Here is a 144,179-nt window from a genome sequence, read left to right as displayed (position 1 = left end):
AACTTAGCATCACGGGTGCAATCCTCAGTGACAACAATTATGTCAACAAATCTTTTATCTCTTCTGATTGTTCTCCTTCTGGTTCTGATTTCTCAGTCTTCTTAGGAATTAAGGCAAAACACATATTCTCATGTCTCAATCTATTCAAGAATTTCCTTCCATCTACCAAACATATTCTAGCATTTGTACAAACTTCATTCTTCAAAGATTACTCCAAAGGTAACAGGATTTACTTCATTCCATTGGGCACAATAGTGTATGTATTCTTCCTCCCATTGTGTACTACCTTTCTATCAAATTGCCAAGGTCTACCCAACAAAAGATGATAAATATCCATATGCATAATTGTTAGACAACTCAAATAAACAAAGGACAATTGAGAGGGGGGGGTGAATCAGTTGTCACTACATTACAAAACTTTAAGCATTCAAATCCTTATTACCGGAACACATAAACTCAATATTGGAATGCATAAACAAAATACTAGAATAACTTACATACCAATTAAACATAAACATAAATCATAGAAAAGTTACCATCCATCCATAACACATGACACCAAGATTTGTACGTGGAAAACCCGGTAAAGGGAAAAACCATAGTGGGAAGCCTACCCACAGTCAGATAATACTTTTGCACTAAGTATATGATTACAATATGAGGGCCTGCACATGCAAGAAGGTCAACGTCCTAGAGCACACTGCTCATCACAAAAAGGAGTCTCACTGATTACAAAATAAATCTAGACTACAATCTAGAATGAAGATTGAACTGCAAAAGTAACATCTCCTATGCCTGAGTACAGTTCTGGTGATGCTTAATGCCGAAGGCCTAAAACCTCTTACACAAACCCAATTCGATCATCTATGATTGACCAAACCTTCCGCATATGATTATAACATTATTCACACATAGATAATCCCATAACCTTAATCCCATATGCCCATTACCATTACCATGATCTACAAAGAGATCTTACATCATATTTATACCAACCCGGGACCTAAACAATTAGGTCAGCCACCTAAAAGATAATACAATAAGTTCATAACATAAACAAACAATCCAATGATCAACTAAGTTGACTTAGACTGAAAACAATGTAAATCAATCATTAAATCCTATTGGTAATGCATCAGGAACATCCTCCAACATGTGACATACACCGGTCCATAACCTAGATAACACCAGACCCAAAATAGGTCGCCATAAACCAAATCCAACACCATCGATGAATTGGAAGATGAACAAGATAACCAACAACATCCTGAGAACCATCTAGAAGCCGCACCAACACCACTTATCATGTGCATCAAAAGAGATTCAACAAAGCTCTGCTGGTAAAACCCTTACCAGTAACTAGAAGGCTTACTAGAACAAATGATATCCCCTGAGTCACTGAATCCCGAACCAACTGATCGTGATACACATCTGAATAGCATGACTAACAGATCCAAAACAATTCCACAAACCAAATCATACCGGACCAATATCATAATCCAACCACTGTACTAGAACCAATCGGAAACCAGTAAACAACCAAAACAACCGGTGTTTCCATCAATGACAAAACATCAGTGCAACACATAATCAATTCCTCCAAATTGCCAACAATAATATCACACAAGACTTCATCATGATAATTCCTAATTCTCAATTTTACCAAACATTGCTCACTTACTAACAACTTATGTTCATCCTGAATCCATGCTATTTGATAAGGCTTAGGGTGTTTCAATCTCTCCAAATTTAACTTATTCACCATTTCTTCTGAAACAAGATTATCCAAACTACCACTATCAATAACAACTTTACAAAACTTAGCAGATACCTTACATCTGGTCTTGAATAGATTCTTCCTCTGCAAGGGCTCTTCATCTCCTTCTGTTTGACACAAAGCTCTCCTCATCACCAACAATTCTCCATCTTCCAGTTCATTGTCTGGTCTGATGGGGTTTTCTTCCAATACTATTGCCCTTTCAGTATTATCTATCTTCCTACATTTGAAAGCATGATCTCCTTCTCCTCCACACTTATATAAAGTTCCTCTAAATTGTCTCTTGCCTTATCTCCCAAAATTCTCATTCCAGTAGCCATTTGGTTCTCTCCTCTGGTAGAAATTTCTATCTTCCTTCCGGTATGAATTACCTTCTTTGTTCACTTTCTTGTCCTTGTTCTAATCTATTTAGGTTCCTCTACCTATGGTATATCCTCTTCCTCCTTGAAATCTTCCTTCGGCAAACCTTCCACCTCTGCCTCTCTACCTCTGCTCTTGTCTTTTGTTTAACTTCTCTTCTGCCTTTAGGGCATACTAGTAAGTCTCTTCAACACTCTCCAATTTGATCAAACTGAGTTCATCTTGTATAGTCATTTGCAATCCATTCAAATATCTTGCAACTTGTTCAACTTCATCATCAACATGTTCGGATCTGATGTTCAACTTGTAAAATGCTTCAATGTACCCCTTCACACTAGATTCTTTCTATCTATCAACTTCCAAATGCTCCCACCAAAGAGATGCATAACCTTTCAATCGGGTACAAACATATTTCACCTTCCTCTCTTCTGTAGTGTTTTCAAAATTGATATACTTCTCCACCTCTGAGATCCAATCAATCAATTCATCGGAATCCAACTTCCCATCATATTCCGGTGGGGTAAAATGAGGTTTAGTATTCGCCCTACTCAAAACCCTCAAAAACCTTTCCTCATCTAGCTCAACCACCAGTGGGTTTGCTTGTTGTGCCAGGGCTTCTTCTCCTTCATCTTCACTTACATCTTCGATATGTCGACCTCTTCTTTGGGTTGTCTCCATGGCTTCCAACCAGGTTGCTATACCTCACAACATCTCTATCACAATAGGGTCTGCATTCCCACACACTCTACCATTCCTAGCTCCTCTTTGTGCCATCGTTCACACTAGTCCTCTGCAGCTGTAGATTGGATGCACAATCCGCCACCCTACAACAAAAAATTCAAGACATGCAACCTCCAGAATGAAACTTCACTTTGATACCACTTGAAGTAGTCACCGGCGAGGAGGGACCTCAAAGAGATCAATCCAGACCAGTCAGCAAGAGTAAACACAATGGAAGCACAAAGATATGATGGAGGCAATGCAGAACAGATTATTTTATTGCATGAAAATTGATTACAACCAATTGGTAACAATCAGGTTACAGCATAACTGGCTCACAGGCCTAGTAGAACATATAGAATAGGTCACAACCGAGACCTTGAATCTTAAGATCTATCTTCTACGCATAGTCTAGCTACCTGATTCTTCTATTGATTAGATTCTAATGCATAATTACAATTATATATGCGATCCAAAGGATCCAGTCAACACAAAAGGGATCAAAACCCGAAGAATAAGACCTAACGTGTAAAATAAACAAGGTCGGCCTCCGCCAAGAGATTCCTCCAGAAAATTCAAAGGATGAAACGTAGATCACGAGAAAAGGTTGGCCACATGCCAAGGAACATCGGAATCAATGCCCACGGTCCCGCAAGCTTCGAAAGCGATATCTTGCCGGATATGATCCAAATGCGATGCAGTCTAGAACTAAGAAAGATGATCAAGTCTTCAAGTAGAATCCAACTCCACAGGATCCGATGAGCCAAAATCGGGACACACAGAAAGAAAAGCTGAAACTGCAAACAAAAAACAAAACAAAAAGAAAATGTTTTTTGTTGATGCAAGATTGCTATGAACCGGAGATACTCCTACATCACTTGCTAAGAAAGCCATGGAATTCAGCTTTACAACTGCTAAATGCATCCATCAAAAGTTTCTAATGCTTTTTCTGTAGTCTTTGAGATTCATTTTACCGAGATACTGTTAGAAAACAACTCACGTGCCTCATCTGTGCTTCACATTTTGCATTTCATGGAGTTTTGTTGAGAAAAGGCATGGAGTTTAGCTTTACTCAATGCCATTTATATTTGCTTGAATCACTTCCACGTCTTGCAACCATTATGCCCCTTTGCGATTTGATGAATATCTATAACCTATACCAATGACTCCCACGTTAGCACAGGTTGAGGGCCGTTGGCAAAGGAAAGTGGAATTTGGCCTTACTCCTATTGGTTACATTGCTTGAAAGCTTCTAATTTCTTTTCGCAAAAGCATCATTTTTGACCTGCAATCATGGTGTCCCATGAGATCCCATCGATTTGAAACATCAAAAGGTCCACATGCATTGTCTGTGCCTTCACATCCCTAGACAATGCTAGGAAAGGTTGAGGAATGTGGGTATATGCCTATACTTCCACATTCTGCATATATTTTGCCAAAGAATCCTTAATCGATGCTTCCTCATTGTGCATATAGATTCACATTCTGCGAACATCTCCTGGGAAACTTACAACACCCAACAATAATATCTCCATTGATGCCCTTTATATCTACTAGGGCGCTGCAACTACAACATCAAGCAAAGTTCTTCACTGTCGGCATTGGCAATGATGGCATGGAATTTGGCAATATATTTGCTTAAGTTTCAAAAGTATTTTCAACATATGCACATTGCATACAATCTGCATTCACTATATTCCACAAGATGGCATCGACTTTGAGCCATTGAAGCGGTTTATATGTCATGTTTGTGCTTCCACATTTTGCATTCAATTCAATGAAGACATTGCATCTACGACCTTTGTGAAAATTATTCTATCCCTTGTGCTTTGATGAGTGCACATATCCTGCTCCAAGATTCATGTTGCTGCTGCGAAAGGGGTGGCTAAGAGGGTCGTGAAGTTTAGCATTTGTTTGCTTGAGGTTTTCGAAAAACTCTGCAACAAATGTACTCCACACATCCTTGCAAATCACTGCATCTCATGAGATGGAAACACAGATTACAATTGTAACATCTGACAAAATTCCTTAATGCTCTGCATTTTTTATAGAGAAGGCGATGGCAAAGATTAAAAGACATGGCGTTACCCTACCGTGTATGTTTGAAGGCTTCCCGTAGGCTATTTCAATAACTCCATTATGGGCATTTCCTGCAAGCATCGCTTCTAGGAGATCATTCTTGTTAGGAGTCCGCAAAACCCTAGCCCATTTCAACACTTACAATTTAGGGCAAAGGTGCACATACTTAGAGCTTGCTAAAACCACCTTCCCCATCTTACCGACTCTGGAGAACTATTTCCTTTATTAACATAATTTACACCTTCTCCTTGCTGATGTGGCTTTGACCTTTATACTCGGGACTCGTGAAGTTGAATTCTTTATTTTGCCGAGTGCCGAGAAACATATTACTTAATTTGCATTGCCTTATGGTTGATGGGCCCCAAATGCTGAGGTATGATTTTGCAATTAAAAGATATTTAATAATGCTCTTAAAACATTATTAAATTATTTATTAAAACTTCATACCTTCTTGCCCATTGGGCTGGACTCACGACTCATGTGGTTAATAAACATGAACTATTTAACCTTGCAATCACCTCATGCCAATTACATATTCATTATTATTATTTAAATCAAAAATTGATTTAAATAATATAACATTAATGCTATGAAATAAGTCGGGTCTTTTGTGGGTCCGACTTAAAAAAAATTCATTTCCAGACCATTAAACCCATAAAATTAATGTAAAATCACTCCAACACGACCCAAACTGTGCAAAATTTAATCATTAAAACTTGATTTTTTAACACTTTGCAAAAATGACTAAAACCACCTCTAGACCCCTCAAAATTGCCTTCAAAATCTGATCAAATGACCACCTGAGACCATGCCACCTAACGTGCACATAGACTGATATACTGTGAATCCCCCTGCAAAATGGATTTGCCTTATGACTTCTGAGGTACGAAATTTTAATCGCCAAAATTGGGTACTTAGCTGTTTCTGCACATTAACCTATCAAAACCTCTTCAAACCTTGTTCTATATCCATTTGGAAAAGACATCAAACATAATCAGGAAGACCTGCCAACTAGCATATGAACTCATCTAGCTATAGGGAATCACATAAAATATGAGCTTGATGAAATAATCATCTGGGTGCAAGTTAAAAATGCTCAAATTGAGCTCTGCTGAAAAGCATTTCACTATGCAAAGTGCAAAAATTGACAAATTGCAAAAGATTCGAGTTTGCCAAACAGGTCAAACGAAGTCTTGGGAATCTACAAATGGGAAGAGAGGCACAAAAAATTGCAGGTAGTACAGGGGAACAAGAATTTTCTCATGACAATCAACTGGGTGCAAGATGCAAGACTCCAAAGTAGGCTACTCAATCTTTTCTGAAAAATGTGAACATATTGAACCCTTGTTGACTCCTCAAATCAAGTGCCTCAAAAACTCATCCTATTTGATATATATATGCTTGTATGTACACAACAATATGAAATACTTTTACAATTGATCAATTTCACAGAGCATTAAATGTGCTATCAATAGAACTTTCAAGTACGAGGATATGAATCAATGAAATATTTTTTACAATCTGAAAATGATATTTCTTTTATGATCAACACCCGCAAGAATGAATTAAATGTAACCTATATAATGTTCTGCAACTTTGAACTGAAACATAGCTGCCATCTTTTAAGAACTGTTTCACAATTGTTCTTCTTTTTAACAAATAATAGAACTGTAATCAAACTGCAAACCCAACAGAGTAACCCACAAGGGTTAAACAAAATTTGTCATAGAAGAATTCCCAATAGTTACACAAAGACTGCACTAGATACGACCCATGAGAATTAACCCAGACTTGGGTAAGAATGTTGAACATTGTTGCTACTAGGATATGTTGTTTGTCATTGATATCAACATATTCTTGTGTTTTGGTGTTGCAGAGAATTGGTTTCAGTTATTCGGAAGTCTTCTTGTTTATATCACTTGATCTGGTGATTGCATTTGAGGTTTCGGGTTTTTCTGCCGAGTGGATAGTAGAGTCTGGTTTTTGATCTGGTGAGCTTCGGTATGATGGCATCTTGTCTTGTGGATTTGGGATAATGTTTTTGATGTTCATGTGTATCTTCATGTCAAGTGGTTCGAGATTTGGTGCTCCGAAAGCTATCTTTCTTATCTGAGTTGATGTTGTTGAGTGTTTTTGGATGTTAGCATGTTGATCGATGGAGATTTGCATAAGTGGTGTTGGTGTAACTACTGCGGATGGTTATAATGTTCTTTTTGGTGTTTCCTAATCATGTCCTATTTGTCTTGGTGATTCAAATTGTTTATTGTGTGATTTTTTGGTGATTTTCATGATCTAGTGATGTTCTTCATGTTATGCGGTATTTTGGTGGTGTAACATATTGCGGTTGGTCTTGGCATAATTTCTGGTAGTGATGAGAGTTTGGAGATCTAATTTAGGTCCATGTTATGCTATCAATATCATTATATTGGTCTGGTGGTTGATTTATGTATCATGTGATGTAATTTTGTAATTAGGTGTTATAGGTTTGGCTGACCTTATAGTCAAGGTTGATGAATTGTATAAATGGATGTAATATTCATGTGATTTTGGTATTGGTGTTGTATCTGCATTATCAGAGAGTGGTGTATGTAGTGTATAAGCGAATTTATCCTTCGATGTGGTGTATTGAGCATAGATTATTGCAGGAAAGACAAATGTGCTTAACTGGAACTGTCATCAGACATAAGAAGATGCTAATTTTGTAGTTCATGTAATCCAGATCGTAGTCCGATCATTATTCTAAGGTAGTGAACCTTCCCTAAGGATTGGAGCCTTTTGGGTCATTGTATTTTGAGTAGTGAGCTCTAGGCGGTGTGCGTGAATGCATGTGCATTCCCCATTGTAATATTTACACATTCTACTGCAGAGTACCATCTTATTATGGGTAGGTTCCCACTGTGTTTTTTCCCTTAACCGAGTTTTCCACGTCAAAATATTGGTGTTATGTTTTGTGGTATCACTATTATTATCTTTATTGTTGTTGTTTAGATTTTAGATTGTGCTTAAATTGTTTTAATCAGGTGAAAACTAATTCACGTCCCCTCTCAGTTTTCCTTCTTGGTGCTGCCAACAAGTAGTATCAGAGCTAGATCCTCCAGAAGAATATTAACCATTTGAGGAGATTTGGGATGTCGGCTTATGTGTTGAAGGAGAGTCCTAGATTTGATGGAAACAATTACATTGTCTAGAAGGACTGGATGGAAGTTCATCTGAATTGTCTTGGTGAAGATTATTAGAAGATTACAAAGAATGTCTATAATGTTCCTCATAATGGACCGGTTCCTACTGATGAAATCAAGGAAGTTGAACATAACCTAAGGGCTAAGGAAGCATTTCCTTCTTATAAACATAAGGTAGTTGCTATTAATGAGATCTGGAGTGTGACTACTATAACTAGAGACATGTTGGTTGGAAAGATTATTGCATTTGAGTTAAGTGAATTTGGAGAATCACATGGTAAATCTGAGACTTCTTTCAGAGCCTTTGTGTCCAGGAATCAAAAGTATGATCCAGGAAAAAGTGAGAATCACATGGGAAATCTAAGACTTCCTAGAGCCTTTGTATCGAGGAATAAAAAGTATGATCCAAGAAAAAGTTCATGTTGGGTATCCAGATTTGAAAGAGAAAAGAGAGAGATGGAAGAACAAGAGAGAGAGTTGGATGAGCTTGAATCACTTATTGCTCAAATATTTCCTAAAGGATCCAATAAGTATGATGGGAAGTTACCCTTGAAATGTTTCTCTTGCAATAAGATAGGATATTTTGATTCTAGATGTACTAAGAGAATATCTGGATATGATAGTCATGAGGAATTTGATAGGCATGATAGATCTGATAAGAATGGCAGATATGAGAAGCATGATAATTACGATAAGCCCTACAAGCCCTACCAAAAGTATAGAAATCAGAAGAGATGATATTATGCTGCTAATGAAGGTGTGATAGATGAGGAATATGACAATGGGAATTCAAGAGACGGGTTTGTATTTCTTGCTATCAAGGAAGATGATCCGGTACCAGTGAATCCTACAAGCTACTGTTGTTCACCAAAAGTGATAACCCAAGACACCTATAAATCTATCTATGAGATAGCCAATCTCAATCAATGAAACACCTCAGGGCTTGGACAACATAACATAGGATCCTAATGATCCTCCTGCACTTCAGGTTCTGCTAGACCTAGGGGGGACATCCTTTTGATGCACCAAATACAACAATTACAGACACATAACTGCATCAACACTAAGCAGATAGATCATTTCACAAGCTCAATAGGTTAGGAAACATTACAGATTGGCTAGATCTGTACAAACAATAGGATGAAATAGAGCTTGGAAAGAATGGAACACAAACACCCCTAAACATGAAGGGAAATTAGATTTATCTTTTAAAATGTATATCTGAAAACATCCCCAAACCTACAAGACCAGTGCCTTGTTCATTGGGCAACAGAGTCACAGACAGAACTACAAATATGAATCATAGATGCAAGCTTATTTTCCTTAAACAAGATATTCATGCATCAATACCTTATATTAATGCACTATTTGATTCATTCACAATTTTATCAGATCTGGAAATATATTTCATCATTTATGATTGACTACAGAGTTTAAAACCTTCCTTGAAGGAAACCTATAAACAATCACACAATTTCCTTGAAATTGACAAATCTCATCCTCCTTGAGGATTCAATTCATGATAATGAAATACATACCTAGAGACAATACTGTGAGGAATTTACTCATGCCTGACACAAGCAAGACCTGCAACTAAAATCACATTTACAACAATGCACTACAATCCCTTGTACCCTAAAACAAAACAAAAGCATTTACAAATTTGGGTCATGATATTCAGAAAGTGGAAGCCATTAAAATCTGGAGCATTTTTCCAAATTTTTGGAACCCTTACAACTGAGAAGAATTGGGAATTAAAAGAGAGAGGGAACCAAATCAAATTTGCAACTGAATTGCCAAGTGTCTCCTCTCTAACTAAATTTTCTTCCTGTGGAAACTACTTCTAAGATATCCCACATTTGTCAAAATTAACCTCATAATCGGATTCCTCACTTTGAGAGCTTTCCGGCGATATATAACACTTTATATTTTGGCCAAAATTGAGATACTAGGCGAATTAAATCCCCAATGTGCTCAGTCATTTAAATTTTTGAATTATTTGATATAGTTTAAACTATATCATTTACAATTTTTAATTTTGATTTTTGCGTCCATTTGGTCCTGACGCTTTTGCCACGTGGTGAGATCTGATTGGCTGATGGGGTCCACTGGGTGCCACCTAGGATGACACCTCATCACCGCCACATGTTCGCTTTCTCATCCGTCACTTGGTCGCCACGTGTATGCCACCTCAGCGCCACATCATCGCCACCTAGGTGACACCTCTGTGCCACCTCACCGGGCTCGCCTGCTGGACATCTGACTGTACCCACCACCTATACGCCACCTGGCTTTTGCCATTTCGTAGGCTCTAACTTTCGAGCATCTTTGGGTCATGAAATCGCACAGGCCGTCGATCTTGATCTAACATGCTCACTGGTTAACCTGCTGCATTTTCGCCATTTTCCTTTCGCCATTTCCCAAGCTCTAAAGGGCGAGCATCTTGCCTTCACGAAACCACATGCACCATTGATCCATCTTGAACATGCTCACTCATTAAGCCGACCTTCCTCTACAAAATTTCGCTTATCTACCTCAAGAAGCGTGCCTACATGGGGTCCACCTGGTTGCCATCTAGTCAACTCCTCTGTCGCCTCAGGATCCATGCTCGTGCATGGGCCCACCTTGGGTGACATCAAGCACCATCCATCAAAAGCCTTTATGGCTTAGACATATTACTATTGTGTGGATTCGCTTATAAACGTCAAAATAGTCCACTTCCCAGCCAATGTGGGATAACGCATTATGCCTGGGACTGCGATTTTGGAGCTTTTCTCTGAGTTTTAATGGCAACTTCCAGATTGTTTGCATTGCTTGGAAGTTTTCTATGGTCCTTCTACATCACGTTGGCCAATCTCCAGTGCTACCTAGAGGATTATAACCATTTACTTAACATTGCCATCACATTCAGCTCCATTACCACGCACCTTCTTCCAATTCCACGTAGACAGAGGGGGGAGCTGGTTGGTATTTGTTGGAGGATTCTGCAGACTTCCAGATTTCCCTCTCCTTTCCACACAATCCACGCAGGGGGCATTTTCCACTGGTTAAAGTCATGCAAGAGAGGAAAGACTCACTTTATAGAAATGCAATGATTTCAATCACCTGCTGGAGGCTTTGCGTGGGAGGAAGAAGATGTTGCAGTTCATTTTGCTTTGAACCATTTTCCATGGCTCCTTTATGCCATGCAACCCTTCACTCACCACGCAGGAGAAGGAAGAGATTGCTGTGCACAGTTGGTGTCTCACGTAGGGGAGGAGAGACTACATCAATCGCCATTGTTTGATTGTTTTTTATTTGCTGCTTTCAATTGCTATGTGGGTGGGTTGTCATATGTTGAAATTTCTGCATTTGCTTGGAAGTTCATACACCATGTAGGAGACTTGGAAATCGCTGATTGCATTTTGCTGAGTGCTTGATGGTCTCTTTCTTCACCACATGAGCAGGCTTGGCTCTTTGACTGTAGCCCCAAAACACCACGCAGAAGAAATTCTTTGGTGTTTGATATGAATCTTGGTCTGCTATTTCCATTTTAGAAAATGGTACTTGGGAGGAGATGTAATTATTACCACTAAAACTGCAGTTGGAAAACTTCATTCTCATATAAAGAGAACACTGACATATCACAATAAAAATGAAAACTCCATTCTCAATCACAATATTTATCCTCTGTTGCATTAAAAAAAGAAATTCTTGCAATCTGGAAGAATGTTGACAGACCAAGCCGACAAACCACAGGAGACACCCTTGACATTCATAGTTGTATCATTCTGAGGGTCCACATTTTGGAAAAAATGTTGCACATATGTTTGATTCATTTGAGTAAATTCGTGCCTCATTTTGAACGTGCCCCTTGTTCCACATTTCAATGAGGGAGGACTGTTGTTACACCTACCAAAACATTATGCTTGAAAAATTCTGAAAATCCCCCATTGAAACAAAAAAAATGCCAATAAAATCAGTGCAAGGGCATGAGCTAGGTAGGGCCTCAAAGTGGGTCCGACTAAAAAAAATTTCAATTTCATGCAACTGACCTCTAGAATGATTCAGGAACTTTAAACACACCTTTGGCAATGATCGGCATCATTTTTGGATCATCAGACTGAAATTTACAACTTTTAGGCAATTACGCCACAATTTTCGTATTTAATCGCGAAGACGTAATTTTCAAACCTGTCAAAACACCTTTCTGAAGCTCGCCATCTGACAGGCGTGTACTCTGATATACAAGGATGATTTCTACCTAACAGTTTCTCAAGATGAGCCCCGAGCGAATAGATATTAATTTCCGAAAATTCCCAACTGGCTTTGTCGACACTGCGCACCTGATGAAGTCAATGTCCTGGTAACACATGATGCCTTTCTCAAAAATATCAAATGACCTCCGTGGGTCCTCAAATTCGGAACATAGGTACCTTAAAGTATATATTAAAACTTGGAATACTCAGTTTGATCACTAGACTGACAGGATGCAAATGGTGCACTCACAAAAATGACTACATTAACTGATATAACAATGGAAGTGCGGATAACTGAAAATGATAGCTAAATGAATTCTTTTGAAAACCGATCAAACGGATTGATAGAGGCTTGAAATTTGAAACGTAGCTCATCATTTATACCAACATTAGCTCAGAACAAACATTATGACATGACGCTTACTGAGGCAACTTTTACACTTGTGCAAAATAGGGCTCCGACTAGCTATCGAAACAGGGACTTGCCAAACCACACAAACTGCAAACGGATTTGGCTTTGAAAACTGAGCAAATGGATTTGTTAAGACTTGAAAATTTGTGAGCTCACTCACATTTATGCATAAGAATTGAATCCACTTTGAAATTTTTCATGACGATCAACAGGGGAAAAGATGTAATCGCTCAAAGTAGGCTACTCAATAAAATCTGCATTTGTGCGTAAAATGCACTTCCAGCTCACCCCTCAAACTAGGTACCTCGTAAACTTCTCCAAACTGAATTCTGAAAGTTGCACATCACTGAATAGGCCAAATGAAAGGTGTGGGACATGAATCCCCAGCCTTACCCTCTGAAAATCAACTGGCTTCATTTTGCCCCCTTGCTAACTAGGCCATTCAAACTAACTTATTTAATCATTCGGAAATGCAGGGGGCAAAATTTTGAAATGGGCCTATAAACTTGAGTCAGTTTTAAATACTTCCAACAGCTGCATTGTTGAGGAGAAAGCCTTGGCTGCTAAGATTGAAGAAAGAGATGAATGGGCAATAGACAACAGTTGTTCACATCATATGACAGGTGATAAAAGTAAATTTGTAAGTATGGAAAGGTATGATGGCGGTATAGTAAGATTTGGAGATGATAAAGCTTGTGTGATTTGTGGTAGAGGTTATATATCTTTTGATGGTAAGAATAACACTAATGATGTCTTATATGTTGAAGGATTAAAGCATAATCTTCTAAGTGTTGGTTAGATTGCTGACAAGGGATATGATTTGTAATTCAAGAATGGTAAATGCAAGATCTTAAATGACTCTAGTGTAGAGATTGCAATAGGGACTAAAACTAAAGGTAATATCTTTCACTTGAATGCCGGTGAGAAAAGTTGTTTGATTGCTCAGATAAATGAAATTTGGTTGTGGCATAGGAGGATGTGTCATGTTAACTTTGATTATATGGCAAGGATAAGATCTACTCAAGCTATTAGAGATCTACCTAAGATTGTGAAGCCATCTAATCCGGTATGTAAAGAATGTAAGTTGGGGAAGCAAACTAGAACATCATTTAAAAGCAAATTGTTTACATCTAATGAATTGTTAGATCTTGTGCATACTGACTTGTGTGGACCTACTAGAGTAAGAAGCATGTAGGGTGATAGGTATTTCATGTTGTTGATTGATGACTATTCAATAATGATGTGGGTGACTTTTCTAAGGGAAAAATCAGAAGCATTGGAAAAATTCAAATCTATATTCAAAGCAAAGGTGGAGATTGAGACTGGATTGAAGCTGAAATGTCTGAGATATGGCAGAGGAGGAGAATTCACGTCAAGTGATTTTGATACATTCTATGAGAGGAATGGAATTAGAAGACAATTATCTACTCCTAGAACCCCTCAACAGAATGGATTTGTTGAAAGGAAGAACAATACAATTTTGGATTCTACTAGAATGATGTTGCACAAATATTTTGGAAAGAAGTTGTTAGTACTGTTGTTTATACATTCAACAGGGTGCATATAAAAGGTAATTCCGGTAAGACTCCTTATGAGTTATGGTTTGGTCATGTTCTTACAGTTAGATATTTTAGAGTTTTTGGAAGTAAATGTTATATCAAAAGAAATGAGGATATAGAAAAGTTTGATGCAAGATGTGATGAAGAAATCTTCTTGGGATATTCAACTAATAGTAAGGCCTACTAGTGTTATAATAAGAGGTTGAGAAAGATAGTGGAAAGTGCAAATGTAAAAGTTGATGAATGTCTTGGTAAGCAGATAAGATCTTGCGGATATGAGGTTGATGAACAAAACATTGCTTTTAAGCTTGAACCGACTGAGATTCTACAACAGATTAATCTAATAGAGATAGTTGATCTGGCTATTGCTTCTTCTGATGAAGGACTTCAAGAGCCTAAGAACCAGAACATTCTGACGACTCCAAGGTATGTGAAGTTGAATCATTCTGAAAATCAGATTATTGGTGATAAGAACAAGGGTGTAATGACTAGAAGAAGACTTGTTGCTGAAGGGATATGTTTGATTTCTAAGATTGAGCCTAAGAATGTTGTTGAAGCATGTAAGGATGAAAATTAGATAAAAACTATGTAGGAGGAGTTGAATCAGATTGAAAAAAATAACACTTAGGAGCTTGTTTCGAGACCTAAAGACAAAAATGTGATTGGCACTAAATGGGTGTTCTAGAATAAACTAAATGAAGCTGGTGAAGTGGTAAGAAATAAAACAAGATTAGTGTGTAAGGGATGCTCTCAGATGGAAGGTATTGATTATGAAGAAACCTTTTCTCCTGTAGCTAGAATTGAAGTTGTTAGATTGCTGCTTGCATATGTTTCTTATATGAATTTCAAAGTTTATCAGATGGATGTCAAGTCAGCCTTTTTGAATGGTGATCTTGAGGAGGAAGTCTACATTGAGAAACCAGGTGGATTTTCTTTATCAGATGAAGGTGATATGGTATGCAAACTGAAGAAAGCTCTGTATGGACTGAAGCAAGCCCCTAGAGCCTGGTATGCAAGATTAGATAAGAATTTGATGAAGTTAGGATTTTGTAATGGTATTGTTGACAATAACTTATACTTTAAGGTTGAGAATGATAACATTTTGATTGTTGAAGTATTTTTGGAGGAGATGATGATTTGAGTATGAAATTTGTTGATGATATGCAAAAGGAATCTAAGATGTCTATGATAGGTGAAGGGCATATGCACGAAGTTGTGGTACCAAAAAGGTGCCACACTTCAAAAAAAAATTAAAAAGCGCATAAGGCGCACGCACTATAGGGTGCATGCCCTATAGTGCGCATGCCTTATAAGGCATATGTGCATTGTAAACAGCAAAAAAACCTTGCTCTGCATTTCTACATTCCAAACCCGTATTTTGGCATTTTTGGGTGCTATTTTCTTGCGCTCTCCCTTTGTAAAAGCTTGAAATTGGGCACTAAGAAGTTGTCCATCTCTCATCAAAATGCCGCCATGCCATCGAAGAGCTTGAAGAGGTATGTATTTTTATTTTCTTATTGTCATTTTTTTAATTAATTTGAAGATTAAACTAGGTTTATTGATTTAAATTTATTTTCATTATCAGGAAATGAGATTAGACAAGAAAATGTTGAAAACACTCAATCACCTCCTCATGAAGACCATATTGAAGAAGAAGCACATCAATCAACTCCTCATGAAGACCATATTGAAGAAGAAGCACATCAAGAACCTCCTACAATCCCTAGACACCCCATAGGTACACAAGAAAACCTATTAGGGCAAATAGAAAATAGCCAAAAAGAGCTTGAAGGTTTAATCACAAGGATAAAAGATCCCACTGGAACAAACTCCCATAGGACAAACCTTGCCATTTCTTTTCAATCTATTGTATCTCACATACAATCTGTGAGTGGGCAAATAAATTTTTGGTCCCGTAAGAAGGAAGAACAAAAGCAATTTTATGCTAACAAATTATCATATGCGGTAGTGAAGAAAAAGAAAATTAATAAATTTGACTTGTGTGCTCTTTTTACGGACCCCCGAACAAATCAACCTTTACACCCTGGATGTAGTAGAAGATTCCCTATTCATTGGTGTCATCATGAAGGGATTAAGAAAAATTTTTGGGATAGGTGGTGGATGGTATTTGATCAGCCCCCATGCAATAATCATGAGGTACCCCAATACTTTTTGATAAAATTGTAATGTGAGTTTATCCTTAATGAGATCCCAAACTATTTTGATTTTCTAGATTTCCAAGGTAGAGGTGGGGGTTCCTTGCATGATAAAGAGGGTGCACAACGTGATCCAAATCTCCCACCAAGACCCTTGGCTAGACCTATGGTGGAGCATGTTATTATTCCTTCCATTGTGAAGGAGAGTATTGAGGTCAAAACTCTGGACTCGATTAGCTCACTCACTCAGACCCTTATACATTATGCTAGTCCTCTAGTAGAGAGTGATGCGAGTGATGATGTTGATTCTTCTAGGCATCGAGTTCCAGATCATTTTTGTCGATCTTGTGGTTCTCTTTGCACTTATGATCCTAATAGTTTTGAGAATGCATGTGCACGAGTGGAGTTTGCTACAGAGAACATTGTCATGATAGAATCCTTGTTGAATGAAACATTTGGCATTGATACCCACATGAATTTCATTACAAGTTCATTTCATTCTTTTTATTAAATCCTATATGTAAATTTGAGAATATATCTAAATTAGTAAGTTATTATGATAAAAAATCAGGGTCAAAGTGTTCACAATACTAGCAACATTCCTCCAGCACCCTTTTTCACTACTTCGTCGACTCCACATGTATACAATGAGTGAAAAAATATAATTATTATATGTAGATAGTTGAACCTTATGTGAATGATTTTATAATTACTCATTTTGGATGTCAAATAGTTTGATGCTAGAGCTTCAACATCAACACCTCGTAGTGTATTTCATTGACAATCTTTCACCCAGGTAAACAATTTATCTTTAATGTTGTTATTAAATAATATAGATAGTTTTGGTGATTAATCAATATACTTTGTTTAATTTTCAGATGTTGAATTCAGAGACTCCTCCTGCTATTCGCGCGTCAATGGAGCGCGGTGTTGCTGCAACAGTAGCAAGTTCAATTGCTTTAACAGAAGTATGAGACATATTTGTAAATTTAGTAAATTTAGCATTACATTTGTTATCTTAATAATATGTTATTGAAAATTTTAATGACACTTGTATTTAGTTTAATTTATATTGTGATGCTTATAGGAGGGGCTTGTCACTCCAGATCATGAACGTGCACTTGTTGTGGATGAACATCATGATTATTTGTATGCGGTAAGTGACTATTCTATTATATGTCATTCTAAAATTCAATTTTTGTATATGCTAACATCATTCTTTTCATTGTATCAGGTGGAGTTACAAAAAATTCTGGAGAGGAGGTCGAGTGGACATACTCGAATGACACCTACATCATATACATCTCCATCCCCTCGACAGACAAAGATATCTCGTGATCTGTTTCCTTCCCCTAGAGGGAAATGAATAGAATAGGGTCCTATGTTGTATGCCTATATGGAAATTTTGAACATATGTTTTGTATTATGAATATGTGACATTCTATCGCCATCTGGCTTTTGGCAAGCTCCTGTTTGACTTTATTGGATACCATGTTGTATGCCTATATGGAAAATTCAAACATATGTTTTGTATTACGAATATGTGACATTCTATGTCCATATGGCTTTTGGCAAGCCCCTATTTGACTTTATTGGATATCATGTCGTATGCCTTTATAGCAATTTTGAACATATGTTTTGTTTTATGAATATGTGAAATTCTAAGTCCATATGGATTTTGGCAAGCCTATTTGTTTGTATTGGATATATTTGATAGTTTTTACGGTATACAATGTTGCATGGATTTTTAGCTTTTTGGTTAATGCAAATCATTTCTCATGGTTATCCATAATTGCAGTACAAATGATTAGATGAATAATTGCACAAAGTTTATTATTACTTAAGCTTTGAACCTAAATATGTGTTTGTAATCCAAGACACAAGCCACCCCAATGCGTATGAGCTGACGGTTCAGTGCCGCAACATGACCCTGCAGGATCAGATGGATTGTTCTTATGATTAACGGGCACGGAGAAACGCGATGCCAAATATTGACAACTTTGAGCAATTTGAGCACTTGGGCGATTTGGCTGCTAGGATGTGGCCCACAGCGATCAGGCAAGTTGGAGAGAAAAAAGAAGGCATTCCTAGCATAAACCCGGCCACCCTGACGTGTACGAGTTAACGGTTTAGTGCCACAACGAGCGGATTGAAAGATGGGACATTGTGCAACTTTTCATTGAACTCATTTGTCGCTTTTTGTCGTGACCGAGAAAGAGTCGCCACGAGCAACTGGATACGAGTCTACCCAAACCGAGAGAGGATTTTTTAGAGTTCCATAACATTACCCCGTAGGATTAGATAGATAGTTCTTATGATTAATGGGCACAGAGAAACATGATGCCGAATATTGACAACTTCGAGCAATTTGAGCACTTGGGCGATTTGGCTGCTAGGGTGTGGCCCGCAATGATCGAGCGAGGTGGAGAGAAAAAGGAAGGCATTCCTAGCATAAAATTAGCCACCCCAATGCATACGAACTGATGGTTCGGTGCCGCGACGAGTGGATTGAAAGATGGGGCATTGTACAACTTTTCATTGATCTCATCTGTCGCTTTTTGTCGCGACCGAGAAAGAGTCGCCACGAGCAACTGGATCCGAGTCTACCCAAACCGAGAGAGGATTTTTTAGAGTGCCATAACACGACTCCGCAGGATCAGATGGATCATTCTTACATGTCACTAAAATCGAGAAAAACCATGCCGAATTTTGACAATTTTTCACACTTTGAGTGATTGACAACAAATGAGCGTTTTTTACATGTTTTACCATATTAACAGGGTATTCTTCACAAAATGATCCCATGTGATCTCTAATGGTCTAAAATGACATTATTTACATAAAATCACACAAAAAAAGACAAAAACATAATTTTTTATATTACAATGCCTCGAGTAGTCAAAAATACAAGTCATGTACATATATCCAAATAAGATTGATATTACAATTTTTTACATTTACATTTAATCCAATGAATCATCTAGATCTGCTCTACTCTTTATCGTGTCTAGTATGGCCTCATGGTCAGATTCACGAACCTTCCATAGGTTCTTGTTTAGTGGTCTACCCCCATATCTAATCAAATGAACATTTGAAGCTACAACAAGGTTAGAATAATGAAGAATCTTCCTATGTGTCTCAAAGTCCTTGAACAACCACAAGCTAGACTTCTTCACTGGGTACCTTCTAAGCCATGTACCAGTAACAACTACTGATCCTGTGGGGTACTCAATATTTTCTCCATCTACCACAGGGCGATCCAATTTATTTTTTGTGTCCACACAATGACACAAGTAATAATTTGTTCCTTCTTCATTGTCTTCAGCTGCAATTACTGCATAAACATGCCTTGCAATGATAAAGTGAAAAGAATTTAGCGAACAACTAAGGTAAAATATTAAAGTACAAAAAATTGCATGTGGATAATTTACCTGGTTGGACTAAATCTGACACATGGTCAAAGTCAATTGATGCTTCCATCTGTGTGAGTTTTAGTGCACTTAGAGGTCGGTATGTCTCAAGTGGGATTAAAGGTCTCATACACCATTTGTCCACCCACTCCTTTGACTCACAGTCATTATAGGCACCATCTCTACATGAATAAAAATAACATGCCATCCACCACATATGGATAGTCCATGAACCTGCATTAGAGCTTTTGAAAGAGTGTAGCTCACTCGATCCTGTCAATGTACAACAATCTTCTAATTTTGCAATGTTAGTATCATCTACCAACCAAAAAAATCTGTGAACTAAAGACTTACCTTGATTACCTGGACCAATTGTACCATTGCACCATTGAACAATTGATTTTGCATCTTTCAAGTTTGCATTCCCTTTGTACTTTAACTCTTCTCGTGCTAAAGTTCTTTTAATACATGCTCCTGCATCGTCATGCTCCCCTTTTCCATGCCCAGCCTTAGAGAAATGCCACATATGTTGAATAGCAGTCAACTTATGCATCCTACTCAACCAATAAAACATCTGAGAGTTCCTAAATTGTGATGCACAATTATCTGTCCATATGATATGTTGATGGAATGATATGCCTCGGCTAGCCAAATCATCGTAGAATATCTGAAAACACCCTTGCACAAACTCTATAGAGTGTGAGTGATTATCACTGATGTAAAAATGACACTCCCTCAATATCTTCCTATCCTCTTCAATACTATCATGTGCATGGATGAATGCTATATGCACAAATATGGCAACTTATGTGGAGTTGTAATATTGTGATTGCACCTCATTCTGCGGTTGTAGTGTGTAGTTCTCTGCAAAGTCAACAATTGAAATGATTGTATGAAGTAGAAATGTGTCCTTGCATAGCTTAAATTGTGAGTCCAACCAACGAGCTCGATGGTTATGTCTTGCATAATCATACACTATATTCTCATGATAGATGCCCATAAATTGATACACTGGAATCTTCTCACTAACAAATTCACACCTTTTTGCTTCTTTTCCATCTTTTAGCATGTAGGCGCCTGTCTTATATTTTCCAAATTCTACTAATTCATTACCAATTTCTTGTCCAATATCCATATGTTGACAAATTTGTAAATATCGCAATCCACCACAATCAACACATGTTCCATCCAAGCAACACTTATTGTAATATACTTGACCATCTACTCTTTCACATAAGATGCTAGATATGAATACCCTTGAAGATGTCGGTGGACCATTTATGTTGCATTGTTGCAAAACATTGTTAGCATGCAAAACTATACATATGAGTTGATAAACATCATAATGGTTAGAAAATTCAATATGTACTCTACAACAACAAGTTGTGCATGTGTGGTTTATTTTGACATAAAAAGGCTTTACCATTTCAAAGAACCTTTGACTAATTTTTATTTCAGGATACATACGTTGAAACTTGACAAAAAATTGTGTTTGAGTCATATCCAAAAAATGTTTCAGATGTGGATCACAGATTTTACTACCAATCCTCCTTCTTACAACATCTCTTTGATTTGGAGAGACCCTTGTGTTATTCTTCCAAAAAATTTCAATTAGGGATCTCAAGGCTTCAACAATTGCTTTATCTTTCCATGGCAATCTACCAGAAAATGCCCATAACTCATTGTTATATGGATCCTTTGCTCTTTGTCACCTTCCCAAAGCTCTCATTAGAGTTTGTCTACTTATCTTCAATTGTTTACTTGTCTTTCTAAGGAGGTGAGCTTTCTTAGTTTGAGTGATTACAATTGTTGATGTAATGACATGTCGTGTGGCATTACTATCTTTTGTGCGTGAGTTAGAACCAACAGTATCATATGCATTCATCAGATTCTTCACAATAGATTTGTCGCTTGATTCAATCGATGTTCTTAGCCCAAGAATCTTCATTATAGGCCTAAATTTCAGATTTCTCATCATTTCAACAAATAGTTGACATCTTCCTATCTCATTTAAAGGCTCAAAAAATATTTTCCATATCCGGTTAGCATGTCTTTGACAAGTACGCTTCGGAAACTTGTCAACCATTGGTTTCAAAACATTAGCATCAATATCAATCAAATACTTAGGCTCTCTAAGCAAAACTCTAGGAGGTGTTCTCAAACTTTGAGTTATCTCAAGATTAGGAATGTCAACAACATTAGGGATAGGTGGCATACCCTCAATCGGAGATGAAAATGATGACATACCTTGAAATTGAGGTGTACAAGATGGTGTAGCTCCAATACTTGATGTCAGTCATGAAGTACTTGTAATGCCAAATGTCATAGAGGGAGTGCATTCAATATGAGATGTTGTAGACACCAACGGTGTGCCAATAAGAGATGGTGTGCTTTCAACTTGAGATGTAAGAGATGGGGTGCCTTCAACTTGAATTGTGGTAGACATGCTCTCAACCTCGGGATTCAATTGTCTCATTGCATGAAGGTTTTGCATATGTTGCCTTTGTGTGGCCAATATTGTCTCTCTCTTAGATTGGATGGATATTTCATGTTCCTCTTCAATTGGTACCTCTTCAATTGACACCTCTTCTTATATGGTATTCAATTTCCTTTGTTCATGAAGTTATTTCATTCCTTCTCTTTTTTTTGCATTCTTAGCTTCACACTCTTTCGGTGTTACATTTTTTGGTCATTTCCTCGGCATGGTGATGATTATGCATATGTTAAAATGGATATATGAAATTGAAATTATTTCATGTATTCCTTTTCTAAATTATTTCATAAGATCTTAAAAAGGATGTATGAAAATGCAAATTTTGTTTTAAACCACTAAACAAATAATTTTCTTATGCAACTTCCTTCAAATGCATTGTTAAATCTAATGTAAATCTAATAGGATTATAATCAATTTTGACTCACACTTTTGTTCTAACATTTAAACAAAATAACACTTAATAAGTATTTGAATTCTAAAAACAAGAAAATATTACCTCAATTATTCAAATTTGATAAAAAACTATGTTCTTCCTCTTTGATGTTGCCAAATGAAAAAAAAGGTGGTGGAGAGCTAGTAGAATGTATAAAATAACCTTGCATAAATTGTCCACACCATGCAAAAAGCATTTTTTTGTCTGATCATGCACAGAAAGAAGACAAAATGAGAGAATGTGGGCTTGGATCACAGGTCAAGGGTCCCATATAACTGTTTTTTAGTGCAGCACATTTGGCTAGCGCCAAATATGGTGCTAGCCAAATGACTTCCATTGAAATTTTTTAACCTTTGATAAATTTCTACTCTATACCCTATAGTTTGATAGCCACAACCATAAAATTTAAACCATATGACTCTTTAGGACATAATATGGTGTCTTAGGACACCATATGACCCCTTGGGTGTCGTTATGGGTTGTATAGTGTCCTAAGGGGTCATATGGTGTCTTATGACCCCTTAGGACAAAATATAGTGTCGTTATGGGTCGTAAGGACACCTAAGGGGTCATATGGTGTACTATAGGCCATAGTACACCATATGACCCCTTAGGTGTCGTTATCAGTTGTATGGTGTCCTAAGGGGTCATATGGTGTATTATGACCCCTTAGGACACCATATGACCCCCTAGGACACAATACTGTGTCGTTATGGGTCGTATGGTGTCCTAAGGGGTCATATGGTGTCTTATAACCCCTTAGGACACCATATGACCCGTTAGGACACAATATGGTGTTGTTATGGGTTGTATGGACACCTAAGGGGTCATATGGTGTCCTATGGGGCCATAGGACACCATATGGCCCCTTAGGTGTCATTATGGGTCGTATGGTGTCATAAGGGGTCATATGGTGTCCTATGACCCCTTAGGACACCATATGACCCCCTAGGACACAATAGGGTGTCGTTATGGGTCGTATGGTGTCCTAAGGGGTCATATGGTGTCTTATGACCCCTTACAAAATGATATGGTGTCATTATGGATCGTATGGTGTCCTATGGGGTTATATGGTGTCTTATGACCCCTTAGGACACCATATGACCCCTTAGGAAACAATATGATGTCTTTATGGATTGTATGGTTTCCTAAGGGGTCATATGGTGTCTTATGACCCCTTAAAACACCATATGACCCCTTAAGAAATAATATGGTGTTGTTATGGGTCGTATGGACACCTAAGGGGTCATATGATGTCCTATGGGGCCATAGGATACCATAGGACCCCTTAGGTGTTGTTATGGGTCGTATGGTGTCGTAAGGGGTCATATGGGGTCCTATGACTCCTTAGGATACCATATGACCCCTTAGGACACCATATGACCCCTTAGGAAAAAATAAGGTGTCGTTATGGGTCGTATGGTGTCCTAAGGGGTCATATGGTGTCTTATGACCCCTTAGGACACCATATGACCCCTTAGGACATAATAGGGTGTCGTTATGGGTCATATGGTGTCCTAAGGGGTCATATGTTGTCTTATGACCCCTTAGGACACCATATGACCCCTTAGGATGCAATACAGTGTCGTTATGGGTCGTATGGTGTCCTAAGGGATTATATGGTGTCCTATGACCCCTTAGCACACCATATGACCCGTTAGGACACAATATAGTGTCATTATGGGTTGTATGCTATCATAAGGGGTCATATGGTGTCCTATGACCCCTTAGGACACCATATGAAACCCTAGGACACAATAGGGTGTAGTTATGGGTCGTATGGTGTCCTAAGGGGTCATATGGTGTCTTATGACCCATTAGCACACCATATGAACCCTTAGGAAATAATATGATGTCATTATGGATCGTATGGTGTCCAAAGGGGTCATATGGTGTCTTATGACCCCTTAGGACACCAGATGACCCCTTAGGACATAATATGGTGTTGTTATGGGTTGTATGGACACCTAAGGGGTCACATGATGTCCTATGGGGTCATAGGACACCATATGACCCCTTAGGTGTCCTTATGGGTCATATGGAGTTGTAAGGGGTCATATGGTGTCCTGTGACCCCTAAGGACACCCTATGACCCCTTAGGATAGAATAGGGTGTCGTTATGGGTCATATGGTGTATGAAGGGGTCATATGGTGTCTTACGACCCCTTAGGACACCATATGACGCCTTAGGACACACTATGGTGTTGTTATGGGTTGTATGGTGTTCTAAGGGTTCATATGGTGTCTTATGACTCCTTATGACACCATATGACCCCTTAGGACACAATATGGTGTCGTTATGGGTCGTATGGTGTCCTAAGGGGTCATATGGTGTCCTATGACCCCTTAGGACACCATATGACCCATTAGGACACAATATGGTGTCATTATGGGTCGTATGGACACCTAAGGGGTCATATGGTGTCGTATGTGTCCATAGGACACTGTATAACCCCTTAGGTGTTGTTAGGGGTTGTATGGTGTCGTAAGGGGTCATATGGTGTCCTATGACCCCTTAGGACAACATATGACCCCCTAGGACACAATAGGGTGTCATTATGGGTCATATGGAGTCCTAAGGGGCCATATGGTGTCTTGTGACCCCTTAGGACACCATATGACCCCTGAGGAAACAATATGGTGTCATTATGGGTCGTATGGTGTCTTGAGGGGTCATATAGTGTCTTATGACCCCTTAGGACATAATATGGTGTTGCTATGGGTGGTATGGACACCTAAGGGGTCATATGATGTCCTATGGGGCCATAGGACACCATATGACCCCTTAGGTGTCGTTATGGGTCGTATGGTGTTGTAAGGGGTCATATGTGTCATATGACCCCTTACGACACCATACGACCCATAACGACACCTAAGGGGTCATATGGTGTCCTATGGCCCCATAGGACACCATATGACCCCCTAGGACACAATAGGTTGTTGTTATGTGTCGTATGGGGTCCTAAGGGGTCATATGGTGTCTTATGACCCCTTAGCACACGATATGACCCCTTATGAAACAATATGGTGTCGTTATGGATTGTATGTTGTCCTAAGGGGTTATATGGTGTCTTATGACCCCTTAGGACACCATATGACCCCTTAGGAAACAATATGGTGTCTTTATGGATCGTATGGTGTCCTAAGGGGTCATATGGTGTGTTGTGACCCCTTAGGACACCATATGACCCCTTAAGACATAATATGGTGTTGTTATGGGTCGTATGGACACCTAAGCGGTCATATGATGTCCTATGGGGCCATAGGACACCATATGACCCCTTAGGTGTCGTTATGGGTTGTATGGTGTCGTAAGGGGTCATATGGTGTCCTATGAACCCTTAGGACACCATATGTCCCCTGAGGACATAATAGGTTGTCGTTATGGGTTGTAGGGTGTCGTAAGGGGTCATATGTTGTCCTATGACCCCTTAGGATACCATTTGACCCCTTAGGACACCATATGACCCCTAAGGACACAATAGGGTGTCGTTATGGGTCGTATGGTGTCCTAAGGGGTCATATGGTGTCTTACAACCCCTTAGGACACCATATGACCCCTTAGGACATAATAGGGTGTCGTTATGGGTCGTATGGTGTCCTAAGGGGTCATATGTTGTCCTATGACCCCTTAGGAGACCATATGATCCCTTAGGACACAATACGGTGTCGTTATGGGTCATATGGTGTCCTAAGGGGTCATATGGTGTCCTATGACCCCTTTGCACACCATATGACCCCATTAGGACACAATATGGTGTTGTTATGGGTCGTATGGTGTCGTAAGGGGTCATATAGTGTCCAATAACCCCTTAGGACACCCTATGAAACCATACGACACAATAGGGTGTCGTTATGGGTCGTACGGTGTCCTAAGGAGTCATATGCTATCTATGACCCCTTAGCACACCATATGAACCCTTAGGGAACAATATGGTGCCATTATGGATAGTATGGTGTCCTAAGTGCTCATATGGTGTCTTATGACCCCTTAGGACACCATATGACCCGTTAGGACATAATATGGTGTTGTTATGGGTCGTATGGACACCTAAGGGGTCATATAATGTCTTATGGGGTCATAGGACACCACATGACCCCTTAGGTGTCGTTACGGGTCGTATGGTGTCGTAAGGGGTCATATGGTGTCTTGTGACCCCTTAGGACACCATATGACCCCTTAGGACACAATAGGGTGTCATTATGGGTCGTATGGTGTCTGAAGGGGTCATATGGTGTCCTATGACCCCTTAGGACACCATCTGACCCCTTAGGACACAATAGGGTGTTGTTATGTTTCGTATGGTGTCCTAAGGGGTCATATTATGTCTTATGACCCCTTAGGACACCATATGACCCCGTAGGACACAACAGAGTGTCGTTATGGGTCTTATGGTGTCCTAAGGGGTCATACGGTGTCATATGACCCCTTAGGACACCATATGACCCCTTAGGATACAATACGGTGTCGTTATGGGTTGATGGTGTCCTAAGGGGTCATATGGTGTCCTATGACCCCTTAGGACACCATATGACACATTAGGACACAATATGGCATCGTTATGGGTCGTATAGACACCTAAGGGGTCATATTTTTGTCTTGTAGGGCCATAGGACACCATATGACCCCTTAGGTGTCGTTATGGGTCGTATGGTGTCGTAAGGGGTTATATGTTGTCCAATGACCCCTTAGGACACCATATAATCCCCTAGGACAAAACAAGGTGTCGTTATGGGTCGTATGGTGTCCTAAGGAGTCATACGATGTCTTATGACCCCTTAGGAATCCATATGACCCATTAGGACACAATATGGTGTCGTTATGGGTCGTATGGACACCTAAGGGGTCATATGGTGTCCTATGGGGCCATAGGACACCATATGACCCCTTAGGTGTTGTTATAGGTTGTATGGTGTCGTAAGGGATCATATGGTGTACTATGACCCATTAGGACACCATATGACCCCCTAGGACACAATAGGGTGTCGTTATGGGTCGTATGGTGTCCTAAGGGGTCATATGGTGTCTTATGGCCCGTTAGGACACCATATGACCCCTTAGGACACACTATGGTGTTGTTATGGGTTGTATGGTGTTTTGAGGGGTTGTATGGTGTCTTATGACCCCTTATGACACCATATGACCCCTTAGGACACAATACGGTGTCATTATGGGTCGTATGGTGTCCTCAGGGGTCATATGGTGTCCTATGACCCCTTAGGACACCATATGACCTGTTAGGACACAATATGGTGTCATTATGGGTCGTATGGACACCTAAGGGTTCATATGGTGTCCTATGGGTCCATAGGACACCATATAACCCCTTAGGTGTCATTAGGGGTTGTATGGTGTCGTAAGGGGTCATATAGTGTCCTATGACCCCTTAGGACACCATATGACCCCCTAGGACATAATAGGGTGTCGTTATGGGTCGTATGGTGTCCTCAGGGGTCATATGGTTTCTTATGACCCCTTAGGAAACTATATGGTGTCATTATGGGTCGTATGGTGTCCTAAGGGGTCATATGGTGTCTTATGACCCCTTAGGACACCATATGACCCCTTAGGACATAATATGGTATTGCTATGGGTGGTATGGACACCTAAGGGGTCATATGATGTCCTATGGGGCCATAGGACACCATATGACCCCTTAGGTGTTGTTATGGGTCATATGGTGTTGTAAGGGGTCATATGGTGTCCTATGACCCCTTAGGACACCATGTGACCCCCTAGAACACAATAGGGTGTCATTATCGGTTGTATGGCATCCTAAGGGGTCATATGGTGTCCTATGACCCCTTAGGACACCATATGACCCCTTAGGACACAATACGGTGTCATTATGGGTCGTATGGTGTCCTAAGGTGTCGTATGGTTTACTATGATCCCTTAGGGCACCGTATGACCCGTTAGGACACAATATGGTGTCTTTATGGGTCGTATGGACACCTAAGGGGTCATATGGTGTCCTATTTGGCCATAGGACACCATATGACCCCTTAGGTGTCGTTATGGGTTGTTATGGTGTCATAAGGGGTCATATGGTGTCCTATGACCCCTTAGGACACCATATGATGCCTAAGGACACAATAGGGTGTCGTTATGTGTTGTATGGTGTCGTAAGGGGTCATATGGTGTCCTATGACCCCTTAGGACACTATATGACCCATTAGGACACAATAGGGTATCGTTATGGGTTGTATGGTGTCGTAAGGGGTCATATGGTTTCCTATGACCCTTTAGGACACCATATGACCCCTTAGAACACAATATGGTGTCGTTATGGGTCGTATGGTGTCCTAATAGATCATATGGTGTCCTAAGGGGTCATAGGACACCATATAACCCCTTAGGACACAATACAACCCCTAACGACACCTAAGGGGTCATATGGTGTCCTATGACCCATTAAGTCACCATATGGTGTTGTTATTTGTCCTATGGTGTCCTAAGGGGTCCTATGGTGTCCTATGACCACTTATGACAAAATATGGTGTCGGTATGGGTCCTATGGTAGCCTAAGAGGTCATATGGTGTCCTATGATCCCTTAGGACACCATATGACCCCTTAGGTGTCATTAGGGGTCATTTTGTGTCCTAAGGGGTCATATGGTGTCCTATGACCCCTTAGGACCTAGAGAGAGGAGGGAGTGAGGAAAAAAATGAGGGAAAGAGGCGAGAGAGGGAACTAGATGGGTGTAAAGATGAAGAGGGAGATAGCTCGAGGGATTGGAGAATAAGGGAATTGTGAGAACTAGAGAGGGGAGGGACAGAGAAGAGTTTGTATCTATTCCACATTTGGCATGCACCAAATAGGGAGAGTGCCAAATGTGTACATAGAAACCCCCATCTCACCTCTCCTTTCTTTATCTCCCTTCCTTCATAGTTCCATCTCTCTCTATGAACTAGATCTCATATTCTCTCTCTCCCCTTACCTCTTCTTGGGCTCTTCATTCTTATAGTTACATACTCTTCTTTGTCCCTCCCCTTTCTAGCTCTCACAATTATCTTATTCTACTATCCCTCAAGATATCTCCCTCTTCATCCTTATTTGGCGTCTACCAAATGTGGAATATGGGCCACATTTGGCGCGCGCCAAATGGAATATCCATTCATCACATTTGGCGCATGCCAAATAGGGTGCTCGCCATATTTGGCGAATGCCAAATGTCCCACTTTGGGAAACACCAAACCTATGGTTTGGATTTGCCTAGGGTATCCAACCCAAAGGTTTGGATGACTATTTTAGGCTAGAGACGTGTTTTTATTAGAACATTGAAAATTTTGACATATTTTTGGTCGTGCTCTCCGTCAGGTTTGCACATGTTTCAATGAAGTTAAAAAAAAATACCGTGGTAAACTTGAGCTCCCTCTTAGCTATCCAAAAATGTAATTTATTTCAAATTTTGATTTTGTTAGGTCTTTCATCTATAATTTCTTTTGTTAGTGTGTTCCTTTTTGGTCAAAAATGAACATGCACTATTTTGGGTCTAGATTTTTACATGTTCATCATATTTTGAAAAAAAATACATTTTTAGAAACTAGACTCCATTCTACATAATTTAAAAAAAAAAGTTTTTGATTTTTGATTTGTTTTCAATGATTTTAGGGGGGAGCACGCTCAAATTTCTATTTTTCAGGATGTGTGCACTTTGAAAATTAGTAAAAAATCATATACTTATTAAAAAATTAGCTGAAAATTCTGGCATAAACTTCAAGGTGTTAGCTAATTTCTCACTAAAGCGATTTTAAAAATTCAAAAAACAAGTTAACATTTTAGGAGGGCCACAACAGATGCTATGTTATATTTTTTGCATAAAAACAAGACCACTTTTTGTGGCCCCCCTTTTTGAAGCCCTTAAGCTCCACCATTTTAAAAAAAAAATTGTAGTTTAGAAAGTAGACTCGAAGCATTCTGACTCTTGTTCTTGTTGCATCTTCAAATTTGGAGTGTAACTATCTTCAATTTGTTGTTGAAGTTCAGACTTTGCTGATTTCAGAAAAAAAGTGGCATCTTAAGAGCCCCTTTTGGTACCACAACTTGGTGCACATACCTTGAAACAAAATTCTTCTTAGGATTGTAAATTACTTAGACCGGTAAAGGAATTTTCATTTCTCAATCTAAGTATGTGAAGGAATTGTTGAAGAAATTTGAGCTAAATGATTCTAAACCTGTTGGATCTCCTATGGTAACTGGATGCAAATTGTTTAAGAATGATGAATCTAAGAAAGTGAATCGGACCTTGTATAGATCTATGGTTGGTGGACTATTGTACCTAACTTAGAATAGACCTGATATTATGCATTTTGTGTTTATTTGTGCCAGATTTCAAGAAGATCCTAAAGAGACTCATGTTACTATTGTTAAAAGAATTTTTAGATATTTGAAGGGAACTATTGACTATGGGTTGTGGTATTCGAAGAATAATGATTTTATGCTTTGTGCCTATACTAATGCTGATTGGGTAGGTGATGTAGATGACCAGAAGAGAAATATCAGTAGAGCATTCTTTTTGGGGAAGAAGTTGGTGTCATGGGCTAGCAAGAAACAAGATTCTATATCTTTGTCCAGTGTTGAAGTTGAATACATTGTTGTTGCTGCTATAAATTGTACTCAGGTAGTTTGCATGAAATAGATGCTGAAAGACATTAGAGTTGTGTATGATGAGCCTATTGTTATCTACTGTGACTGTAGAAGTATAAAAATGACCACTTTCCTAAATGAATATTTAATGTTCATTTGATTCTCCTTCCTCTATTTAATTAAATCTAATTTAATCAAATCATCCACATTCATCTATTTGATTAAATAAGTTATTCAATTTATTTAATTAAATTCACCTAGGCCTTTCATATCATTTAATTGAATAAATCACTTTATTTAATTAAATCCCCCTTCTACTCTTTTTAATTAAATTTACATTTAATTAAATTGTTCACTTCAAATAAATAAATCTAATTTATTGAAATCCCCCACTTGCATCTATTTTGGTGAAATAAAGCAATTTATTTTAATTAAAATTACCCTCCATCCACTTGCAGTCTCCTACATCTCTCACTTGCCTCTCTAAACCCCTTCTAAATTCTTCTAATCCCTTCTAAATTAGCCTAACCAATCTACTAAATATTGTCACAATCCAAAGTAAAGGGAAGTCACTTCTCAAACCCTTAAAGTCTTCAATAACCATTAAAAGCTTTATGTCCTCAACAACTTAACCATTTAAGTCTCTTACATAGCCATTAGTGGTTAGCTCAACCTTCTTACATGGTTGGAGACTTTTTGCCTAACTCAACCCTCATCTAACCCTAGGGTCTCATCAAGCATTCATTGCTTTGACCATGGTTATTCCTTTAACCCTTGCACAAGAGTTTGTCCTTTGGGTAAAAGCTTTATCCAATGGGTAATCTTAACGTAACCTTAACCCTTACCTTCTAAGGTAACCACGAGGTCTTCTCAAGCATTTAATGATTCTTGAATATCCTCTCAAGTAGTCTTATGTTGACAATTGTCACTATTTCATTGGTGAGAATTGTAAACATGGATTGATAACTTTCAATCTTGACCCTTGATAGGATCATCCAATTTTGATCCTTCATTGCCCTATTTTTCCTATAAATAGAGCTCTCATTCCTCCATTCATGATCCAGGTATTTAGCATCAAACTTATAGACATTTTACTAAGCATCTAATCTAAATCATTTTAATCAAGCATTTAGCCTCTCTTTTATTATCTTCATAGCATTTTAAAATAGGCATTTGTATTATCACATAATGATCATCTCAAACTAGTATAGCATGCTAGGATAGTTTTGTTACTAATCCTTTCATCACATTATCATATGCATGCTAGTTTAGTTCATCTTTTGTTAATATCACGCACATAAGGATTGCATTCAAGTCAGATTGATCAAACATCCCTCATTCTCATGATTCTCATCCCTAAGTCACTTTCCTCAGTGATCTGAGAGAAAAGGCATTGACTTAAGGGGTCTTGTGAGATAGAGAACAATGGAACATCCCTTGGGAAGTTGAGCTATTCCATACAGCTCGATAACTTGCACCAAGAGTCCCATTGGTGTGTGGACTAGTCCTCAATTCATAATATTTGTTTCATCAAACCACTTTTCCCACATACAGTGACAATTCAAGTGCTATTAATATTTCCAAGAATCCAGTACTACATTCTAAAACAAAGCATATATCAATTAAGTATCATTTTTTGAGGGATAAAAGTTATTGATGAGGAAGTAAATTTGGAGTATGTGTCTACAAAAGATCAGATTGAAGATATTTTCACCAAGCCTTTGCATGCAGATACATTTGTGCATTTGAGAGACAAGTTAGGGGTCTCTGGCCCTCCTGATGAGAACTAAGTGCATTGAGATGCATCAATCTGGTGGACTTTACAATCTTATCTCTTTGTCTGGGTTGATGAGTTTGTGCTGCTACTCACTCGAAGTAGTTAGTGGTTCTGATGATCAGTGGTAAGATGTGTTTTTGGGGAGAGAATAATTCTATATTTTGTCTTTGGTATTGTTGTCAAAGGGGGAGAGAGTCATGTGTAAAACTATTTTATCTTTGGAGCTTTGTGTGCATCATCTTAGGGGAGCCTATTGGATTTTTTCTGATGTTGATTCATTCCTTTGCATTACCTATTTTTCACATTCATATGTTGCCATAAATGCTAAAGGGGGAGATTGTTGAATATTGTTGCTGCTAGGATATGTTGTTTGTCATTGATGTCAACATATTACTATGTTTTTGCTAGGATATGAGATTATTCTGGATAAGCTCAAGAACTAGTTTGATGCTCGTCTGGGTTTTGATAGGTGGGTATATGAAAGAATTAATAAAATGGAAAAAAATAGCTAATCAGCAAGAAGAGCAGGGTCAAAAAGGTGAAAGTAACCAGGAGCAGTGGACAAAGGTTATGGACAAAAAAGTGGAGAAGCTGGAATTTTAGATTAGCAAGCTGGAGGAAGGAAAGACAACCATGAAGAACTTCCTGATTATGATTCTGGATATCCTCAACTCTATGACAAGGAATATGGAGGAAATTGCCAAATACCCTGATGGATCCAACACTTCCAAACCTGTTGTGCACCTTGATGTTGATGATGAAGCTATTGAGGTTGGGAATGTGGATAGTTCTCCTGGAGGTGCGATCAAAAGGACTAGGGCGAGTATGAAAAAAGTTGCCTTGGCCTCTTCCAAGGAAATCCCAATTCTCAGGGATAATATCAAAGAAATGCAAGGTATTAGCGGGAAATTGGCTAATTCCCTTAAAAACATTAAGTAATTTGTCTATTTTCTATTTTGGCTGGTTGTGTTGGGCTTTTGTGTTGGTTTTTGCCTAGTACTTTGCTGGTTTTTTTGCAGTCTGCTCTGTCTTGTTTCTTAATGCTATTATATTTTAAGGTTCTTATGTAAAGGGTTTCGGTATCCCTTCAAAACCTATTTTTCTTGTAATAAAAAACATATTCCTATGTTTTTGTGTTGCAAATAATTGGTTTAAGTAATCTAGAAGTCTTCTTGGTTATATCACTTGATCTGGTGATTGCATTTGAGGTTTCTGATTTTTTTGGTCAGTGGATAGTAGAGTCTAGTTTTTAATCAGATGAGCTCTGGTATGATGACATCTTGTCCTGTGGATTTGGGATAGTTTTTTTGATGTTCGTGTGTATCTTCATGTCAAGTGGTTCATGATTTGGTTCTCCGGAAGCTATCTTTCTTATCCGAGTTGATGTTGTTGAGTGTTCTTGGATGTCAGCATGTTGATCGATGGATATTTGCATAAGTAGTATTGGTGCAGCTATTGCAGATGGTTCTAATGTGATTTTTGTTGTTTCCTAATCATTTCCTATTTGTCTTGGCGATCTAAATTGTTTATTGTGTGAGTTTTTGTGATTTTCATGATCCAGTTATATTCTTCATGTTATGCTGTATTTTGGTGGTCTAACATGTTGCGGTTGGTCTTGAAGTCATTTCTAGTGGTGATGAGAGTTTGGAGATTTAATTTAGGTCCATGTTATACTATCCATATCATTATATTGGTCTAGTGGTTGATTTATGTATCATGTGATGTAATTTTGTAATTAGGTGTAATGGGTTTGGTCGACCTTGTAGTCAAGGTTGATGAATTGTATAAATTGGTGCAATATTCATGTAATTTGGGTATCGATGTTGTATCAATATTATTAGAGAGTGGTGTATGTGGTGCATAAGAAAATTTATCCTTCAGTGTGGTGTATTGATCAGAGATTATTGCAGGGCAGACAAATGTGCTTAATTGGAACTATCACCAGGCATAACGAGATGCTAATTTTGCAGTTCATGTAATCTGGATTGTAGTCTGATCATTATTGTAAGGTAGTGAACCTTCCCTGAGGGTTGGAGCCTTCTGGGTCATTGTATTTAGAGATGTGAGCTCTAGGAAGTGTGCCTAAATGAATGTTCATTCCCCATTGTAATATTTACACATACTACTATAGAGTATCATCTTATTGTGTGTAGGTTTCCATCGTGGTTTTTCCTTTAACTGGGTTTTCCACATCAAAATCTTGGTGTTATGTGTTGTGGTATCATTATTATTATCTTTATTGTTGTTGATGTTGTTTAGATTTGAGATTGTGCTTAAATTGTTTTAATCCAATGAAAACAGATTCACCCCCCCCTCTTAGTTTTCCTTCTTGGTGTTGCCAACAAACAAGACATATTACAAATCCCAACCACATATAGACTAACCCTGATTTGGGTTGACAAAAAGCACTTAATTTCTTTATCAAATCCAAAAGGATTAAGGATTTTAATCAAACAAAATAGCTAGAGTTAAGAAGAAATAATTTGCACAGACATATAACCCTTGACCCATCAGTTACTACTGTATATGGTGAAAATGGATAACAATAATAACAATATTGAAAGGCTAAATGAATCCAACCACAAAACCCTAGTCTAACAATCAACAAAGATCCACCATAACATATGAAGATTACCTAAGACAATGCAAATCACATGAAATCACAAAGATTATACCATCACATGTCCAATAGGGTTTTGATCTCCATTCTTCCTATCTCCATTGATCTTGCTTGATATATTTGCTCTCAGATTTTATGTGCACAAGAGCTCAACAAAGAACGGAATGTGGTTGCAAGTAGGATCGTAGTGTAGTCAAGTCCTTAAGATGATTCATTACGGTGATTGATTAGGGTTTGATAATGAAGAAGGCATCTCCTTAAATAGAAGACACAATATGAAATGGAGAGATAAGATTGAGAGGTGTAAAAGGAGGTCGACTATGATTAGAGGGTAGGTAGAAGAAATAATAAAAATAATGAGAGAGGTAGGTAGTGTATGAATTAAGAGATGAGTGACATGTGTCATGTGTAGAAAAGGCTAATGAATTAATTAAATAAATAAAGATTTATTTAATTAATAGAAGAAGTGGGATCAATTAAATAAATAAGATATTTATTTAATTTAGGAAAAGGATGATTTAAATAAATAAATGTATTTATTTAAATGAGAAATAAGGCTAGAAGAGGATAAATGAATTAATTAAATAAATAAAGATTTATTTAATTAATAGAAGAATTAGGCTTAGATAATTAAATAAATAAAATATTTATTTAATTAGACATGACAATTTTAGGTGTCTACATTTTGCTCCTCTTTGAGACAATGCGGCTTGTCACGTTGTTTCAAAGAAGATAAGATGAACTGATACAGAGTTGCCTCAGAATGGGAATGATATGCCCCCTCAAGAGATTGGATGAAAATGTTTGAAAAGATTGCAGACAATCTCTCGATAAGAAAGAAAGGCTAGAATGGACTGACCAAGTAAAGTGACAAAGTCACGGGATAATGAAGACTGACTCGGGAAATGAAGGCGAGGACTAGGGTAGGCTATAAGATAAGCCACGGGGGAAAATACATCCTCATTGTCATCCACGCATCCACAAGAGCATATTGCAGAGCGAAAATAGAGCAGGAGCAGTTAACAGCGATGGCCTTGGTTCATAGATTCGATCTTTGACACATTTAATTTTGTCATTAATGCATGTCGAATAGGGCAATAAATGTGCTTAGACTAGGGTCCAAAAAATGTCAAAAAATGTCCAAGCGTGTCTGCGTTGGTGCCAGGCGCGTCTATGTCTGCTAAGTGCATCTATGTTTGTGCCAGGTGCGTTTGTGTCTGGACTCGCGTCTGTGTTTGTGCCAGGCACGTTTGTGTCTGGACTCACATCTGTGCTGAATGCGGCCGCGTCTGTTCTGTTCAAGCGCGTTTGTGCCAAGAAGGCACGTCTGTGTCAAATAGGCACGTCTATGTAGAGTATACGCACGTCTGTGTCCGGCAGGCGCTTCTGTGTCAGACAGGCGCGTCTGTGTCAGACAGGCATGTCTATGTAGTCTTTAAAAGCGTTTGCGTCATGTAAGCGCATTTGCATTTTGAAAAGCATGAATTTGCATCTTCTAGGTCAAATCGACAGTTCTGTGATGAACATACGCTGTCGATTGGATAAGTTGCTGAGAGGATACACTCAAGCAGGTCCTCTAGGAAGACTAAGATAGATCAAGGCACTTTGTGATGAACAGTGAGTACCAAGATAGAGTACTTTGTGATGAACAGGAAGTACTGAAATATGAGCAGCACTTTGTGATGAACAGGGAGTGCAAATGTGAGTAACACTTTGTGATGAACAGGGAGTGTCACACACGTAGTACTTTGTGATGAACAGTGAGTACCACTAGGATAAATAGCAACACTTTGTGATGAACAGTGAGTGTCACTAGGGTAGATAGCCATATGCATTTAGATAGCGAGTAGCATTTTGTGATAAACAGTGAATGCCACTATAACTGACATGATTGAGTTGTTTGACCGTAGGAGTATTTGCCGATGCTGGAGTCACGGGAGAGATTCCCATCGACGCAGAGGTTGCGACCTGAGTTGTCGTTTCAGGATAGAGCTACCATCGAGGAGATGGGTTTGAGACATGTGCTGTATGTGCCTGAGTTTTGGGCAAACATGGGTTTGCTGATTGTGCTAGCTGAGAGATTGTACTCTAAGACGTGCACATTCCATTTGCTAATGGGTGAGATGACAGTCACCCTTGAGGATGTATATAGGATTCTGCGGATACCGATTGATGGGGAGCTGATTCTGTATGATCGAGACGGAGACAGGGATGCCCTTAGACGAGTGTTCTAGGATCCAAGACTGGAGATGAGGGTGGGACACGTGGCATGGGATACCATGACATGGATAGGATTAGCACTACCAATAGTGTTGGTAGGAGTGATCAGTGAGTTCCTCTGTATCAGTTTTGTACCATTTTGTATAATGATGTAGACACCCGCGGGTGATTGTAGCCATATGATTTTGACATCATTGTATCATGACACTTTATATATATATATGAGATGATTCATCTTTGCGGCAGCTATATGCATGTATACCTATGTGATGAGATGTTCTTATGTGATGCTTATGATATGGATGCAAATATGTATATGATGCAATGCAATATTTTTTTTTTTGTTCGTTTATGTTTTATATGTGTATGCATGATGCAAATGTGAATGTAAGTAATGCAGATGAATATGATAATGCAAATGTAAATTGTGCTAACGGGTGTTGTGTGCAGGATGTGATGCAGTTGTGATATCTATATGTATGTATGAAATGCTTATATGTGGTAATGTAGGTGCAACTACATGAAATGCAAATATTTTTGGCGTGTCATTATACTCAGTCATGTGATAGTAGGCTATGCGGACTCGAGAAGGATGATGGAAGTCAATCAAGAAAGGGGGATGGAAGACAGAAGATATGAAAGTGAAAGAGCTTCTTGTGTGTTATCACCATTGAGCTTTATTATGGCAAGTAGGTTATGACAATCGAGGCATATGTTCGACCCAGAAAGTCATTGTACCTGTTTGCATGGAGATAAGACAGTCACACACAAGGAATGCCCCAATTCATACTAGACTCACAGTGTCCTCATATCCTTGGACAAGTCATAGCATTACTAAGAGACAATCCACAGACAGCAAAAGAAAAATAGGTGACGATACCCCATCCTCGCCTTTCTAGTCAAAGACATCCTGGAGATAGAATCTCTAGTCAAAGACATCCCGGAAAAGCTAAAAGACATGTCACCAAAAAAGATGAAATCAAAAGAAAACCAAGACTCGACACCAACATCCACTGTAGTCCTCAAGTTTAGTGTCTCTTGTCACTTGTATAAGTCTTATTTGATTGTGGTCACAATGTTTACTTTCACAGAAAGGATATATAGCATTGAACCATAATGTTGTCTGAGTCTGGTGAAAGATTTGATTTGTTGAAGCCCATTGTTGCTGCTGTGTCTCATCTGAAACTGACTGAATCCATGAAGTTGATACGTTATTGTGGAGAAGACGAAACCTTATTGCAGATCTGTGATGCAAATGTTACTTTATTGCGGATTATGCGCGAATAGACTAAAGGAACCTGGAAGAAACTGTACTCCTCAAAACATGTGATGTTCTCAGTTCCACACCCATTACTAGACGTAGGATTTTCCTTAGCCACAGATAGGATCTAATTTATTATGGATGGAAAGGGATGAAAAGGAATGCTTATTATGAATGGCTAACCAATCTTGGGTAGATCAATTGACAAGCCATGATGGGAATGGGTAAGTTTGTTATGTATGAATAGGTTGTGAGTGTGTGCAAAGTGAAAGGATGAAAGTGAATCCTGAAGGAGGGAGGAGCAATATCTCTACGCATGGCGCTGGTGACCCAGTTTTCACCATGGTACTTGCCCAGGGCGCCACCAAAGTGGTTTTCACCGTTGGACGAAATTATTTCTCTTTACTTTTTCCAATTTTTCAATGTTTTTTGTGTCACAAGGCACCTGTTTGCCAGGTTTTCACCAAGTAACGATTTTTTTGTTTTATAATTTTTTTATTTTATTTTTGAATTAGGATATTCCGAAGAGCTATGTGTAGAACCTGCGAAGGTGCATGCTGTTGATAGGATCCTTCAAAGGTTCACCTTCTGTAGTTGAGAGCTGATATGCCCCAGATCCATATGCTGCTGTAATGATGTAAGGACCAAGCCAATTTGGTTCGAACTTGCCCTTCTTCTCTCTGTCTTGCTGATTCTTGGGGTTTTCTCTGAGAACCAAGTCACCTACCTCAAATGTGGGAGGCTTGACCTTGTGATTGTAGCTGCGACTCAATCATTGTTGGTAAGCCTTGAGATGATTAAAAGTAGTTTGTCTCCGTTCATCCAGCAGTTCTAGTTCTTGTAAGCGAGAGACCCTATAATCTTCATCAGTGATGATGTTTTGCAAAGAGACCCATAAAGAGGGTAACTCGACCTCGATAGGCAAGATGGCTTTAGAACCATAGACTAGTGAATAGAGTGTAGCTCTTGTAGGTGTGCGGACGCTTGTGCAGTAAGCCCAAAGTGCAGGATTGAGTTGGATATGCCAATTATGGCCAGCGTCGTCGACTGTCTTCTTGAGGATTTTAAGGATTTTTTTATTAGACGCCTCAGCTTGGCCATTACCTTGGGGATAATATGGTGTGGAGAAACGATGGGAAATATGGAAGCGGTCACAGAGTTCGCGAACATCCTGATTTTTGAAGGGACGCCCGTTATCAGTGATAATGGAAACAGGAATACCGTATCGGCAAATGATATAGTTAAGGATGAACATAGCAATCTATTTTCCAGTAACTTGTGTGAGAGGCACGGCTTCAATCCATTTTGTAAAATACTCTGTGGCAGTGATAATGAATTTATGACCATTAGAGGAAGGAGGGTGAATCTTGCCTATGAGATCGAGTCCCCACTGACAAAAGGGCCAAGGAGACGCAAGTGGTTGAAGTTCTTGTGCTGACGCATGTATGAGGTCTCCATGAATTTGACATTGCTTACATTTCTTGACAAACTGATATGAGTCTTTCTCCATATTGGGCTAGTAATATCCAGTCTTGATGATTTTCTTGGCCAAGGTAGGACCACTAGCATGTGGACCACATATCCCTTCATGCACTTCTCGTAACGCAATCTGAGCTTCATCGCTTTCTAGACATCTAAGAAGAGTGCCATCTAGACCTTGCCGGTATAGGATATCAGCTAAAATGACATATCAAGAGGATTGGCGAATGAAGGTGCGGCGTTGGTTATTTGATAGATCAGGAGGTAGGATATTGTCGCGAAGGTATGTGAAGATGGAACCATATAACTAGGATTCGGGACCGACAACACATATCATCTCAGCAGGCATTATCTCATATGAAGGGACCAAAAGGTTATCCACCAAGAACTCATAGCGAGTCTCGTTTGGAGGTAAATCAATCAATGAAGCAATTGTAGCCATGGCATCTGTGGCGCGATTCTGCTCTCTTGGTATCTGCTCAAAGTATATCCTTGTAAAGTGCTGTTTCAGATCATCCACCATTTGTTTATAAGGCATTAACTTTTCATCTTTTGTTTGATAATCACCAGTTACTTGACGGATAACAAGTTGGGAATCTCCAAAAACACGAAGTTCCTGGATCTTCCATTGAACTGCAATTCGTAATCTTGTTGTTAATGCCTCATATTCTGCTATATTGTTAGTGCAAGGAAATGATAAGCGGTATGATTTTGGTATAGAATCCCCTTGAGGAGTTATAAAGAGGATGCCAGCTCCTGCCCCATGCTGTGTGTATGAGCCATCGAAGTACAGTTGCCATGGCTTTGCATGTGACACTGTTAAAATGGATTCTGGAAAGTCTGAACTTAGAGGAACATCATCTATCATGGGAGCATCTGCTAATTGATCTGCGATGGCTTGTCCTTTTATTGCTTTTCTATCCACATACTCGATGTCGAATTCACTCAGTATCATTACCCATTTGGCCAGTCGCCCAGTAAGTGTTGCTTTATTGAGAAGGTATTTTAATGGATCAATTCTTGCAACCAACTTAGTCTTATGAGTGAGCATGTAATGTCGTAATTCCCGTGAAGCAAAGACCACGGCGAGACATGCACGCTCAATCGGTGTGTAGTTTAGCTCGTATCCCACTAATGTGCGACTGATATAGTATACTGCTTTTTCCTTGCCCCCAGCAATTTGTTGTGCTAAGAGTGCCCCCAGTGCTGTTGGAGTAGCTGATATGTATAGTAGCAGTGGTTGATCTAGAACTGGTGGCATCAGAACTGGTGGATTTAGGAGATAGTCTTTGAGCGTCTGGAAAGCCTATTGATAGTTGTCATCCCATTTGAATTTGATGTTTTTATGTAGCAGGTGCTGAAAAGGATTACACTTATCTGTCAGTTGTGCTATGAATCTTCGTATGGACTGGAGTCTGCCTTGTAAGGATCGAAGTTGACTGATATTTCTTGGTGGTTGCATTTCCAAGATAGCTTTGACTTTTGCTGGATCCACTTCAATTCCTCTTTTGGATACAATGAATCCTAGGAGCTTCCCGGAGGTTACTCCAAAGACACATTTCTTAGGGTTTAATCTTACTTTGTATTTTTCCAACTGATCAAAGGCAACTGAAAGTATGTCCAAATGTGTATTTCTGTCTATTGATTTGACCAGGAGGTCGTCAACATAATCTTCCACAGTTACATGCATGAGATCATGAAAGATAGTAGTCATAGCTCTTTGATATGTAGCACCTGCATTCTTTAACCCGAAAGGCATGACATTCCAGCAGAAAGTTCCCCACGGACAAGTAAATGCTGTTTTATGTTGATCCTCGGGTGCAATTCTTATCTAATTATAGCCAGAGAATCCATCCATTAATGATAGCATTTCATGACCTGCTGTGAGATCAACAATCAAGTCAATGTTTGGTAATGAGAAGTCATCCTTTGGACAAGCTTTGTTGATGTTTCTGAAATCTGTGCAAATTCTGATGCTGCGATCTGGTTTACTAATAGGTACCAAGTTAGAGATCCATTCAGGATAATCAATTGGATGTATGAATCCGACATCGAGTAATTTCTCAAGTTCTGCTTTGACTAGTAATGCCACTTGTGGATGCATTTTTCTCAATTTCTGTTTTACAGGTTTTGCCCCCGGTTTGACCGTCAGATGATGCATTACCAAATCCGAATCCAATCTAGGCATATCAGCATATGACTAGGCGAAGTTGATTTATCTCTCTTTGAAGAAACTTATGAATTTCAACCTTTCAGACTCTGTCAGTGATTGAGCTAGGAATATGTTGTGTGGAACCTCTTCTGTACCGATGTTTGTTTTGATAGTCTCCTCTACCAACATGGATGATTTTTCCTCATATGATGCTGGGAGAATGTCAAGCCTTCCATCTTCGGGCGCCTCAGAGAGGTTTTCACCCTCAGATACGTCCTTTCTTTTTACTTTTTTGGAGTCAGATAGCGCCATAGTGTGGTTTTCGCCATAAGACCCTTGATTTGTTCTTATTTTCACATTTTTGCAACTGGAAGGTCCGACACCCTCACCAAAATATGCCACGCTATTGAGTTCTATGGTGTATCACGCTTTATGGTGTCCAGGGGGAAGATCATCTCGTATGCCTAGATAATCAATAAAAGCTTCATCATTTTGGAATGTATCCAACTGTGCAGGTCCTTCATTATCCCAGTCAATGAGTTGGTGGTGAACAAGGGGAAGGCCGTTAATGTCTTCGAAGTTAGCGGGGCTAAGAGTGAAGATGTGGTTATATTTGGGTATGTCAAGGTAATTATTGAGGTCATCGATGGCACTCTCCTCATCAGTCTCGATCGCGAACGAATCCCAATTATCATCACTAGTAGCGCATTCTGGAACAGGTGTTCTCATCCTATGTGATTTCAACCTATAACCTTGAGACAAGGACTGTGTAGACTCCTCATGGGTTGTTTCTTGACCAACTCTGAATTTGTTATAAAACTCCTCCTCTTCTGTGGGTTCATCTGGCTCTCTGAACGTCTCGGTGAGCTCATAGTCACTGGAGGATTTGTCTGAACCCCATTCCCATTCGTTGGAGTCTATGGAATAGCGATCCTCTTGTTGAATTTTGGCAATTTTAATTCGTGATGCCTCTTCTGTCCTTTTAGTGTGGATCTTGGAAGTCAGAAAACCAAGTCCCTTCGAATGTTCCCTTTTGACAGTCAATTCAGGTTGTAAGGGCTCCATGACGCCTTCTTTTCGTAACCCAAGAGGGCTTTTTCCATCATACCCAAATTTTTGTAGAATCTTGAATCCTTTGCCATATTTCTCACAGGGTATATTGATCTGATCTTGTGTGTCATCTTCAATGTCTTTGTAGAGCATTTTGTATAAACCTTCCTCTTCTAGTTCGCCCCATCTTTGAAAGGTAGTAGGGTCCCATTTGAGCGTCATGATGGATGTTTGCTTGTTAGGATGTGGCCTTCCATATTCTTTTGGAGAGGTCATGACTTGTCGTAAATACATGGTCTGATTTAAAGTGTATTCTCCCATGCCTTTGTCCTGAAATCTGCCTTTAAGTTCACCCTGTTTTGATGTCGAAGGTTTTAATGACTCAGGGTCAATGTATGCCGAAGAAGGAACAACTTCACGTTTACTGGGAATGATGGTTTCTGTATGTGATCTCAAGTTATTGCAATATATGAATGGATTAGGATCACCATTAACTGTTACCTCGACTCCATTATGAGGAAACTTAATGCATTAGTGATATGTGGATGGGACTGCCCTCATTTCATGGATCCAAGGACATCCTAGCAATATATTATAAGTGAGATCTAAATCCAGGACTTGACAAACCACATCCTTTGTAACTGGCCCAATTCTTAGAGGTAAGGTGACCGTGCCCTTGGATGAGTGTTCTTCATCATCGTATGCCTTGATGGTGATTTGATTTTTTGAATTCACAGCTTTATTGGAATATCCCAATTGTTTAATGGTGCTCAATGTACAAATGTTTAGACCAGCTCCTCCATCTATCAGGACTCGCTTTATTCGATGTTTGTGTATGAAGGCTTCAATATGTAATGGTGCATTATGTGGCTGACTTACAGAGGCATCATCAGCTTCTGTGAATGTAAGGGAATGTGGAATGGAAAGGTATCCCACCATGGCTTGAAACTGGTCCACGTTCAGATCAGTAGGAATGGTGGTGTCTCTCAAGATTCTGTCAAGAATAGCTTTATGAGCGGGGGATATGCATAAGAGCTCAAGGATGGAGATGAGCACAGGTGTCTTCCCTAACTGTTCTACAAGGTCATACTTAGGTTTGGTAGATGAAGAAGCGGTGTTTTTAGTTGCAGTACCTGGCAAAGTATTTTTACCTCGATGAGTTGTAACATGACATTCAGAGGTAGGTTCAGAAGAAGATCCAACACCTCTTAGGACAATCTTGGGTCGCTGAGGAGGATTCTCAGGGTTTTTGTTCTTGATGGTAATAGTAGAGATATGATTGATAGTTGAATCATAGTTGTAAGGTGCTCTAGTATAGTTGGCTTGATCATCTGTGACTTTAGCTTTTCCCTTGTCGTGCTTTGGGAATGGTTCCTTAAACATCTCATGTTCTTGATTAGACGAATGTCCCTCAATCTCAATGTCACCTCTATCAATGAGATCTTGTACGATGTTCTTCAGTCGATGACAATTTCCGGTCTTATGACCCTTGCTTTTATGAAATTCACAATACTCATCATCATTCCACCAATTTGGTTTAACCTTTGGTTCATATGGAGGAAAATCTGGAACTGTGATCACCTTGTTTGCCACCAGCTTTTTGAAGACTGACTCAAGTGGTTCTCCCAATGGAGTGTACTTCCTTCGTGATCTGGAAGTTGTTTGAGTATTCACCTGATTGTTTGTAGAACTTGATCCCGAAAAGATGAGTTTGGGTCGCACCGTGTTGGTATCAACAACACCATCATTGACTGTGTTCTTGTTTTTATTCCAAAATCTTGGCTTGTCTTTTCCCTTAAAGTCATCTTTGTTTTCCTTAAATATCTTAATGACTCCTTGCTCAATTAGGACCTTTTCTGTTGCTAAGCCTTTTTCAATGACATCCTTGAAGGTGGACAAACAAGCTTTCCTTAGATCATAGCCAATGTCTTTGCTAACATTTTGGGTGAACATTTCTACCATTTGTTTTTGTGGAATTTCGCAAGAGCATCTGCTAGCTAGATTTCTCCATCTTTGTAAAAATGATGCAAAAGATTCTCCCTCTTTTTGCTTGGTGTTGCACAAAGTAGTGACTGATATGTCTGTCTCTATGTTATAGGAGAAATGTTGAATAAATGCCTCTGCTAAGTCACCCCATGACTTAATACTAGGTGGGAGTTGGGAGAACCATTCCATAGCTTGATCGCCTAAGCTTTGTGGGAATAATCTCATCAAATATGTCTCCTCTGAAGCTACTTCAATGCAAGCTATGAAAAACTATCTTATGTGTGCCTTAGGATCCCCTTTTCCTCTATACTTGTCAAATTTAGGCATCACAAAGTGTGTAGGAAAAGGAGGCATTGGAATGCTCTTGTCAAATGGATAAGGACATATGTCTCTCATTGTGTAAGTTGGCTTTGGTGTATTTATGTCCTCCATTTTCTTTTGTAAGTCCCTGATTTGTTGCTCCAAACTGCTCTTAGGTGGAGATCAACTTCTTGGACCATATCCTATGTTTGAGGTACCCATTGGAGGAGGTACATGTTGCATATATGGATGATATTGATAATACACATGTTCATATGGAGGAGGTCTATAGTGATGCTGCGTATATGGACCACTTGGTATAGTTTCATGTTGAGGAACACCATATCAATTTTGCGCATGTATACCATATTCTACAGGCATGTCATGTTCTATTGTATTGCCCCCAAATTTGACATGAGGTTTCGTTGTGTCCAAATTTTAAGCATGCCTTGAAATATCCCATTGCTTTGGTGGTTGATCCTTAGCATTGATATGTGATTGAGCATATTTTTCTCCATAAGACTTCCATAATGGTCTGCGAAGGTGAGTATCATATGTTTGACCATGTGTATGTGGGACCTCTGGTTTTTGAAGCAAAGCTGATGGTGATTCCGGTACCATGTGTGGTCCTCTATTTCCTCCACTATTAGGTCTCCTTTGATGCATGTTGGAGTGAGGTTGTTGCAAAGGTCTATGTTCCATTATTTGAGACATGTCAAAATCATGAGGTATCTTGGCTCCACTTTGTGCCATCATTTGTAAGAAGTATTGTCTATCCCTCCTCATTATTTCCTCAACCAATCGATTGAAATGGGGATCCATAATGGATTCTTCCACATCTGCTAAATGTACTGAAAAGTTGTCAACATTGTCATTGTGTGTAGCATTGTTGTTTGTAGTGTCCATGTTCTCAACATTTGGATTGTTTCTATAGACATCCATGTCCGGCAATGTAGTGTGATCAGTATTGAAAAATAAATCATTGTCATACTCATAAGAACTCATGTTTGCGGACTCTTGAGCTTCTTTAGTTTCTCTCCTAGATTTTTGAAGACGGGTTTCAACCATGAACTAGGTATTGACCAAGATGTGTGAGACTAGATGAAAAATGGAAAGAGTATGGAAGACCAAGAGTTGGATGAAATGTAAATGAGTCTGAAGTGTACTTGCAATGTCCAAAGTGTAAGACCAAGTATGCATGTAGTAGAGTAGGTGTGACTTCCAAAGAAAGGATAGTTTCTCTTGATGAGGTAAGCTGACCTTGACCCTAAGTAAGACCAAATGAGACCCAAAGGTAAGAAACCTTGATGAGAGACCACTTAGCAAAGTGTTGTTGTATGTGATGTGTTGACAAAGTATGATGAGGACAAGCAAGTGACCTTTTGACTCAAGTTTAGACAAATGTGAATGTAATGTGAGATGTGAAGCAATGATGGACTTTGTGAGACCCAAGGACAGGTTGAATGCTAAATGAAACCTTAGAGAGATGACCTAGAAAGCTCAAGATTTCCGAAACTGACTGTATTTGCTCGCCGGACTGTAACCGTTTTTCAATTCTGGACATAGACGCAGTTTCCTGACACAGACGCTACTCTGTTTAACACAGACGTGCTTCTGAGATTCTCCTGTTTATGTTTGCTGGACTGTAACAGTTTTTCAATTCTGGACACAGATGCGACTGTATACTGCACAGACGCGGTTACCTGACACAGACGTGCTTATATTCAACATAGACGCTGTTATAAACACAGACGCTATTCTGCCCTTCACAGACGCGCTTAGACAACACATACGTGGTTAAAACAAACACAGACGCATTTCTGTAAGTTTTGTGCAATTTTTCCAATCTGTGAAGTTGTTTTGTTGTGACCCAATTTGACTGTTTCATTGATTTTCGTGACAAGAGGACACAATGTTGATGAGGACCCAATGTTTGCAAGTGTTTAGACTGACAATGACTCCAAGAAAAGTGTGTTGTTTGATGTAAAATTGTTCTGCATACACTTGAAGACACAAAAGACACAATGTTTTGCTATTTGGTCTTGAATGTTTTGAATGTTTAACATAAGTCAAGCACAATTCTTATGGCTGGCCAAGACAATAGTTGTTGATCCCACATGGGGTTTTACCCCCGAGGCTACGCTATTCAGAATGGATACTTAGATGCTTGACCTCACTGGCTCCACCCTCAGCACTCACTTCTCGGGTCAGCCAAGCATCAGTCCCCATGAAAACTCCCCATGACGAACTTTGTATCTCTACTAAGAACCGTATGTGTGTGGGCCACTACCAGAGGTCCGACCTCCTACCCCAACAACTAGAAGGATTTGGGCCTCTAAAATAAAATGGTGCTAGTAAGGGCATCCGCTCGTGTGGCCATACATGCGGCACTTTCAGCTCTGTAAATACAGAAGGCTCCCAGCCGGTAGGGGTTACGCCCTACAAATGATCAAATAAATTTGATCAAACGGGTTTATGGGGAGACATAGTGTCGGTATGAACTAATCAGCACACGTTATTCATAGTTTTCACTATGAATACATTTGATTATAGTGGTTCGGATGAGGTGGGTTTTCCTCGCTACCACTTGGGTCGTCCTCTTCTCACTAGTAGTCCTAATGACCACACGGGAAGACAGGCCCTCTAAAGATTAAACAAAAAGAGCCTATTGCTCAAGACACAAAAGACAATGATTCAATTTTAGTGCACCAATGGAAGTGTTTGCTAGTCTATGAAAACAAGGCACACAATAAAAATCCAAAAAAAAACCTTGCCAAGGACTTGCACCAAAGATTTGTTAGTAGTTTGGGTTGTTTCAAATGATCACCCCTTCCTGCAAGCACACAAGTTAGGTAAATTTTAAAACCCAAAAGACTTTGTGAAAATAGGGGCCTTCAACCAAACGATTTAGCTTCCAAGGCAAGCTAGACCAATTGTGTTAGCTAGATCTGAAAATGTTAGTCCAAAAGTAAACCAGATCTGAAACCCTAAATGCAAAATCCGAAAACTGAATCAATAAAATTTTTAAAATTTTGAAACAAGCAATACACAGACATGATTACCTCCTACATAGACGCGACTCCAAAACAGAAACGCGGTTCTGTGAGACACAGACGCGATTAAAAACCACAGACACGCTTTCTGTACGCAGACGCGGGTGAATACGACACAGACGTGCTTATGTAACACAGACGCGCTTCTGTAACACAGACGCGGATAAAAAAAACATAGACGTGCCTATCCCGGAACCTGCAAAATGAAATATTGACAAAACATAGACACGGATAAAGTTGTCTTAGACGCGCCTAAAAATCAAAAATGCGATCCGAAAGTGCGCAGACGCGAAAATACCAAAAATGCTACCAAAATGTCCGATCTGCAACTTCAAAACACAAGATCTGCAATAAGGAGGTTAAATGCAAAGGGACAAGAGTCCCACCGGGCATGCCAAAATGTATATGGTGAAAATGGATAACAATAATAACAATATTGAAAGGCTAAATGAATCCAACCACAAAACCCTAGCCTAACAATCAACAAAGATCCACCATAACATATGAAGATTACCTAAGACAATGCAAATCACATGAAATCACAAAGATTATACCATCACATGTCCAATAGGGTTTTGATCTCCATTCTTCCTATCTCAATTGATCTTGCTTGATATATTTGCTCTCAGATTTTATGTGCACAAGAGCTCAACAAAGAACGGAATGTGGTTGCAAGTAGGATCGTAGTGTAGTCAAGTCCTTAAGATGATTCATTACGGTGATTGATTAGGGTTTGATAATGAAGAAGGCATCTCCTTAAATAGAAGACACAATATGAAATGGAGGGATAAGATTGAGAGGTGTAAACGGAGGTCGGCTATGATTAGAGGGTAGGTAGAAGAAATAATAAAAATAATGAGAGAGGTAGGTAGTGTATGAATTAAGAGATGAGTGACATGTGTCATGTGTAGAAAAGGCTAATGAATTAATTAAATAAATAAAGATTTATTTAATTAATAGAAGAAGTGGGATCAATTAAATAAATAAGATATTTATTTAATTTAGGAAAATGATGATTTAAATAAATAAATGTATTTATTTAAATGAGAAATAAGGTTAGAAGAGGATAAATGAATTAATTAAATAAATAAAGATTTATTTAATTAATAGAAGAATTAGGCTTAGATAATTAAATAAATAAAATATTTATTTAATTAGACATGACAATTTTAGGTGTCTACAACTACACATGCAAAGATCAACATGGGTTAATAAACTGTTTTTGAACCAAACCCTTAACAATATTTAGACATAGGAATAACAAGTATTTTGACAAAAAACAACTCTTATTTTTTTCTTCTTTGCAAAACAAAAGATAATAAGGTAATGAAAGCACCTGATTAGCAAAGCCATACTGGAGATTAAAATATGTAACTTCCATTGATTTCTTTCTCAAACAAACACTAGCCATAGTTAGATTCTTCTACATGGTTGCAAGATGTATGATTCCATAATTGTTTTGTATGTGTTCCCTAGCTCGAGGGATATTCTAAAAGATGTAGCAATAGTTATTTTACAAATGATTTTTGATAACACAATTACCCTCCTTTTTTTGTTTTTGTCTTACATTTAGAGTTCGAGACCATACAATGTGCAAACTATGAGATGCTTTCTGGTGAGATTCCCCTCAAGCCAAAGGATTACATCATGGCCTAGTCACTTAACTAACTTAAGTTTGAAATATAGTTTTGTCAATTTGGAGGAATTGGCTCTGTGTTGCATTGAATTTTTGTCATTGATGTCAACATTAGCTTCTTTAGCTGTTTACGAGTATCTGGTTGGTAAGATCATGTTGATCCGATATACTCCAGTATGCTTTGGCTTATGGAATTGGCTTAGATATACTATGCATGCTACTCAGATATATGTTCAGTCAATTGGTATTGATTTGGTGATCGAATGCTATCGTATATGTTGGTTAGTCTAGTTTATTGATCTGGTGTGGGTTTCACTGATAGAGCTTTGTTGAAGATCTTTTGATGTTATGCATAAGTGGTGTTGGTGCAACTTCTAGTAGGGATTCAGGATGCTAATGGTGATGATGTTCGAGCCTTGACTGATTTAGATCATTGCTTTAGTGCGTGTGGACCTAAATTGGGCCCGGTACTATCTAGGTTATGGACCGACAATGTAATGTGTTGTTGGGACTTCTCAATGTGTTTCCAGGATGACATATGGGTTGGATGATATTTGTTTAGCCTCAGGCCAACATGTTTTATAATTATGTGATAGGTTATATTGTCTAGTGGCCAACCTAATTGTTTAAGGTTGAGGGTTTGTATATATATATGTATGATATCATTGTAGATCATGGGAATGGTATGCAAGCGAATAATGTAATAATCATTCATGCAGAGGATTTGGTTGATCATAGGTGATCAAGTTGGGTTTATGCAAGAGGTTTAAGACCTCTGGTATTGAGCTTAACCAGAACTGTATTCAAGCATATGAGATCCTATTATTGCAGTTCATTCTTTCTACCGGATTGTAGTCTGGATTTCTATGTAGTCATTGAGACTCCTTTTGTAATGAGCAGTGTGCTCTAGGTTGTTGGCCTCCTTGGAAGTGTAGGCCCCTTAATTTGTAATCACATACTATAGAAGTATTATATGACTGTGGGTAGGCTTCCCACTATGGTTTTTCCGTTTACCAGGTTTTCCACATACAAATCTTGGTGTTGTGTGGTTGGTATCTAATCTCTAATTGTTGGTGGTGCTTAATTGGTATATTTGCTATTCCAGTAGTTGGTTTATGTATTCTGATATTGATCTTATTGTGTGGGGGAAAAAGTGACACTAAGCAAACATGCCCTAATCTCACCTTCAATCACACATTTGTGGAATACGAAAGAGCCTAGAGGTATCACACAATTGGCTACTTCTTTTTGTGGAAGAGAGAGAGCCACAGGCTACCTATTAGGATTTCTATTCCTTTGTTGCAAATGATAGATAAAATGATGCAAGTTCAATCCCTACCCCAAAGTGCAAGTATGAACTAATAACAAGATTGCAAAATTGAACTTAAACAATGGAAAGCTGTAAACACAAGGAAAAGACAAGAATGCAAATGCGTACCTGGTGTTAAAATCTGAGTGAAAATGTTCGGGACGGGGGCGCGGGCGCCACTGTCCTGATTCTGCCCCTGAAACTGCTCCGGAAATTGTTGTTTTGCAACCTGAAAAGCTGTCAAAATGCTAAAACTGCTGTCTGTCAGGAGCACCAGGGCGCCCAGCGCCCCTGTCCTAGGGACCAGGGCACCCAGCGCCCCTGTCCTGGTCTTTTGCTCTGAGATTTGGTGTGAAGTTCGGTCTCCGTCTGCTTCTTCCGGATCTGTAACTTGCGGCGTCGTCTGAATTCCGAAACCTGCACTTATATCTGAAAAGGTGTGGTGGGCGGCTATATAGGGTTTTGCCTTAGTCAAACCCCCACTTCGGTGATTTCCACCTCCACGAATAGCCAAGTTGTATTGTAAAATGTATTGTGTGTGTAGACCTAGTGTGTGTGCAAGGTCCTTAAGAAAGCAAGAAAGCAAACTAGAGCAACCTAGAAAGTAAACCCTAATTGCTTGTAAATGATAATGTAAATGCTCTAAATCAAGATGCAAAGTAATCTAAAGCATGAATAAAGGATATATTGAAGCTTATGCAAAGACATGAAAACAACATGAAATCATACCCAACCCTCAAGGGAGGAGTACAAGCCAATCTTCAGTCGGTAATCTCCTATTGTTCTTCAATGTCTCCCAAGCCCTAAATGAATGAAATTGATGAATGCTTGATGGATGGATGTTGAATGTTATTGAAGTATTCAAAGATCTGCTCTTTCGCTGCATAGAAGGTCCTCCAAAGCCAAAATTCCAGATCCTTTCAAATGAAGAAAGAGAGATCTTATATATGAAAACCTAGGTCTTCATTCCAACTTTTGGCCGACCTAGAGATTGAATATCCCGCCAATTTCTTGGGGTTAAGCTTTATTTTATGATTGGATCGTGCTCCTAAAATTTCGGGAAAAATGTCCGGGACCATGTGCACGCCGGGCGCCATGGTCCCGACAACTTTTCACCAAATTTTCAGGGCCGTCGGATATGATGATTTTAGAGCGAATCCCGAAGTTACAGGTGATTTCGAGATGTTTTGACCCCCGAAATCAAGCCCCCAAGTTCAAAATAGGACCTAATTAGGGTTTTTGATTAAATGATGTATTGGAAGAATAAAATGAAAGCGGCACACTTTAATGAAAGGGCCCAACTTTATGATATGGGAGATGATAAAATAGAACCTTAGACCTAATTAATTTGATTAATTAAGTGCTAAAGGGGAAATGCAATGCAAAATGCAAAATGCGCCAAGGCGGGTGCTAAACTAGGTGTGAAATTGTACCACCCTAGCAAGTGCATACAATTTACAACGCTACATTTAGCCCCCACTTTAGTGGTCATATGAACACTACGTGCATATGCAAGCTAAAGTACAGAAAAGTAAACATTATTTGAAAAAGGATATATCCATAAGTCTGTCGAACGAAGCCACCAGCGGTATCTACAGTACACAGTTAGGAACCGCACCCTACAAAACACACGTTAGATCACAAAATCACCTAATGCTTACTAAGGAAGGTGATGAAAATTCGAGGGTAGCTATATGCCCCCCCCTGTTTCGGCTTGCTAATTTTAGTGAGTTGAAACAGGGTATCATGTTTACCACTTCGAATTGTTAAAGAATATTGATGACAAATGCTCACAAGAAGATTTGATATGAGATCAAAAACTAATGGAGAATCATTTGGTAAGAAAGAGGACTAAATCTCAATTCCAACACAACAAAGAGTGTGAGGATTTGAGAGTTCTCTAACACAAGATGAAGGATGTAAATGGAAACAAAATGCAAAGAGAAGAAAAGAAAGAAAAAAAGCATGAATACACACATTGGTGATCCATGAGAAGAATAGTGAGAGAGAAAAACACGGACTTCTCGCCCCTAGATCTTGTCTAGGTGATCCATGGGAAAAAGGACATGGAAAACTAGCCCCTAGAGTCTGTCTAGGTGATCCATGTAAGGGAGGAGAGTGACAAAGTCTAGCCTTATGCCACTAGTTCCACTCAACCTCGTGCATGTGTGTGTAAGGGAGGTTAGAAGCACCTCATAGGAGTCTATGCCCGAGTATGCTACAACCTGTATATGCATAGTACAAAAGCGTGACATCTTGCTCTAAGAGTCTGTGCTCTAGTTCCGAGAATGACCCATTGCTCAAAAAGTGTAATGTTTATGTCATAAGAAAATTAGAACAAGGATACCTACCTTTATCACAAAAGAAGATACCCCAAAAATGCAACAATGTCATAGATCCAAGCAAGAGAGTTTTACACTCTTTAAGCAAGGATAAGATAGTTGAGAAGGGATATCATGTAGTATGTGTAAAGGAGATCCTTAGAGGAGAAGAGATCTTTGTACAAAAGACACCTATCCCTGAGAGAAATTGTCTTAGACAAATATAACATCTTCTAGAATAAGACAAAGAAGAGAATAAGAATGCAATACTTCCTTCTTTTGCATATGACATGTTAAATGCTCAACTATAAGTGAGATCAAAAACATGTATAAAATGATAAAAATTGAAAAGTCACATGAAATCTTAGAAGAGGGATGAGTGTAATTTATTAGAGCCTTATCCCTAGAGGAAAGGACTTTATGATGAATAGGAGATAAAGATTCATAAGTGGATTTAGAAATTTGAGGGGATTCATAAAGAGATTTGTTCATTGCCAAGATTTCCTTATGAGGGGAATGAGAGTTGATAGAAGTAGAAGATGATTTAGTTGAAGTGAGATCATCATCACTACTAAATATAGCATTCACATTGAGAGATGGTCTTTTAGATGCTTTGGTACATTTGCAGGGATTATAGCCGAGTCCAAAGGCATAATTGTGAAAGTTAGTCTCTAGAGGAACTTTTATCCCTTGTTCATGAGCGCCACAACCATTTCCATGATACCCATGCTTAGAAAAAATGCGAAAACCATGACCATAACGATCAGCCATTTCAGGAAGAGAAGGTGGTTTTTCATAAGACAAAGAATCAAACTCTTCATAATTAGAGGTGTGAGGAGAAGAAGTTTGAGAAGTGGCCACAAAATTATTGCTCATAGGTTCAGGTAAGATTGATTGATTTTTAGTTTCTTCCTTCTTTTTAACTTTAAACTCTCTAGGAGGAACCCTATACTCACCTACAAAGGTGGGATTAAAGTCAAGAGATCCCCAATCATCTTCTGCGAGAACCTTCTCAGGATCAAAAGCCTTTTTATGCATATATTCAAGTCGAGAAGGATCTTCTTCAGGAGCTTCAGACTCATCAAAAGAATTTTGATTATCAGAGGGTAAGGATTCATCCATAGGTATCTTGTTCAAAGAGTCATAACTAGAAGAGGAAGGCTTAGAAGAACTCCCTTTGGAAGTAGATGTTTGCAAACAAGCTTGAAGATTAGTATCACCTATCAAGGTATATGTCTTATTGTTATAAATAAATTTAACTTGTCTATGAAATGTAGAGGGGACAACTTGCATACTGTGAATCCAAGGTCTCCCTAATAACAAGTTGTATGTTAGATTTCCCGACATAACATGGATAGGAGTAGGCAAAGTAATAGGTCCCACTGTGATGGGTAAGGTGATAATACCTAATGAAGACTTAGCCACGTTATCAAAGCCTCGAATGGGACGAGAGTCAGGCTCAATAAGGGATGTATCCACATTCATCTTATGCAATAGATTAATGCTACACACATTAAGGCCAGAACCATTATCTACCAGTGTTCATCTTATAGCGGTGTCATTTATGATAACCACAATCATCAAGGGATCATATTGATGTTGAATTTCACTAGTAGGCAACTCATCTTGAGTAAACACAATTTGAGCTTTAGGATTCATCACAGAGTTAACCAAAGACACTATATTACTAGATGTATTAGGTGGAGGAACATTCAAATCTTTCAAGGCATCTTGTAACATTCCATGATGAGCGGAAGAAGTTTGGATCAAATCCCAAAGGGATATCTTAGCAGGAGTAGTTTTAAGTTGTTCTATGAGATCATATTCCTTACCAAGAACTTGTGAAATCCGTGGAGCTTGAGGAAGAATAGGTTGGGAAGGAGGAAGTGAAGTTGGGATAACTGGAGGAGGATTAGGTTGCCTATTGTTTCTAGTATTATAAGTATGGGCAACCGCATGATAACTCTCTCTAGTCAATTGCTTAGCATACTCATAAGGGCTCTTAGAGGAATAACCTCCTTGCACAGTAATAATAGGTTTCTTAGGCGTGCAAAAAGAATCATTAGCATAACCACCTTGAACCACTAAGATAGGCTTATTTAAAGGTTGAGAATTTTGAGAAGGACAAGCACCTTGGACAGTGAAGAGAGGTTTGTTAGGTGTCTCATTCACATGTATCAAATTGATTGAGGATAGTTTAGAGGAATGAACAAAAGTGTTGGAAGAATTATTGATAGTCTTCTCTTGCACTAAAATCTTATCACAGATCAAATCAATTTTAGGAGAGAGACAAGGGGTAGGCATTGATGTTCTAGTAGGAAAAGTAATACTAGGAAAGGTCATATCATCCTCTATCATCAAAGGATCTACATGGGGAATAAACTCTCTAGGAGAAGAATCAACATTACTCTCTAAAGTCTCACTTTTGAGAGGGAGATCTTTGAAAGAGATGTTAACCATCTTGCTTTGAACTAGGGTTTCCTTATGAGTAGAACCAAGTTGAGGAGAGGGAGATGCTTTATTTTTAGAGGAAGAATGATTGAGATTCAAGGAAGGTGAGAAACTATCAAGGGAGTTTTCAATCTTGATTTCATCCCCTTTGGCTAGGGGTAGAGAATAATCTATACCTTCTTCTAATGGTTCATCCCAAATAGTGAGGTTGTTGAAAGGAATGTTTGAAGTATTGTCAATTTTGGGAGAGGAGATAACATTGTTTATTAATTCCTCATCCTTAGGAGGGAGAGCATCAATAGATGTGTTAAACTCATCCTCTTTCCTCAAAATATGTTCAATAGGGGAGAGAGAATTAAGGAAATTGCTTATTATTTCATCTTCTTTCTCTAAGGGATGCTTATGGGTAAGACCAACTTTAGGAGAAGGGTAAGCATTTACCATTAATTCATCATCTCTAGTGGGAGTTTTGTTGGAAAAGGAAAGGCCATCACTAGGAGATGTAGGGATAATGTCATCTTCTTGCACAAAAGGATCCTCATGAAGGGAGTGTTTTTTAGGGGACACAAAGGCATCAAGGGCATGATCATATCTATTAAAAGGTTTATCTTTTGATTCAAAAGGAGATATCTCTTCATAGAGGGGATCATTGAAAACAACCATGTTACTAGATTTAGTGGAAGAGCTGATAGGAATGTACCCTTGAGAGGAATCATTCGACTTATCTTTCTCATCACAACGAAATGGCATAGTAACAATGTTTATGAGTTTTTGGTAAAATGAAGGTTTGGTATATTTAGGTTTCAAAAATTCATCTAAAGCTTCATCTAACTCATAATCATCACAAATTTGAACATCTTGCAAATAAAAATCTGACATTTTGAAATTGCATAAAATTTAAACACACAATGCAAAGAAAAACACTTTTTTTCTTTTTTTTTTCTTTTTAATGAAAATGAAATGAAAACACACTAAATCTAGATCTAGATCTAACAAATGCAATGCAAGAGGAAGCAATGATAGATTCACGTCGGGTTCACCAAAATGGCTGGGGGAAAAAGTGACACTAAGCAAACATGCCCTAATCTCACCTTCAATCACACATTTGTGGAATACGAAAGAGCCTAGAGGTATCACACAATTGGCTACTTCTTTTTGTGGAAGAGAGAGAGCCACAGGCTACCTATTAGGATTTCTATTCCTTTGTTGCAAATGATAGATAAAATGATGCAAGTTCAATCCCTACCCCAAAGTGCAAGTATGAACTAATAACAAGATTGCAGAATTGAACTTAAACAATGGAAAGCTGTAAACACAAGGACAAGACAAGAATAAAAATGCGTACTTGGTGTTAAAATCTGAGTGAAAATGTTCGGGATGGGGGCGCGGGCACCACTGTCCTGATTCTGCCCCTGAAACTACTCCGGAAATTGCTGTTTTGCAACCTGAAAAGCTGTCAAAATGCTGAAACTGCTATCTGTCAGGAGGACTAGGGCGCCCAGCACCCCTTTCCCAGGGACCAGGGCGCCCAGTGCCCCTGTCCTGGTAGGACCAGGGCGCCCCACGCCCCTGTCCTGGTCTTTTGCTCTGAGATTTGGTGTGAAGTTCGGTCTCCGTCTGCTTCTTCCGGATCTGTAACTTGCGGCGTCGTCTGAATTCCGAAACCTGCACTTATATCTGAAAAGGTGTGGTGGGCGGCTATATAGGGTTTTGCCTTAGTCAAACCCCCGCTTCGGTGATTTCCACCTCCACGAATAGCCAATTTGTATTGTAAAATGTATTGTGTGTGCAGACCTAGTGTGTGTGCAAGGTCCTTAAGAAAGCAAGAAAGCAAACTAGAGCAACCTAGAAAGTAAACCCTAATTGCTTGTAAATGATAATGTAAATGCTCTAAATCAAGATGCAAAGTGATCTAAAGCATGAATAAAGGATATATTGAAGCTTATGCAGAGACATGAAAACAACATGAAATCATACCCAACCGTCAAGGGAGGAGTACAAGCCAATCTTCAGTCGGTAATCTCCTATTGTTCTTCAATGTCTCCCAAGCCCTAAATGAATGAAATTGATGAATGCTTGATGGATGGATGTTGAATGTTATTGAATTCTTCAAAGATCTGCTCTTTCGCTGCATAGAAAGTCCTCCAAAGCCAAAATTCCAGATCCTTTCAAATGAAGAAAGAGAGCTCTTATATATGAAACCCTAGGTCTTAATTCCAACTTTTGGCCGACCTAGAGATTGAATATCCCGCCAATTTCTTGGGGTTAAGCTTTATTTTATGATTGGATCGTGCTCCTAAAATTTCGAAAAAAATGTCCGGGACCATGTGCACGCCGGGCGCCATGGTCCCAACAACTTTTCACCAAATTTTTAGGGCCGTCGGATATGATGATTTTAGAGCGAATCCCGAAGTTACAGGTGATTTCGAGATGTTTTGACCCCCGAAATCAAGCCCCCAAGTTCAAAATAGGACCTAATTAGGTTTTTTGATTAAATGATGTATTGGAAGAATAAAATGAAAGGGGCACACTTTAATGAAAGGGCCCAACTTTATGATATGGGAGATGATAAAATAGAACCTTAGACCTAATTAATTTGATTAATTAAGTGCTAAAGGGGAAATGCAATGCAAAATGCAAAATGCGCCAAGGCAGGTGCTAAACTAGGTGTGAAATTGTACCACCCTAGAAAGTGCATACAATTTACGACGCTACACTTATGTGTTTCAGTAATAAAGTTTTAATTGCTTGAGGTTCCAGTAATCTGGTGACAACTAATTCACGCCCCCCTCTCAGTTGTCTTCCAGTTATTTGAATTGTCTAAAAATTGGTATCAAAGATCTGGTCCTCTCTGTACAAGCTTAACTGCTTGAGGAAGATCATATGGCAACTAACAGATCAACTTCATCTAGTTCATCTGCAGCTTTATTCGAGATAGAAATCCCTAGGCTTGATGGAACAAATTATAGAGTATGGAAGATTCAGATGGAGACTCATCTGAGATGTCTTGGTAAGGAAATTTGGGAAATCACTGAGAATGGTATTACCCCTTTTAATCCGGAATCTAGCAATCCTCCTCTAGAAAACTTGGATAAGGAGCTTGAGAATGATTATAGACATAGAGAAGCCCTCTTGTGTGCACTTTCTGATTAGAAAATAATGGGATTGACTGACAAATCAACAACAAAAGCTATATGGGACAAGTACCCTACTGTTAATATTGCTGAACTTGATGGTTACCAGGTGGGATATGAAAACTGGAAGATGGAAGAAGATGAAAAGATTACTACATTTATGGAAAGGGTAAATGAAATTGTCATGGGAATTCAATGTTGTGGTGGATCCTTGAGTGAAGATGAAATAGTTTCTAAAGTTCTGAGAGATTTACCACCATCTTATAAGATGAAGGCTACTACAATTAATAAATTGAGAACAATGGAAAATACTTATGCCAATAGGGATACCTTGGTTGGGAAATTATTTGGTTTTGAGCTTGAAGAATTTGGACCTTCTGGAGCTGTGAAGTCTGAACCTGCTTTTCATGCATTTACATTTTCAATCGACAAGCAAGATTGGAAAGATTTATATACAAAGGAACTGGATGATATTAAGAGAGAAGATGAAGAGTTTGAGCAACTTGAAGCCCTATTTTCTAGAAGAGTACCTAAAGGACCGAAAGGAAGTAAGTATAAAGGAAAATCACCCTTTAAATGTTTTGCATGTAATAAGATAGGTCATTTTGCATCTAGATGCCATGAAAGGAATTCAAGATTTGAAGAAAGAGCTAGAAGATATTTTAAGCCTAACCCTGGATATCAAAACAAGCATAAGTATAGGAGAAACAAAGTTAAATCACGTTACTTTGCAGATGAGGAAGGTGTGACTGATTCTGATGATGAACCGACACAAGACTCTTCTAGTCATTCCAGCAATGGAAAGGAATGGACCATGTTCCTGGCTATCAAGGAAGATGATCCGGCACTGGAAGAGAATCTACCTAAAGAAAAGGCCCTTGCTGCCAAAATTGAAGATAAGGATGAATGGGTAATAGACAGTAGTTGTTCACATCATATGACTGGAGATAAAAGGAAGTTTCTATCTTTGCAATAATTTGATGGTGGTCTGGTAAGATTTGGAGATGAAAAAGCATTCTTGATCAAAGGAAGAGGAACCATATCATTAGATGGTAAGCACAAATCTAATAATGTTTATTATGTTGAATGTTTAAGGCATAATCTTTTCAGCATAGGACAGTTGGTGGATAAGGGATTTCAATTACAATTCTAGGATGGAAAAGGCAAGATCCTTAATAGATCTGGATTGGAGATTGTAACTGGTACTCAGACAAAAGGTAATATATTTTATTTGAATTCTAGTGAGAAGACATGTTTGATTGCATAAATTGATGAGAGTTGTCTTTGGCATAAAAGACAATGTCATGTGAATTTTGATTGCATGGTAAAGATCAGTTCAACTAAGGCAGTTAGTGATATACCTAAGATTGTGAAGCCCTATAATCTGGTATGTAAGGAATGTCAAATGGGAAAATAGGTTAGAACCTCTTTTAAGAGTATACAAGACAAATCTAATGATGTTCTTGATCTTATTCATACTTATTTGTGTGTTCCTACTAGGATCAAAGGTTTTCAAGCTAATAGATATTTTATGCTAATCATTGATAATTATTCTAGAATGATGTGGGTTACTTTTCTAAGGGAGAAATCTGAGGCTTTTGAAAAGTTTAAATTCTTTAAAGGTAAGGTTGACACTGACACATGATTGAATATTAAGTTCTTAAGGTCAAATCATGGTGGAGAATTCACATCCGCTGAGTTTAATAACTTTTGTGAGAAGCATGGCATAAGGAGACAATTTTCTGCTCTCCAGACACCTCAGCAGAATGGAGTTGTGGAAAGAAAGATCAAAACTATCTTGGATGTTTCTAGAACCATGATGATGGAAGATAATCTACCTCATATCTACTGGAGAGAAGCACTGAGCACAACAATTTATGCATTCAGCAAAGTTCATATCAAAGGAGAAACTGGTAAGACACCTTATGAGTTATGGTTTGGCAATACACCTGTAGTTAAGTAATTTAGAATCTTTGATAGTAAATGTTATATCAAGAGAGATGATTTCATTGGAAAGTTTAATCCTAGATGTGATGAAGGAATTTTTCTTGGTTATTCTAATGAAAGCAAATCATAAACATGTTATAACAAAAGATTGTAGAGAATTATGGAGAGCACTAATGCTAAGGTGGATGAGCAGAATAGAAGTCAAATCAGAATTTATGAGAAAGAACCGGTAGTGGAAATGATCATAACTAAACTAGTAATACCTTTACTAGAACAAAATGTTAAACCAGTTACTCCAGCAATATCAAAAAAATATACAGTAATTGAAGATCAGGGAAGAGGAACAGAGAGTTGGAAGACTCCTAGGTATGTAAGGTTGAATCATTCAGAAGATCACATCATTGAGGATAAGAACAAAGGAGTGATGACAAGAAGAATATTGGCAGCAGATAAGATATGTTTAATTTCTCAAGTTGAACTAGTATCAGTAATTGAAGCATGTAAAGATGAATGTTGGATGAAAGTTATGGAAGAAGAATTAGATCGGATAGAAAAGAATAACACATGGATTTTTGTTCCCCGACATAAAAATAAGAATTTTATTGGAACTAAATGGGTTTTTAGGAATAAATTAAATGAAGATGGACAAGTTGTGAGGAATAAAGCTAGATTAGTTTGTAAAGGATATTATCAGAAGGAAGGAATTGATTATGGTGAAACCGTTGCACCTATAGCTAGGATTGAAGCTGTAAGATTATTTCTTGCCTATGTTGCACATAAAAACTACAAGGTTTATCAGATGGATGTTAAGTGTGATTTTCTGAATGGGGATCTTGATGAGGATTTTTTTATTGAGCAACCTGATAGTTTTTCACTTTTAGATGATAAAAACATGGTTTGCAGGTTAAAGAAATCCTTATATGGATTAAAACATGCACCTAGATCTTGGTATGCAAGGTTGGACAAATATCTTTTAAAACTTGGTTTCATTAAAGGTAATGCTGACAGTAATCTATATTATAAATTCTCTGATGATGATATACTAATTATTGAGGTCTTTGTTGATGACATCATTTTTGGAGGTGAGGATAAGTTGTGCATGGAATTTTCTAACAATACGGATAATGAATTTGAGATGTCTATGATTGGGGAAATGAAATTTTTCTTAGGTTTGCAGATTACTCAGATTGATAAAGGTATTTTCATTTGTCAAACTAAGTATGCTAGAGAGTTGAAGAAATTTGGTATGGAAAATTGTAAACTGGTTAGTACTCGTATGTTTACAAGTGAGAAATTGTCAAAGAAAGATGAATCTGCATCGGTAAATCCTACAAGATACAAGTCTATGATTGGAGGTCTGCTATATTTGATTCAAACTAGACAAGATATAATGAATGTAGATTGCATTGCATTAAGATATCAAAGTGATCCTAGAGAAAATCATGAGAGTGTGGTGAAAAGGATTTTTAGATACTTACAAGGAACATCTGAATATGGTTTGTTGTATCCTAAAGATGATGACTTTACTTTATTTGCATATACAGATATAGATTGGGCAGGTGATGTTGATGACCAGAAAAGTACTTCTGGTGGAGTTTTCTTTCTTAGAAAGAAACTTATTTCATGGATCAACAAGAAACAGTCATGTACTTCTTTATCTACTATTGAAGTTGAGTATGTTGCTACTGCTACTAACTGTACACAATTTCTATGGATGAAGAAAATGTTAAAGGACATAAAAGTGCACTGAAATGGATCAATAGTTATTCACTGTGATAACTTTGTTGTTATAGACATATCAAAGAATCCGGTATTTCACTCTAAGACAAAGAACATATCTATCAAGTATAACTTTTTGAAGGAAAAGGTGGAAGAAAATGAATTTAGATTGGTTTATGTGAACACTAAAGAGAAAATTGTAGACATCTTCACAAAACCTTTACCTAAAGAATCATTTGAGTACCTTAGAGACAGATTAGGAGTTTCTGTCCCTCTAACAAAAAACTAATTGATGCTATTTGGTATCAGTCTGATATGTATTATTGGAGCTATTATTCATTCTAGATTGATGTGGTGATTCTAGTACTCGCGGGGAGTAGTTAGTCTTGTGATTCAATGGTTTATGATTTTGCTTTGATATTTATGTCAGATCTTTGGCATTGATGTCAAAGGGGGAGAGATATTCATGTGAAAAACTTAAGGAGATATATACATTAGGGGGAGAAATTTTGCATAACTTAACTGTGATATCATCTATAGGGAGAGTATAGAACAAAACTAATGAATACTAAGAGGGGGGGGTGAATTAGTATGCCAAAAATCTCCGCACTAAAACACTTACACAGTCTAAAGATTAACTGGTAAAGCAGTCTAACAGTCAAACCGGTTACCACACATGCAAACCAAAATGCGAATAAAGCATTCACCCACAAAAGCAATACAACCATAACACAAGATATTTGACATGGAAATCCAACTGGGGAAAACCACGGTGAGATGGAACTCACAAGTCACTATCTGCAGAATAGAAACTAGACTGGTTAAGGTCAAACCGGTTAAGGTCTTACAATGTTCTTCACTAGAACAAATCCTATTAGGAATCTCAATCTCTATTAGGAGATACGTCCGATTAAAGACTACCTTGTTAGAGGATTTTAGATTCACATGTGTGAACCACCTTGTTAGAGGATTTTACAAAAGGCTTTGAGGCCTATCCGGTTAAGGGCTAGAGACTTGTCAAAGATGTGAGTAATCAACAAGTGTTTGATCTATCTAATAGCACAAACTGCTTAGTTAGATCCACTATTGCTTAGAACTAATGCATTCTAGCATTACTTCAGTCTTCTCTCTCTCTCTCACAGTTACAACTTGATCTTCTCAAATAAGATCATTCTCAACTTCCACCTTAAACCCTAGCTCGACATTAACCCTTTCAGCAACAACTTAAAACCCTAGACATGATGTCCTTTTAAAGGAATCTGATTTCATGTCGGTCCAATAGGATTACCTTACAATTTCCTAGGTTCAATGAATCTAGACATACTCAGTAACACGACACAAAAAGAACCGTCAATGTGTCGGCACCGTCAAACAATCAGTGGATTGGTAACTCATCACAAAATGCCAATTGGTAACTCATCACAGAGTATTACCGGTTCATACAAAATACGATTGCTGGTTTGATAGAAATGAAGACTGGTAAGAATGTGTTGTGCTACTTTGCTCCCTCATACTGCTTGTGATCTACGAACCACTTGGGGTTGACATGCTGCTTCAGACCGGGAAACACATTCTGCAAAATCACCACTAGTCTAAAGACTAGTATACAACATACTGGTTAGAACAAATACTAGTTGAGCATGAGCTCATACATATAAAGGGGATCTCAATACAAGTGTGTGTCCATCAATGACAATCACAACATAAACAACAAAAATGCCAACAATCTCCTCCTTTGGCATTGATGGCAACACTTAGGAAAATAAAATTTTGACATCTAAGTGTTTTACAACAAAAACTTGCCATTAACAAAATTGCTCCCCCTAAGCATATACACTATCCCTTAATCAAAACAGTGTATAGCAATTTTTCATACAGAGCATAATCATCAAAGCATATAGCATATATCTGTAAAGCGGAAAAATCAAACCCTAGTTGTTCTCCCCTCCCCAACTCCAAGCAGAGAGAAGGGAGGTCACTAGGGTTGATGGTTTTCACTTAGGAGGGACTTTACATTCAAAAGAGGGGTTGAAACCCACAAGATCCAATCCCACACAATGCAGGATTGGATTCTAAATGAGTTTCAAGGGTTAAGACATCAAGGATACCCTCTTTTGTAAAGAATATAGATAGGATGATTGAACTAGGAATGTATGTAGAAGCAAGAAAGATTCGCTTGTAAATAGAGATAGGGATATGGGATGAAGCTGCAGACCTGGAATTAGCAGTAAAATGTCGAGATGATGCTGTTCTGCAAATTTGAGCGAAAGTTGACGGGACGATGGCGCCCAACGTGCACACAGTCCTTCGAAAAATCTGTGAAACGAAGGTGGATCTGTTCGTCTCTGCACAAGGATTCCAGATCTTCAATTACAGCCGTGTACCTGCAACCTACACACAGAAAAGAGAGGATGATTGGGGGGTTAGGGATTAGGGGTTTGCCTTTAGGTCAAACCCCAGTTTTGGAATTAACCAAGAAATGAGAATGTTGTAAATGTAAATGTTCGTAATGTAAACAAGTACTGATACCTTGTTGTAAGAATGTTTGTATTCTTACATGCGAAGGTGTAATGTATGTAGTATGTTGTATGTTGTAAGTGATCTCCTCTTCAATGGTTGAATCCTTGTCTTGAACGCAAGACTTAGCCTTGAATGGAGACTTAGAGTGCTCAATTGCTTGAAGGAATGCTTGAATGCTTGAATGTTTGAATGTTTGAATATCGCTTCCACGTCTTGCTCTTGCTTATTTCCTTCCTCCCTTTCTAGGAGAGGAAAAGTAGTTTATATACTTGTCAATTAGGGTTGATAGACTGATTTTCTCAACCTTAGGCCGACCAGGAAACATTATTTCCCGAATTGCAAACTTCAAGACCCGATGCCCAAAAGGAGACTAGGCCCAAAATAGGGCCAGGGACCAGGGCACTGGGCACCATGGTCCTGGGGGAACAGGGCACTGGGTGCCCTAGTCCTAAAGGACCAGGGCACTGGGTGCCCTAGTCCTAAAGGACCAGGGCGCTGGGCACCATGGTCCCACCTCCCGGGATAGCAGGGTGCAAGGAGGGATCATGCCAAGGTGCAGAAAAATGCAGTTTTTTGTGTCACAAGCAGGTTTCGGGGTCTCCATTCAAGTTCAATGTTGTGCCACCATCGTGAAGACCCAAATGCAGTCGAAATTGCAAGTGTCACAATTTTAGGATGCTAAATTTAGCCCCCACTTTAGCAAGAGTATAAGCGTACGCTGATACTTCCGGTAAAGTACAAGGAAACAACATTGAAAAACTTTCACCACGTCAAGGAGGCAAGATACACCAAGCCCCTAGTGGACTAAGGATCTTATGACTTAGATTGACAAAGTAAAAGGGAAGATCATGAGGGAGAACCATGACTATCAGTAGTAAGGTTCCCTCACTATGAGTCATGCAAGAAAGATATAAAAAAATTTCAAGGCAAAGCTAAATTTGTCAAGAAATTTTCAAGTATCTTGAAAAGATATGAACGGGATGTATGCCCCCCTACATTAAAGCGATCGCACATGCCTCACCGGGGGTGATTGCTTTAAGGTAGTGATACATATAAGAAATGAGAAAGGAGCATGTTATCACAAGGATTTAGCCCCCAAGTGTGAGATAAGCCCAAGGATAATAGACACAAAACACAAAGCACAAGGTGACTTCGCTTTCCTCGGGGTCAGTATGCTGTATGATAATTCATGTATATCGTATGTATATATGCATAATTGTTCTTCATTCCCCAATCAAGGAAAGTCACTAGAAGAAGGGAACACATGTGTCTTTTGAGTCAACATGAGAGAGACCAAAAGAGATCTCAATGCTTTGCATCGTCCTCAAGTAGACAAAACTAAGGACAACAAATAGAAGAATGAGAATAACACATAGAAGAAGTAACAAAAAAGATCAAGAGAGGAGGAGAGAGTCTGCTATGCTAATGAAACTAGTCTAGCACGTCATCTACCCCCCGATCTTGCTGATCAATATTTCGGGATGGCAGGAAACATGCTAGAGGAGGAACATCCAACACAGTAGATGGAGCTATCACAAGATCCAAACAAGGGCTATGTTCATGTTCCGAGCCACGTTGTTCTTGTCTAGGAGCTAGGATAAGTGCTTTAGAAAATTCGTTAGATAAATGGTTATCAACATCAACATATTCATATTCACTATCAGAATGAACAAGAGTAACATTTTCATCATGAATAACATTTTCATCTATATCATCATCAAGATTTATAAAAATAGGATCTTTAACTCGCACAGGATCAAGACCATCATGCATCTTATATTTAGGAGATTTCGGCTCAATCTTCGGCTGAGGAGAAAATGGAATAATACTAATTGAAGGTGTTTTTGGGGATTGCAAAGTTTGAGAAGCAGCTGCCTGAGCTCTAAGATGACGCTTTCATCGGCATTCACGTGCAGAATGATTTTGTCTAGTCTTAGTAGGAAGTTGAGAAGATTGAGGAGGAGGAATGTTCTCATCCTTTTCACTTGGGTGTTTAGGTTGTGGTCTCTTAGGTTGAGTAATAGGAGAAGAGGAAGGTCTCTTCTCTCCATAAGAGGAAGGAGGAGGAACTGCTCCATATAAGGGAGGAATATTTTGTTTAGGAAGGAGACCAAGTCCATCATGATGAGGAGGTATAGGTCTACTTTTAGGAAGTTTATTAGTCATAGGCATAGTCACATTCGTAGGGATGGGTTGGGAATCTTCTTGAGGAAAGACATTAGTTTTATCTTTCAAAGGAAGAACTTCCTTCTCAAGAAGGATAGGAATATCAAGTTTGGGTGTTCTAGGTTCACTTAGAGATAGGATCATGTCTTTTTTCTACTTTTGATAAGATTTGAAAAGATGATCACTTCGCGGTGGAAGAGATTGGAATTGTTTAGGCCAAAAATAATCAATAGGAATGCTAGAAGTTCTTTCAGCTGGTTTAAAGAGGCTATGATTGATGTAACAACTTCACCATTATGGGGAAATTTCAAACACTTGTGAATAGGAGAAGCAATAGCTTTCATGGAAGATAGCCAAGGATAGCCTAGCTTCACATGAAATTGTTCGGATGATGGAATAATAGCAAAGCTCATATCAAGGGATTTGTTATGGACCTCAATAGGTAATGTAATAGAACCAATTGCAGGAGAAGAAAATGCATCAAATAACTTTACAACCACATTTGTTTCGTCATAGATCCTTTGATTCAATTGCAAAGTAAAAAGAAATTCTTCAGTAATGATATTAACCATACAAGAAGGATCAATAAGCACTCCACGGCAAGGTGTATTCTTGACTTTTGCAACTATATATAAAGGACCATCAGGTGCCCTGATAGTTTCACTGGAATCAAATGTGATGGAAGGTTCTTTAGGGATTTTCTGCTGCTCTACAAAGTTAATCACATTCGGAGTCATGGACACAAGATCATCAGGTGAGACAGAGGAATCAGTAGTATCAATCGCATTAGAGGTATGAGAAGGCAATGGATTAGTAAAAATCTTAAGATTTTGGTTAGGAGGAGCTACAGATGTGTTGCCTTTATCATTCAAACCAGAAATAGAGATAGTATTATTATCAATCAAATCTTGAATTTTACCCTTTAAAGAAAAACATTTTTCAGTATCATGCCCAGGATGACGATGAAATTGACAAAAAGATTTGTTATCAAAATAGGGTGAATTAATCTTTGCAGGATCTATTTGCCTTATAGGAGGAAGAGTAAGCACATTTTGTTCTAATAACTTATTCATAATACTATGCAATGATTCATTCAAAGGATTAAACTTTCTTTCTTTCTTGAAAAACTTAGAAATAGGAGGCACACCTGATGTTGCATTCACATTGTTGTTGATGATGTTTTCATTGAATTTAATGGACTCTCTGTTCGGTTTAAACTTCCCAAATGGTTGTTGACTACTATCACCCTTATCACTCAGAGCCATAGGATTTGCTTGTTCCATTTGACTCACAGTCAGTTGATAATTATGAAGAGTTGCGCACAACTGTTGGAAAGAAGTAAACTCAGAAAACAAAAGTTTTTCTCTAATATCTTTTTGTAAATTAGAAATAAAGATTCTTTGAATATCATTGTCAGGTACTAGAAAAGAAATTTGAGCATACAAATGCTTATATCTACCAATGAAATCAGTCACTTTTTCTTTAACACCTTGTTTACAATGCATTAAATCAATCAAAGTAACTTTAGGACTTATATTGTTTTGAAATTGTTGAATAAAAGCATTTGCAAGTTGTTCGAAAGAAGTAATAGAATAAGAAGGCAATGAGAAATACCATTGTACGGCTTTATCTCTTAATGTTCTAGTAAACAGTTTTGCAAGCAACCTTTGGTCATAAGCAAAATCAGTACATATTGTTTGAAAGGTCTTAACATGTGTTAGAGGGTCACCCTTACCATTATAAAGCTCCAAATGCGGAATTTCAACATGTTTAGGGGGGATAGCTCGAACAATGTCAAGAGAAAGTGGGCTCGCAACATCAAATGTGGGCACACTAAACTTAGATTGATTCATAGAGGCAATTTGTTGCTGCAAAGAAGAGACAGTTTGTGCAAGATTGTTAATGGTCGCTTCAGTCGAAGAGTTCATATTAGACGTGTTAGATTGTGATGGAGGTATTATGTTATTGAAAGAAGGTATTGATTGAGAGTAAGGTGGTGGGACACTATGATAGTTAGTCATAGGAGATGATTGGAAAGGAGGAATGCTACAAGGAGGAATGGAATGGTTAAATGAATTGCCTCCTTGCGTCATGTTTATTTGTGGAGATGAAATAGGAACACTTATTGAAGGAATGAATGAAGAAGTTGGATTGAATGAAGGAAGAGGGTTGATTGAAGAAGAGGGATTGCCCCCATGACTAGTGATCATAGGTGGAATATCTTGTATTGAAGTAGTCATTATGTTTGATGTAAAAGTAGGTATACTAGCAATAGAAGTTGTCAAAGGGATAGAATGATTAACTTGAGTAGGAGGTTGTGTATAACCTAAAGTTTCAGCACAACTCTTCATAGGCATCACATTTGAATCCACAATGTGTGAAATACCACGCAAAATATCAATTCCATTCTTGTCACTTTGAACCATACATTTTAGACCCTCAATTAATGAAAGAGCTTCGCTATCGGGGTATTCTTGAGACATCCATTGTCGAAAATCATCAAATTGGTTATCCAATTTCGAAAGTTGTTCTACAAAAACCTCATGGAGAGCTTCTTCATCATTAAGAGGATTAGAGGAATTACCCATGTCCTCGTTAAAAAGGCCATTCAAATTAGGTTCCATCTCCTCAGTAATTAAACCTTGGAAGGACTTAATTCTAAGGCTTCGTCTAACGGGAATAGTGTAAGTAGGGCTTATTGTTGTAAAACTCATGCACTAAAGAGAGAGAGAGAGATTTTGAATTTTAGAGGTAGCAAATTTCAATAAAATCAGCCAATCTCCTAGATTTAAGCTATTAAATACAATCAGGACAATCTCCCAAAATTTTGGAAAAAATGTCCGGGACCGTGGCGAACGGAGTGCACACGGTCCTCGCAACTTTTTTCGAAATTTTCAGGGATGAAAGTTATGATGATTTTAAAGCTAATCTGAAAAAATTGAGTGATTTTATGATCTGTAGATAGGCCGAATTAAAGTTGCAATCTCAAAATTGAACCCTACCACGATTGTTGAAAAATGTAAAATTTGAATTTTTGAAAATAGAGGGAAACTGAAATTTTGAATTTTATGATTTTAGAGGGAATGTTGAAAGCAATGCAGGCTTTGAAATTTAAAAGTTGACTCAATTTCATGCAAAAATTCAAATTTGAAAGTGGAAATCAAAGTTGTTGCAATTACACACTTAATTTCAGAAGTCGCAAATTGTAAAAATTTGAATAAAGCACTGGAATTTCGAATGAATGCCAACACACTTTTTAGATTTAGGACTGTAAGAAACACAATTTTAACACAAATTTCAATTTCAACAATTTTTGAATGATTAGAAGCCTCAATCCAAGCAATCGCTAGACCAACTTTGACTTTAATTTTGAAAGTGTTAGAATTGATAAAATCAGCCAAAATTCTGGATTTTAGCAGAAAAATACAGTAAGATCTAGCTCCCGAAATTTCGGAAAAAATGTCGGGGATGATGGCGCTTGGGGTGCACATGGTCCTCGCAACTTTTTTCCAAATTTTTAGGGATGAGAGATATTGTGATTTTATTGCAGAATCCAAAGTTACAGCCGATTTGGAGGTGTTTTGATCAGTGAAATTACCAGTCAAAGGTTGAATCAAGAAGGTTTTAAAAATTAGGGTTTTGACATTTAACCACTTAATTTTCAGAATTAAAGCACAAATATGAATTGACAATTTGCAATAGAAGGGTAAATCTACAATAAGCATTAACAATTAAATATTCCACAAGTTTAATTACTAAAAAGAAAATTTTAGGGTTTTTATGCAATTAGCCTCTAAAATTTGCAAAAGATCAAACATGGAAATGTAATTAAGGAGGCAAATTTTTCAGATCTAACCATGAATAATTAGAATTAGGATGTTCATGTCGGGCTCACCAAAATGTAAAGCGGAAAAATCGAACCCTAGTTGTTCTCCCCTCCCCAACTCCAAGGAGAGAGAAGGGAGGTCACTAGGGTTGATGGTTTTCACTTAGGAGGAACTTTACATTCAAAAGAGGGGTTGAAAACCACAAGATCAAATCCCACACAATGCAGGATTGGATTCTAAATGAGTTTCAAGGGTTAAGACATCAAGGATACCCTCTTTTGTAAAGAATATAGATAGGATGATTGAACTAGGAATGTATGTAGAAGCAAGAAAGATTCGCTTGTAAATAGAGATAGGGATATGGGATGAAGCTGCGGACCTAGAATTAGTAGTAAAATGTTGAGATGATGTTGTTCTGCAAATTTGAGCGAAAGTTGACGAGACGATGGCGCCCGACGTGCACACGGTCCTCCGAAAAATCCGCGAAATGAAGGTGGATCTATTCGTCTCTGCACAAGGATTCCAGATCTTCAATTACAGCTGTGTACTTGCAACCTACACACACAAAAGAGAGGACGATTGGGGGGTTAGGGATTAGGGCTTTTCCTTTAGGTCAAACCCCGGTTTTGGAATTAACCAAGAAATGAGAATGTTGTAAATGTAAATGTTCGTAATGTAAACAAGTACTGATACCTTGTTGTAAGAATGTTTGTATTCTTACATGCGAAGGTGTAATGTATGTAGTATGTTGTATGTTGTAAGTGATCTCCTCTTCAATGGTTGAATCCTTGTCTTGAATGAAACACTTAGCCTTGAATGGAGACTTAGAATGCTCAATTGCTTGAAGGAATGCTTGAATGCTTGAATGTTTGAATGTTTGAATATCGCTTCCACGTCTTGCTCTTGCTTATTTCCTTCCTCCCTTTCTAGGAGAGGAAAATTAGTTTATATACTTGTCAATTAGGGTTGATAGACTGATTTTCCCGACCTTAGGCCGACCAAGAAACATTATTTCCCGAATTGTAAACTTCAAGACCCGATGCCCAAAAGGAGACCGGGCCCAAAATAGGGCCAGGGACCAGGGCGCTGGGCGCCATGGTCTTGGGGGACCAGGGCGCTGGGCACCCTATTCCTGAAGGAAAAGGGCACTGGGCGCCATGGTCCCACCTCCCAGGACAACAGGGTGCAAGGAGGGATCATGCCAAGGTGCAGAAAAATGTAGTTTTTGGTGTCACAAGCAGGTTTCGGTGTCTCCATTCAAGTTCAATGTTGCGCAGCCATTGTGAACACCCAAATGCAGTCAAAATTGCAAGTGTCGCAACTTTAGGACGCTACAATATCATAGCATATATCAAAATTTCAAAATAGATACTTCTCCCCCTGTGTCAGAAGATCAAAATTTTAAAACCAAAAACTAGATATACTTCTCCCCCTTTGCCAACAATGACAAAGTACTACTGAAAAACCCTATTTCCATTATATATAAAAAAGGTTTACAATAATAATGAATAATACTTGTCAAAAACCGATTTATAGTCTGTAAAAATTGTTTCATGGATAGGGACTAGGACTCAAGTAGGGAGGTTGCCACTTCCTTCTCTGTCTGCATCTGGGATACCTGTTCCTCCATGTCATCTACTGTGCTCAGTTCCTATGTGACTGTTAGGGCATCTAGGTTCAGATAACACTTTTGAAGAATTTGCAGTCATGGAAGTAATACCAGTTGAAGCTCCTGCAAATCCCTAGACCCTGTGCTGATCTCTTGCTCCATCTTGGCTGACTGGATCTGGAATTGGTGAACGGTTTGCCCATATGCTGCAAAGGAATCATAAGGAGTCTTGAATGTGCCCAAGTAGGACTATAAGTCCATTTGAAGCTATTTCTTCTTGGCTAGCACATCATCACAGAACAGATGAGATTGATAGATTTTGCTAAGTAGCAAGTTACCCTCATCCAAGGCATTCCTTATGTCCTTTTGATCTTTCAACAGTTCAGTCCTAAACTCATTCAACTTCTTCACTAGAGCAAAATTAAGAGCCTTTTGGTGCTCTTTCTTTACATTGGCCTCTGCTGTTTCTGCTAGACTCTGCACCTGATCATCCACTACAGTACATAGAAGTTTGAGTTGTGCTATTGATGATTTAGTGTCAGGAAGATTAGTTTCGAGGATTAAACCGGTAAGTGTGTCTACAACCGCTTGAATAATATCTTGTTCCCTTTTCCTATGAATGCCTTCAAGCCACTCTTGGGCAACCTTGATGCTCTGCATAAGCTCAGAGTCACTTGCAGATTGGAGGTCAATAGGACTCGAGATAGCAGCCAGTTTGGCTTGGCTACTAGTTGTCTTAGGAGTCTCCATCTGTGTGCTCTTCATCGCTTCGATTGTCTTGTCTGCTTCTTCCTTCTTTTTCCTCTCCTTCTCTTCCTTCTCTTTCTCTTCTCTCTTTTTCTTCTCTTCCTCTTCCATCTTCTTCTTGTCTTCTTCTTCTTTCTACTTCTGCTCTCTTTCTACGTTCTTCTTTTCTTCTTCTTCCTTCTTCTTTTGTGCTTCCTCTTCCTTCTTCTTCTTCTCTTCCACTTCCTTCTTCTTCTTCTCTTCCTCTTTCTTCTTTTTCTTCTCCTCTTCTTCCTTCTTCTTCTTCTCTTCCTCTTCCTTCTTTTTCTTCTCCTCTTCTTCCTTCTTCTTCTTCTCTTCCTTATCCTCTTCTTCTTTCTTTTTCTTGTCATCTTCTTACTTCTTCTTTTCTTCATCTTTTCATTTTTCCTCTTCCTTTTTCTTATGTTTCTCATCTTCATCCCTCTCCTTTTTCTCTTCCTATTCCTTTTCCACTTGCTGTGTGTCCTCAGCTTGTTCACCACCTTGATCGGCTTGTTGCCCCTGTCCAATTTCCTTAGAAGGTATGTCCTAAGTGACATCTTCTACATCCAAGGCATCGACATCTATGGTGTCAATTGGTTCTTCCACCAGGTTTCCTTCCTCATCAAAGACCTCATCTGGTTTGGAAATAAATGATTCCTTTTTTGCTTGGAGGTTGGCCATTTGTGCTTTGTGAGAGCTGATAGCATGAGCCATATGCTGATGTGTATCTTTTTCAACATCATCAACTCTCCCCTCCAACAACTAGAGTCTTCTTCTCCTTGTGAAGAAGAGACCTTTATTTTGATCCAGGGCATCAAATAATTCTAAATTTGAGAGTTCGGGGAAGTACTATGCAAAGACTTTCTCCCTAATATACTGTTCCTTTTCAATGGCAATGCACCATTTATTATCTAATGCTTTAAATAATGAATCCAGTGTCTGAGATTTATTCTCTGATGGTGACCAGTCATTTTTACATAAATAAAGAATTATTTCCTGTAGTACTTCATCTTTTTCCTCACTATTAAATTCATCATAATAATCTATTAAGTCATGAAGTAACTTTCTCCTAATATTTTTTATTGTTCTTTGACAATGTGTCAAAGGTTTGTATGAGGAGATGTCTATATTTACCAGTGCGGATGTTGCCGGTTCATTCTTCTTCATCTTCTTTGTCTATCTTGCCTTCTTTGGCTGTTCATCAGACTCTGTTTCTTTGGAGTTTGGTTCATTTGCCTTAGTCTTCCTCTTTCTTTTGAAGACTTTTGCCATTGTTACCTCCAGTTTCTTCTTTGCCAGTGACCGCTTGGTCACTCTTGGAGTTGTAATGGTGGCCGGTGTCGATGCTGCAAGCACTGCCTTAGCTTTCTTAGCTGCCGGTTCTTTTCCTTTCTTTATCGATGTTTCTTCAATTGGTGCAATCCTCTCCTAGTAGGTTCTGGTCCTCTTAGCCTTTGGATCAAGAGGTGAGGAAATAAGGGTTGAGGCATACCCTTCCAACATGTCAAACATAACTTCATAGCCCATAGGCTCCACTTCCTCCATTCTAGGCTCAACAGCCTCCATTAAACATTTGTCCACCTGAATAGTGAAACAGATGTCATCTTCGTATTTCTTCACTATGTCACCTGAGATTCTTACCCTCTAACTCATCTTTATTCTGAACTCATCAAAATATTTGTTCAGTACCTCAGGGTAGCCTGTTCCAATGGCTTGTACACTTTCCTTTATCTGCTTGGTTACCGGTTGGTCAGGGGACCACTGGACATCTCCTACACTAGGAAAGTAGCCTTGGAAATAAAAGAACAACCCTACCAGTAGTTGTCCAAACTTAAACCTTAGTGAGTTGTCCTGTTTGATTGCCTTAAGATTTAATAGGAGTTGCCTCCGCATACCAGTGCATAAGTCAAAAGATGCATCCTCTTTTATCATTCGGTAAGCGACATTTACCACTGCAACAGATACAAAATTAATCCTGCTAGCTGAAAATGTTCTGTATCCTATCACCATGCAGGTGTATTTCACCAGAGCATCCTTGATAGGATTGACTATCATACCCCATGAATCACTTGTTGAACTGGTGAGCTTGGTCATTTCCATTTTGCTCACTTTTCTCAGGGCTGGCACTTCCCCTATGTTGCAGAAACCAGTGACTGCATGAATTGCCTGAGGTGTGATATCATGCATCCTCTCCAGGTACATCTTGTCACTGTGGAAATAATTTTGATATGATCCTCCATGAAATCTTCTTGAAAATATACTACATTGTGGAATTTCTTCTTCTCTATGACACTAAATTCTAGTTTGATCTTTTTGTCCTTGCCGCAAAATAGACCTAACGAAGTGTGAATGGCTAAAGACCCTAGGTCTTCTATTTTGCAATCAATATAATCATAAATTCCTTCTTTGACTATGATTCCAGCTGGAACTTGTGATAAAGCATTATATTTGGACTTCCTCTGAATAAAACTTTCTGACTCTATGGATGTACTCGAACTGGTATGAGATGCGGAAGCCATTGAAGAGTATTTCAGAACACGAAAAATACCTTTCAAACATGAATTTAGGGCTTCCTCATTCTTCTTCACTCCACTCTCTGTCGGTTGCCAAATCACCGCTTTTTGTTCTCCACTACCACTTGCAAACTAGATTTGAATCTCTTTCAAGGTTATCCAATTTCTTGAAATCTAAGCTCAAATTGTCTTTTCTTCACTCTTCTCTTGAAAAAATTTTCTTTGCTCAAAAATAGATAGTGAGAAATGATTTGAAAAATGCATTTATACATGTCTCTCACCTACTATCATTAAGGCTCCTCTATTAGGGCGTAAACCCTAATTTTCCTTTTTACCATTTCCGGTCTTCTACCAAGCAACAGGTATTGCATACCGGTTAAGGTCTTTTACCAGTGTCAACTAGGGGTTCGAAAGCATTTCACCGTTTGCTCCCCCTAAGCCTTTAAGGTTTAGTTTGCCGGTTCCGATAGCAGAAACCGGTTCCTCTTTCGACATTATTGGTTTCTTCTTCCATGTTTTCTTCATATCTCCTTGAACTTTTTCAACATCTATTTCTCCTTCCCGAGTGACTGGTATATCATCAGATATACTTTTTCTGCTTCTGCAGAATCTTGCAATGTGACTCGATTTGTTGTAGTGATAGCAAACAAGTCCAGGTGCATCAGTGTGACCATGACCATGATAGATCATACAACTTTCTCTCCATCTAGTTGTCACTTGATGACCACCACTTCTTGACTGATGATTGAAGACACTAAACCGGTTGTGGTTCCGGTTCATTAAAGGTTGGGACCAGTTCCTTGGGTCCTCTAACGATATCTTCCAGTGTTATCCATTACAGACCTGCATTCAAATTCTCTATGCCCAAACTTTTTGCATGCATAACAATGACCATTGAACTTATTGGATCTAGGTACATTGTTGATAAAATAAGGAAAATTATTGTAGGCTTTGCTCCTACATACATTGGCAGTGTGTCCTTCTTTAAGATAGTTAAAGCAAACAGGTTTGAATTTTTGCTTACCTTTTCCTTTGAGTGTCGGTTGCTTCTTTGATGCTTCAGCATTTGTTCCTGAGGATTCTCCTTCCTCATGTCCAGAAAAACCAAGACCATTGGTATTCTTTGCCAGTCTAGATGACTTAAGCTTTTGCTCTAGCTTGATAGTACTTTTGCCAAACTTAGGAAGTATTTCCTACGACTCAAAGAGTTCTTTGGAAATAGCAGTGTTTGTCTCCATTAGACTTGCATTTTCAGAGATGGCAATGTTCAGTTCTCCTTGCATGTCATCTTTTTCCATTCTACTCTCATGAAGGTGAGCAGTCAGTGCACTAATCTCTTGTTTCAACTTGGAGATCTCATGATCTCTATCCTTTATCCGATCTTCAGCTTTTCTCCGGTTCTCAAGCTCTTGACTAAGCCTAATAGTCAGTCCTTCCAACTCCTTTCTCAGATTGGAGTTTGAATCATTTAGCTTATTTACTTCAGCAATCATGCCTTCTATGTTAGCTTCATCTTTAGAACTACTTTCAGATAGTTCCATCAGCTTCTTTGCATGTTCTCTCCTTTTTTCTTGAGATGCCTTGTATTTGACCATAAGATCATCATAGGCTTTCTCAAACTTAGTGAGTCATTGAGTAAGTTCCCTCAAGGTGTATTCCCCAATATCTCTTTCCAAGTGGTTAAACTTATAGAAAGGTATTCTCTGATACGAATTGATGAATACTAAGAGGGGGGGGTGAATTAGTATGCCAAAAATCTCTGCACTAAAACACTTACACAATATAAAGATAAACCAGTAAAGCAGTCTAACAGTCAAACCGGTTACCACACATGCAAACCAAAATGCGAATAAAGCATTCACCCACAAAAGCAATACAACCATAACACAAGATATTTGATGTGGAAACCCAACTGGGAAAAACCACGATGAGATGGAACTCACAAGTCACTATCTGCAGAATAGAAACTAGACCGGTTAAGGTCAGACTGGTTAATGCCTTACAATGTTCTTCACTAGAACAAATCCTATTAATAATCTCAATCTCTGTTAGGAGATAAGTCCGATTAAAGACTACCTTGTTAGAGGATTTTAGATTCACATGTGTGAACCACCTTGTTAGAGGATTTTACAAAGGCTTTGAGGCCTACCCGGTTAAGGGCTTCAGACTTGACAAATATGTGAGTAATCAACAAGTGTTTGATCTATCTAATAGCACAAATTGCTTGGTTAGATCTAGTATTGCTCACAGCTAATGCATTCCAGCATTACTTTAGTCTTCTCTCTCTCTCTCACAGTTACAACTTGATCTTCTCAGATAAGATCGTTCTCAACTTCCACCTTAAACCCTAGATCGACATTAACCCTTTCAGCAACAACTTAAAACCCTAGACATGATGTCCTTTTAAAGGAATCTGATTTCATGTTGATCCAATAGGATTACATTACAGTTTCCTAGGTTTAATGAATCTAGACATACTCAGTAACACGACACAAAAAGCACTGTCATTGTGTCGGCACCGTCAAACAATCGATGGATTGGTAACTCATCACAAAATGCCGGTTGGTAACTCATCACAGAGTATTACCGGCTCATACAAAATACCATTTGCCAGTTTGACAGAAATGAAGATGGGTAAGAATGTGCTATGTCACTTTGCTCCCTCGTACTACTTGTGATCTACAAACTGCTTGGGTTGGACATGCCGCTTCAGACTGGGAAACACATTCTGCAAAATCACCACTAGTCTAAAGACTAGTATACAAAATACCGGTTGGAACAAATACTGGTTGAGCATGAGCTCATACATATAAAGGGGATCTCAATACAAGTGTGTGTCCATTAATGACAATCACAACATAAACAACAAAAATGCCAACAAAAACTTCATTGCTATACTCTTGTGTTAGAGACTTGTTTGGCATTTCTTGGCACTTGGATGTTTTTCACATCTAGTGTTTCCATCAATGCCAAAGGGGGAGATTGTTGGTAATTTGGAGGAATTAATTATCTATTGCATTGATGTTTTGTCATTGATGTCAACACTAGCTACTTTAGCTAGTTACAAGTATCGGGTTGGTCCTAATAGGATGTTTGGTTTCTGGGTGGTAAGATGATGTTGATCCGGTATACTCTGGTATGCTTTGGTTTATGGAATTGAATTAGATCTGCTATTCATGCTACTCAGATATATGTTCAGTTAGTTGGTATTGAATTGGTGATCCGATGCTATCCTATATGCTAGTAACTTTGGTTTATTGATCTAGTGAGGGTTTCACCGGTAGAGCTTTGTTGAAGATATTTTGATGTTATGCATAAGTGGTGTTGGTACGACTTCTAGTAGGGATTCAGGATGATAATGGTGATCCTGTTCAAGCCTTGACTGATCGGGATCATTGCTTTAGTGTGTGTGGACCTAAATTGGGTCCGGTACTATCTAGGTTATGGACTGGCTTAATGTAACTTGTTGGGACTTCTCAATGTGTTTCCTGGATGACTTATGGGTTGGATGATATTTTTTTGGCCTCAGGCCAACATTTTTTATAATTATGTAATAGGTTTTATTGTTTGGTAACCGACCTAATTATTTAAGGTTGAGGGTTTGTATATATATATGTATATGATCTCATTGTAGATCATGGTAATGGTATGCAAGCGGATAATGTAATAATCATTAATGCAGACGATTTGGTTGATCATAGGAGATTGAGTTGGGTTTATGCAAGAGGTTTAAGACCTTTGGTATTGAGCTTAACTGGAACTGTATTCAGGCATAGGAGATGCTATTATTATAGTTCATTCTTTCTTCCGGATTGTAGTCTGGATTTCTATGTAGTCAGTATGGATCAGAAATTCATTGTTATATTCTTGGGTTGGAGACTTGTTTGGCATTTCTTGGCACTTGGATGTTTTTCACATCTAGTGTTTCCATCAATGCCAAAGGGGGAGATTGTTGGCAATTTGGAGGAATTGATTATCTATTGCATTGATGTTTTGTCATCGATATCAACACTAGCTGCTTTAGCTGTTTACAAGTATCTGGTTGGTCCTAGAAGGATGTTTGGATTTTGGTTGGTAAGATCATGTTGATCCAGTATACTCTGGTATGCTTTTGTTTATGGAATTGACTTAGATCTGCTATTCATGCTACTTAGATATATGTTGAGTTAGTTGGTATTGATTTGGTGATTCGATGCTATCTTATATGCTGGTAAGTCTAGTTTATTGATCCGGTGAGGGTTTCACCAGTAGAGCTTTGTTGAAGATATTTTGATGTTATGCATAAGTGGTGTTGGTGCAACTTCTAGTAGGGATTCAGGATGATAATGGTGATCATGTTCGAGCCTTGACTGATTGGGATCATTTCTTTAGCGTGTGTGGACCTAAATTGGGTCCATTACTTGTTGGCATTATGTGAACCGATATAAGGACATAATGATATTGTATGTTGTCATTGATGTCAATATGTGATATGAAGTGAACCAGCATATGTGATATGTGAGAAGAGAGAACCGGCATATGTGTGAACCAGTATATATGCCAAAGTTAAGGGGTACATTTTCTCAAGGTGAACCGGCATGTAGCTATGGGAATCGACACATGGAAGCATTGTATGACTACCGGTTGGTAGGTAGTTTCCACTTCAGGATTTCCGGTTGGAGTACCTCAAGCCTGTGTGACTCAATCGGTGATCTCTGTGTGATGAGTTAGCAGTACAACGAAGAATAGATCATTTTGCCACGTAAGCCTTGTGCGCGTGAAGGATCTTGCATGAAGAAGACTATCCCTATCCACCTTGGGAATGTGTGAAGTTTGTCAAATGGTGATTACGTGTGATGGGTTATCAGCCACCATGAAATCGGTGGATAATGGACGATGGAGAATGTCTTGAGATCGATTCAAGATAGTTGCATTTAATGCAGTATGATTCAATGGTCAGGATTGAACCGCTTGAATTTCTTAACCTAACAGGTTTAGGGTTTAGGGTTTTTTCTACCAACCTGTATATTTCCTATAAGGTCGATGTTGTGTTTCTTTCTAAGGTTGTTGGAAAAAGTTGTATGTGTGTATCCAAGGGAAGTGATACATGATTCTTGCCAGACCAAAGGAGAGAAGAGATACCTGCACAGTGAATGTGCAGAAGGTGAAGATGAGCCAAAACGGATCTGCATTAGCATTGAGTGCTATTACCAGATCATTGTAATTCCTATTGATCTTTAACCACTTCAACAGTTGTGAAATCCCTTAATAGGGTAGCCTTAACCGGCTTGATACAAATCCCTTAACAGGGTAACTCGAAGTTATGGAGTTTTGGAAAGCTATAGAGCTCTGGAGATCCTTTAGCTATTGAGTTCTTGAAATCCTCTAACAAGGTAACCCTAACCAGTTGAACCCTTAACCAAGTATTGTAGCCATCCCTTAACCGGGTGATCCCTAACAGGATCAGTTCCTAGTAGAACCTTTTGTAATGTCTTTAACCAGACAAGGCTCCTAACAGAGCGGACTTCTAAAGAGTTCAAAAATCAGCTTGTGGGTATTCATCCCCACCATGGTTTTTTCCAGTTGGGTTTCCATGTGAAAATATGTGTGTCATGTGTGATGCTCTTATCTTGTGATGCTTTGTTATTGTCTGTTAAGCTTATGATGGTTCAGTGTTTTATGCCTGTCTATAAAACATATTGAACTAACTATTGTGAAGATCTGATGATAGTTTATTTGTTCATGCATGAGGGTGTAATGGTAATATAGTATTGAGCTAAGAGGAAAGCTAAGAGTGTAACTGGTTTATGATTGTTTTAGTTGTTTTGGGTCTGACCGATTGCTCTTTGTTTCAACCAGTATCACTGTTTGCCAGTCATTTGGAGTATTTGCTGTCAAACCGGTTTTGGACTGTATTTTTGTCTGTACTGATTCACCCCCCCTCTCAGTATTGGTTTGGTACTATTCGTTCATCATTGAGTTATCAATTGGTATCAAAGAACTCTAGGTCCTCTGTGTTGTAAGCTTAACCGCTTGAGGTAAAGATCTTAGTCAAATGATGAAGAGGGAAGGTCCAAAGTTTAACAGGGAAAATTTTGATATATGGAAAGATAGGATGAAGATATTCATCAGAAGCATGGGTGCTCAACATTGGAGTTATGTTGAGAATGTCTATGTTGTCCCTATCGGTACTCTCACCGATGACCAAAAGAGAGAGATACAAGAAAATGGGGAAGTCATGAAAGCCCTTATTAGTAGTCTATCTGACATTGAGTTTATTGATGTTTAGGACAAGGTAAATCCCAAAGAGGTATCAAAAGCTCTTGAAAATATCTATGGTGGTGATGAACATGTAAAACAAGCTAAGGAAGAAAGCCCGAGAGGGAAGTTTGAAGATATGCAGATGGTTGAAGGTGAGACCATTCAGCAGTATGGAATAAGAATCAAAATAGTGGTTGGAGAAATCAAGAGTACAGGTGGTAAAATAGAAGATTCCACTGTGGTAAGCAAAGTCTTGAGATCCCTGTTGTTGGTCTATGCAATAAGGGTTGATGCCATTTAAGAGCTAAGATCAATAGACAAGACTAAGGTATCCTTGGACTCTATCATAGCCAAGCTGACAGCCTATTAGCTAAATAGTTTTGATGGCAGTGTTCAAAAGACTAAATCAACATTTAAAGCCTCTGCTTTACTATCCAGAAAAGGAAAAGAAGCTAGCACTAGTGGTGAACCTAGTCAGAGTAGCGAAATGAATGATGAGGAGATTCTGATGGCATTTGAAGCTCTCCTTGCTAGGAAGCTTCCTAAAGGAACCGTTAAATACAAAGGTAAGCTACCTTTGAAATGCTTTTCTTGCAACTAGATAGGACATATTGCTATAAACTGTCCTAATGGTGATATCAAGGACAAACCAGAAAGGTTCAAGAAATTCAAAGGAGGAAACCGAAGAAACTATTTTGTGGCAGTTGATGAAGGTGTCACAGATGAGGAATCAGAAGATGAAGAGAATGAAGACATTGTGTTTGTTGTTGTAAAGGAAGATGTGGTAGACAAGAAGGCTCTTGTCTCTCGATTTGATAATTCCAATGAGTGGATCATTGATAGTGGCTATTCTCACCATATGACAGGTGATCGGAGCAAGTTTCTATCCTTGGAAGAGTATGATGGTGGTGTGGTTTTCTTTGGCAATGATGCACCATGCATGGTCAAAGGAAGAGGGTCCATCTCTTTGAATGGAAAGAGCAGTGCTGACAATGTGTACTGGGTTGATGGTCTCAGACACAACCTTCTGAGTGTTGCCCAGCTAAATGATAGTGGGCTCACTCTGGAATTCAAGAATGGAGTTTGCAGAATCAAAGGAAAAGATGGTGAATTGGTGGCCACCGACATGCAGACCAAAGGCAACCTATTTCATCTGAATGCAAATATAAGTACATGTCTTATGGCTAAGCTTGATGATAGCTAGATATGGCATAGGAGACTCTGCCATGTAAACTTTGATAACATTGTGAAGGCTAGTAAGATCAAGGCAGTTAGACGGTTGCCGATGCTAAGAAAACTAGATAATACCTTGTGCAGAGAGTGTCAATTGGGGAAAATGTCTTCCTCAACCTTTAAAGGTAATTCTTTCACTACTGACAGCTTAATTGATCTTGTGCATACTGATTTGTGTGGTCCTATGAGAACTAGAAGTGTGCAGGGTGATAAGTACTTCATGATTCTCATTGATGACTGCTCAAGAATGATGTGGGTCAAATTCTTGAAAGACAAGTCTGAAGCCTTTGTGAAATTCAAAGCTTTTAGAGCATTAGTGGAGAAGGAAAGTGGTAAAAGGATCAAGTGTCTTTGAACTAATCAAGGAGGGAAATTCACTTCCGGTGAATTCAACAAGTATTGTGAAGAATTTGGCATCAAGAGGCAACTGTCTGGCCCCCGGACTCCACAGTAGAATGGCCTAGCAGAGAGGAATAATGAGACTATGGTTGAAGCAGCTAGAACTAGGTTGATTCAAAGAAAGGTAGCTCACACCTTTTGGAGAGAAGCGATGAGCACTGCAGTCTACACAATGAACCGGGTACTCATCAAGAAAGGTAAGGATAAAACTCCTTATGAGTACTGGACCAGTAAGACACCTGTGGTTAGCTACTTTAGAGTGTTTGGTAGCAAATGCTACATCAAGAGGAGTGAACACTAGAGAAAATTTGATGCAAAATGTGATGAGGGAATATTCCTAGGATATTCCACCAAGAGTAAAGCTCTCAAGTGTTTCAACAATAGGACTTAGAGAATTATGGAAAGTATCAATGTGAGAGTTGATGAAACCTTTGAGAAATCAGAGGAAACCGATAGTGAGCAAGCTATAAATGAGCCGGTTGCAACCTTCTAGGAACTGATTGTTAGTCAACCAAGTACCAATAACAGTGTTCCTGAACCGGTGAATGCTGATACTGATGAAGATGAGGATGAAGAGGAAAAGCAAGAAGAACCAGTCAAGACTATTCCTCGGTATGTCAAGTTGAATCATGATCCTAAGCAAATCATAGGAGATAAGGATGTAGGAATCCTTACAAGGAGAAAGATCAGAGAAAAATCATGTATGATCTCTAAATTTGATCCTAAATCATTTAAAGAGGCTCATAAAGATGAAGACTAGATCAAGGCAATGGAAGAGGAACTTGATCAGATTGAGAAAAATGGTACATGGTCCTTGGTACCCAGACCGGAGCATAAAAATGTCATTGGCACCAAATGGGTGTTCAGAAACAAGCTGAATGAGGATGACACAGTGATTAGGAATAAAGCCAGATTGGTGTGCAAAGGATATGCTCAAGAAGAAGGAGAAGACTATGGAGAAACCTTTGCTCCTATAGCCAAATTGGAAGGAGTTCATATGCTTCTTGCATATGCAGCCTTTAAAGGCTTCAAAGTATATCAAATGGATGTAAAATCTACATTCCTAAATGGTGTACTTGAAGAGGAGGTGTATATTGAGCAACCAGATGGGTTTGCCCTATTTGAAGATAGTGACATGGTATGTAGGCTACACAAAGCCTTATATGGTCTAAAGCAAGCACCTAGGGCATGGTATGAGCGCCTACATTCCCATCTTGTGAAGATTGGATTTGAGAGAACAAGTGAAGATAGTAATATCTACTTGAAGTCTGAAGGAGATCAGATCCTGATCTGTGAGGTCTTTGCTGATGACATTATCTTTGGTGGAGATGACAAGATGAGTCATGAGTTTGCTGATGAGATGAAGAAAGAGTTTGAGATGTCACTCATAGGGGAGATTAAGTTATTCATTGGACTATAGATCCAGCAGATGAAAGATGGAATCTTTATCACTCAGTCCAAATATGTCACAGAGGTGTTGAAGACCTTTGGCATGAAAGATAGTAAACCAGTTGGTACACCAATGGTGACCAGTTGCAATCTGACAAAAGAGGATGATTTTGCACTGGTTGATGAGAAGGAATACTGATCAATGATTGGTAAGTTGCATTATGTAGTGCATAGCAGACTGGATATTACACATGTAGTTGGCATTACTACAAGGTTCCAGAAAAGTCCAAGAGAGTCCCACTTGGTTGCAGTCAAGCAGATTCTTAAGTATCTGAAGGGAACAGTTGACTATGGATTGTGGTACCTATACAACAATGATTTCATTCTGAAAGTATTCACAGATGCTGATTGGGGAGGTAATGTGGATGACTGGAAAAGCACAACCAGTGTTGCATTCTTTCTCAATGGTAGACTGGTCTCATGGATGAGTAAAAAGAAGAGTTGTATCTCTCAATTTACAGCAAAAGCAAAGTATGTTGTAGCTTTCATGAACTGCACTTAGACAATCTAGATGAAGTATATTTTAAATGGCTTCAAAATCCTTGTATCCAAACTGGTAAGGATATTTTGTGATAAGACAAGTGCTATCAATATTTCAAAGAATTTGATTTTACATTCTAGAACCAAATATTTTGAACTTTAGTATCATTTCTTGAGGGAAAAGGTTCAGAATAAAGAGATAGCACTGGAACATGTTTCTAGTAAGGAGCAGTTAGAGACATATTCACCAAGCCTCTCCCAAAGACTACATTTGTGCATTTAAGAGGTGAATTGGGGGTACTGTCCCTTCAGGAGGTGAACTAAAAGTATCTGTTCCACATCAATCAGGTATTGCATAGTCAAATTTTTGTTGATTGATGTGTTGAAGGATGCTACTCCTCAAAGGGAGCAGCATAATGGAATAGGGATGGTTGTGCCTCCACTTTGGCATTGTTGTCAAAGGGGGAGAAGGAGTGAAGTGGAAAAGATATCTGCAGAAAATGGGAAGAAGATGTGAAGCAGAGAGATATCTTTGTATATTGCCATCAATGCCAAAGCGGGAGATTGTTGGCATTATGTGAACCGGTATAAGGACATAATGATATTGTATGTTGTCATTGATGTCAATATGTGATATGAAGTGAACCGGCATATGTGATATGTGAGAAGAGAGAACCGACATATGTGTGAACCGGTATATATGCCAAAGTGAAGTTGTACATTTGCTCAAGGTGAACCAGCATGTAGTTATGGGAACCGACACATGGAAGCATTGTATGACTACCAGTTGGTAGGTAGTTTCCACTTCAGGATTTCTAGTTGGAGTACCTCAAGCCTGTGTGATTCAATCGGTGATCTCTGTGTGATGAGTTAGCAATACAAAAATGAATAGATCATGTTGCCATGTAAGCTTTGTGCATGTGAAGGATCTTGCATGAAGAAGACTATCCCTATCCACCTTGGGAATGTGCAAAGTTTGTCAAATGGTGATAATGCATGATGGGTTATCAGCCACCATGAAATCGGTGGATAATGGATGATGGAGAATGTCTTGAGATCGATTCAAGATTGTTGCATTTAATGCAATATGATTAAATGGTCAGGATTGAACCGCTTGAATTTCTTAACCTAACAGGTTTAGGGTTTAGGGTTTTTGCTACTGACCTGTCTGTTTCCTATAAGGTCTATGTTGTGTTTCTTTCTAAGGTTGTTGGCAAAAGTTGTATGTTTGTATCTAAGGGAAGTGATACATGATTCTTGCTAGACCAAAGGAGAGAAGAGATACCTGCAAAGTGAATGTGCAAAAGGTGAAGAGGAGCCAAAATGGATCTGCATTAGCATTAAGTGTTGTTACCAGATCATTTTAATTCCTGTTGATCTTTAACCACTTCAACAATTGTGAAATCCCTTAATAGGGTAGCCTTAACTGGCTTGATACAAATCCCTTAACAGGGTAACTCAAAGTTATTGAGTTCTGGGAAGCTATAGAGCTCTGGAGATCCTTTAGCTATTGAGTTCTTGAAATCCTCTAACAAGGTAACCCTAACCGAGTTTAACCCTTAACCGGGTGATCCCTAACAGGATCGGTTCCTAGCAGAACCTTTTGTAATGTCTTTAACCAGATAAGGCTCCTAATAGAGCAGACTTCTAAAGAGTTTAGAAAGAAGTTTGTGGGTATTCATCCCCACCATGGTTTTTCCCAGTTGGGTTTCCACGTGAAAATATGTGTTTCATGTGTGATGCTCTTATCTTGTGATGCTTTGTTATTGTTTGTTAAGCTTATGATGGTCTAGTGTTTTATGCCTGTCTATAAAACATATTGAACTAACTATTGTGAAGATTTGATTATAGTTTATCTGTTCATGCATGAGGGTGTAATGGTACTATAGTATTGAGCTAAGAGGAAAGCTAAGAGTGTAACCAGTTTATGATTGTTTTAGTTGTTCTGGGTCTTACCGGTTTCTCTCTGTTTCAACCAGTATCACTGTTTGCCAGTCATTTGGTGTATTTGCCGTCAAACCGGTTTTGGACTATATTTTTGTTTGTACTGAGTCACCCCCCCTCTCAGTATTGGTTTGGTACTATTCATTCATCATTGAGTTATCAGTACTATCTAGGTTATGGACTGGCTTAATGTAACTTGTTGGGACTTCTCGATGTGTTTCCTAGATGACTTATGGGTTGGATGATATTTGTTTGGCCTCAGGCCAACATTTTTTATAATTATGTAATAGGTTTTATTGTTTGGTGGTTGACCTAATTATTTAAGGTTGAGGGTTTGTATATATATGTATATGATCTCATTGTAGATCATGGGAATGGTATGCATGCGAATAATGTAATAGTCATTCATGCAGAGGATTTGGTCGATCGTAGGAGATTGAGTTGGGTTTATGCAAGAGGTTTAAGACATCCAGTATTAAGCTTAACCAGAATTGTATTCAGGCATAGGAGATGCTATTATTATAGTTCATTCTTTCTTCTGGATTGTATTCTGTATTTCTATGTAGTCAGTGAGACTCCTTTTGTAATGAGCAGTGTGCTCTAGGCTGTTGGCCTTCCTGCAAGTGGAGACCCCTCAATTTTTAATCAGATACTTACTACAAAAGTATTATCTGACTGTGGGTAGGCTTCCTACCATGGTTTTTCCCTTTACTGGGTTTTCCACCTACAAATCTTGATGTCATGTGGTTGGTATCTAATCTCTAATTGTTGGTTGTGCGTAATTGGTATATCTTCTATTTTGGTAATTGGTTTATGTATTCTGGTATTGATCTTATGTGTTCTGGTAATAAAGTTTTAGTTTCTTAAGGTTCTGGTAATCTGGGGACAATTGATTCACCCCCCCTCTCAGTTGTCTTCTAGTTATTTAACTATATAACATGTAGTATTCCCTTAGAGATGATTCCAAATCAAATTCCCTCTCTTTAAACTTTATTTAAAAAAATAATAGTAAAGGATTCCCCATAGACCGCATAAAATACTAATGACAACTCACATCTCACTTAAGATGCATTTTGGTGGGAAAATTTTAATAAGCTCAAAGCATAAAAAATACCCCCAAGGCCTAGTCACATAAAGTGATTCAAACAAGCAACATGTTGTCACCTCTTCTAATGAACCGATAAATATATGAAAGAAAAAACACATATTGTCCCAAAATGACAATTATATGAATATAGTGTGATCAAGGATATATATGAAAGTTGATATAAATAGGACCACATTATGAATCATTTGCATATCACCATAATTCTCATTTCCTTTGAACCATGCCAAGGAGAATTACAAACACCTTATAGCATTTGACATTAATTCCAACATGCCTTAGGGATCAACAAAGGGTGCCTAGGGCCCATTGTCAAAGGATAAGGACACCTCGGGTGTCCTTGTTCAGTTTATTAAGACTGAACTCAAGACCACTAAACCAAATGAACATGAAGATTAAAATTTGATGCTGGTGTGAGAAGAATCAAACATGGTCAAAGAATGAAAGACCAGAATGCTATTAAAGTGAGGCCTAAGTGGGATGAAACTATATAGGGATACAATTTACAATGCTATAGTATCTTCATCTCATATTTGACTTACTTTTTTTGTTTTCATTTTGTACCTACTATGCATTCTATTAAGGTTTATTCATTTTACTATTGCTAGCCTAGTTTATTCACACACACTTTACTAACTCAATCTTTCACAACACAAAAGGATCAACAACAAAATTTCCTAGCTCTTCTTGAGGATTGTAGTTAGGCCTATTCTTGTTCCCAATGTTATGAAAGGAATTGGGATCTTTATATTATATTGATTAGACTAGAGATAAATTTCTCCCCACTTTAGCAAACAAAGGGTACAAATTCTACAATCTTAGGATAAAGAAATTGACTATTAGACAAGATGTTGTTATAGATGAAGGGGGAGTATGACAATAAATAAAAGGTATTGAACAAACTACGCAAATCATTATGGGTATTCAAAATTACCATGTTACTTCTCTTCCTACAAGTTTAAATTCCAATGATAGCTCAAATTTGATCCCTCCAAGCTCAATTTCACCAAGTTCTTTACATAGTGCTTCTTGCAATTTTAAACCTAGTTATCAATACGATATGGGAGATTTAATTTGTTACGTTATAGATACTTGATGAGTTTCCTAAATAGATTCCCATCAATGAAGAAATGAGAAATCAATGTTGATAAGCCTTCTTTGAGCTTTAACAAAGAAGGAGAACTATCTCAATTAGTTGATGTTGATATTCTTGTTAGTACAATGGACCCTCTCAAGGAGCTTCCTATTTTCGTGCAATAAATGTTGTATTATCAATCCTTGTTAATGGTGGATCTAGAATGTTATTTTTTTGAATCCCTTTTAAAGTTTCAATATTCACAAAAAAATGGGTTCCACTCTACATAAGTACAATATTGGCATAGTGTATTTCAAAGTGTTACCAAACAAGTATCAATAAATCTAATTAGTAAGGGTGCATAAGGTATAGTTTTATTTTCTCAAAAGAAGAACAATGAGGAGATTTCAATTAAGAAGGTTATCAATTTTTTTTTAAAGAATAGAGCCATCAAGGAAGAGCCCATATTGAGAAACATCTCAATTTTTATAATGAACAATATCTTGGCTTTGAGGAAAGAAGCAGAGACTAAGAAAGAAAGGATATATTACTGGAATTTGGAATTTGGAAGATTATTTGAACAAAGTATTATAGTTACTTGCATGTGCAAACTCCAAAGTTCTTTTTAATAATCTAGATGTTTATTGTTCATGTTTATATGGGTTATTATTGAAAATGAAAGAGAAACATATATTCCCAAATAATACTTAAAATGTTAGTCACAATCCAAGCATAACAATGAGCACTAAAACAATGGCTTATCAACTACTTGTAAGGTATAGGTTGTTTGAAGTTAGAGGGAAATAAAGTAAGGACAATATCCAATGACACCATCCAAGGAGAATAAGATGTCAATGTAACGTACAATAAGAATAGAAAAATGCTAGTGAGGACACTTAAGGATGCAATTGAAAGATTTAATAAAATTTGGAAGGCATTGATGTTGGTTGTGTGTATAGTGAGAAAAGTGTGTTGATCAAGGATAAAAAGATGCAATGAAGAAAGTTAAATCTACTATGACCATTGGTAAAAAAGTTGTTTCATCATTATTCATAGATGTTGTGAACTACAAGAAAATAGAGGATTTAATTTTTGATAATAATCTTATAGTTGTAGCAAATTTTATGAAAACAATGGCAAAGAACCCTACAAAAGTGTATTGTTTAAATTTATAAAGGTTAAAGTTAAGAATTTTGTATAATAAACTATCATAATAATTAGGGATATTTTTAAACATGTTTTCCTATAACTTATGAATCAACTATAGAAACTCTTTATGAGAGCTTAGGTAATTTGGATGAAGAAAATGATAAGGTATCTATGATTTGGATAATTGGTAAATATGCAGAAAGAATTGGGAATACTAATAGACTACTAGAGATCTTTTTAGAGACCTTTCCTTAAAAGTTGATCCAAGTATAGTTACACTCACTTACTGTGTCCATCAAATTGTTCTTTAAAATGCCTATTGGAGGACCTTGACAAATGTTTTGGTTGATAAAATTACAAATGCAATTGTTGCTAAGTGCTAATCTTGTCAAATTAGTGGACTGGTGGTGTCATTTCATGAACGTGAAGTCATTAAAAATGAATATGAGACATTTTTTATTGTTCTCACTATGTCTCTAAATACTAATGTTGGAATATCAATAGGTATTTCAGATATTATTGTGAGGATCCAGTTATAACTCGGAGGGGGGGATGAATTAGTGATAACAATAGACTACAATCTTTCACCAATCTGAAAACACTTCTCAAAAATAACTCATAACCAGTATCGGTAACTACTCAATCAATCACTTAAATCAGATTTACCAAACTACTCATTCATGTGTTCATCAACATGTAAGAAATGTAAAGATATCAAATCCACACATAAATAAATCAACCACCATATGAACACAAAGATTTTTTCACATTGAAATACAAATGGGAAAAACTAATGAATACTAAGAGGGGGGGCTGAATTAGTATACAAAAAATCTATGTACTCAAACACTTTATCAGTCTAGTGGTAAACCGCTATAATAGTTTAACTATCAAACCGGTTAACACAAATGCAAACCAAACAGCAAGTAAGGCATTCACCCACAGAAGCACAATCACCATAACACAAGAGATTTTGACATGGAAACCCAAATGGGAAAAACCACGGTGAGATGAAACTCACAAGTAACTATCTGTGGAATAGTAACCAGACCGGTTAAGGTCATACAATGTTCTTTACTAGAACATATCCTGTTAGGAATCTCAATCTCTGTTAGGAGATAAGTCTGATTAAAGACTACCTTGTGAGAGGATTTTAGATCCATAGATGTGAACCACCTTGTTAGAGGATTTACAAAGGATTTTTTGGGCCTACCCGGTTAAGGGTTTCTAACTTGTCAAAGATGCGAGTAATCAACAAGTGAATGATCTAGCAAATAGCACAACCTACTTGGTTAGATCCATGATAGCTCATTGCTAATGCATTTCAGCATTTCTTCAATCTTTAGTAAATCCACACTCTGTTACAGTACACAGACGTGATCTCTTTGTTAAGATCGCACACACATGAACTCATCAACCACTTCAAACCCTAACAGCTACACACACATCTTGAAACCCTAGACATGATGTCCTTAAAAGGAATCTGATTTCATGTTGGTCCAATAGGATTACTTTGCAAGTTCCTAGGTTCATTGTATCTAGACACATTTGGTAACATGACACAAAATCATTGTCAAAGTGTCGATGGATGGTAACTCATCACAAAGATATACCGGTTGGTAACTCATCACAGAGTATTACTGGTTTATACAACTTTACCGATTGTCGATTGGTAACTCGGAGTAATACTGGTTTAACAGATTATCGGTTGATAGAAATGAAGAGTAGGAAAATGATAACTATCACTTCTAGTTCCTTTTCTCCATTCTGCTTGAGATCCTCAAACTGCTTGAGGTCCTCATGCCGCTTGAGATTGGTAAACACTTTCTGCAAGATACCGATAGTCTAAAGACTATAACATAACACCGGTTTGAAACAAATACCGATTGAGCATAACTCATACATACAAAAAGTGATCTCATAGCAAGTGTGTGTCCATCAATAACAATTACAACATTATCATCAAAAATGCCAACTCTCCCCCTTTAGCATTGATGGCAACACTTAGGAAAATTTTGACGTCTAAGTGTTTTTACAAAAAAATATTCCATAATAAAAAATACTCCCCCTAAGCATATACACTATCCCTTTGTAGAAAAGAAAATGTATAATACTTCGTTACAGAGATAAACATGAGTATACATAGCATGCATCAAAATTTTAAATACCAGAATACTTCTCCCCCTTTGCCAACAATGACAAAATATAGCTGAATAACCCCTATTTCTATTAGCTGAATAACTGTTTATGACAATAAAGAGTGAAACTTGTCAAAAACTAATTTAAAGTCCTGCATAAATTTCTTCATGGATAAGGACCATGAATCAAGTAATGAAGTAGCAACCTCATTCTCTGTTTGCATCTAGGATACCTATTCCTCCATGGCATCCAAAGTACTCATCTCTTGAGTAACTGTCAAGGCATCAAGATTGAGATAGCACTTCTGAAGTATTTGTAGTCTGGGTAGTAGAACCAGTTGAAGTTCCTGCAAATCCTTGGTCCGGTTGCTGATCTTCAAATCAATTCTCGTATCCTGAAGATGAAATTGGTGAACGGTTTGCCCATAAGTGGTAAAGGAACCATATGGGGTCTTGAAGGTGCTTATGAATGTCTGCAAATCAGTTTGCACTTTCTCTTTCTGGTCAAGCACATCATCACAGAATAGATGGGGCAGACATATCTTACTGAGCAGCAATTTCCCCTCATCCATTACATCTTTGATGGCCTTCTGTGCCTTTTGCAGATCAGACCGGAGCTCATGCAACTTTTTCACCAAGGCAGTGTTTAAAGCCTTTTGATGCTCCTTCTTAGCATGTGCTTCAACAATGTCTTCCAATATTTGTACCTGGTCCTCCACAACTGTGCATAGGAGTTTCAGTTGGGCCAGTGAGGAATTGGTACTAGGGAGGTTGGTACCGGGTATCAAACCGATAAGAGTGTCCATTGCAGCTTGGATCATGTCTTGCTCCTTCTTCCTCCTTATCACCTCTAGGCATTCTTGAGCAAGCCTAATGCTTTGTAGCAGCTCCGATTCCTTAGCAGATTGGAGGTCAATAAGACTGGTAATTTTAGCCGATTTGGCTTGACTACCGGTTGCCTTTGGGGTCTCCACCTATGTGCTCTATGCCACTTCCTCCTTCTCTTTGGCTCTTAACTTATCTTTTTCTGCCTTCTTTTGCTCCTCTACTTCTTACTTTCTTTTCTCTTCTTCCTTCTTCTCTTCTTCTTTCCGCTCCTTTTCTTCTTCATCCTTCTTCTTCTTCTCTTCTTCCTGCTTCTTTTTCTCCTCTTCTTGCTTCCTCTTCTCCTCTTCCTTTCTCCTTTCTTCTTCCTATCATTTCTCTTCTTCTTCCTTCTTCTTCTCTTCCTCTTGTTTCTTCTTCTCCTCTTCCTTTCTTTTCTTTTCCTCTTCTAGTTTCCTCTTCTCCTCCTCCTTTTTCTTTTCTTCCTCTTTTCTCTTTTTCTCTTCTTCTGCCTGTTTCTTATTTTCAACTTCTTGTTACTTCTTCTCTTTTTCTGCTTGCTCCTTGGCAGCCTTTTCTTTGTCCCATTTTTCTGTCTTGCCGCTTCTGATGGTGTACCCAGAGTGACATTTTTACCATTCAAGGCATCAACATCAATAGGATCCATTTGATTAGTGACCTGTTCTCCTTCATTGTCATATACCTCATCTAGTTTATTGGTTGTCGGTTCTTGCTCAGCTTTATTGTTGGCTTCAGCCACTTGATGGAACCTTAAAGTGGCTTGGGCATGAGAGTAGGTATCTTTTACCACTAGAGGAACTTTTCCTTCTAGCAACAAGAGTCTCCTTCTTCTCATGAAGAAGAGGCCCTTATATCTTTCCACTACTTCATAAAGTTTAGTTTTAGGCATAGTAGGAAAGTATTGTGCAAATACTTCCTCTCTTATTTCTTGTTCCTTTTCTATGGCAATGCGCCACTTATTATCTAAAGAATTATATAAAGAATTAGGTGTCTTAGATTTAATTTATGATGGCCACCGGTCATTAATACATAAATAATTGATAACTTCCTGTTCAACTTCCTTCTTTTCATCATCATTAAAATCATCAAAGAACTCTTTCAAATCACCAAGTACTTTTCTTCTAATATTTTTTAATAGTTCTTTGACAATGTGTCAAAGGTTTGTAGGAGGAAATATCATTATTTAACAGTGTAGATGTTGCCAGTTCACTCTTTGTCCTTTTCTTAGTTTGCCTAGTCTTCTTAGGTTGTTCTTCAGACACAGTGTCCTCTGGGTCTGGTGTGGTGTCTTTTGTCTTCTGCTTTCTCTCAAATAATTTGGTGGGTGCAACTTCAAGTTTCTTCTTTGCTGGTGACCGCTTGGTCACTTTGGGACTTGTTGTGGTAACCGGTGCCGATATTGAAGGCACTGCCTTTCCCTTCTTTACTGACAGTTCTTCAACCTGTGTAACCCTTTTCAAATAGGTGTCGGTTCTCTTTGCCCTTGAATCAAGGGGCAAGGTGATTAGGGTAGAGGCATACCCATCTAGCATGTTGTAGTGTCGTAAATTGTACGCACTTGCTAGGGTGGTACAATTTCACACCTAGTTTAGCACCCGCCTTGGCGCATTTTGCATTTTGCATTGCATTTCCCCTTTAGCACTTAATTAATTAAATTAATTAGGTCTAGGGTTCTATTTTATCATCTCCCACATCATAAAGTTGGGCTCTTTCATTAAAGTGTGCCCCTTTCATTTTATTTCTCCAATACATCATTTAATCAAAAACCCTAATTAGGTCCTATTTTGAACTTGGGGGCTTGATTTCGGGGGTCAAAACATCTCAAAATCAGCTGTAACTTCGGGATTCTCTCTAAAATCATCATATCCGACGGCCCTGAAAATTTGGTGAAAAGTTGTCGGGACCATGGCGCCCGGAGTGCACATGGTCCCGGACATTTTTCCCGAAATTTTAGGAGCGCGATCCAATCATAAAATAAAGCTTAACCCCAAGAAATTGGTGGGATATTCAATCTCTAGGTCAGCCAAAAGTTGAAATTAAGACCTAGGGTTTCATATATAAGAGCTCTCTTTCTTCATTTGAAGGGATCAGAATTTTGGCTTTGGAGGACCTTCTATGCAGCGAAAGAGCAGATCTTTGAAGACTTCAATAACATTCAACATCCATCCATCAAGCATTCATCAATTTCATTGATTTAGGGCTTGGAAGACATTGAAGAACAATAGGAGATTACCGACTGAAGATTGGCTTGTACTCCTCCCTTGAGGGTTGGGTATGATTTCATGTTGTTTTCATGTCTTTGCATAAGCTTCAATATATCCTTCATTCATGCTTTAGATCACTTTGCATCTTGATTTAGAGCATTTACATTATCATTTACAAGCAATTAGGGTTTACTTTCTAGATTGCTCTAGTTTGCTTTCTTGCATTTAAGGACCTTGCACACACACTAGGTCTGCACACACAATACATTTTACAATACAACTTGGCTATTTGTGGAGGTGGAAATCACCAAAGCGGGGGTTTGACTAAGGCAAAACCCTATATAGCCGCCCACCACACCTTTTCAGATATAAGTGCAGGTTTCGGAATTCGGACGACGCTGCAAGTTACAGATCCGGAAGAAGCAGACGGAGACCAAACTCCACACCAAATTGCAGAGCAGAAGACTAGGACAGGCGCCCTGGTCCTTCTGACAGCAATTTTCAGCATTTTTGACAACTTTGTAAAACAGCAGTTTCCGGAGCAGTTTCACGGGCAGAATCAAGACAGTGGCGCCCGCGCCCCCGTCCCAAACATTTTCAGTCAGATTTTAACTCCGGGTACGCATTTGTATTCTTGCCTTATCCTTGTATTTACAGCTTTCCATTGTTTAAGTTCAATTCTGCAATCTTGTCATTAGTTCATACTTGCATTTTGGGGTTAGGAATTGAACTTGCATCATTTTATCTTTCAATTACAACAAAGGAATAGAAATCCTAATAGGTAGCCCGTGGCTCTCTCTTTCACAAGAAGAAGTAGCCAATTGTGTGATACCTCTAGGCTCTTTCGTATTCCACAAGTGTGTGGTTGAAAGTGAGATTAGGGCATGTTTGCTTAGTGTCACTTTTTTTCCCCCACACATTTTGGTGAACTCGATGTGAATCTTATCATTGCTTCCTCTTGCATTGCATTTGTTAGATCTAGATCTAGATTTAGTGTGTTTTCATTTCATTTTCATTAAAAAAAAAAAAAAAAAAAAGTGTGTTTCTTTGCATTGTGTGTTTAAAATTTTATGCAATTTCAAAATGTCAGATTTTTATTTGCAAGATGTTCATATTTGTGATGATTATGAGTTAGATGAAGCTTTAGATGAGTTTTTGAAACCTAAAGATACCAAACCTTCATTTTACCAAAAACTCATAAACATTGTTACTATGCCATTTCATTGTGAGGAGAAAGATAAGTCGAATGATTCCTCTCAAGGGTACATTCCTATCAACTCTTCCACTAAATCTAGTAGCATGGTTGTTTTCAATGATCCCCTCTATGAAGAGATATCTCCTTTTGAATCAAAAGATAAACCTTTTAATAAATATGATCATGCTTTGTTGGATGATGCCCTTGATGACCTTGTGGCTCCTAAAAAATGCTCCCTTCATGAGGATCCTTTTGTGCAAGAAGATGAAATTATCCCTACATTTCCTAGTGATGGCATTTCCTTTTCCAACAAAATTCCCACTAGAGATGATGAATTAATGATAAATGCTTACCCTTCTCCTAAAGTTTGTCTTACCCATAAGCATCCCTTAGAGAAAGAAGATGAAATAATAAGCAATTTCCTTAATTCTCTCTCCCCTAAAGATCATATTGAACATATTTTGAGGAAAGAGGATGAGTTTAACACATCTATTGATGCTCTCCCTCCTAAGGATGAGGATTTAATAAACAATGTTATCTCCTCTCCCGAAATTGACAATGCTTCAAACATTCCTTTCAACAACTTCACTATTTGGGATGAACCATTAGAAGAAGGTGTAGATTATTCTCTACCCTGTGAGAGAACCCTAGCCAAAGGGGATGAAATAAATATTGAAAACTCCCTTGATAGTTTCTCACCTTCCTTGAATCTCAATTATTCTCCCTCTAAAAATAAAGCATCTCCCTCTCCTCAACTTGGTTCTACTCATAAGGATACCCTAGTTCAAAGCAAGATGGTTAACATCTCTTCCAAAGATCTCCCTCTCAAAAGTGAGACTTTAGAGAGTAATGTTGATTCTTCTCCTAGAGATTTTATTCCCCATGTAGATCCTTTGATGATAGAGGACGATATGACCTTTCCTAGTATTACTTTTCCTACTAGAACATCAATGCCTACCCCTAATCTCTCTCCTAAAATTGATTTAATCTGTGATAAGATTTTAGTGCAAGAGAAGACTATCAATAATTTTTCCAATACTTGTGTCCATTCCTCTAAACCATCCTCAATCAATTTGATACATGTGAATGAAACACCTAACAAACCTCTCTTCACTGTCCAAGGTGCTTGTCCTTCTCAAAATTCTCAACCTTTAAATAAGCCTATCTTAGTGGTTCAAGGTGGTTATGCTAATGATTCTTTTTGCACTCCTAAGAAACCTATTATTACTGTGCAAGGAGGTTATTCCTCTAAGAGCCCTTATGAGTATGCTAAGCAATTGACTAGAGAGAGTTATCATGTGGTTGCCCATACTTATAATACTAGAAACAATAGGCAACCTAATCCTCCTCTAGTTATCCCAACTTCACTTCCTCCTTCCCAACCTATTCTTCCTCAAGCTCCACGTATTTCACAAGTTCTTGGTAAGGAATATGATCTCATAGAACAACTTAAAGCTACCCCTGCTAAGATATCCCTTTGGGATTTGATCCAAACTTCTTCCGCTCATCATGGAATGTTACAAGATGCCTTGAAAGATTTGAATGTTCCTCCACCTAATACATCTAGTAATATAGTGTCTTTGGTTAACTCTATGATGAATCCTAAAGCTCAAATTGTGTTTACTCAAGATGAGTTGCCTACTAGTGAAATTCAACATCAATATGATCCCTTGATGATTGTGGTTATCATAAATGACACTGCTATAAGATGAACACTGGTAGATAATGGCTCTGGCCTGAATGTGTGTAGCATTAATCTATTGCATAAGATGAATGTGGATACATCCCTTATTGAGCCTGACTCTCGTCCCATTCGAGGCTTTGATAATGTGGCTAAGTCTTCATTAGGTATTATCACCTTACCCATCACAGTGGGACCCGTTACTTTGCCTACTCCTATCCATGTTATGTCAGGAAATCTAACATACAACTTGTTATTAGGGAGACCTTGGATTCACGGTATGCAACTTGTCCCCTCTACATTGCATAGACAAGTTAAATTCATTTATAACAATAAGACATATACCTTGATAGGTGATACTAATTTTCAAGCTTGTTTGCAAACATCCAAGCCTTCCTCTTCTAGTAATGACTCTTTGAACAAGATACCTATGGATGAATCCTTACCCTCTGATAATCAAAATTCTTTGGATGAGTATGAAGCTCCTAAAGAAGATCCTTCTCGACTTGAATATACGCATAAAAAGGCTTTTGATCCTAAGAAGGTTCTCGCAGAAGACGATTGGGGATCTCTTGACTTTAATCCCACCTTTGTAGGTGAGTATAGGGTTCCTCCTAGGGAGTTTAAAGTTAAAAAGAAGGAAGAAACTAAAAATCAATCAGTATTACCTGAACCTATGAGCAATAATTTTGTGGCTGCTTCTCAAACTTCTTCTCCTCACACCTCTAATTCTAAAGAATTTGATTCTTTGCCTTATGAAAAACCACCTTTTCTTTCTGAAATGGCTAATCGTTATGGTCGTGGTTTCCATATTTTGGCTAAGAGTGGCTATAATGGAAATGGTTGTGGCACAAATGAACAAGGAATTAAAGTTCCTTTAGAACATAACATGCATGAATATTCATTTGGACTTGGATATAATCTTTCTAAGCCCACCAAAGCATCTAAAAGACCATCTCTCAATGTGAATGCTATATTTAATAGTGATGATGATCTCACTTCAACTAAATCATCTTCTACTTCTATCAACTCTCATTCCCCTCATAAGGAAATCTTGGCGATGAGAAAATCTCTTTATGAGTCCCCTCAAATTTCTAAATCCACTTATGAATCTTTATCTCCTATTCATCATAAAGTCCTTTCCTCCAGGGATAAGGCTCTAATAAATTACACTCATCCTTCTTCTAAGATTTCTTGTGACTTTTCTTCTTCAATTTTTATCATTTTATACATGTTTTTGATCTCACTTATAGTTGAGCATTTACCATGTCATATTCAAATACCTCATTCAATCTATCATGTCTTTAAATAACATTAATGGCTATTATGTTGCTCATCATTATGTGACATTGGTAGCTCATTTACTGGGGGCTCATTGTCATTCATGATGGTACAATTTCAAGTGCAATCATATTTTTGAAGCAAAATAATAGCCTAATTTTCTACATCTCTTCTTTTTATGGTTAAAATTTCCCTTTGGGGTAATAGTGTGGAAATATTAATCATCTTTTCTTTAGAATCCTCTTTTCCTAGATATGGGAGAAGATGTGTATTCCCTCTCTTATCCTACCCACTTCTTGTGAGGAGCATTTTACATACACTAATGTCTTGCTTGCATGAACTCATGTGAGTATGTAGTACATTTTGCTTATGTCTAAATCTCTCCCTAGAAGATTGTGTAAGTCCTTCTCATTGTCCTTTTCCTTGGGAGGCAATGATCTTTCCTTATTTTTATCTAAGGATCCACTTTTTCCTATTTCATGGATGGTGAGAACTTTATTACTTGATGTTATTCCTTGTATGCATTTGTTGTTGTTTGTTCAAGGATTCTCTCTTACAAGAGGTGTAAGTCCTTGACTACAACCTCTTTTGCACTTGGTAAAATACATCCATAAAGAATTTACTCTCCCAATTGGGTTAAAAAGAGCGTCATCCTTCATTAAGAATCACTTTCACCTCACAAAAGAAGGAAGTATTGCACTCTTATTCTCTTCTTTGTCTTATTCTAGAAGATTTTATATTTGTCTAAGACAATTTCTCTCAGTGATAGGTGTCTTTTGTACAAATATCTCTTCTCCTCTAAGGATCTCCTTTACACATACTACAAGATATCCCTTTTCAACTATCTTATCCTTGCTTAAAGAGTGCAAAACTCTCTTGCTTGGATCTATGACATTGTTGCATTTTTTGGGGTATCTTCTTTTGTGATGAAGGTAGGTATCCTTGTTCTACTTTGTTTATGACATAAACATTACACTTTTTGAGAAATGGGTCATTCTCGGAACCAGAGCACAGACTCTTAGAGCAAGGTGTCTCCATTTTTTCTCTTATGCAAGGTGATTATTCTTGGAACCAGAGCACAGACTCTTAGAGCAAGATGTCACACTTTTGTACTATACATATACAGGTTGTAGCATACTCGGGCATAGACTCCTATGAGGTGCTTCTAACCTCACTTACACACACATGCACGAGGTTGAGTGGAACTAGCGGCATAAGGCTAGACTTTGTCACTCTCCTCCCTTACATGGATCACCTAGACAGACTCTAGGGGCTATTTTTCCATGCCCTTTTTCCCATGGATCACCTAGACAAGATCTAGGGGCGAGAAGTCCATGTTTTCTCTCTCACTATTCTTCTCATGGATCACCAATGTGTGTATTCATGCTTTTTTTCCCTTTCTTTTCTTCTCTTTGCATTTTGTTTCCATTTACATCCTTCATCTTGTGTTAGAGAACTCTCAAAACCTCACACTCTTTGTTGTGTTGGAATTGAGATTTAGTCCTCTTTCTTACCAAATGATTCTCCATTAGTTTTTGATCTCATATCAAATCTTCTTGTGAGCATTTGTCATCAATATTCTTTAACAATTCGAAGTGGTAAACATGATACCCTGTTTCAACTCACTAAAATTAGCAAGCCAAAACAGGGGGGGCCATATAGCTACCCTCGAATTTTCATCACCTTCCTTAGTAAGCATTAGGTGATTTTGTGATCTAACGTGTGTTTTGTAGGGTGCGGTTCCTAACTGTGTACTGTAGATACCACTGGGGGCTTCGTTCGATAGACTTATGGATATATCCTTTTTCAAATAATGTTTACTTTTCTGTACTTTATCTTGCATATGCACGTAGTTTTCATATGACCACTAAAGTGGGGGCTAAATGTAGCGTCGTAAATTGTATGCACTTGCTAGGGTGGTACAATTTCACACCTAGTTTAGCACCCGCCTTGGGGCATTTTGCATTTTGCATTGCATTTCCCCTTTAGCACTTAATTAATTAAATTAATTAGGTCTAGGGTTCTATTTTATCATCTCCCACATCATAAAGTTGGGCTCTTTCATTAAAGTGTGCCCCTTTCATTTTATTTCTCCAATACATCATTTAATCAAAAACCCTAATTAGGTCCTATTTTGAACTTGGGGGCTTGATTTCGGGGGTCAAAACATCTCAAAATCAGCTGTAACTTTGGGATTCTCTCTAAAATCATCATATCCGACGGCCCTGAAAATTTGGTGAAAAGTTGTCGGGACCATGGCGCCCGGAGAGGACCATGGCGCCCGGAGTGCACATGGTCCCGGACATTTTTCCCGAAATTTTAGGAGTGCGATCCAATCATAAAATAAAGCTTAACCCCAAGAAATTGGTGGGATATTCAATCTCTAGGTCGGCCAAAAGTTGAAATTAAGACCTAGGGTTTCATATATAAGAGCTCTCTTTCTTCATTTGAAGGGATCAGAATTTTGGCTTTGGAGGACCTTCTATGTAGCGAAAGAGCAGATCTTTGAAGACTTCAATAACATTCAACATCCATCCATCAAGCATTCATCAATTTCATTCATTTAGGGCTTGGAAGACATTGAAGAACAATAGGAGATTACCGACTGAAGATTGGCTTGTACTCCTCCCTTGAGGGTTGGGTATGATTTCATGTTGTTTTCATGTCTTTGCATAAGCTTCAATATATCCTTCATTCATGCTTTAGATCACTTTGCATCTTGATTTAGAGCATTTACATTATCATTTACAAGCAATTAGGGTTTACTTTCTAGATTGCTCTAGTTTGCTTTCTTGCATTTAAGGACCTTGCACACACACTAGGTCTGCACACACAATACATTTTACAATACAAATTGGCTATTTGTGGAGGTGGAAATCACCAAAGTGGGGGTTTGACTAAGGCAAAACCCTATATAGCCGCCCACCACACCTTTTCAGATATAAGTGCAGGTTTCGGAATTCGGACGACGCCGCGAGTTACAGATCCGGAAGAAGCAGACGGAGACCGAACTCCATACCAAATTACAGAGCAAAAGACCAGGACAGGGGCGTGGGGCACCCTGGTCCTACCAGGATAGGGGCACTGGGTTCCCTGGTCCTTCTGACAGCAGTTTTCAGCATTTTTGACAACTTTGCAAAACAGCAGTTTCCGGAGCAGTTTCACGGGCAGAATCAGGACAGTGGCGCCCACGCCCCCGTCCTGAACATTTTCAGTCAGATTTTAACTCCGGGTACGCATTTGCATTCTTGTCTTATCCTTGTATTTACAGCTTTCCATTGTTTAAGTTCAATTCTGCAATCTTGTCATTAGTTCATACTTGCATTTTGGGGTTAGGAATTGAACTTGCATCATTTTATCTTTCAATTACAACAAAGGAATAGAAATCCTAATAGGTAGCCCGTGGCTCTCTCTTTCACAAGAAGAAGTAGCCAATTGTGTGATACCTCTAGGCTCTTTCGTATTCCACAAGTGTGTGGTTGAAAGTGAGATTAGGGCATGTTTGCTTAGTGTCACTTTTTTTCCCCCACACACATGTCATACATTACCTCATATCCCATCGGTTCTACTTCTTCCTATCTAGGCTCAACTGCCTCCATTATGCACTCATCAACGTCGGTGGTGAAGCAGATGTCATCTTCATATTTCTTGACAATATCACCTGATATTCTCACTCTTTGGCTCATTTTGTGTCTAAACTCATGAAAGTATTTGTTCAAAACTTCTGGATAACCGGTTCCAACCACTTGAAGGCTTTCCATGATTTGCTTTGTAACCAGTTGGTCAGTAGACCACTGAATATCTTTGACTCCTAGGAAGTAACCTTGGAAGTAGAAGAACAACCCAACCAATAGTTGTCCAAACTTAAATCTCAAGGCATTGTCCTGTTTAATCGACTTTAGGTTCAGCAGAAGTTGCCTTTGCATATAGGTGCATAAGTCAAATGATGCATCTTCCATGATCATCTGGTAGGTAGCATTTACCACTGCAGCAGAGATAGAGTTGATTCTCCTAGTGTGGAACATCTGGTATCCTATCACCATACATGCATATTTGACCAGATTGTCCTTGATGGAATTGACATTCATTCCCCATGAGTCGCCCACAGAACCGGTGAGCTTGGTCATTTCCATCTTACTGATCTTCCTTAGGGCTGGCACTTCACCGATGTTATAGAAATTGGTGACGACATGAATCGCTTCCAGTGTGATATCATGCATTCACTCTAAGTACATTTAATCACCATGCACTCTGCTCAAAATGATGTGGATGTGATCATCTGAAAAATCTTCAAGGAAATAGACTGCATTGTGAAGCTTCTTCTTTTCCAGGATGCTAAATTTTGGTTTAATCTTCTTGTCCTTCCTGCAGAACAAACTCAACTAGGAATGAATTACAAGAGATCCTAAGTCTTCAATCTTGTAGTCAATGTAATCGGAAATTCCTTCCTCCACTATAACACCAGCGGGTATCTGAGATAGGGCATTGTATTTTGTCTTCCATTGAATGAAGTCTACTGGATCAACGGGTGCACTAGGGCTAGAGTGTGATACGTAAGCCATGATAAAAAGAAAGATTTTGAGAAATACCTTCGTAATTCAAAATTTAGGGCTTGAAAATTACACTATGCCACTCACTCCTTCGGTTGTTGAAATACTGCTTTGTGCTCTACACTTGACCGATTGATATTCGCTTCTAATTCTTCTTCAAGATTTTGAGAATTCTTCAAATCACAATCCAAATCGCTTTTCATCGCTTAGTGCAAAACAAACTTCTTCGCTTGAGAACTAGTAAGTGAAAAATGACTTGAAAAATCCTTTTAAACAAGTTCTCCACCTACCATAATAAATGCTACACTATTAGGGCATAAACCCTAATTTGCCTCTTACCATTTCTGATCTTCTGCAAGTTGACAGGTATCACTTACCGGTTAAGGTCTTTTACTAGTTTAGACTAGGGGTTCGAGATGTTTCACTGTTTGCTCCCCCTAAGCTTTTCTGATGCTTAGTTTGCCGGTTCAGTGACTTCCACACTAGGTGCAGAAACCGGTTCTTCTTGAATCACTTCTTCTGGCTTCTTCTTCTAGATTTTCTTCATATCTATTTGAACAGTTTCAACATCTATCTTTCCTTCCGAAGTTATAGGTATATCATCTGATATATTCTTTCTCATTCTGCAGAATCTTGTTGTATGACCTGATTTGTTGCAATGATAGCAAATCATTCCGGGTGCTCTCTAAGGTCCACTGTTCATGTTTCCATCCTTCCTTTTGCATGTTGCAGTAGTGTGACCATTACCATGACAGATCAAACAGGTTGCTCTCCATCCGGTTACTGCTTGATAGCCACTACAAAATGACTGATAATTATAGGTATTAAATCGGTTTGGGTTTTGATTCCCAGAGGGTTTATAAAAATCTCCTTTATTCCTTTGAGGATACCTTCCGATGTTGTGCATGACAAACCTGCATTCAAATGCTCTATGCCCAAACTTGTTGCATGCATAACAATTACCATTAAATCTATTGGGTCTAGGCTTATCTTTCAGAAAATAAGGAAAGTTATTATAAGCCTTACTTCTACATACACTAGCAGTGTGTCCTTCCTTGAGACAATTAAAGCAAACAAGTTTGAACTTTTGCCTACCTTTATCCTTTGGTGCCAATTGTTTCTTTGATGCTCCACCTTTTATTCTAGAGGTCTCACCTTCCTCATATTCAGAGAAACCAAGTCCATTGGTATTCTTTACCAGTTTAGCTGACTCAAGCTTCTGCTCTAGCTTGATAGTGCTCTTATTGAATTTGGCAAGTATTTCCTTTGACTCAGTAAGTTCTTTGGTAATAGCAGCATTGGATTCCTTCAAGGTTGCATTCTTAGAAACAACCATGTGTAGTTCACTTTGAATTCCTTCCTTTTCCATTTTATTTTCAAGAAGATGAGCGGTAAGTGCATTGATCTCTTGCTTCAGCTTGGAGATCTCATGATCTTTGTCTTTTACCAGATCTTTAGCTTTCCTCTGATTCTCAAGCTCTTGACACATTCTGATAGTTAGTCCTTCAAGTTCCTTTCTTAGGTTAGAATTGGACTCATTCAAATTTTCAACTTCTTGGACTAAAGCTTCCATTTCCGCTTCATCAGAAGAACTATTTTTAGTTAGCTCCATCAGTTTTTCAGCATGCTCTCTTCTTTTTGCCTGAGAGGCCTTATATTTGACTTTAAGTTCATCATAGGCTTGCTTAGTCTAAGTGAGCCGATGAGTAAGTTCCCTCACAGTGTATTCCCCCATATCTCTTTCCAAGTGGTTAGACTTATAGAAAGGTTGGCTCTGATACCAATTGATGAATACTAAGAGGGGGGGTGAATTAGTATACAAAAAATTTCTGTACTCAAACACTTTATCAGTATAGCGGTAAATCAGTATAATAGTTTAACTAACAAATTGGTTAACACAAATGCAAACCAAATAGCAAGTAAGGCATTCACCCACAGAAGCACAATCACCATAACACGATATTTTGACGTGGAAACCCAAATGGGGAAAACCACGGTGAAATGAAACTCACAAGTAAATATCTGCAGAATAGTAACCAGACCGGTTAAGGTCATACAATGTTTTTTACCAGAACAGATCTTGTTAGGAATCTCAATCTCTGTTAGGAGATAAGTCCTATTAAAGACTACCTTTTGAGAAGATTTTAGATCCACAGATGTGAACCACCTTGTTAGAGGATTTACAAAGGCTTTTTTGGGCCTACCCGGTTAAGGGCTTCTAACTTGTCAAAGATGTGAGTAATCAACAAGTGAATGATCTACAAAATAGCATAGACTGCTTGGTTAGATCCATGATATCTCATTGCTAATGCATCTCAGCATTGCTTCAGTCTTCAGTAAATCCACACTTTGTTACAGTTCACAAACTTGATCTCTTTGTTAAGATCACACACACATGAACTCATCAACCACTTCAAACCCTAACAACTACTCACACATTTTGAAACCCTAGACATGATGTCCTTAAAAGGAATTTGATTTCATGTCGGTCCAATAGGATTACATTGCAAGTTCCTAGGTTCATTGTATCTAGACACATTTGGTAACACAACACAAAATCACTGTCAAAGTGTTGGTGGATGGTAACTCATCAGAAAGGTATACCAGTTGGTAACTCATAACAAAGTATTATCGGTTTATACAACTTTACCGATTGCCAGTTGGTAACTCGAAGTAATACCAGTTTAACAGATTACTGGTTGACAAAAATGAAGACTTGGAAAATGATAACTGCCGCTTCTAGTTCCTTTTCTCCATTCCGCTTGAGATCCTCAAACCACTTGAGGTCCGCATGCTTCTTGAGATCAGTAAACACTTTCTGCAAGACACTGATAGTCTAAAGACTATAACATAACACCAATTTGAAACAAATACCGGTTGAGTATAACTCATACATACAAAAAGTGATCTCATAGCAAGTGTGTGTCCATCAATGATAATTACAACATAATCATCAAAAATGAAAACAAAACCATGATGGGAATTGGTACCCACAAACTTTTCACTCTTTTGGAATGCACCCTGTTAAAGGCATAGCTTGGTTAGGAGCTTTATAATAATGGCCAGTTAAGAGCATACCTTATTAGGAGTCACTAGTGAAGAGATTTTAACCTCAGCTCTGTTAGGAGATCTATCCTATTAGGAGTAACCTTGCTAAAGGATTTAAACCCAAATTAATGAGCCACCCAGTTAAGGGATTTACAACATCAGTCCTGTTAGGACCTACTCAGTTAAGTGATTTTAATACTGCTGCAACTATTAGGAAACAATAGGTAAATAATCAGATCAATGCACTCTCTACTTGCTAGTATAGATCCATTTCAGGTCCAATCCACTTCACCAATTAATGTAGCATAGGAAATAGGAAATCATCACAAACAAATATAAAAACTACTAATCTAGCTCAATCACGAAAGCTCAAATGTAATGATCTATCCTAAACACACTCAATAAAGACATGAAAAGAAAAACATTCAAAACTAAATACTATGCAAACCAAATGTAGATATGAATGCTTCCTTCATGCAGCTCCATTGTTCTTCTTTCCTCTCCAAATAGCCTTTGTTTGTGGATCTCACCTTCAAGTGCATACACATGAGATGAAAGCAAATAGACAAGATTATGGCGCAAGAGTACTCGAAAAGCGATTACTTCAACAAAGTAATTACCAATTAGCTTTGATTGATGAAGATCATCCAATTTATAGAAAAATTGGAGAAAATATCAAATTAGCATGAAATGGATATTAGAAGCAATTGATTTCAAAATTGGAAAAATGAGTGAAAAGAAGAAGGTTATGACACCTTCTATGTCATGAATTATGACATATTGCCAATGCAAAGATTAGAGGACTAGAGGCTTATGACATCTTGCTATGTCAAGAGAATGACACATGAGAAATTCATGCTTCCACCAAAGCACAAAAATAGGGAGAACTAGAGACAAATTAATTAGGTGGAAATTAAATTTGACAAATTAGAAAATAGGTGGAAATTAGGAATTAGGAAATTTAGAAAATTAGAAATTAGGAAATTTAGAAATGATGAAATTAGGAAATTAGCGAATTAATTAATAATTTCTCATTTATTAATAATTCACAAAGAGGGAATTTTAGGAAATTAGGTAAATTAATTAATAATTTGTCATTTATTAAATAATTCACAAAAAGAGGAATAATTAGTTAACCAATTAAATTAAACGTTTAATTGTGACATGAAGACCTAGGATAAATAAATAAATAATTTAACCTAGAGGAAGAAAATGGAGAGAAAATGACAAACAAGGTTAAATGATTAAATCACGAAACCCTAGAAGATGAATCAGGTCTTGATGAAAGATAATTGACTCGATCATGATTCTGATTGATAAATTGGTCAATGTGATAAATGATTTGATTGATAAATGTGCCAATTGACGAGGAACAATGACTAATTGATCCAAATTGACATGATTGAGACAGACAATGATTGATGACAAATTAATCACAAAATGACAAGATTGAAAAGAGGAAAAGGATCGATGACAAAATAGATTGCAAGACGACAAGATTGAAAATGACCACGATCGATGACAAATCGATTGCAAAATGATAAGATCGAACATGACAACGATCGATGACAAATCAATCGCAAAATGACAAGATTGAAAATGATAAGGATTGATGACAAATCGATTGCCAGATGATAAGATTGATAAGAGGACAAAACCCTAATTAGGATTGACGATGTCCAAAATGATGACAAATGAGCACGCACATTGATGCGACAGGATAAAATCGACCAAAATCATGATTGAAGATTGTTGTCGACAAGACCAAATTCGAAGGTGAGATGAATGAAGAATGTAGAAGAACGACTCAATGCTCACAAATGATAAAGACCAAGTGTGAATCATAGGAGAAATGTTAATGTGATGCAAAAACCTAAAATGAGGCAATGCGCAAATGTTAAAGTATGACTCCGCAAGCGTTGACCATTTTTAGGTGTCTACAAAGAGCATACCTTATTAGGAGTCACCCAATGAAGAGATTTTAACCTTAGCTCTGTTAGGAGATCTACCCTATTAGAAGTAACCTTGCTAAAGGATTTAAACCCAAATTAATGAGCCACCCAATTAAGGGATTTACAACATCAGTCCTGTTAGGACCTACTCGGTTAAGCGATTTTAATACTGCTGCAACTATTAGGAAACAATAGGTAAATAATCAGATCAATGCACTCTCTACTTGCTAGTATAGATCCATTTCAGCTCCAATCCGCTTCAGACATGTAGACATCTCAATCTAGTTCGGCACACTCTCCTTCTCTGATCACCAACACACTAAACCTTCTAAAACCTGACCTAAATACACTTTATAATTAGGTTAGTTACAAAACCCTAACAACATTCAAAATACATTGAATTTACATCATAGATCATATCAAATTATTATAAATCATTACAGATCATCATACAAATCATTACAACAAATTTCAAGACAATTACAGTCATTAAATGATCATAACACATCACTGCACATTGATCTGATAAGTTGTCAAACCCTTAACACATTATTCTAAGCACTTTGTTGTTTCCCAAAAAATGTAATCGTTGTACATTCTTAAATGCAATCTTATCAACACACACAGTTTCTGACATGTCACCACTAATTAGTGAACATGATAAGATTCACTGCCAAACCATTAAACATCACCAGTTAAAGATCTTGACACCGATTCTCAAACCCTGCAATGAATATACAACAATAAATTACAAACATGAATTCCAGTTAACTAGACATGATGTGGTTCTAGTCATAGACCTATTATAATGTCATAAGCATACATTCCAAACCGCAACACCTAACTCAACATCGATCTCTACCATAATCATCTCCTTCACTATCCGTGCTTACCAGTTGACTGTCAACATAGAAAACATTCCATTACCGATTAGGCTTAGATAACTTAGATGTATACCAAACATAAACAAACATGGTTGCCATCAATGACAACATAAATAACTGATCATAGAGCAATTGTATCATCAACAAGATTACATCAGTATATCATCACCAATAGTCCATCAATATATCATCATATCAACATCATCCTTTACTGGTACATCATCATCTCTATTAGTTATGTAAATATGCCAACATTCTCCCCCTTTGGCATTGATGGAAACACTAAAAGAATACAACACCAATACAATCAACTGATGACAAATATCGGGAATTCGTCATACCATGTTGTATTGATCTGTGTGTCATTTGATCTTCTCCTCCTTTGCATTACTTCTCCCTATCATTGTTCTTCTCCCCCTTTGACAACAATGCCAAAGGTGCAAAGGCATCTTTTGTCCTCATTTCTATTGCTTCATCTCCGTTGCTCCCCCTGAGGAGTATCCCTCTTCTCATCAATACAAAGTGAAATATATTCAAGAAATCCACTAGATTTATGCTTCCACATCTTCTTAGTTGACTGCAGGTAGGGGTATAACCCCTAACTTACCTCTGAGATATTCAAAGGTAGCCTTAGGTAATGAATTAGTAAATGTATCTACCAACTGCTCCTTACTTGACACATGCTCCAATCTCACTTTCTTTTCCTGTACTCTTTCGCTCAGAAAGTGATACTTCAATTCAATATATTTAGTCCTAGCATGCAGTACCAGGTTCTTTGAAGTGTCTATAACACTAGTCTTATCACAATGTATGATCACTAGTTCTGTCATATCCCGATTGAATCCTTCCAAGACATGTATCATCCATATAGCTTGTATACAATGCATGGATGCAACTACATACTCTTCTTCTATTGTAAACTGTGAAATAAAAGTTTGTTTCTTACTGGTCCAAGATACCATTCTTCCTCCTAGAAAGAATGCACCACTAGTTGTGCTCTTCCAGTCATCTACATTACCTTCCCAATCTACATCAGTGAATACCTCTAGAGAAAAATTTCCTCTGTATGGATACCATAATCCATAGTTAACTGCCCCTCTAAGATATCTGAATATTCTTTTCACTGTTGTCATATGTGTCTCAGGGCTCTTCTGAAATCTTGCTACTAAACCAACTACATGGGCAATATCCGGTCTACTATGAACAACATACTGCAAATTTTAAATCATAGATCTATATTCCTTCTCATCCACTGAGGGTAAATCATCTTCTTTTGATAATGTGCAACTCATAACCATAGGTGTTCTAACTAGTTTACAGTCTTCTATTCCAAAAGTCTTTAACACTTCCTTAACATACTTAGACTGACTGATAAAAATTCCACCTTCCAGTTGTTGGACCTGCAAACTAATGAATTTTTTTTTAGCTCACCTATCAAAGACATCTAAAACTCTTCCTTCATCTCATCTGCAAAATTCATACTCATATCATCATTTCCTCCAAATATGATATCATCAACAAATACTTCTGCAATCAAAATTTGTCTCCTTTAGTCTTCAAATAAATATTGTTGTCCTCACTGGTTCTCTGAAATCCTATCTTTATCGGATGTGCATGAAGTCTCTCAAACCATGCCCTTGGTACTTTCTTTAATCCATATAAAGCTTTATGCAATTTGCATACCATATCATTGTCTTTAGTCAATGCAAACCCATCTGGTTGTTCAATATACACCTCTTCTTCAAGAATACCATTTAGAAATGTTGACTTTACATCCATTTGGTAAACTTTAAAACCTTTAAAAGTTGTAAATGCAAGTACCATCCTAACTCCTTCAAGCCTAGCAATTGGTGCAAATGTCTCTCCATAATCTTCACCTTCTTGTGCATACCCTTTGCCAACTAGTCTTTCCTTGTTTCTAACAACTTCTCCTTCTTCATTCAGCTTGTTTCTAAATACCCACTTTGTACCAATCACATGTTTATCATTAGATCTAGGAACAAGTGACCAAGTGTTGTTTTTCTCAATTTTATCAAGCTCTTCATTCATTGACTTTAACCAATCATTATCCTTAAGAGCTTCTCTCACTGTCTTTGGTTCAACTGTGGAAATTAGACTTGCACTTTCTCTGATTTTTCTTCTAGTCTGCACTCCAACATTCTTGTCACCTATAATCTGGTCTTCAAAATGATTTAACCTTACATACCTAGGTATAACCTATTCTGGTGCAATAACCTCTTCTTGTTCTGGATCTTGATCTTCTTCATCTACTAATTGAGCATCTTCATCTACATTGTTCTGCTCAACATATTTCTGCACTTTTGGTTCAATAATCACAAGTTTTTTTTCATCATCTGCTATATTAGATTTATTGGTATCATCAGGTTTATTAGAAAACTTATCAAATTTTACATTCACACTCTCCACAATATTCTTTGTCCTTTTGTTAAAACACTTGAAATATTTTCTCTTAGTATAGTAGCCAAGGAATTTTCCTTCATCACTTTTAGGATCAAATTTACCAGTATAATCGTCTCTTTTTATAAAACACCTGCTACCAAAGACTTTGAAGTAACTAACATTAGGAGTTTTACCATACCATAACTCATAGGGTGTCTTGTCATTACCTTTCTTCACAAGTACCTGGTTCAATGTGTATACTACAGTGTTGACTGCTTCTCTCCAAAACATCTTAGGTAAATCTCCCTATAGCAGCATGGTCCTTCGTGCTTAAACAATGGTTCTATTTCTCCTTTCTACAATTCCATTCTGTTGTGGTGTCATTGGAGAAGATAATTGCCTCTTTATACTATTTTCATCACAATATCACACATACTCATCTGACGTAAACTCTCTACCCTGGCCAGATCTCAGGCACTAAGATTCTTACTGGTTTCCTTTTCTACTAAGGCCTTGAATGCCTTGAACTTGCTGAAAGCTTCTGACTTTTCCTTCAGAAAGTAACCCACATCATTCAAGAAAAATCATCAGTAAATAACATGAAATACTTGTCACGATAAAAACTTCGAGTCCTCATAGGACCACATAAGTCAGTGTGCACCAAATCTAGAAAATGCTCAGAAGAAAAAGAATTTCTCTTAAAAGAAGATGTAGTCATCTTACCCAACAAACATTCTTTACACATGACATTGTCTAGTTTAACAAGTTGTGGCATACCTCTCACCATATTTGACTTGTTGACCTTAACCACATTATCAAAGTTCAAATGACAAAACCTTCTATGCCATAACCAACTATCTTCAACCTTAGCAACCAAACAACTACTTACATGAGCATTCAGATGGAATAAGTTACCTTTAGTTTGTTTACCAGTAGCAATTAATTCTCCTTTGCATCCTAAGATCTTGCACACTCCATTCTTAAACTCAAGATGATAACCTTTATCATTCAACTAACCAACACTTAATAAGTTATATTTCAAACCTTCAACCCAATATATATCATCAACATTACTTTTACCATTCAAAGAGATAAAACCTTTACCTTTTACCATACAAGGTGAATTGTTCCCAAATCTTACTACACCACCATCAAATTCTTCAAGAGAAATAAACTTGTTCTTATCACCGGTCATGTGGTGTGAGCAACCACTATCAATAATCCATTCACTACTGTTGTCAATGTGAGATAGTAAACCCTTCTTATCAGATAGATCTTCCTTAAAAACAATAAAAACAATCTCCTCATAGTCTTTATCCTCAGATTCCTAATTAGTAGCACCTTCATCCACTGCAACATAACACTGTTTCTTTCCTTTTACCTTATATTTTCTAAACTTTTCCTTTTGATCACCATTAGGACAATTTAAACTACATGTCCTATCTTGTTACAAGAGAGACACTTAAGACGAAGCTTGCCTTTGTACTTACCAGTGCCTCTAGGAAGTCTTTTTTCTAATAGAGCTTCAAATTCCATCAGATTATCTTCATCATCCACATCAGATTTTCTACCACCATGATGACTTGACCTAAATTCATGACTATGATAGTGAGCTCACCAATCAAAGAATTAATAGTAACCTTATCATTACTGATTGACCTCAACTCTTGAATAGAAGACACTCTAATGGCATAGGCAGGAAATAGGATTCTAAGCATTTTACTCACCGTGGTGTTTTCATCTATAGTACCATGAGCACTTTGGATTCCACCGACAACTTCTTTTATCCTCTGTCCATATTGAGTGATATTTTCTCCTTCCATCATTCTCATATCATCAAACTTTCCTTTAAGGATTTCTTCTTTAGCCTTTTGAACATGCTTATCACCACCATAGATTAATTATAACTTCTCCCAAACTTCAAAAGAAGTTTCTAAATTGTGGACATCAATATATTTAGTATCAGAAAGTGTACTTACAATGTCTTCCAATGCTTGAATTCTTTCTTGTTGCTCCTTAAGATAATCTGTAGTCAAAGGACCGGTAAGAGGTACATACTTAGTAATAACATGCTGCCAGAACTAAGCACCCATACCTTTGATGTAAATCTTCATTCTATCACTCCATATTATGTAGTTGTCCTTAGTGAATTTGGGACCCTCCTTCTTCATCATCTACTCGGATCTTTACCTCAACCAATTAAACTTCTTCACAAAGAGGACCTAATGCTCTGACACCAATTGTTATTGTGAGGATCCGGTTATTACTAAGATGGGGGGGGGGGTGAATCAGTGATAACAATAGACTGCAATATTTCACCAATCTGAAAAAACACTTCTCAAAAATAGTTCATAACCAATACCAGTAACTACTCAATCAATCACTTAAAGTTGATTCACCAAACTACTCATTCATGTGTTCATCAACATGTAAGAAATGTAAAGATATTGAATCCACACATAAACAAATCAACCACCATATGAAAACATAGATTTTTCACATGGAAACCCAAATGGGAAAAACCACGGTGGGAATTGGTATGCACAAAATTTGCACTCTTTCAGAATGCACCCTGTTAAAGGCCTAGCCCGGTTAGGAACTTTACAATAATGCCCGGTTAAGAGAAGACCCTGTTAGGAGTAACTCGATGAAGGTATTTTAACCTCAGCTCTGTTAGGAGCTCTACCCTATTATGAGTAACCTAGCTAAATAATTTAAACCCAAATTAGTGAGCTACCCGGTTAAGGGATTTACAACATCGGGCCTGTTAGGACCTACCCGGTTAAGGGATTTTAATACTAGTGCAACTGTTAGGAAACAACAGGTAAATGATCTGATCAATGCACTATCTTCTTGCTATTATAGATCCATTTCAACTCCAATCTGCTTCACACATGCATACATCTCAATTTGGTTTGGCACACTCTCCTTCTCTGGTCATCGACACACTAAACCTTCTCAATGTAAATACACTTTACAATTAGGTCGGTTAAAAAACCCTAGAAAGTTTCAAAATACATTGAATTTACATCATACATGATATCAAACCATTACAAATCATTACAAATTATCATACAGATCATTACAACAAATTTCAAGACAATTATAATCGTTGAATGATCATAACACATCACGACACATCGATCTGTTAAGATGTCAAACCCTTAACACATTTTGCTAAGAACTTCACTATTTCACAAGAAATACAATCCTTGTATGTGCTTAAATGCAGTCTTATCAACACACATGGTTTCTGACATGTCACCACTAAGTAATGAACATGATAAGATTTACTGCCAAACCATAAAACATCATTGGTTAAAGATTGTGACATTGTTTCTCAAACCTTGCACTGAATATACAAAAATCAATTATAAACATGACTTTCGGTTCACCAAAGATGATGTGGTTCCAGTCATAGACTCATTATAATGGCATAAGCATACATTCCAAATCGCAACACCTAACTCAACATGGATCTCTACCGCAATCTTCTCCTTCACTATTCCTGCTTACCGGTTGACTATCAACTTAGAAAACATTCCATTACTGAGAAGGCTTAGATAACTTAGATAACATAGATGATATACGAAACATAAACAAACATGGTTTCTATCAATGACAACATAAATAACTGATCATAGAGAAATTATATCATCACCAACAGTCCATAAATATATCATCACCAATAGTCCATCAATATATCATCATATCAACATCATCTTTTACCGGTATATCATCATCTCTATTAGTTATGCCAATATGCCAACATTAGCAACATAGAGGAAAACAAATTTCTTATGCATGTGCTAAGGTTCAGTGAAAAGCATGGATGTGGGTAGATCTGGCAATAGATTTATCCATGTTTGTGGTCGGCAACCTTGAATTAGAGGTCAAATCCAAGTGAATTGAGCTTGGATTTTCAATGTAGCATAAATAAAGTGTAGGCATGGAATAATTAGGTGGACATTCTGGATGTGTTTTACATTCTTAGCATGCTACATTATAAGAGTATTGGCTTAGAAAGATCAAAATTTTAGTTTTCTCTTTTTTGGTCAATGTATTTAGCTTAGGGCAAGTGGTTTAATGTACTACCATAATTACATTATGGGGTACTATATTTTGATGCTATAAATTTATTTCATTGAAATTACTCTAATTGTATATTTAAGTATTGGAATCCTAGGAGATACTAAGTAATTAGCAAGTTTTCCAGAAGAGACGTCCACCAAATATAGTTAAATGTATTTGGTATCTCTATGGTTCTAAGATATAAATTTGTATTCTTATGTTGCTAGTGATGAGTACTCTTGGCATATAGAAATGTTGAACTTAGAATTTTAACTAACAACTACAATAAATTAATTATCCAATATAGTTTCTTGCAATGAATAGTCTTGATGATTCTTGTCATATTCTATAGCTCAAAACTATGTTAAAGCATTACATAAAACCAATGGTAATGTGTTGGTACTGTAGGTTTTGAGAAAAGGGTTCTTTTATTCAATGTGTTTATAAAATATTTCTTTTAAATTTGACCTTTGAGATGGTCAGAAAGTCACAAATGTAAGGTGTTCAAGGGATATTTTATCCATATCTAGGATCAACGTTTCTAGTTTCAATAGGGTATATTGATCCTGCAAAGTGGGCAACAGTGATTAAAGGAGGGTCACATTTTGGGTTTTAGCTTGTTTGGTTGCTAATTCTTGTTGGAAATTGACACTCATTAAGTGATCTTTGATGTTTGATTTATGGTTTAGGGTTGTCATTGATGGCAAATATTCTTGGAGACTCGATCTCACGATTGTGATTCATCTTATCTAAAAGCTAAAGTTAACCGATATGTTGTTAACCGGTAAAACAGGGTATTTCGATAATGTTTTGATCCAGAATGATTTCCGATGATTGCAATGGTTTTGGTGATTGTTTTTGTGATCTCGATGAATGGGGAGATCCTTAGGAAGCATGCGATTATAATCTTTTGGTCTGGTGCTATGTTTTGTTTGAGATTGAAGCCAACTTGAAGCTACACATTATACTTCTTGAAGCCGACTTGAAGGAGATTGATTTTATGTTAAGACCGGATATATAAGATCGATTTGGAAATTGGTTTTTGGTAGAAGTATAATTTTGGTGATCAGTTCTAGTGTGATTGAGCGTAGTTTCATGTGTGCATTTGATTCACAGATAATCCCATAGCTGACTAAGACAGTAATAGAGTATTTAGCATATTGAAGACAGTCAAAGATTTAGTGCTTAACCAGAACTCATTCTTGCATAGTCAGATGATACTTGAGAGTTCATTTCATTGCATTTTCTCATTGTAATCAAATTGTAAGTCAGTGGTACTTCCCTTAAGGTTGTAGCCTTCTGGGCAATTGTATTTGAGGAGTGAGTTCTAGGCAGTGAGATTTACTGGAAGTCCAGTCCCCATCTATGTAATATTTATGTACTCCTGGCCATAGTATATGAATATTTTGGGTTTGATTTGTTAGGATTTCCACAGATATTGAGAGGGGGGGGGTGAATCAATATCTAACAGGTTATAAGATTTTCTTAACTTAAAACATGTAAAGCATACCAATACTATATACCAGTAAACAAGAAATAATGCAATAAACAGAGATAACAACAACCACATGAAAAACACACCATAACATAGTAGTTTAACGAGGAAACCCAGTGTGGGAAAAACCTCGGTGGGATTTGTGACCCACAATATTCACTTACTGGCCAATAAGAGAATATTAATGCTACAAGACGGGCCTGCACATGCAGGAAGGCCAAGTGCCTAGAGCTCACTGCTCAATTACAAAATGGGAAGTCTCACTGACTTACAAAATGGATTATATAAATCCAATGTCTTGTACTACTTCAAAATAGCATCTACTATGCCAGATACAGTACCAGTTTATAGCTCTACTTCATACATAAACCCTTAACCTATAATTCACATAATAGGTCTGCCTTATTTCGCATATATATTTTCTTCCATCTTTTTCAAAATGTTCTACAATGATCTCTTATATATATGAGTCATTTTACAACTTGCCAAGTCGGCTTACAATGATTTTACAATAATTAACAAAATATATTACAAACAAAATTCTTGTCGGCTTCTGTGCCGGTATGCTTCCTTTTACTACCGGTGGTCTCTATGCCGGTGTAGAGTCTGTCTTTGTCGGTGCCGATAAATTGTCTTGCCAGTGTCATAGGATTGTAAGGTTGCCATCAATGACAAAACCTTCAATCACCTACAATATCTCATTGGAGTGTGCATTTGCCAACAATCTCCCCCTTTGGCATTGATGGCAACACTCATGAGAAAAATCCAAAAATTGTTATCCAAAAGAGTCTGCTAGAATTGTCTTACCAAAAATTTGTGTACCAAAAGAGTATGTGCTCCCCCTGAGCTGATGAGTCATTTGCTGGTTATTTTTCTCATTCCACTACTCCCCCTTTGGCATCAATGACAAAGGTTGTCAAAGTGTCAATTGAGTGTGGTTTCATGTTTCATCCTTGTAACCGGTTGGTTACAATCTGAAAAAGATCTACCAAAATCAGATTCAGGCTCTTAATGAACTTTTTGCTATCTTTTATTGTGGCCTCAGTCCTCTGAACTGTACCAGTGATGTGTTGCATTTTCTCTACCGGTGTTTTCTATACTTGAATCAAAGCATCAGATATTTCTTTTCTTAAGGAGGCGAGGTAGTCCAATTTTGGACTGTCTCCATTATAGATCTTTAGCCTTTCCTTTTATTCTTTCCTTCTCTCTTTCCAACTTTAGTAGTTCTTCCTCAAAACCTGTTATTTTCTGCTCAAAAACTGATAATGGATCAGATGAATTAATGAAATTATGAGCTAGTTGATTTATTTCCTCTTGTATCTTTATGATTTTCTTGTCTATATCAACTATCAAAAAGTTAGTTTTACATGTATCCTTGTACAAAGTTTTAAATTCCTTCAGTGTACTACACAGTTCCAGTAAAAGTGTGTCAAATTGCCTTGTACACTTCTTTATTTCCTCCTTAAAGAATTTGTGTTTTTCTTTCTCTAGTCTCTCCTTGAATGCTTCCTCTTTTATTTGTTCAACTGGCATAGTGTTGTCAGTAATATACTTAGACAAAGTGTCAAGTTGACTCAAGGAATCTTTATTATCTACATTACATTTAGGTGCTATCATTTTCAAAATTGGAATGGTATCATCTATTACCTTGTATGCTTGTGAGCTACAATCTATTATCTTCTTAATGCAATCCAAAAGAACTTCTGTTACATTAGTTGATTTGAATTCTGCATTTGAAGAGCCAATACTATGTATCCTGCCGGTGGGAGAAATTTCCTTGCTTGTGGTGACCTCTAGTAGGTCAGTTTGTGTTTCCATTTCTTTAAGAAAAGGTTTGGATTGCTCAGCTGATGCCAGTGGCACTGTCTCTGTATGAACTTGTTGCTATGATGGAGCCCGTTGCTCTGTGTTGTCATCTGTCGATTTACCTTCTATACCATTTATTACCGGTGGCTCATTAGCCATATTTATTTTCCTTGTTATATCCTTATCTACCACAATATTGACTTTTTGTATGTCAATGTCCACTATATATAACACCTCATAATTGGGATTGGTGTCCTTTTGTGGTATGTCCATACTCTCACTAGCCGGTTGATTGTCAGTGGTAACTACTGGTGGAGTATCCAAAAGCGGTGGAGATAAGTTATCTTTTATTTTTATGCTAGGTGGTCCACCAACCTTTCCTTTTCCCTTATCCTTATCCTTCTGATATACTTTGATGGGTTTAGGGTTTCTATATTCTTCCTACTTTTCTTTCTCTACAAGGAATATGTCCCATGCATTAGCAGTTTCCTCTGCTACCTCATTCACTCTACCAACCATAAGTGATACATCTCGGTGTGCAATTGAAAATACTGGCTAGTTAGCCTCAGAGATCAGATCATCTATCTCTTTTGGTGAGTTGAAAGGATAAACAACAAGTAGTTTTTCAATTTTTATTTTCTTATCAAGCTCTACAATAGCTTGCCTTCTAGCTTCAAGTCTTTTAAACAGTTCTGCCAGTAATTCATCTACAACTTGCATTAGAAATTTCTTGTAAATGTCCAAGTGTAGAATTACACTATTTTCAACTTTCTCCTTATCATCAACTAATAATGAATCATATAATTTATTGATGTTTTTCAGCTTTCCATCCTCTGTAATTTCATTTAGAAGTTTGTCAATTGGAGCAATGGTTTGTTGAGTCTTCTTCTTGGGTGTTAACTTCTTCTTTGGAGTTACTTTTCTAGCTGGGGGCCTTACTGCCTGTTGTTTATGTCTGGTTCTTCTAGGAGAAGGTGTAGATACCGGTGAAGGTTCTCTTTTTCTCACAACTCTTTTAAATTCAGCTAGCATATCACTTTCCAAAGAGGTTGCAACCGGTGAAAGGTGAGTTTCTAGCTAAAGTGTTTCTAACTCATCTTCAGTAATACGAGTTTGTTTGAGTACATCTTCTTTGATAGCTTTATCTTGTCTAGATCCTCTTCTAACTGTTGCTTCCACCTTCTTTACCCTTTTCTTTGATTGGATTTGATTTTCACTAGTTTCAGCACTACCAAATACCTCTTCTTTAGGTTCCTTGGGTGCTTCCAGGAGGGCTATTGCATATGTTTCAATTATGTGGTCATCAGTTTCATAACCCATTTCAGTAACCCAAATGGTTCTTGGGATAATTTCCTCCATCCAAATCTCATCCTTCTTAATAACAAAGCATATTTCATCCTTATACTTATTTACAATTGCTTGTGATAGTCTGACTCTAGTATTCATCTGGGCCTTCAATGTCTGAAAGTACTCATTTATATTCTTTTCTCTATTTTCACCCATGTTATTTAGTAAATCAGACAATTGTTTTCCTACTGGTATATCAAAGCCAATATTTTTATTACCAATACTGGGCACTTGTTTTGTTATGTGTAGCATTAAACAGACAAGTAGGTTTCCAAATCTAAATGTCCCCTTTTTGTCTTTCTTTATCTTTCCAAGATTGTCAATAAGTTCATCTTTCAACCATTCACACACATCTATTTTTGCATTATCATTAATCATGTCATAAGCACTCTTTATTCATAGGCTAGAGACCAAGTTTAATCTATTTGCATGTGTGGTTTTGTAGCCTAAAATCAGGCTAATGAATCTGACATTGATGTTGGTTACATCATTTACTCTTAAAGATCTCTTATCAGATGTTGCACCTGTTAGGTTAATCACTAGGTCATTTGAGACCTTCTTTGTTTTATCAGGCCTATTACCGGTGGAAGGTAACCCTGTCACAACTTTTACTACCTCTTTTGTAATTTTGTGAACTGAGTCCAACCAGAAGAATTCACCATGAACCCTACTTAGAACTATCCTTATAACATCCTTAGGGAAATCCAGAATACTGAGAATTTCAGTGAAACCTAGGGTTTCCACTATATTGTGTTCAGGTTTAACATTACCGAAATCATCACAAATTACATTCTTATACATTCTCTTGATTTCCTCATCACCTAATTCTTCTATGTGACAATGTATGTACATTCTAGGGTCTTCAACAAAAACTACTCCTTTGGGGATTTGAGAAAATGAACCAACATTATCATCTTTCTTGGCAATCTCGAGAACTAACTAGAATACGGGTCTAGGGCATTTAATCACTTTGACTACAGTAGAGTTTGCTATGAATTCAGGAACAGATGAAGAAGCCATGATTATAAATACCTTTATCTTCCTTAGGAATGATTGCTTGTTGAATTGCTTCACTTCTTTACTCAGAGTGCCTTTTTTTTGGAATTTTTGTGCTCTTCGAATGTTTGAATGCTTGGTGAAATGAAATTGGAGCCAAAACACTTGATTTATAATGTTAATTTTGCCAACCACCACATTTAATGCTGTCCGGTTAAGTAATGACTTAACTTATCTACCGATATAGAAGTAATTTCAACTTCTCACCATCAACCAAGGGAATAATAGCTTGTTTCACATTTGATTGCTAAAACCTCAAGGGAACTCTCTTTTGCCGGTGGAGGAGTGTTCCTATCACCATTTAGATTTTATTTCCTAATCCATTGTTTTGAGAATTACTGCTTTACTTCTTCAACCTTTTCTTTACCTTTCAAAATAGGACCTTTGTTATTTACCTGTGAGGACTTGCTTCTACAAAATTTTGCAATATGTCCAATCTTCTTACAGGCATAACAAGTCACATTATTTTTATGAATAGCTTTTCTATATCCTATGCCGGTTTGTGTTCTGCATTGATTAGATAAGTGTCCAAATCTTCCACAAACATAACATCTTACATTCATTCTGCAATTCTCTGAATTGTGACCAACTTTGTTGCATTTTGAACATTGACCGGTGGGTGTATTGGTATTCTGATAATTTCTAGATCTACATTGATTTGTTCTATGACCATACTTGTTATTGTTAAAGAATTTCCCTTTAAATTTATAAGCAATAGGTTGTCTTACCGGTTTGCCTTGATCCTATGTGTTTGCAGTACTGGAGCTTTCACCAGCTTCAAAGCCAAGACCATTAGTGTCACCGTTAGGTTTCTGATTCTTCAACAATTCACCAGGTTCTTCTGAGCTTTTCTTGAATTTTTCTTTATGTTGATTTGCAGTAGCTAGTTCTCCTTCCAAGATACCTTTTTGTCTCATGAGTTCATTTGAGTCATTCTATGCATGCATCAGATCTATTTTCAACATATCATTTTCATAACTAAGTCTTGTGTTTTGATTTGCAACATCATTCAGTCTTCTAGTCAAGTCTTCTTCATTCTTCTTTCTATCTTCAATTTCTTTACAAAATCTCATAGTCATATCCTACATCTCATTCTTTGTTGTCATGTTTTCCTGTTTCAACTTATTCATCAGATCACTAAGAGTTTCCTTTTCATCATTCTCATTTTGCATCATTTCACAAAATTCTCTTCTCTTGTTCCTTGCAATGGTAAAATTTTCTTGAAGTGCTTGAATAATATCCTATGCAGCTTTTAGATCATCTTCAAGTTTGATATTTTTTAATTTTTCTGCATCATAGTCTGAGAGAGCTACTTTTAATTGCTTCATCAAGTTTTCCATCTCTACAGGTGTCAAGATCTTCCTCAAGCTGTTAGGCTTCTGAAAATAGAGGACCAAGCTTTGATACCAATTGTTAGGATTCCCATAGATACTGAGAGGGGGGGGTGAATTAGTATCTAACTGGTTATAAGATTTTCTTAACTTAAAACATTTAAAGCATATCAATCTTGTATACCGATAAACAAGAAATAATGTGGTAAACAGAGATAATAAAAACCACATGAAAAACACACCATAACACAGTAGTTTAACGAGGAAACCCAGTGTGGGAAAAACCTCGGTGGGATTTGTGACCCACAATATTCACTTACTGGCCAATAAGAGAATATTATTGCTACAAGAGGGGCCTGCACATGTAGGAAGGCCAAGTGCCTAGAGCTCACTGCTCAATTACAAAATGGGAAGTCTCACTGACTTACAAAATAGATTATATAAATCCAATGTCTTGTACTGCTTCACAATAGCGTCTACTATGCCAGATCCAGTATCGGTTTATAGCTCTGCTTCATACATAAACCCTTAACCTATAATTCACATAATAGGTCTGCCTTATTTCGCATATATATTTTCTTCCATCTTTTTCAAAATGTTCTACAATGATCTCTTATATATATGAGTCATTTTACAACTTTCCAAGTTGGCTTACAATTATTTTACAATAATTAACAAAATTATTGTCGGCTTCTATGCCAATATGCTTCCTTTTACTGTCGGTGGTCTCTGTGCTGATGTAGAGTCTATCTTTGCTAGTGCCGGTAAATTATCTTGCCGATGTCATAGGATTGTAAGGTTGCCATCAATGACAAAGCCTTCAATCACCTACAATATCTCATTGGAGTGTGCATTTTCCAACATGATTCCCATCATGGTTTTTCCCTTTTTGGGTTTCCACATAAAAAATTTGGTGTTGTAGATCTATGGTTTATTTACTGCATGTTGATGTTCATTCATGTTATGCATTACTAACTAGTAGATAAAGAATAATTTTGTGGATTTGGATTCCGATAGATCACTGATTCACACCCCCCCTGCCCCCCGCCCCCTCTCCCCCTCTCAGTGATCCCTGATTCTAACAATTTGTATGAGAGCCTAGTTCCTCTAAGGAAGCTTAACCGCTTGAGAAAGCTCTAGGAGATTGATTCAATGGATTCTAATTTGTAGAGACAACTCAATGTGGCACTTGAGGATCTTGATGCAACTAGAAATGAGGTCTATACCTTGAAGAAGAACCTGAATACTACTGATGAATTCATTAGTGAGCTAGAGGATCAAGCAAGTATTTGTAGAGAAAAGAGGAAGGAATTAATGGACAAGTTGAAGGAGAAAGAAGATCAAATCATGGAATACTAGGACAAAGTTGATGAGGATGACAAGCTTGAGAGAGAGAATTCTTCTTTGAAGAATGAGGTGCAATCCTTTGTAATGAGACTGACTAAGGAAATTGAGGACCGGAAGAAAAATGAAGAGAATCTGGCATAATCACTGAAGGAAAGAGCTGATGAATGCTTCAAGATTACCTATGAGAATGATCAGTTGAAGCTTGAGTTGACTCAACCAAGGAATAATGGTCAAGAACTTGAAAGACAAATTACTACCTTGAGGGATGAACTTGCTACTGCCAATGAATACAAAGATGAATTCAAAGCTAGTTCAGAAAGGCTTGATGAGATGCTAGAAAGTCAAAGACATGGAAATGATATGCGAGGCCTAGTATTTGAGAAAGGTGAGTCCTCCAGATCTAGACAAGGCAATGAAAAACTTGATCAGAAGAAGAGCAAGAATCCTTTGGTAAGACAACCTAATGATAAAAAATTCAAACCTGATCAAAAGAAGAGCAAGAATCCTCAGGTAAGATAGCCTAATGCTCATAAATTCAATGGTATATGTTTTACTTGCAACAGGTTTGGTCATATGGTGAGTCATTTTAGAAGTAGGATGAATAATGAAATGATGAACAGTAACAATATGATGAACAACATGAATAATGTTACTACCTTTACCGGTCAATGTTTCATATGCAATAACTTTGGACACAAGTCAAATATGTGTAGAGTAGTAATAAATAACCTTTAGAACAAGAGATGCTATGCTTGTGGAATGTTTGGACATATCTCTAATCAATGCAGGACAAGACCAAATCAAATGAACTTCAGACCTATGAAAAATAATGTTGTTTGCAGAGCATGCAACAAAACCAGTCATATTGCAAAATTCTGCAGAAGTAAAAATAGTGCTTTGGTTAACAAGAACAAAATAGATGAGAGAGGAAAAGTGAAAGTAGATGAGAGCAGAGATCAACATAAGAATATGTGGGTAAAGAAGGATGAATCTAAGGCCGATAATGGATCTATACCTAAATCTGGTGCAAAATCTTCAACCGGTAACTAGGGCTTTATGCCTTAGGGGGAGATTTTCATGTAGATTTTAAGAACCCCCTCTTCGGTGGTTTGCAATCGATTTTGGAAGATTGCAGAAGGACTAAATCATATGTGCTGATGATATTTGAAAGTTTCTGAAGCATCTTGTGCTCCGGTATAAAATTTCATGAAGATCATGATAACTGGTTGATGCATTTATTATAGTAAAAAATTAGGTTTTTGAAGGATAAAAGTGCATCTCAAGATTTCATTTTTCACAATGCAATCAAGCAAGTAAGAGACATAGGAGATATGGAGAAAGAATATTCAAAATGACCCTCTATACAAAGATGCATTTAGACCATCTCAGCCAAAAGATAAGCAAGGTGTCTTCAGAAGTCAGAAGGTTGAGACTCAGTCTAAAGATCAACCGGAAGACCAAGGTAATACCACAATTGATGTTGAGATTGGTGACAATCCTCTAGTGATAGATAGCTCTGCAGCCCCTGTGATTCAACAGACTGATATTGGGGACAAGGGAGAGAAGAAGGATGTTGTGCCAGGAGAGGTTGAGGTAGCTAAGGTTGAAAAAGCTAAAGGCATAGCTGATCTACCAATTGCCAATCCTCTTATTAAAGGGATCCCACCTCAAATTTTGATCAATCTTGATGCTCAGTTGATCTTGGGAAGATGTCTCCCGCCAAGAAGCTCATGCTTGCTACTACAGTGCAAGCCCAATCCAGTCAAGATCTGGTGAAATCAGAGAATGAAGACAAAAAGCTAATTTTGATGTCTATAGATGTTTTCCAGAAGGTGGCTTCCAATGTATAGTTAGATTCAAATAACAACCCCTTCAGTAAATTATTACAGTTGATTAATAGTGTAAATACCATTTTTGATTCTTTGGAGAAGATAGATACTCAAAAAAATTTGGACTGGTTTAAGGAAGTTAGAAAACAAACATTCTTGAAAATTATTGAAGATGATAGGGTAACACTGAATAAGAGATTACAGACTATTTCTTACACATTGTCAAAAGCCAGTAAATTGTATAAATCTTGCCTCATTTTGCCTAGGTTCACTATTGATATTGATAAACAAATAGGTGTTTTCTAGGGTAAGCTTGCTAGTATTTCTCAATCTTTTGACCTTAATGTAACATTAAGTAGAAGTATTGAAGGACAAATTATAGCCTTAAATAATTATATCTCAAGCCTTCAAGCGGATAAGGAGAAATTTTTGAGGAAAGTGGGTGAACTCTGAACCCTGATTTCCATCTGGTTAGATACTATGCTAAGTAATAAGGAAGACTGTATGAAGGAAATGGCCCAGCCTGTACCATCAGATTTGAGAGAACTAGAAATTCATGCTACTGTATTTAATGCATTTATTACAGTTTTGGATAACCTAAAGAGTGGGTGGGATACTCACCTGGTATTTTTGAACATTGTTTATGATGACCTCTTCAAGTATTTGTAAAATGTTTTTCATTTGTATATCAATTTTGGGCAACACCCCATCTTTGGCATTGTTGTTGTAGTGTCGTAAATTGTACACCCTTGCTAGGGTGGTACAATTTCACACTTAGTTTAGCACCCGCCTTAGTGTGACTTGCATCTTGCATTATTATTTCCCTTTAAGCATTTAATTAATTAATTTAATTAAATCTAAAGTCATATTTCATCACTTCATACATCATAAAATTGGGCCCTTTACCCTAAGTTTTCCCCTTTTTATTTTATTCCTCCAATGAATCATTTAATAATAAACCCTAATAAATGTCCTATTTCAACCTTTAAGGCCCAATTTTGCATATCAAAACACCTCAAAATCAGAAGTAACTTTGGGATTCGCTCTAATATCATCATATCTAATGGCCCTAAAAATTTGGTGAAAAGTTGGGTGGACCATGTGCGTTCCCATCATGGTCCACGACTTTTTCGCCAAAATTTCAGGAGAACAATTCTATGATAGTATAATGCTTAACCCCAAAATATTGATGGGAAATTCAATTCCTAGTTCGGCCTAAAGGAGGAATTAATTCAACATTAAGATCTATGTTTTCATACATAAGAGCTCTCTTTCTTCATTTGAAGGTAACTAAGATCTATCTAATCTAAGGGAGTTTTAAGCAAAATAAAGCATAAGGAGCCTTCTATGTAGTGAAAGAGAAGCCTATGTGGAGTATTCAAAAAAATTCAACAATATTCATCAAGCATTCATCATCAATTAGGAGCCTTGAAGACATTGAAGAATAATAGGAGATCTAGTGGCAATATCTGTCCCTTGGGGATTGGTATGATTTTATGTTATTTTCATGTCTTTGTATGAGCTTATTTACATCAATTTGCATATTTACATTGATTTTTTAGATCATTTAGCATATTTGGTTTGAAGCATTGTTATTTACATTCACATTTACATTTAGGGTTTACTCTCATGCGTAGGGTAGCTCTAGTTTCTTATCATTTAAGATCTTGCATACACACAAGGTTCTATCACACACATTTTCAGTACATTATCGACTATTTGTGGAGGTGGAAATCACCAACATAGGGGTTTTACTAAGGAAAAACCATACATACTCACCCAAACCCTCCCTTTTCAGTTGCAGGTGCAAAAACAGGTACCCGGAGGCACTTTCAGCTCAGCAAAAGGCACATGAATCACCCAGAATCATCAAATCTGCCCTAATCTATCTGGGATAGGGGCGTGGAACCCTAGTCCTGCCCATAACAATGGCTGGCACCATGGTCACTCTTCTTTGCAGTGATTTTTAGCAGGTTGTAGTTTCAGGTCATCAAATTTGCAGTTTCCTAGTTGCAGCCTCCTATCTATAGAAACAGGACAGTGGCATGGCACCTTGGTCCAGGTCAATTTTGGTCAATTTGTAGCATCAGGTACACATCCAAAATCCTCTCCCTTTCATACTTTCAGTATCTCAGTTTCAAATCCACAAGTTTGTGCAATTCCGAGTTCATTTATGATTTATTCTTTATCTCTTAATCTAGTTGATCATTCAAACCCAAGTTTTTCTCATCATTTGCAACAAGAGGAAAAGAAAACCTAAGAGATAATCCTTGGGTCTCTCTTTCTCACAAGAAATATCCAAAGTAATCTATCTCCTTAGGCTCTTTTGTATTCCCAATGTGTCGGTGAAAGTGGGATTAGGTCCTAGTCACCTGATCTCTCTTTTCTCTCCCCCACATTTTGGTGGACCCGACGTGAATCCAACCTTATTAAATTCTGATTTATGTTCTCGGATTTGATTTTTTTTTCTATTTCAAATTCAAATTTACATTTACAAGTTTCAATTCCTTTCAAATTAAAAAATTTAGAGGTTAATTTTGTTAAAACCCTAATTTTTCAATTCAAAATTGAACTTGGGGATAGCTTAATTTGGATCATTAATTTCAGATTGATTTAGGAACATATTTCACTCATAAATTTCATTTTCTAAGAAAACATTTAGAGTGCTTGCATTGGTTAAAATTGAACATTTTTCTTCTATTTTGCATATGTTATCATTTGAAAGAGGAAAAGTTTTGTCATGGTGCATTCATTTCATAGATGTGGTAATGGGTTAGCTTCCCTTGTTTCAATTTTTCCTTCTCCTAGAGAAACTCTTCCTCTCTATGACAACTTTTTAGTGCCTAAAAGAGTCATTATCAATCCCTTCAAAACTCTCCCATGCTCTAAGGATGAAAATTTGAAGAGTGATCTTGACAATTCTCCTAAAATGTGCCCTTCCCATCTAGCTATCTTAGAGGAAGAGGATGATATCATAAACACCTTTCTTAAGTTTAATTTACTTTCCCTACATGATTCCTCTCTAAGTGAAAAGGTATTGATGGGCATTGACTTATCTTCTTCTAAATTTGGTCTTACCAATTGGGGCATGTTAGTACAACAAGAGGTTATGAGCACTTCTTCCAAAGATCTCCTTCCTAAGCATGAATCTTTGGAGAAATATGTTCATCTCCCTCCTAAATAATATTCCCCTCATGAGGTTCATTTTGTACAAGAAGATGGTATTGTCCCTACTTTTCCTAGTGATGGCATTTCCTCTTTTGATTTCAACAAAATTCCCACTAGAGATAATGCATTAATGAGAACTGCTTTTCCTTCTCCTCAAGTTTGTCTTACCCCTAAAGATTCCTTAGAGAAAGAAGATGAAACCATGACCAATTTACTTAATGATCTCTCCCCTAAAGATCCTATTGAACACATTTTGAGGCAATAAGATGATGTAAACACATGTAATGATTTTCTCCTTCCTAAGGATGAAGAATTAATGAACAATGTTATCCCTTCTCCCAAAATTGGCAATAACAATAAGGATATCTTTGTGAAAGATATTTCTAATACTTTTCCTAATAATCTCACTATTTGGGATGAACCATTAGAAGCAGGTGTTGATTATTCTCTCCCCCATGAGAGAACCCTATCCAAAGGGGATGAAATCATGATTGATAACTCTCTTGATAACATCTCACCTTCCATGAATCTCAATCATTTTTTCTCTAAAGGTAAAGCATCTCCCTCTCCCCAACTTGGTTCTACTCATAAGGATAACCTAGCTCAAGATAATATGGTTAACATCTTTTTAAAACATCTCCCTCTCAAAGGTGATACTTTAAAGAGTAATGTTGATCCTTCTCCTATAGAGTTTGTTCCCCATGTAGATCCTTTGATGATATAACCTTTCCTAGTAATACTTTTTCTTCTAAAACATCAATGCCTATCCCTAGTCTCTCTCCTAAAATTGGTCTTATCCATGAAAACATTTTAGTGAAAGAAGAGACTATCAACAAGTCTTCCAACAATCTTGTTCATTATTCATCTAAGGACACCTTTGATATTCCTAAACCATCCTCAATCAAAATTTGATACATGTGAATGAAACACCTAATAAACCCCTCCTCACAGTTCAAGGTGCTTGTCCTTCTCAAAATTCCCCACATAAGCCTCTCTTAGTGGTTCAAGGTGGTCATGTTAATGATTCTTTTTTCACTCCTAAGAAACCTATTATTACTGTGCAAGGAGGTTATCCTACTAAGAGCCCTTATGAATATGCTAAGAAAATTACTGGAGAGAGTTATCATATGGTGCTCATACCTACAACACAAGAAATAATAGGCAACCTAGTCCTCCTCCAGTTATCCCAAATTGACTTTTTCCCTCTCAACCTATTCTTCCACAATCACCTTGTATATCAAATCTTAGCAAGGAGTATGATCTCATTGAATAACTTAAGGCCACTCCTGCTAAGATTTCTATTTGGGATTTGGTTCAAACTTCACCTACTTATCATGGGATGTTACAATATGCTTTGAAAAACTTAGATGTCCCACCTACAATGACACCTAATAACATGTCTGCCTTGATTGATCCTACGAATAAACCCAAAGCTTAAATTGTATTAACACAATATGAGTTACCTTCTCTTGAAATCGAAAATCAATATGATCCTCTTATGATTCTGGTTATTATCAATGATAGTGCTATAAGATGAACCAATGTGGACAATGGATCTAGCCTTAATTTTTGTGGTGTGGACTTGTTGGATAATATTAATGTGGATCATTCTCTCATTGAACCTTCTTCTCTTACTATTCGAGGTTTTGATAATGTGGCTAAATAATGTCTAGGTGTCATAACCTTGCCTGTTAAGGTAGGTCATGTTGTGTTACCTACACCTATTCATGTTATGCCTAGTAATTTGACATATAGCCTTGTATTAGAGAGACCTTGGATTCATAGCATGCAATATTTCCCCTCAACTCTGCATAGGCAATTTAAGTTCATTTATAAAAATACGACATACACCTTATTATCTGATATCAAACTTCAAGAACAATAAAAATCTGGATCTTATTGTTCAACTACTTGCCATTTTTCTTCCAATCCTTCTTCTTCTTCAAATGTATCTATTTCTTTTAATGATTTTGTTTCTTCTAGTACTCCTAATTCTTCTACTCAATCTAAATCTCCTCCCAAAGATCTCTTTTCTCCCGAAGAAGTGCTCGCAAATGATAATTGCGGATCTCTAGACTTTACCCCTACTTTTATAGGAGAATAAAGGGTACCTAGTAACAAATCCAAGATTGAGAAGGATAAATATGAGGAACTAAAAGAGAAACCTACTTTGCTAAACAACTAAGTAACCATTTTGTGGCTACTTCTAATTCAAATGATTCTTCAAATCCTTTCTCTAATTCATATAGCACTAAGACCTATGGGGCATCACCATTTCTTTCTTATTTGGCATCTCTTTATGGTTCTGGTTTTCACATTTTAGCTAAGAATTGCTATGATGGAAGTGGTTGTGGTGCAAATGAACAAGGAATTAAAGTTCCTTTAGAACATGATACACATGAAGCTTCATTTGGACTTGGATATAATCCTTCCAATCTCACCAAAGCATCTAAAAGACCATCTCTCAATGTGAATGCTATATTTAGTAGTGATGATAACTTCACCTCAATTAAATCATCTTATACTTATTTCAAAACTCATCCCTCTCATAAGGACATCTTGGTGATGAACAAATTTCTTTATGAATCTCCTCAAGAGATTTCTAATCCCACTTATGAGGCTTTATTTTCTACTCATTCTAAAATCCCTTCTTCTAGGAATAAGGCTCTAATGAATTATACTTATCCCTCTCCTAATACTTCTTGTGTGCAATAAAAGTATCACTTAGTGGCCTATTCTTCTCCTATAAACTTCTCTCTTTCTAAAGACTTTTTAACATTCATCATCTTATACATGTTTTTAATCTCACTTATAGTAGAGCATTTAACATGTCATATTCAAATACCTCATTCAATCTATCATGTCTTTAAATAACAATAGTGGCTATTATGTTGCTCATCATTATGTGACATTGGTATCTCTCTTACTGGGGGCTCATTGTCATTCATGATGGTACAATTTCACGTGAAATCATACTCTTGGAAGCAACATAATAGCCTATTTCTATCCCATCTCTTCTCCACACACATATATATATAGGGGGCATGAGTGATTTCAAACATCTCCCCTTCTTGAGATTAAAATTTCCCCTTTGTGAAGTAGTGTCTTCTATAAGGATTTCTTATTGATTGTAGAGGTGTATTCATACTTCAATTCCTTCTCTCATATTGGAACAATCATTCCTAATGGGGATCTTAAGTACATATCCTTTATTGGCACCTCCTCCTTGGTGTTGAAAGTCTTTGATCATTAATCAATTTATTTTCTTCATTGAGTAGTATCTTTAATAATAAACCCTTCTATTTTGTGCACGTGCATATCCCTGATGAGGATCTCTTGCCTTCTTTTAGAATAGTGTTGTTATAAATAATCTCTTTGATGTCATCTCAATCCTCTACTCTTTTCAAAATTCTTGCATTCATTCTTTATAGAAGATGCTATATTTGTCTAAGACAACTCCTATTGAAGGTAGATGTCTTTTGAACAAATATCTCTTCTCCTCCAAGGATCTCATTTATACTTATATAGCAAGATATCTCTTTTCAACTATCTTATCCTTGCTTGAAGAGTATTCCCTCTCTGGCTTGGATTTATGACATTGTTGCATGATGGATATCTTCTTGGTGTTGAAGGTAGGTATCCTTGTTCTACTCACACACACATGCATGAGGTTGAGTGGAACTAACGGTGTTATCACAATCCTCCCTTACATGGATCACCCAGACAAACTCCGGGGGCTAGTTTTCCATGTCCTTCTCTCCATGGATCACCTAGTTTTAGGGGAGAGATGTCCATGGTTCCTTTTCTCTTCTCATGAATCACCAATGTGTGTGTTCATTCCTTCTATATCTTCTTCCTTCTCTTTGCATTTATCTCCATTTAAATCTTTCATCTTGTGTTAGAGAGATCTCAAATCCTCACACTCGTTGTTGTGTTGGAATTAAGGCTCGGTTCTCTTTCTTACCAAATGATTCTCGATTAGTTTTTGATCTTCTATCAAATCTTCTTGTGAGCATTTGTCATCAATCTTCTTTCACAATTTGATGTGGTAAACATGATACCCTGTTTCAACTCACTAAAATTAGCAAGCCGAAATAGGGGGGACATATAGCTACCCTCGAATTTTCATCACCTTCCTTAGTAATAATTTAGGTAATTTTATGATTTTATCTAACATGTGTTGTTGTAGGGTGTGGATCCTAACTGTGTACTACAGATACCATTGGGGGCTTCATCTGACAACTTGTGGATATATCCTTTTCCATGAATGTTTAATTTTCTTTACTTTAGATTACATATGCATGTAGTGTCATATGACCGCTACAGTGGGGGCTAAATGTAGTGTCATAAATTGTACACCCTTTCTAGGGTGGTAAAATTTCACACTTAGGTTAGCATTCACCTTAGTGTGCCTTGCATCTTGCATTATTATTTTCCTTTAAGCATTTAATTAATTAATTTAATTTAATCTAAAGTCATATTTCATCACTTCATACATCATAAAATTGGGCCCTTTACCCTAAGTGTGGCCCTTTTTTATTTTATTCCTCCAATGAATCATTTAATTATAAACCCTAATTATGTCCTATTTTGACCTTTAAGGCCTGATTTCGCATATCAAAACACCTTGAAATCAGCTGTAACTTTGGGATTCTCTCTAATATCATCATATCTAATGGGCTTGAAAATTTAGTGAAAAGTTTGTCAAACCATGTGCGTTCCCGCCACGGTCCTTGGCTTTTCCCCCAAAATTTTGAGAGCACAATTCTATGATATTATAATTCTTAACCCCAAAAGATTGGTGGGAAATTCAATTCCTAGGTCAACCTAAAGGCAGAATTAAGTCAAAATTAAGATCTAGGGTTTCATACATAAGAGCTCTATTTCTTCGTTTGAAGGTAACTAAGATCTATCTAATCTAAGTGAGTTTTCAACAAAACCAAGCATAAGGAGCCTTCTATGTAGTGAAAGAGAAGCCTATGTGGAGTCTTCAACAACATTCAACAACATTCATCAAGAATTTGTCAAGCATTCATCATCAATTAGGAGCCTTGAAGACATTAAAGAATAATAGGAGATCTAGTGGCAATATCTCTCCCTTGGGGATTGGTATGATTTCATGTTATTTTCATGTCTTTGTATGAGCTTCTTTACATCAATTTGCATGTTTAAATTCATTTTTTAGATCATTTAGCATATTTGGTTTGAAGAATTTTTATTTACATTCACATTTACATTTAGGGTTTACTCTCATGCGTAGGGTAGCTCTAGTTTCTTATCATTAAGGATCTTGCATACAGACAAGGTTCTAGAAAACACATTTTTTAGTACATTATCAACTATTTGTGGAGGTTCAAATCACCAAAATAGGGTTTTGACTAAGGAAAAACCCCACATAGCCACCCAAACCTTCCCTTTTCAGTTGCGGGTGCAGAAACAGGTACCCGAAGGCACTTTCAGCTCACCAAAAGGCACATGAGTCACCCAAAATCATTAGATCTACCCTAATCTACCTGGGATAGGTAGGTGGTACCCTATTCCTGCCAAGGAAAGTGGCGTGGCACCATGGTCCCTTTGCTTTGTAGTGATTTTTACCAGGTTGCAGTTTTAGGTCATCAAATTTGCAGTTTCCCAGTTGCAGCCTCCTGTTTGCAGAAATAGGACAGTGACATGGCACCCTAGTCCAAGTCAGTTTTGGTCAATTTGTAGCATCATATACACATCCATAATCCTCTCCCTTTCAGTCTTTTAGTATCTCAGTTTCAGATCCGCAAGTTTGTGCAATTCTGAGTTCATTTATGCTTCATTCTTTATCTCCTAATCTAGTTGATCATTCAAACCCAAGTTTTTCTCATAATTTGCAACAAGAGGATATAAAACCTAAGAGATAATCCTTGGCTCTCTCTTTCTCACAAGAAATAGCCAAAGTGATCTATCTCCCTAGGCTCTTTTGTATTCCCAATGTGTTGGCCAAAGTGGGATTAGGTCCTAGTCACCCGATCTCGCTTTTCCGATCCCCACAGGTGTCAAAGGGGGAGAGATAAGGTGAAAAATGTATGGACTAATTGTGTATAGAGTGTATAGTTCACTGATGCATATTATTGGATTTTTTATCTAAGGAGGAGCCTTAGAATTCTATCATTCTTGATCCAGTGTATAGGTTTCACAAGGTTCAACACAGACATTTTTCACAGGTGTTGCCATCAATGGAAAAGGGGGAGATTGTTGGCAATTGACACTCATCCAGTGATACATGATGCTTTATTTATGGTTTAGGGTTGTCATTCATGGAAACTCTTCTTGGAGACTTGATCTGACAGTCGTGATTCATCTTATCCAGAAGCTAGAGTTAACTGGTATGTTGTTAACTAATAAAACAGGGTATTTTGGTAATGTTTTGATCCAAAATGATTTCCAATGATTACAGTATTTTTGGTGATTATTTTTGTGATCTTGATGAATGGGAAGATCCTTAGGAATCATGTGATTATAATCTTTTGGTCTGGTGATATGTTTTGTTCAAGATTGAAGCCGACTTGAAGCTACACATTACACTTCTTGAGGCCGACTTGAAGGAGATTGCTTTTATGTTAAGACCAGATATATAAGATCGATTTGGAAATTGGTTTTTGATCGAAATATAATTGTGGTGATCAATTTTGGTGTGACTGAGTTTAGTTTCACGTGCGCATTTGATTCACAGACAATCTGGTAGCTGACTGAGATAGTAATAGAGTATTTAACAGAGCGAAGACAATCAAAGATTCAATGCTTAACAGTAACTCATTCTTGCATAGTCAGATTCTACTTGAGAGTTCATTTCATTGTATTTTCTCATTGTATTGAAATTGTAAGTTAGTGAGACTTCCCTGAAGGTTGTATCCTTCTGGGCAATTGTAATTGAGTAGTGATCTCTAGGCAGCGAGCTTGAATGCAAGTGCATTCCCCATATATGTAATATTTATGTACTCCTAGCCATAGTATATGAATATTGTCAGTTCCAGTCCCACCATGGTTTTTCCCTTTTCGGGTTTCCACATAAAAATTTAAGTTTTGTGGACCCATGGTTTATTTACTTCATATTTATGTTATATTCTATTATGCATTGCTAATTAGTGGATAAAGAAAAAGTTTGTGGATTTGGATTTCGTAGATCACTAATTCACCCCCCCTCTCAATGATTCTTGATTCTAACAATTATATCCAATGTAGTTTTAGTTTTCATGTCAATCCCTTGTAACTTCCATTGGATTGGTATTGAGAAACATCTTGCTTAGATCTAGTTTGAAGAGTACCCTCAATCTATGTCTCTACTATTGCAGGTACAATATTGGGCATTTTTCTTGCCCTAAATTTGACAATGATTTTGGGAATTGATATTGGACTCAATATTCCACTAGAAATGGATGTGTGTGAGAGAGACATATTGAGCATTCTTGATGTATTTGTTTGCTGATACTTTTTTCACACTTGGGCAAGTGTCACATAGAAATATTAGTTGTAATAATAGAAGGATTGATCTAAAAGTAATGGTGGAATTAGGGGATGTTAGGGTGACATTCATAGGTCAAGGCCATTTAAATGATTTTTATGAAAATATTAAGGGAATGTTTCAAGAATAATAGTGGATTATCATTTCAAGGTAGAGGTCATTAATAGGCCAACACTAGGGTAAAGAAATAAGAGGAATTAATCACTAGATTCAGCTTGGTCTATACGTGTCAATCCGAAGATCATAATCATGTGAAAGGAGTTGTGGCTATCAACAAGGATTGTAGGTAGAAAGATGAGTGGGGATAAAATGTAGCTAGAAAATAAACCTACAACAAATGAAAATGATCCCAAGGATAGGAACTGTCATTTCCTGGTGATAGGAACAACACCAACTTTTAACAATTATAGAATTTAAACAAAAACAAATCACACTTGCAAATAACATTCATTAAAAATAAAAATAAACACACTGCTAAACTATAGTCACCAGATGTCCAAAGAAGTGGGCCCTGCCTCCTTAGTGCATCCAGTGATGAAATAGAGAGCTTCTCTATGCTACTTCTTTGATCATGAAAATACTATTTTATTTATTACAAAATGATCACAATGCTTACAAAAAGTTGTGTACAATAATCTTCCTCTCCAAAAGTCTACTTTATGTTGCTTATACATACGCAGCTCTAAGAAATGTGTACAAGAATAGTGTGTTTTTTTTGGCTTGTGGCTAACAAACCATTCAAAACAATACTTACATAATATCTTCACAACCAATCATCAGGTAAAAATGAATTTGTTGCAGTAGCAAACAAAAATAGGAAATAGATAGATTTATGTTTCTTTCAAACAACAATAAGCCTATATGTAACACAAATTATTCTCCCAACAGATCTGCTAGGAATGCTGAGGTGGCCAAATTCTTGTTCAAGTATTCTACATAGCTAGCAAGAGATTAAAAACCACTTTGTTGTAATAGTATTTGAAAGAGAAAATGGGCAGACCGTGGTTTCATCTAAACAACTAGCAAATATATTTACATCACTAGTTCTTGTGCTATTTAGAATTTGGTACACAGTCAATACCAAAACCACCTTGGAAGCTGGCATCATATTTTGGAAGGATTAAGCTACTGGTCAAAAGGTAAAATGCAAAAGTTCCTAGCCAGAAACTGATAGGAAGGTTTTGATGGTATGATGAAAGAATAATTATTTGGTAGATTACTGAGATGGGGGGGGGGTGAATCAGTAAACTAAAAAAACTAATACAAACTTCCCAATCTCAAATTCAAACTCAGAAAGTAAACTTTCACTATCAAGATCAACACTCATAAGAATACTCAACATCAACCGGTAAACTGTTATAACAACTTAACAGTAAACAACTTCAATCTTGTAAACATCCAAAACCTTAATCATATATCAACATACTTCATCTCTCAATGCTTCCAGTTATCATGCCTTATCAGAATAGTTGAGTAGTCAATCAAATCAACAAATAAGATCATAACCACAAAAACATTCACCACTTGACACAAATGTTTATACGTGGAAAACCCAAATAGGTAAAAACCATGGTGAGATGAGACTCACAAGATAGCTATCTGAACTCTTCTGAAGTTCACCCTGTTAGGAGCCCAGCCTGTGGAACTTTTACAATAAGTCCTGTTAAGAACTGATCCTGTTAGGAATCGCCCGGTTAAGGGATTTACAAAATGCCTTGATGAAAAGAAAATACCCTGCTAGGAGTAACCTGGTAGAGGATTTGAGAATCCAAGCTAATGGACCACCTTGTTAGAGGATTTAAGAAGTTACCAAGCTTGTTGGAGCTTACCCAGTTAGGAGATTTTAGTTCTGCTGTAATTGTTAGAAAACAAGAGGTTTTCTTGATCTGTCTGAATAGCACTACATTTTCTTGATCAAATCCTTTTAAGCTTCAATCTGCCTTTACTCAAATTGCAGATCCATTCACCAGTTAGGCAACCACACACTCAACTGATTTATGCCAACACTTTGCCAACAACTTTACAAACAACTTCATCGACCTTAAATACAAATCAATTAGGTCGGTAACACAACAAAAACCTAATTCTCTCATAGAGATTACAAACAAATCGGTTCAAGTGTAACTGTTGGATTTACATAGCAATATATACACATTCTTCAAGAAAATTCCAACCGCTCCATGATCACCGCTTCATCAGACTTGTAACTCATCATGCGCTATGTATTAGATGCAATCCACTTTTCTCATTCCCTAGACAATCAAACAAACGAACAAAAGTGACAAAACAATCTAAACTAATCCTCATTCAATGATTACATGTGTCACCATCATTACTGCTCATCATTAGATCTTAAACCAACAAACTTGATCGGTTAGGGTTTAACAAAAAACAATTGGTAGGGTTTACCGGTTACATTGCATGGAAAGGGTTTAAGCTTATACACTGGTTTACCGGTTCAACTCACAAACTAACATAACAGTTTACAACATCTTCCTCAAAGCTCTTCCTACCGGTTACAAGACAATATCAATAACAACAACAATATCAGCAATATCATAACTACCATTACTGGTTTAATTGACATCAATGACAACATAACATATCATTAATGCAATCTTCATGCAAATGCCAACAAATCTCCCCCTTTTGCACTAATGGCAATACAAATATCAATGCCTCTGATTGTTGTTGTGATTGGTGAATAGGAGTCCTGGTTTACATTACCAAGTATTCACCATGCTTTGTCTTTCTTCAGCCTGTCATTGGTTTCCCTTTGCCAGTCACATAATTCTTCTCCCCCTTTTATAGCAATGCCAAATTGAAAGTAAAACATGTAATATCAAAATTTTACTATGCATCAACAACATACTGCAACTTGATGCTCCCCCTGTGGAATACATCCACTTCTTCATCAATCCATGTAAAATTTTGCAAGTAATTCAAGGACTGATGCAATCAACATCATGCTCAACTAACTTCATGAAGAGGGGCAACCCCCAACTGACTTCTAAGATACTCAAAAGTGGTCTTAGGTAGAGGTTTGGTAAAGTTATCTACATGCTGCTCCTTGTTAGAAACATGCTCTAAGATAACATCTTTACTTTGAACTTTTTCCCTCAAAAAGTGATACTTCAATTCAATTTGCTTGGTGCGAGCATGAAAAACAAAATTCTTAGAAATATTTATGGCACTTGTATTATCACATAAAATATTTATAGGTTTTGATATCTTCATCTTAAAACCTTTCAAAATGTGCCCCATCCAAATAGCTTGTGTGCAATTCATATAAGCTGCAACATACTCAGTTTCAATAGTAGATTTAGCAGTAAAACTCTTCTTCTTACTACTCCATTAAACTAGCCTTCCTCCTAGAAAGAGTGCTCCATCGGTAGTAGTTTTTTGGTCATCAACATTTTCTGCCCAATCAACATCTGTGTATGCCTTGAAATCAAATTTTCCTCCATATGGATACCATAATCCATAGTCAATTGTACCTTTCAGATACCTAAAAATTCTCTTGGTTGCAATCAGGCATGCTTCCTTTGGATTCTCCTGAAATATTGCAACTATACCAACCGCATGGGCAATATCTGGTTTGCTGTGAACAACATAGTGTAATTTGCCAATCATTGACCTGTATTCATTTTCATCAACAGACTTAGATTCATCTTCCTTGGATAACTTACAACCTATAACCGTTGGTGTTCCAACTGGTTTACAGTCACTCATGCCAAAAGTCTTCAAAACCTTTTTCATATACTTAGATTGAGTAATGAAAATACAATTCTTCATTTGTTGTATCTGCAAGCCTATGAAATTTTTTATTTCCCCTACTAAAGACATTTCAAACTCATTTTTCATTTCATCTGCCAAACTATTGCTCATGACATCTTTACCTCAAAAAATAATATAATCAACAAATACTTCTCTGAGTAGTATTTCATCTCCTTCAGACTTGAGATAAATATTACTATCATCACTGGTTCTTTCAAAGCCTATCTTCATCAGATGTGTATGAAGTCGTTCATACCATGCTCTGGGTGCCTGCTTCAATCCATACAAAGCTTTATGGAATCTGCATACCATGTCTTTCTCATTAGTCAATGCATAACCATATGGTTTCTCTATATATACCTCTTCTTTCAATATCCCATTCAAAAATATAGACTGAACATCCATTTGATATACCTTGAACTTCTTATGGGCTGCAAATGCAAGTAAAGTTCCGACACCTTCCAATCTTGCTACTTGTGCAAAAGTTTCGCCATAAACCTCACCTTCTTCCTGAGCATAACCCTTGCAAACTAATCTTGTCTTGTTGCGAACTACAACACCATATTCATTTAACTTGTTTTTGAATACCCATTTAGTACCTATAACATTCTTGTTTACCGGTTGGGGTACCAGGGTCCAAGTGTTGTTCTTCTCAATTTGATCCAATTCTTCCTCCATAGCTTTAACCCAACAATCATCACCAAATGCCTCCTTAGCACTTCTAGGTTCAATGGTGGAGATCATGGAAGAGTTCTCTCTTATTTTCCTTCTAGTTAGTACTCCAACATCCTTATCCCCAATAATCTGCTCAGGACTGTGGTTCAGTCTCACATACCTAGGAATAACATGATCATTCTCTTCAGGTTCAACTTCTTCATTATCATCTTATTCTGAATTTATTTGTTCCAGTTGAACAAGTACATCAGGTTTTGCTTTACCGGTTTCTGATTTAACAATTTCAGGTTCCAAAAGCAAAATTCAAGGATCTTCATCCTTTTT

The sequence above is a fragment of the Cryptomeria japonica genome, chromosome 1 (assembly GCF_030272615.1).
Source record: "Cryptomeria japonica chromosome 1, Sugi_1.0, whole genome shotgun sequence".
NCBI lineage: Eukaryota > Viridiplantae > Streptophyta > Pinopsida > Cupressales > Cupressaceae > Cryptomeria > Cryptomeria japonica.
This window is presented reverse-complemented; position numbering follows the sequence as displayed.